This window comes from Lissotriton vulgaris, unplaced genomic scaffold (genome assembly GCF_964263255.1).
Source record: "Lissotriton vulgaris unplaced genomic scaffold, aLisVul1.2 SCAFFOLD_1037, whole genome shotgun sequence".
Lineage (NCBI taxonomy): Eukaryota > Metazoa > Chordata > Amphibia > Caudata > Salamandridae > Lissotriton > Lissotriton vulgaris.
This window is the reverse complement of record NW_028242123.1, coordinates 596,022-740,200: the sequence shown is the minus strand read 5'-3', so window position 1 is coordinate 740,200 and position 144,179 is coordinate 596,022. Positions and strand designations below refer to the sequence as shown.

Genomic DNA, 144,179 nt, shown 5'->3' with positions numbered 1-144,179 from the left:
CAGATGTTCAATGAGTCTTTGTGTGTGGGCTCTATCTATGCCCCGGCGGCTGACCAAACTCCTGCTCTCCTTTGGACAGCCGGGGTATTCATGAGGGGGGTGCTGGAATATGGCACCTTGACAAGTCCAGAAACCAAATGACCAGGCAGCCCGAGACCGGTTAATCCTCTCTGACATTATTGATGATCATGTCTTGATGGATCCATGGTGATTGACGCACCTGAGGGACGTGGACTATACTTTCACCTCCTGCGTCCATTGTAAACGTTTACACCTTGATCCTCGCAAACAGTACCTCTGATCATGATCTTCTGCAACTCAACCATAATCTTCGACTGTTGCAAACCCCTCAGGCCCATTGGAGAATGTATACAGCATGGTATAAAGCCCCTGAATACAAACACAGACGGTTCCAATATCTGAGTCAGTACTTGGAAGAGAACGCTGGGTACATCTCCTCTGCACAGGTGCTGTGAGAGGGCAGGAAGGCCGATGAACGATTTGGCTGCCTATAAGTGCCACTGTGAGGCATAATAGTGTTGGTTGACTGACCTTGAGTTTCACCTGGCTCAGACGTATAACGCATTGCTGATCTCTGCTCTTCTCAAGGAGCTGCTTGGAGCCAAGTATGATCTGAACTCCGATTACACAGTGGAAGACCAGATGGATACGATCTGTTGACGATATAGTAAGGGACGGTGAGTCGGCCCCCTTTGCTACTCTCATGCGTGATTATGGGCTGCCACAATCGCATCACTGACAGTACCGACAGCTCATGCAGAGCCAGCGACACATGCCGGGTGCTCCCCCTTATGGTCTGAAGAGTGCCCCAATGTTGAGTTATACTCTGATGTGGAAAGATTGAAGGAGATTATGGTGGGATTATATGTTACCACTATGGACAGCCTTTTTCAAGCACCACTGCCCACACTTTGTTTGTGGGAGAAGAGGCTGTCCCTCTCACTGTCTGAGCAGGACGGGTACGACCTATGGAAAGACCATGGCAGTTTCCTCCAGGAGGTCAGGTTGAAATTCAGTTATTTCAACTTCCTACACCACTTGAACTGGACGCCGGAGCGGATCTATAAAGCACATATAGTGGAGGATTCCAAGTGCCGGAGGTGCTGAAGGTGTGACGCACTCGTCTGTGACATTTTACATTTCCTGCAGACTGTACAGTACATGTGCTACTGGGGCTTTGTTTTGGATACCTTGATGACCAACCTAGGGGTGGCACCGCAATTGATGGCCCGTCTGACCTTGCTTCACAAAATGTCAGTATTCCAGGATTTACCAACCACTGTAAGAGTCAGCTGGCTATGGCCTTCATAGTGGGAGTTGTCTTTTTTGGTGGCGACCTTTGGGCCTGGCACCCTAACATATTTGTTTTCCTGTTCCCATGTCATTTCCCCTCGTGTTCTCCCTCATCCTCCTTCCCTGGTCATCTGCGGGGTCTTCTGAGCCACATCACCTCTATCTAGAGGGGTTATTTCATTTATTGTTTTTCCTGTTATCAATGTCTTCTCACAAGTTCTAGTTTACACAGTATCTTGCTGAATCAATAAACTTCCATCCCTGTAAATGCTCATTGTATATTAAAAATCAATAGAGAATTAATGTATATAAAAAAAGACACAGGAAGTGGTGTTACTTAACATTTGACTTTGACAATTCCAAAGGAAGAGACCTTACTGAATTTATATTAGAAAAAGAGAGAGTTTTCCCTGACAAACCCAGAAAGGACTGGGAAATATTATGACAAAAAAGGGGATTCCTTTCTGTGATTATTAGATGGAGGTGGAATATACTTTGTAAGGTAAGACACCTAGACTTTTCTCTCCTCAATTGTATATATACTAAACATCACATAAATTATATCAAAAAAACATAATATTCATTAAAACCATATTTATTCAAAGAAACAAACGTATTCAAATGGCATAATATAGACACAAGTTTTGCACATAAAATTTCCTACATATATCAAAGTCATTCATAAACACATTTACAATATATTCCAATACATTAACATGTAGAAAAACAATTAAAAGTAGCCAGTAATGTCGACGCGTTTCGGTGTTTAGATCGATGGCACACCTTCCTCAGGACTACATTAAAATTCTTCAATCTAAAAGGTATATGGACAATTGATTAGTATACATTCAGTGAGGGATTTAATTTCATTGCAGAAAAGTTTTTACGAATCTTAAGGTGTCTATATTACAAGTAACGAATTCCTTACATCTTTCGCAATTTTCAATTTGCGGTACCAGTCTTAATCCTGGAGATAGAGTAACCTTATCCACTGTTATGGGTCTTTGTTATTCCCTTGAGAGACCTATATACAAAGAATAATAATATGATAAGATCTTGACATGCTGCTTGAGAAAACCAAGTCAGGGTCTCCGCTAGATGCCTGCCCTCTTAAGATCATGAAGCAGTGTAGAGGATCTCTTCTACCCCCCTTACTTGAGATCATGAATGGGGTTTTGAGGGAGGGCGTCTTTCCACAGCAGTGGAAAAATGCTGTGGTAAAACCTCTTCTTAAGAAACCCTCCCTAGATCCCGGGGTTTTAAAAAATTTCCGCCCCATCTCACTGCTCCCGGCCCCTGCAAAGATGCTTGAGTCCCATTTAAATGGGCATCTAGCTGCCTTTGTGGAGAATTCGGGCTGCCTGGACCCTTCCCAGCATGGTTTCAGGAGGGAACATAGCACCGAGTCCACCCTCACCCTGGTCCTCGACTCCATCCGTATAAGTGTGGATGAGGGTCGGACATCCCTCCTGATCCTTCTGGACCTCACAGCTGCCTTCGATACCCTATCTCCCCGTATCTTAACATCGCGACTGGGTGAGATTGGAGTCCGGGGGGCAGCCCTGGGTTTGCTCTCTTCTTTTCTCGATCATAGGGAACAGAGGGTAATGCTGGGAAAATTTCTATCTCCATCCCTGTCTGTGCAATGTGGGGTCCCTCAAGGGTCGGCGCTTAGTCTCACCCTTTTTAACATCTATGTGACCCCCCTTGCCAGACTTATTCGATCTTTTGGGATGGAGGTAGTTTCCTACGCGGATGACACCCAGATCCTCGTGTCTCTCTCCCAGTCAATTGAGCTAACGGCCTCCAGATTTAGATCTTGTATGGAGGCCGTCAGCCAGTGGATGATTTACAATTCACTGAAATTGAATGGGGAGAAGACCGAGGTGATGGTGTTCGGCGGAAAGGAAGATATTTGGTCCATGGAGTGGTGGCCTGACTCGCTCAGTCCCTGCCCTAAGCCTACCTCCTCGGCTAAAAATCTCGGGGTGATGATTGACCCTACTCTGGACATGCGCCAACAGGTCAAAGATGGGTAATTTCACCTCCCAGACCTTCTCCCTTCCATGCGGCGTTCCACAGGGCTCCTCGCTAAGTCCAACGCTTTTTAAAATCTATCTATCGGACTTAGCGAGGGTGATAAAATCTTATGGAATTGCCCTAACAACTTACGCCGACGATACCCAATTAGTATTATCAGTGCACAACAACGGAGCATCTATCGCCGCCAACTTTCAAGAGGGAATGAAGGCGATAAGCTCCTGGATGTCATCAAACTGCCTCAAACTTAACTCCGATAAAACGGAGGTGATGACTTTCGGGAGCTTGCACCCAGCATGGTCCCCTCAATGGTGGCCACCTCAGATGGGGTCCCCCCCAACCGGTGGTCAAGGTCCGAAATCTCGGAGTCATCTTTGACAATAAACTTACTTTCATACACCACGTCAATGCTGTTGCATCATCTGCCTTCTACACTCTAAAAAAAATTAAAAAATTACTTCCTTACCTACCACAGTCCGCGGGCAAAACACTCATCAGCACCTTAGTGTTCTCGAGAACCGACTATTGTAACTCTCTTCTCCTGAATGCCCAAGAAAAGGTTCTCAACAAGCTCCAGACAGTACAAAACGCGGCGGCGAGAACCCTACTATCCATTCCTAAGTTCACTTCAACCTCAGCTCATATCAAGGAACTACATTGGCTTCCGGTTAGGAGCCGAATCAAATTTAAGGCTCTGTGCATGTGGATGACGACCAGCCGCCTGAAACTGAACTCTGACAAGACGGAGGTCCTCATCCTGGGCTCTTCACCCTCCGCCTGGGACGACTCCTGCTGGCCTCCCGCCCTGGGCACCGCACCCAAACCGACAGATCATGCACGCAACCTGGGCTTCATCCTGGACTCCTCCCTCTCCATGACCAGGCAAGTCAACAACGTCTCCTCGGCGTGCTTCAACATCCTACGCATGCTACGGAAGATCTTCCGGTGGATCCCCACCGAGACCAGGAAGACCGTCACCCAGGCCCTCGTCACCAGCCGACTGGACTACGGCAACGCCCTCTACGCCGGTACCACCGCCAAGCTCCAGAAGAGACTCCAGCGGATCCAGAACGCCTCAGCCAGACTCATCCTCGACATCCCACGAACCAGCCACATCACCGGACACATGAGAGACCTTCACTGGCTCCCCGTCAACAAAAGAATCACCTTCCGCCTCCTCACCCACGCACACAAAGCCCTACACGACCAAGGCCCGAGCTACCTCAACAGCCGGATCAACTTCTACGCTCCCAAACGCCACCTCCGATCAGCCAACCACGCCCTCGCCGCCGTCCCCCGCATCCGAAGAGCGACTACAGGAGGAAGGTCCTTCTCCTACCTGGCCGCCAAGACCTGGAACTCCCTCCCGACCGACCTGCGCCTGACCCAAGACCACCTCTCCTTCAGGAAGAAGCTGAAGACCTGGCTGTTCGAGCAGTAGCGGCACCCCCTCCCACCCCCCAGCGCCTTGAGACCCTACGGGTATGTAGCGCGCTATATAAGTGTCACTGATTGATTGATTGATTGATTGTGCATAGCCTATAAAACTTTGAATAATGCAGGACCACAGTTTCTAAAAAGTGCTCTCCACCCACTGGAACAACGCAGGACCCTTCGATCTTCCTCTGCCCACCTGCTGAGCGTCCCCAGGACAAGAAAGGCCAGCTGGGGAGACAGATGTTTCACAACTGCAACGGCCAAACTGTGGAACACCCTACCACTTCATATCAAAACTGCCCCCACGCTTCTCAAATTCAGAAAGAGCCTTAAAACATGGCTGTTCTCATCGTCCTAACTCCCCCGTCACACCATCAGGGAGCTCTGTAATCAATAGCGCCGAGACACCCTTACGGGTATTTGCGCGCTTTAAAAATTGCAATAAATAAATAAATAAATAAATAAATTTTACAGAAAGAACTACAAAAGACTCACGTGATACACGCACAGAGTCTTCAACGTGATGGCGTTCACGTTGCAGGGAATTCATTGGCTAATACAGCCACAGCGGAAGCAACTAAACCGGCTTCCGTAGCCACAAAAAAGCGTGCAGAAAAATACATAGACGGGGAAACAATGCTGGCAGTCAAAACGACCTTAAAAGGCGACTGTGCAGCACTACCCGTGAACTATCCACTCAATTATGCAAACGTAATCGATGCAAACTCCGTTCCTTTTGCTCGAATCCCTGGAGTGGGGGATAGAGTGATTCCAAACACGGACCGGAAAGGTTTCCTATTACAGGAAGCACATATGGGGTTGGGTCTGAGACACCAAACAATCATGGACTCTCTGCGAGAGTTGCAATCAGAATACTGGTGGCCGGACAAGAGTTAAGGAATTCATGACTTCGCAAAGAACTGTCCGGACTGCAACAGAGATCGCAGTGGAGAACCGGCCAGTGAAGTGTCAGAAACCCTGATAGAAAGCATAAGGCAATCTATCCGCGCAATCAAAAAAGAGAAAAACGTCCCATTGTACATCATTAAGGCTAAACGCACTTAATAAATGTGGCCCCAGCGCTCGGCTGACGCCAGAACGGTTATAAAAGATCTGCGAGTCTTTATCGGCACCTACGCAATTGCCATGTTCCATTCTGACCAGGGTCCTGCTTTTAGCTCTCGAGCTTATAAGGAGGCCATGGCCAGCATGGGTATTGAATTGCGGTATTCTTGTCCGTCGCACCCCGAAGGGAACAGTGTGGTAGAAAGAAAAAACCGAGACATAAAGCGATCTATAACAGCGAAGGTATTAGGTTCGGGTGCTGGGTGGGTCAAACATTTAATAAGTGTCCAAACGAGTCTTAATAACTTGCCAAGAAATTCTCTAAAAGGTTTCAGCCCATACGAACTATTGTTCGGAATTAGAATGAGGGTTCAGGACCTCGATAGTCATATATCAGTGGTACAAGAAAAAACAACGGACTTTGATATAAAAGATCGTTTGGCTGTTTTACAGGACTTGAACGAAACAAGAAAATCCTTAAGCAACATAAAGTTAAAACAACAGCCAGCTACCACTGACGAGGCACCACAAGCAACAGCCCCAGCAAGGCCTGTCTGGATTCCAAAGATTGGGGATCTAGTCAGAGAAAAAATAGCGGTGAAGAAGGAATTTGGGCCTTCTTACAGAAAAGCAGTACCTGTCTTGGCAGTCACCGGAACAAGATCAGTTGTACTACCGCCTCTTGCTGGTAAAAAGGAGAACAGAGTTGTATCAATCGACCTGGTAAAACCACAAGCATGTGGCCTATAATCAACAGTAGGCCCAGTGGACTCCCGAGAAACAACAGAATACCCAAACTTGCAACAATCCAAGAGGTTCAAACTGAAAGACTAATAACATTCGATCAGCCTGCAGTGCACAGAGAAGGACTATGCAATAATGCCATGGAACTCGTGCCTCTTGAGACACAGATTGAAACAGTTCGTCAAGAATCACCAGTCTACAATAATGTGGCATCAGAAAGTGCCACCTAAAGACAAATTGAAAATTCAATCCCAACAATTGACAGAACTGCCTCTGGTAATTTCTTCGACTTCGACAACTTTTCCGAGGATCAAAGTAACCCCGAAGTGATGCCAGAAACTGAAAAAAAGACTTTTAAAGAAAAAGCAACAGAACTCTTTCATCAACTGAAGGAAATCTACCTTGTTTCCCCTTGGTTAGAGTTCTGGTTTGGTTTAGGTGTATTTTTCCTCCTGCTTTGGCTCATCATGGTACTTTGTTTGGGAAAATTCATTGAGGGAAAATATAGTACAATGGACACAGCAAGTCAGAACATCAACTTAGTCCTCAAACCACACATATCATCCCACGTGAAGAAAAGAGAACTGTCAACAGTAAATGTCACAGCCATTCCAATACCTGGTGGGGTAGTATGGGAGAAAACTGACTATGAGATCTATGGTCCGGTCGAGAGCCTGAAGTATCCTCATCAACTGAAGGTTTCCTTAAGTGACTTTGTAAAACCTAGTACATTCTCTGATGATTGGGACTTTAACATTATTAATGATATGATGTCTGATTTAGTAATGTCAGCTAGATTCACAGATCATGATTATTTACAAGGTTCGTCTAGTTATGAACAGATGTTCTGTTTTACACATTATGGCGATCATTACTTGCATAAATCTGGACAACCTAGAAATGTTTTTAAGTATAATCAATGGGAACATTGTGCAACACCACCTAAAAGCAGTTCTAAAACATTCTTTGAGAAATTCAAGTACTTCTCAGGGTTTAACACCAGTGATGCAGAAACGTTTTATTACAAACTGTTAGATAAAACAGGAATGAAAACAATGCTGACAAACTCTAAATTGATATATTCTGAAGCATTTTATGAAAAAATGATGACATTTGGTTTTGATTATTGGAAAAATAACATTGAAACAAAAACCATTTGGGGTACGAAAGATTGGCAGGTACAAGGCCTAGAAGCACTATTCAGAACCTGCATGATACCAGAACAAATGATGTTTTTAAATGACACAATTCACCAAACATCCTGTCTTGGTCTAGCTAAGATCAAAGACCTAAACAAACCATCTATACCAAAGCCAATACCTGAAAATACAACTACAGATATTGAGTTAGACGTTTCACATATTTTACATTTTAACAGAACACATCCTGATTGGAAAAAGTGGTTAATCTGGCCTACTGACACAAACAACTGTCAAGATAGATTCCTGAATAAAACACAGGGGTTAAAAATGACCAGACAAGACCCTAGATACTCCCAGAGACAACATCCAGGGATTGTAACAACATACAATGTAGGGAAACTCTGCCTCGAATGGCTAGGATCATCCACACTGGCTGAAATTAAGCAACACTTGTCTTTACTTAAAGAGGGTGCTGATTTGCGAGATTTCATTCTTGGATCACGCAAACAGCGTCAAAAGCGTTTCATAGTGACCAGTATCTATGCTGCATACAACGAGGCTTGGAAAGTCACACAAATTGAAACAGCTGAAAAAATACGAGAAATTGATCGTATTAATTTGGAAAAATCACTTTCTGTAGTGGACAATGGGTTAATGACTCTGTCCTCCAGAATATATTTGTTGGACAATATTGTATCCTCTGCCTTTGATATAATAGACAGAGACTTGCTAATGTTACAGCATGGCCAGTCGCAATTACGTTCTATTGTACAATTAGGCTGGACGCTGCAAAATATTCGTTCAGGCTATGTGCCTTGGCGTTTAATCAACACAACGTCATTATTTTCCATCTTTAACCTTACTGATAAACAAATCAGCTTGGCACAGAAAGGAGCAGACTATACAATCCTGAGCATCGAAAAACCTGAGATATTACCATTGACAATGTCAGAGAGTCCCGTCATTGAATGGATAATACACGGGATTATCACAATTCCGATAACAACTTTCCAATTTAAAAAGTGCCTTGAATACATACCTACTGGCCAGTATGAACGATTGGGTAAAGGATATGTTAAGTCAACATGGAAATTACCATATACACACAATTGCTACAGTGACAGCGACAAAAATGTATTTCTTAGTGGTGAAAAATGTAAACGTTCACTAAGCGGTATACTTTTGTGCCAGGGTATTAATTTACATGGAGCCTGTGAAGGAAATGCTAACAACCTTTCATGCCACCAGCTTGTCACACCTGCAACGCAGATAGAGTCTTTCTTTATGCAACTCGCAAATGGGAGTTACATTCTAAGAACGGATCGCAGATGTTGTGGCCTTTTGCCAGGGAAAAGTTATCTCGTAAGCGTAAGTTCCATGGTCAAATGCTGTTTGCAAGCATTGTTCCCTAGCGGCCCTGGAGACATAGAGACTCCCATCTGGCCTCGTCTGCATTTCTCTTCTATACGAATTGATACTTTAAGCAAAATGAAATCTGTGCTTTTACAGACAACAGTGCCCATCACGTCATCAAAAGAGACGTATGATCTCCTAGTTGCAAGGACAGCTACGGAGGTTCATGACCTTCTATCAACAAATTGCCCCGTGCATTTCGTAGAAATGTTGAGCCAACTCCTTAACATGTCTAGTGCCACAGGCATCCCATTCCAAATTTTGTCCACTCTGTTTTTGGCAGCATACCCCTATTTTTGGGACTTGTAGCAGGGATTTTAATTTTGACCATCCTGCTTCGATATGGCAAGCCACAGCTCCTATGGAAATGGAAGAAACAATCCTAGCAGTACGCTACCTGGACAGAATAACTAGAGTCCTTGGATTGGCCAGGCTGAGAGATCTAAACATGACCTGGTTCCTTTCATTCAGACCGATATGGCAAAACTGCATCTTACCTGTACTACGATGTATGCTATGCGGAGGTGAATGCGTGTTAGACACCTGTCTTGCACTTCCATCAGCAGTACCAATGGATATCGATACTTTGCTCAGTCCAGTAACGGCTCACGCATTGTGTTGTCCCCAGCGGTTACCAATCCTGATGACGGCATTCGTTGAGACTCCTGTACTACGACTAGGTGGTAACAGTGGAGCGAGTGACAAAAGCAACATCACCCATGTACGACCATCAGTGAGCATTGCTGATCCAGCCTTTGATGACAGCAATCATTCTCACACCTGCCAAGTTACAGCGCTATCGAATTTGGTTGAACTGTCACCTGATTTTGTAGACCAATTCTTTGAGAGCCTGTCTGATATGATGTTCTCACCCGAACAGAAACAATAACTTTATAGAAGCATTCCGACACAGCGTTCCCATGAACTCTGAATTCGGCCTTCAGTTTTGAACAACAAAAACTGCTAAAAGCGTTGGAACTCTATTTTCCCCGTTCAGCAAGAATTCTTTTGAATTGAACACCTTTTAATATTCACCTTTTTTTGGCACGAAAAATTCTTTGCTTAAAGTAGAACTATTCATAGAGAACAGGAGCTTCGACTTTTATTTCTATATACATCTAGAGACATGATAACTTTACACCGGCCTCTAGCACATTTTACTGCAATGCATTTATATGTGATGAAATTATCTCTCCCTTCTTCTGTATTCAGAGATATTTCATGTGTAATACTTTTGCATAATCGTTCATTGATTTCATATGCTATAATTTTTGAATGATTTCTATGCTTCAAAACCGTACAGTACCTACATTTTCACGTATTACAAATACGCCTGTTTCAAATGCATATATGTGTTTTGGGGTGGGCAATGTTACACATGCTCTTATTGCTCTAGTTTTAGTAATTTGATGGACATAAATTCGTGGAGTGGGTGTCGCGTTCTAATCTAGGACCCTGATCGATACTGTGACCTTATGCCCCTATACGGCTATAAATCCATTTATTCCCTATATTGGCATAACCGATCAGATGCAATATTCAGAAACTCGTCTCTGGCCTCACACGAACAGAGCCACATTTCAGAATCGCTTCCTCTGCCACTTCCTTTGCAGCTCATTAGTGCAATGACATAGCAGAAGTTACTATCTAAGATTCCTAGATTAACACTCCGAGTTCTTCAACAAGATAAAAACTCAGCAACCTGGGAAAGCCCCGCTTGCTATGTTTTGATTAGTAATAGAACTCTAATGAGCACTGATAGACGATCACTTCCTAGTGATATCTTTTATTGACGTCTTATGTCCAAAAACGTACGTCAAACAAGGCACCTTTCAGGTATAAATATTACCAACGTTGCCTTAAGCAAACGCTGTCACGCTGTCATGCTAGCTGCCTCAATGCCATCGCTGCTGAAGAAGCTGCTGTTATGCTGATGATACCATAGCTGCTATCGCTACTGCTATCGCTGCTAACTAGCGAACGATGGTGTGGTGAACTTAGGAGCTGAACAGCCGTCCCCTGCAAGAGCCCAGCAGATGCAAGCTGCCCGCGGACGCTGCCCCTCCTCTTCCTCCTCGACGCGCTGAGAGAGAGACGCTGTCTTTTCTCCTGCAGAGAAATCCAGCTCCGGCGTTTCCAAGCCACTCTTGCGAGTGACTGGGATATCGAGTTCCCTGAAGGAGATACCAGACCTCCATCATTCTATTCCAGAGGTATGGTGTTGACTAAACCCTTAGAAGAGAATTCTTGAAGCAAACCTTGGCAAAACCAACTTAAACTAAAACTACTTACTTACTCCCCGCCCAAGTATTAGGCTTAGGTCAGGTACACTGGGGTAGGCGTAGTTAGAAGCACCAGTTGAGTATTTTAGTCTAATGTATATATGAATGTATATATGTTTTATTCATTTTAAACCATTATATGGCTAAGAAACCATATCAATGCTTTTACAGTATTATTTCGCAATCCTCCTTTTACTGTACGTACTTTTTATAATAACAAGTCTTGCAATTGTGGCAATTCATTTCTCTTGTACGAGAAGAAAGACTGTTCAATAAATGTTACCCTTTATTGACAACGCCCGTCTCTCTATTCTCTACATATTGTGAAAGTAAACTGCACAACCACTGACTGAGTAAAATAACTGTCTATTGTTCACACGACTCTAGAGATTGACTCTTATCTGAGGAGCAAAGTTGTCATGTTGCACGGTTGTTGGAAAACTGAATCCCTTCTTGTCTGTACCAGGGAAGCTGATCACTTCCTATTCAGAGAAGAAAGTTTCCAGTGATCTCTGAGCTAGTTGGTAACAAACCCAATTAAGTTTAGCATAGTCAGTAGAGGCCTGGAAGATCCGCACTTCTACGTCGATACTACTGTTTATGTTATTCCAATACGCAGGGTCTATTGGGAAAATAGGAACTACACTACAATCCCGTATTGTTTGGGTCACCATTTCCGGCTGATTTTCATATGGAAGGGCAAACTCCTCCAGCTCAGATCCATGCAGGAAACTTGCCAGGTGCTGGGCATTGAGAATCCAATCCAGGAGGAGAAAGAGGGCCCACAGACTAAAACTCCTCGAGAAAGATGACATAAGCTCTACGGGAGGCGTAGCACAGAGCGAGCAACGAGACCGGTGCCCAAAACCATGGCACAAGAAAGACTGGCAGTGCTGGAGACATTGTCGAAGGAGACATCCCCCCATGATGACACCGTGAACGACTGAGGGACAGATAAGTGACATTTGCAAGGATGGGTGGGCGGCAAAGAAGTCTGCGGGGATCGTAGAGACACGGGGAGTGTAGAGACACGGGGAACTGGCCACACATGTTCCCAAGTATTCCGACTTCCAAGGACGCGCACACACGAATGGCGGGCCCTGGACAATTTGAGGTTAATGGGTTTCTAAGTTGGGGTTAGGGAGGGGAGGGTGGAGAATGGGTATGCAGGTTGAAGGCGTTGAAGAGAGGATCAAGCGGCAATGGAGGCCGGGCAGACGTTGGGAGCTCAGGGGGAAGAGGGATCAAAGAGACCCAAATACTGGCCAAAGCTGGTGCACTCACTATGACACGCTATTTCCCAGCCCACACTGAAAATTCTCACTCTCATTGCGAGAGGTCTCAACAATCCCAATAAAAGGAGGTCCATCCTTTCCTACCTGGATAACATGGAGGCAGATGTGTGCCTCCTCCAGGAGACACAGCTCCTCTCCATAGATTGGCATAGAATGAGGCCACGACTCTTTCCCCAGCAGTTCTTTTCATCTACCCTGGATAAGAAGGCCGGTGGCTATTTTAGTAGCCAAACGTTTTAAGGGGACAGTGGCTGAAATCAAAGAGGTTGATGGGAGCAGGGCCATCGATAGCATAGGTGTTGGTATGAGTATTTTAGATGCCGAAATTGTGTGGCAAACCGCCAGAGTTACTGCTCCCGCAATCACCCTTCACCCGATATACAATCAATCCAGGGGCTGAGTCAATTGCCTATAGATAGAAACGGCTCCTCCCCCCACCCACCTATACCAACAACCATTTCAAATACCAACCCCACCAGGGAAGGTGCTAATAGGTTAAACAGGACCAAGGGCTCGAATCAGAACATGTTGTCTAGTACCTTGTGTATTAATGTTCCTGCCGCCCCAAGTATCAATGGCTAATCAGGATGTCCTGAGTCTGTCGCCCGCTGCTTGCCCTTAGGTGTTGGTACTGGCAGGAGTACCTACTTTAAAGAGGGATCAGCATGAGCCATGGGACCAGCTTCGCAATAAATGTGCGGACTGGCTATCAAGGCATAGAAGCTTCCATGTATCCGAAGTAAAGGAAAATACTGATCCTGCTATTAAGTTACCTCATGGCCTGGCAGTAACTGAGTGTACTATTCCCACAACCCACTTATCCCCCCTATGCAAACGAAGGCCTCAGCAAGTTCAGACCTCCGTATCTTAAGCTGGAATGTTGCACGGTTGTACTCTAAACTTCACCAGCCAGATTGGGTACAACTTATTAAAGACCAAGATATCCTTTTATTTCAGTTAACATGGGCCACCCAAGAATTGCATATTGAGGGGTTTGAATGCCATAATATCCTAGCAACAACCCCCAAGCAGGGTCGACCATTTGGGGGTTTTTTCAATCTGGGTCAATATTGAGACAGGGGGATGCATAAAAACTGTACATACAGATAACAATAATGTTCAAGGCATATTATTTAATAGGGGAATTTCCTTTTGGATAATTAATTTTTATAACAATGATTTTCATTCTGTTCCAAATATACATTTTATAAATTTGTTTAATTTTATTGCATCTATTGGAAAATCCAAAGACTCTTTTAAGTCAGTAGGAATCTGTCTGTGGGCGATTTTAATGCTAAGCTAACTTACTCATGGTCAAGTGAATATTCATCAACAAAGGAGCGTCAAATCAAAAGGACTGACTACAGGTTGAAGCTTGAAGGAAAACCATAATAGATTTTTATGAAGGCCCTCACTCACCGATCTGGTCGGTGACATGCTTCATCACTGGGCCCCACCAGGAGTAGCCGAATGCCACCCCGGTGTGCTTCAACGCCAGGTTACTGCGGAGCTGGTATTGTGATTGTGAGGTGATAGATAAAATGGCCAATTGAGTCGAAAAAAATAATTTTATTGGTTTCGCCAAATGGTCACGTTATGTGGAGGATAACGGACACAGATTAAAGGTCCACTGTTATCCTAGTGAAAAAGACGGTCAACATGTTTCTGCCTATGCGACAAGTTGTATCAGGCATTCATCAGGACCAGTGTTAGAAATGGGATTTCTGGCTGACTGAGGCTTGCGCCCAAGCCAGACAAAAACCACCACTCCAAAGATAACCCCTGCTCACCCCCTTGGTAACGTGAAACGAGCAGTAAGGCTGATCCCGGAGACATTGTAAGTTAAGCATTTGCGCACGCACCCACCAGCCACAACTTCCAAGACCCCCCCACAAAAGGAACTCCACACAAGGGTATATCCACAATAGCCTTTGTATTATCAAAACACATCAGATAGTAATCACACCATATACATTGGGCCACCTGGCACGGGCAATATTTACAAGGGATTATATACATAGGACAGGGCCGCATGGACCACTGTCCGGGATTAGCACTTGGTAGATTTAGCACTTTGCAGGACTAGCACTTTGCAGGAATAGCACTTTGCAGGAATAGCACTTTGCAGGAATAGCACTTTGTAGGAATAGCACTTGGAAGGAATAGCACTTTGTAGGAATAGCACTTTGTAGGAATAGCACTTTATAGATTTCGCACTTAGAACATAGGATATTTGTAGCACCAAGTAGCCAATGTAGCCCACCACCAGGCACCACTGGTAGACGGTAGGTCCATCCTACGCGATCCTAACCACCTTACACCTAGATCACACCGGGAACCCTGAACTCACTAGCGTAACTATATTAGGCGAAATTACCTCCTAAGCCTAAATACCTTGAGAGGCATCAGAACACAGGGTGCGCCAAACATCCTACACTCAGTGCATTTCCAACCACCCCAAAGCATTAGTACATAACTCCCATTAGCATATAAATCACCTGAGGCACCTAAATCACGTTAGGCACAAAAATCACATTTGGGCACATAAATCACATTAGGCACATAAGTCACATTAGGCACATGTTGCGCCACTGCGCCAGAACCTAAACGTAGAATCTGCCCACTACTTGCTGGGCAGATGAGGACAGGGACAGAACAGGGCCTAAACGCTGCAGCTGGCACTAAGTGCTGCGCAGCTGTGGGAGGTCAAGGTAGGGATGAAGGAGTGCGTCTCACTCCTAGAGGCGAAAGACATGTGCCTAGAAAGAAAGACCTAAACGGTGTAGCAGCCCACTACTGGCTGGGCCACTGAGGAAAGGGACAGGGCCTAAACGGTGCAGCTGGCACTAAGTGCTGCGCAGCTGGGGAAGGCTAAGGTAGGGTAAAGGAGTGCATCTCACTCCTAGAGTCAAAGTACAGGTCCCCCTAAACGAAAGAACCTAAACGGTGCAGCTGCCCACTAATTGCTGGGCAGCTGGGAAACAAATCTGCGACCTGGGCCCTCACTGGCCCTTTCAACATTTTGCGCCAAACTGAGCCCTCTAGGCTCTGCAGACAACTGGGGTCCCCTAATAAAGCGTGGGCCCGCCTGGGCACAGACTGGTCGCCAAAGGTGGGGAGCCATCTAGGCTCTGAAAACCATGGGGGGCCTTCGTTGGAGTCACAGGGCTCGGCTGGACAAAATGGCGTTGGAGCCACTCTGGCTCAACAGGACAAAATGGCGCTGGGGCCACTCGGGCTCGACATACCACTGTCCCGAAATCAGGTGGGCCTCGTGGCCTTTCAGGAAAATGGGGCCGGATGTTGGAGCCTCGCAGGCTCTGAACCAAAAGCAACGGTGCCCCTGGGAGCCTTGTGGCTCGAGAACAAACTGTGGGCAAATGGGAGCAGCCCGCTCCCTTCCGGGGCCGCTCTACTACGCAGGAACAATGCCCTCTTGAGCCTCTCAGGGCTCTGACAACATAATGCCCCCGGAGCCTCTCAGGCTCGTAAATCAAAAAATGCCCGCTGAGCCTCGTGGGCTCTTCACTAATGGCACCTCGCGAGGGGAGCGGCCCGCTGCCTGCCGGGCCGCTCTACCCTGGATCCTGCCTCTCAAAGACGTCGGAGTCCCTCTCTGGGGACTCTAAGTAACTAGGCCCAAAAGAGCCTCTTGTGGGCTCTAAATAATAAATGGCGCCTTCTCTCTGCCCTCACGGAGCCCCCCAGCCCTTTGCACTCACTGGGCTGCTCTGGCAGGGACTCCTCTCATCTCAGTGCGCAGGAGAGCTCCCGCTCCTCGGGGCTACGCCGCACTCGCCAGCGGGGCTCTCCCTCAGCATGGGAGCCCCTCTCAGCAAAAACGCCATCTCTCACCACGCTGCTTCTTCTCTCCCTCCCCGATGAGGCGGGGTAGGCTCCCGACCTCCTCCCTGGTGACCTCACTTCCGGCCGCACTCAGGACTTCCGTCCTGTGGCCCCGCCCACAGTCAGGCGGGCCGCAGCTATTTTCAGGGGCAGAATTAGGGGGTAGGCTCCCTCGCCCTACCAAGTAAATAGCGGAGTGGCCACATGCGACAAAGGGGGCAAGGGGGGAACCTATCAGAAGGGCCAAGTCCAACACAACCCCCTTCCAGCCAAAACGCAGGGCAGACCAATCACCACGGTGATGGGCTTCCCTGCTTTGGGCGATAGAACATGGACGCGGGCCCGCACTGCAGGGACACCCTCTGGTTCTATGCCATGTTGTTCCACCGACAAGCATCCATAAAAAAAAATATCGAAAATTCAGGACCAGCTAGGCCACCCCACCGGTACTCCTTAGTTTTCCACGGCCAGGACCAGGCCCTCCAGATGTCACAGGTCCTGACCAACTCACAGAGTGGGGGCAGTAACACCTGGCACACAACAGCTATTCTCTACTCTCTCTCTCAGTGTGGCTACAACTACCACTGATCCTTCAGCCTAGTGACCGCACCCTCAGGCTGACCAGAGGTCATGGGCAAGAGGGCCACACCCTACCTCTACGGCTGGGGTTGCGCACTCTCCCAGGAGAAGCACCCTCCAGAACACAATTCTTCCACCAATCTAGGGACTCTCTGCCACCACTGGTCTACCACCTGGGATCTAATTTCACCGGATGCCCAGGGGTCAGACTCCCTCCACAATACCAGCTCCGCAGTAACATGGCGTTGAAGCACACCAGGGTGGCATTCAGTCACTCCTGGTGAGGCCCAGTGATGAAGCATGTCACCGACCAGGTCGGTGAGTGAGGGCCTTCATAAAAATCTATTATGGTTTTCCATCAAACAACAAGTTAATATACTTTTTGTTGCTTCAACCTGTAGTCAGTCCTTTTGATTTGACGCTCCTTTGTTGTTGTTAAGTATTATTATCCGAGGGGAATAGGAGCGTCCTTGTCTCCCTTCCTCTCTAGTTGTTATTGAGCAAGTGAATATCCACACAGCAGCAGACAAACATGCAATGGGGTAGAGAGCTAATGGACCATTTGAACACCCTTAACTTAATTAATGTTATAGAAATTGATGCAACTACAAAAGATAATGCCCCCATGAACCTCCCCCAGACGGAGGGGCTGTTCATCTACAATTGATTGTTTTTATCTCCCCCGCTTTAGAAGCAAGCTTGCTTAAAGCCGAAATTATGGCCACAATCTTTGGGGTAAGGAAATCAAAAGGGGGGAGGAAGAGGTGGTGCTGTGTGGCACCGAGGTGGGCACGTCCTCCTCTTGCAAAAGTAACTGTAATCAAAAAGGTCCACCTCAAACAAAGAGGTTAGTGCGTATCTTGATGACCTTGGGATACACACATGTGGTTAAAATACCCCTCACACACCAAAAGGGCCCTTGGTGTCATGCTTCATCATCGGGGTCTTCCCGCCCGGCTGCCGGACGGGGCAGTGCTGCGACAAGCGACTACGCTGGAGCACCTTTTTAATTGTGGGTGCTATGTGAGTGAATGGAGTGAGTGTCAGTGGGGTCAGGGGTGATAGGTGAGTGATGTTAAAAAATACCAGGCCTAGTGATACAAAAAACTATTTAATAAGCACTGGCTGGTATTGTTAAAAAAAGTGGTGTCGGAAAGAGTAAGCAGGTTTATGAGCTTACTTTCCTGTGTGGGTCGACATGTTTCGGGGCGACATGCCCCTTCGTCAGGACCGGGGTAAAAGATCCCCCTGTCACTCACTAGTGTGTCGCCACGGTGGGTCTTATTTTTACAAAAAAATGAAAATAAAGGGATCAATGTGTATGTATATATATTTTATATTACTAGATACACATCCCTAGCTATGAAGTAAAGTACTCATGTAGTATGCTCTTTACGATGAGGAACAGTGCCTCATGGGCCAGCGCTAGATCGGAGGGTATAATAGGGGTCCAATCAACCCCCAGCCTCGTTGTGCTTCCTCCTCCATCCGTGGCCTCCGTGGAAATCCAGCGCTGGCCCATGAGGCACTGTTCCTCATCGTAAAGAGCATACTACATGAGTACTTTACTTCATAGCTAGGGATGTGTATCTAGTAATATAAAATATATATACATACACATTGATCCCTTTATTTTCATTTTTTTGTAAAAATAAGACCCACCGTGGCGACACACTAGTGAGTGACAGGGGGATCTTTTACCCCGGTCCTGACGAAGGGGCATGTTGCCCCGAAACATGTCGACCCACACAGGGAAGTAAGCTCATAAACCTGCTTACTCTTTCCGACACCACTTTTTTTAACAATACCAGCCAGTGCTTATTAAATAGTTTTTTGTATCACTAGGCCTGGTATTTTTTAACATCACTCACCTATCACCCCTGACCCCACTGACACTCACTCCATTCACTCACATAGCACCCACAATTAAAAAGGTGCTCCAGCGTAGTCGCTTGTCGCAGCACTGCCCCGTCCGGCAGCCGGGCGGGAAGACCCCGATGATGAAGCATGACACCAAGGGCCCTTTTGGTGTGTGAGGGGTATTTTAACCACATGTGTGTATCCCAAGGTCATCAAGATACGCACTAACCTCTTTGTTTGAGGTGGACCTTTTTGATTACAGTCACAATCTTTGGGGACCATAATTATAAGGTGTAAGATCACTAGCCTGTCTGCACTGTGAGATCGTAATTGACCGTTGTTGTGTACCTGGAATATTATAGTGTGGCTATTGCACTTTCATATTGTGTGTTATTCTATTTTAATTTGCTCCGAAAACCGGAAGTATATCGGAAGAGAACGATTTTATGAGCCACATTTTTGCACACTTCTAATGTTGTCTGATGTCACCTAATAAGTTTTAACAGTTTTAAAAAGAAATTCTTGCCTGGTCCCTAACTTTTCTCGAGCGTTTTTCGGCCCCAGCGGTACCCGGATGTGAACCGGGATCGCACTGCACTTGGGGTTGACGCTCTAGTCTTTTTCTTTCCCCACTAGTATATAACACGCGATGCAGTGGATGTGCGTAGCGGGCGCGCCGGCGGCACGCCGAACGAGCGCCAAAGGCACACCAAAGGCAAGCCCGTCTGCGCCCGGAATGCGACAAGCGCCAGGACCCCTGCACAAATCTCCCCAAAAACCTACGGTAAGCAACTGCTACTAGATATGAGAACAACTCTGTGTGCCTCCCATAGTTGGTGCCCACAGAGTATTAGTAAAATCGGGATTTGAATGTCCATCCTGTGCCTTTAAACTCCTGGCTCGTACTGGACTGAAACTTAAGAACACAAGTAACTTAAGGCTAAAACAGGAAAAGAATGAGTTCCTGAAAGACAGGAGCAGAGGCCAAAAAGACAGTGAAAAAACAGGAAAATATAGGGAACCGAAAAAAGAAGAAATAGAGCACGTGAAATGCTTGTTAGTTAACGTTCGCTCTATGCCAAAATATAAATATGAGTTGGAAGAGCTAATTCAGCTCTCCAGGCCAGATCTAATTTTTCTAACCGAAACCTAGACGGATGATACATCAGCCCCTGATTGGAATATTGCTATTCCACAAGGGTATGCACTCTTTGCACAAAATAGAACGACAGGCAAAGGGGGAGGAATAGCGATTATATATCGCAACCACTTTAAAGTGCATTTTGAAACAATCTTAAACCTCCAGCATTGCACTTCCTCATTAAAGTAAACAACTTTCAGATCCTCCAAGGGATATTGATCTATCGTCCACCTGGAAATAGAGCGGCCTTTTCTCAAGCCATATTGACAACTTTGGAACGTTACACTGACTCGCTCCCTCTTACTATTCTAAGAGATTTAAATTATCATCTAGAAGCACACAATACCACTGGCACGGCCAGATTGATTGTTAATCTAGATGCATTCAATCTTAAACAATTAGTAATAGAACCTACCCATCAGGCAGGTCATACGCTGGATGGAATTTTCACCAGTGACCCGGATGTTACAGTCCTCAATATACAGGCCTTACCATGGACAGACCATAAAGCCATTCACTTTAATTTTAAATCTATTAAACCACAATCTGGAGCACAAGTGATACTACCTAAGACACTAATTAGGCGATGGGATAAAATTAAAGAAGTGGACTTGGAGTCGGCACTTGATTCTGTTCATATTTTTCAGGAATGTGATAATAATAAAGCTGCTCAGCAGCTAGATGACTGGCTAACGCCAGCGGGAGAGAAGATCGCGCCTAAGAGATTAATGGCCGGAAAAAAATCAAAAGCATCTTCTTCTTGGTACACCTCAGAATTAAAAGCCTTAAAAATTGAATGTAGGAGAGCAGAACGCCGGTGGCAGCAGAACTACGACACCTTACAAAAAGACATTTATAATGCGACTATGGCACGTTATAAAGAAGCAATTATTTCCGCAAAGAAACAATTCTTTACCGTGAAAATAAATGAGGCAGGTAACTCCGCAAGGGAATTGTTTAGAACGGTTAATTTGCTAGCCAAGACACAGCAAGACAAAAGATTTAAGACTGATCAAAAGCTATGCAATACAATGGCAAGTTATTTCCAAGAGAAGGTATGGGAGATTTATAATAATTTCCCATGTTTGCCTACTTCTCAGAATACACTAACACCTAATACTAGTCTACAATGCACGCTGCCTGGCTTTCAGCCTATGAATAACAATGAGGTGCAAATGTTACTTCTTTCTTTAAAATCAGGCGCACCCACTGATCCTTGCCCCCACCTCCATTATACATCAAGCAGCCCAGAAAATCAGTGAAAAACGTACACCTATTTTAAATCAAGTTATAACCACTGGTGTATACCCGATTATCTGGAAAAAGGCGGCTATTCGACCTCTATTGAAAAAAACAAATTTAGACCCTAATGTGCCCAAAAACTATCGACCTATAGCAGGTCTACCTATCATGGCAAAAGTATTGGAAAAACAACTCAGCAGAGAGTCAACAGAGTACTTTGATGTAAACAACTTACTCGACAGCTCGCAGCATGGGTTTCGTCCACGTCATTCTACGGAGTCCGCACTGATTCTTGCATCTCAGGAGATCCGTAGAACAGTGGATGGTGGAAAAAGGGCTGTCCTTGTACTCCTTGATCTCTCGGCCGCTTTTGATACTGTAAACCATGTGGTTTTGTTACAGCGGCTGAGGGATGCAGCAGTTGAAGGGACTGCTCTGTCCCTAATGTCATCTTTTCTGGAGGCCAGAGAGCAAAAGGTGTTTTGGGACGGCACACAGTCTGAGAGTTTTCATCTGCCTTGTGGAGTGCCCCAAGGATCTGCGCTGTATCCAATCCTCTTTAATTTGTACATTGCCCCCTTGGCCAGTCTAGTCAAGAAACATGGTTTTGGACTCGTATCATATGCTGACCACTCTCAGCTTATCATCTCCATCACCGATGATCCAGAAGTCACTGCAGGTAGATTCCATGCCTGCCTCACTAACATTATGAGATGGATGGGCCAGAACTATCTAAAAATAAATACGGAAAAGGCAGACGTGATGGAGTTTGGAACAGGGCAATCTATTTGGAGTCAAACCTGGTGGCCGGTGTAGGCTGGACAACCCTCACCCTATTGACAGGGTTAGAAATCTGAGAATGATTTTCGATAATAAGCTGAATTTTGGCGCCCAGGTTAACAGCCTTGTCTCTTCTTGTTTTTTTCTCTTAAAAATACTGCGAAAAATGTTCCCTTTTATTCCTCAAGTACTCCAGAAAACTGTGATGGTAGGGTTTTTCGATCAAAGTTGGACTATGCTAATAATGCATTGTTCCTGGGTATTGATGAATCTCAGTTACAAAAACTGCAATTGTTGCAAAATGCGGCTGCCAGACTTCTTCTGGGGCTGCGTAGAGGACAACCGACATCAGCTGGAATAAGATCACTACACTGGCTCCCTATTAAACAACATATTGAATTTAAAGTGCTAACTTTGGTACACAAAGCAGTAAACGGGGGAAGTCCAGCTGATCTTCATAAGCTTTTCATAACTTATGCTCCCCCACGAGTACTGAGGTCGGCTACGCAAGGATTAATCAAAACTGTAAAATTTAGAAGAGCTAGATGGGGCGGTCGAGCTCTAACACACTGTGCAACTACGCTCTGGAATAAACTACCGATATCCTTGAGACGCCAGCCAAATCTCAAGCTTTTCAGGAAGAATTTGAAAACCTGTTTTTTTACAGCCGCAGAGTTCATAAGCTTTCTCACTGCGCCTTTCACCCTCTCACTTTCATCGCCATGACATTTCGGTATTAGTGCGTTTTACAAGAATAAAATAAACATAAACCATAACCCAATACAAATAACGTTACGGATGTCTCCAGTTCCAACGCCTCAGACAGAATGTGGTGCTCGGGATCTATCACCATCCACAGATAACCGCAGACTGGTATGGCGAGGCATTAATAACGCAGACCGATTCAGTTCTATGGTTAGTGGAAACATGAATCTTATTAACATCTGTTTAGAGGCCCTGTTGCACACCCAGTGGCTATCAGCGCCTTTACCGAACTCAGTGGAGCCATTAAATCCTTGCTGTCTAAACCCATTTCTACAGTACAGCGCGAACCCAGATGGTCCAATCAGGAGTGCTCAATTGCCAACAGGAAGCTCTGCAAGGCCCTATCTCAAAACCCTAGGTGTAATGATTTGGTCAAGTCCTTAAGGTTGACATATAGGCTGGCTATTGCTAATAGGAAGGAACAGTTATGAGGTGAGCACTGGGATGCGCTCATTAATGCTGCCAGCTTAAATAATGGGAATATATTTTGGACTACCATTAAAGAGTTAAGATCAATGGGACAAAGGTTCACTCCCATCAGATGCAACATAATGAGCGCTACCTGGGAAAGTCACTTTTCCACTATTTACCCAGAGCCTGCTTTTTAACCCGACCCTTTTATTAACAGGGTGCCACCTGGAGTCTCATTATCTTGGGCACGGTGACCGCTGCCGAGTCGGCTCGCAACTTAGGGGTCTTGTTTGAGCCTAGCCTGCAGCTTGACGCCTCTGTCAACAGGACCACGGCGAGTTGTATGGGCTTGCTTCGAGCCTTACGAAAAATCTTGCCGTTACTTCCTCTAGGAGCCAGGGCAGAAGTGGTGCGTAGTACCATCCTCAGTAGGTTAGACTACTGCAACGCACTGCTTTTGGGGGCTCCCAATATCCTGGTATCAAAGTTACAGAGGATTCAAAATATGGCAGCCAAATTGGCTTTATCTCGCCCACGTTCTGCATCGTCATCGGCAGCACTCTCTGATCTCTACTGGCTACCTGTCCAGCAGCGGATTCTTTTTAAGGCCTCATGCCTTGTTTTCAGGGCTTTGCATGGACTGGGACCAACGCTGCTTCAAAATCTTTTCTCCTGGTACCAAGCCGCTAGACCCCTGAGGTCTTCTTCGGCGTTCCTGGTGATGGTCCCCAAGATTAACAGAGTGAGGATGGGCGGCTGTGCCTTCAGCTTTGCGGCCGCCAAATTGTGGAACACCTTACCTCTGTCGCTGAGGAGTAGGCAAGATCTGACTTCCTTCAAGAAGGATCTTAAAACCCACCTCTTTCCAAGAGCAATGTAGTGTATCACATCTGATGGATTGTTATGGTCACAGTGCCAGGATACCCTTTGGGTGGCAGTTGCGCTTAACAAATATACATACATACATAAACGATGGAGGCTATATGTCAGAGTGTGGGCAATAAAACTCCGGGCCCTGATGTGTTGCCCATCGATCTTATTAAATATAAACCAGATTTTTGGGCCCCACTGTTGTTAAATATTTGTAATAATCTAACCAATGACCCACTGCCTAAGACATGGTGTACCAGCACGATCGTTCTCATTTTTAAAAAGGGCGATTGCACACAACCTTGTTGCTATAGACCGAGCCAATCACCCCGGCCCTAGAAATATATAACATGGTCAACCTTTGAAACCTACTCCGACGAAGAAATAGGCAAACTGCTCAGCACCTTGAAACCTTCCAATCACCTCACGGATCCCCTCCCTGCTAACGCTGTCAAAGATTTCACCCCATTTCTCCTTCCTCTCTGGACTAAAATTATCAACAGCTCGCTCCAAGAAGGAACCATCCCTGACTCCCTCAAAGTTGGACAAGTAACACCTTTGCTAAAGAAACCTACTGCCGACACATCCGACCTAAACAACTACCGTCCCATTACCAATATTCCCACTCTCGCCAAATTATTGGAAAAATGCGCACAGCTACAACTGACTAAACACATTGATCTGTTTGATCTCCTCAACCCTCATCAATCAGGCTTCAGAGCAGGACACAGCACTGAAACTGCTATAACTCACATAATTGACGACGCCCTTCAAATCCTAGATCAAGGTGATACCTGCCTCCTCATCCTTCTTGATCTCTCTTCAGCATTCGACACTGTCAAACATGAGAAGTTACTTGATCTTTTGAGCACAAGAATGGGTCTTTCTGGGACTGTTCTCAAGTGGTTCACCTCCTTTTTACACAACAGGTCGCAGAAGTTCAAGAGTAACAACCTGATGTCCTCTCCAATACCTGTTTCGTTAGGCGTCCCCCAAGGATCTTCCCTATCACCAACTTTCTTCAACCTAGTTATGGAACCTCTCAACACCTTGCTTCAAGCATCCAATGTACTTTTTCACATGTACGCAGATGACACCCAACTATATCTCAAATTACAATCCCCCAATGACATCTTACTACTGAACTCAACGATCAGAAGCACCCAATCCTGGCTTGCTGATAATCATCTCAAACTCAATGCTCTGAAAACAGAATTCCTGCTGATCACACCTCCCGTGAAGATCTCCACCACGCAAACCTGGCTTAAACAGTTAACTGCACTCAATGTCCAACCCATCATAGTGAACTCAGCGAAATCCCTAGGCATAACCCTCGACTCCAACCTCAACATGCAGCATCATATCAGCAAGGCTACTAAGGGAGCGAACTTCCAAATCAATACCCTGAGGAAACTTAAACCCTTCCTACCAGCCAAAGACTTCTAAACTGCAGTACAAGCTCTAGTAATCCCACAAATTGAATACGGCAGCACCGCCCTCTGCGGTCTCCCGTTAACCACCACTGCACCCCTAAGAGCCTCTCTAAACGCCGCAGCCAAACTCATCACTGGATCAAAAAAACACTCGCACATCACCCCTGACTTGAAAACACTGGACTGGCTGCCTTTTGAAGCCAGAATACATTTGAAAATCGCCTGCATGACACACAAGGCTCTACATCTGAGCTCCCCCGGATACCTCACTCAGAAGCTGTCAATCTCTGGCGGCTCTAGAAACACTAGAGGCACAAACAATCTTCTGCTAAAACCTCAAAGATTCCGGAAGGTAAAAACTTATAAACGCTCTTTCTCAGGAATGGCACCCAGGATCTGGAACTCACTCCCTCCTGAAACCAGGCTCATCTCCTCCTTCACACTTTTTAAGAAAGAAGTAAAAGCTTTTTTATGGCCAAATACACTTCACCTATTAGCGTGGATCTGGAAAGACTCTACACTGACCTGTTTTACTCTGTTCGAACTCTATGACTATGTATTTCACCTGTATTATTGACGCTACTGACTATCTATGCACACATTTAACTATTATATTTGTATTATTGATGTGCTGTACTACTTTGCTCCCTCACGTACCTACCCTTCCCACTTATTATGTGTAATCCCACTCTCTTGCTGGCATGCCCGGCTTTGTAAAGCGCTCTGATATCTGCAAAGATCTTGTTCGCGCTATATAAAACTTTCAAAATAAAATAAATAAAATAAAAAAATAAATGAAGGTGATAAGTGCCTCTTTGTACGGTTCGGAACTGTGGGGATTTTCCAATTTGAATCAATTAAATTTAGCGGAGAATAGGTTTCTACGTCGTCTAGTTCGGGTCCCCCAAAGTACCCCCACTGTACCGCTTGTATATGATCTTGGCAGGAAAAAAATAGAGGATTTGGCGCGGTTACGTCCCTTATTATATTGGAGACGGATCATGACAACTCCTGAACTAGTTCACTATGCCACTGCCCTGAAGGACATCACTAGGGCAGATCGATTTCATTCTATCCCGTGGCTCAAAGAAATAAGGGGCTTATTAACAAAGTTGGAACTAGATCACCTATTGGACGACCCAAATGCCTCAAGTTTCCCGTCAAAGATAAACCTGAAAAATATGTACTGGAACATGGTTTGGTTGTCTGCCCTTAGTACTGGAGCCGAACACAGAGTTAACTGGTCGTTTTCTTGATATTAAATCCCTACCATTGTGTGAGTCTTACTGGGACATTATAGAAAGGCCCTATGAAAGAAAATTGTATTTTCAATTTAGAATTGGGACCCTTCCAGTAAAAGCTTTTACTTATAAATGGTCAGTAAACCAGAATGACAAATGTCATTATTGTAAACATATGATTGAGAATGCACCCCTCCTGCTGTTTGTATGTCCCCTTTATATAAGCCCCCGTCGTAAGTGGATAAAACCTGTGTGCACAAACCTGGGGACACGCAGTTTTGTAGAGGCTCTAAGAATACTCGCATCAGATTGCACACCCTCCATGGCGATAGCCGTTGCAAAATTCCTAGGGTGGGCCTGGACAATACGCACCCGCTCCTTGCAGTCCCTAGAGGCTAGCCAATGAATTTTTTCACATCGAGTAATGTACGATCAATTTTTTAACCAATGTTTAATCGAATTGTTTTAATTCATTTTGTATAAATTGTTTTTAATTCTTGTAAGCGACAGCACCATGGTTTAATGAGTTTTTAAAAATGATGAATTTAACTTTGTAGTATTTATAGTGTAGTCTCAGGATGAATATTTGCTTTGATGACATGCTGTCAAATAAAGCTTTGAAATTTGATTTGCTATAGACCGATCTCCCTCATAGATAACACCCTTAAAATTTAAGGCATAGTTTAAAAAAAAAATTTTTTTAACTCTTTTTATTCAGAAAATAGGCTCTCGTGAAAATGGCGGTATACACAGTAGGTAGTGGCAGGAGTACATGCGTATAACAGACAGATACATATCAAGCAATATGAACATCACAGTTCTGCAGAAACGGTGCGAAAGTCATACAAAAGCCCTAGGACTGTAGTGAGGCAGTCTGGGTATCCCACACTTCCCCTCTGAACCTCCTCCACGCCCCCCATACCTTTTCCCATTTCCTAGGGCACCCCCTGCTCTTATAAATCACTCTTTCGGCCCTTTGGCACCAGTCCAGGTCCTGTTCCCACTCTTCCACCGTCGGTAGTAGGTCACTACCCCACAGGCGGGCTACGTTTCTCTTGGCCACCATACTTGCCAGCGCCAGCCAGATCTTATCCCATTTCGGCCAGGTGACGTCATTCGTAACTCCTAGAATATGCCATTTAGCCTCCAGCGGGACCTCTGCCCCAATCACCTCGGACATTATGGCAGCTAGGTGAGACCAGTATGCCCTGATCATGGCGCAATCCCATAGGATGTGGAAAAAGGAGCCCTCCTCCCCGCAGCCACGCAGACAGAACCTGGAATCAGCGTATCCAATGCGATGAAGTGTTGTGCGGGGAGTGTAAGAGCGGTGCAGGATGCGTAGTTGGACCAATCTAAACCGTGTTAAGGCAGAGTTTTAAACACAAAAAATGTTAACCTGGACAGAGGACAATCCAATTTTAGAACAATGTCAACTAGGTTTCAGGGGTAAAGTTGGCACAAACGAGCAAAGTCCTAATCTTAATTTGATCATAGGGAAATACACTTTTGCACAGCATTCGCCACTTTATTTCGCTTTTATGGACCCGTCCTCAGCTTTCGATTTTGTCAATAGGTCCCGTCTATGGCCCATCCTTTTAGAATATGGACTGGATTAGGCCCTTGTTCATTTTTTGCCTATCTCCATACGGACCCGAAAGCGCGGGTCAGGATTGGTGGTGGGGGAGAAGTTTCCAATGACATCAGTGTAGGTAGAGGGGTCAGACAGGGGTGTGTTCTGGCCCCCCTTCTATTTATCATATATATAAACAATTTACATAAATCACTGATTACACTAACTAATGATGTTCCCAGAATTCAAGGCAAACCTCTCCCAGTGCTTTTATACGCAGCTGTTGCGGTTTTAATTGGTCACACACCAAATGCACTACACACTTTAGTTTGAGGTTTCACAGATTTTATGTCCGGCCTAGATTTATTCACAGATTTTAAGAAATCTTTTATAATGCCTTGTGGGCCAAAATAATGTCCTTTAAATTTTATCTCTGTGAGTAACCAAAAATTAACTTGCACTGCTACTTTACCTTATCTGGGAATGGTCTTCGCTGCGAACGGCACCTGGTGGGAACACTTGGCATATTGTAAAAGTAAGTTCTCAAGGCCTTTTAACGCAACCCTCAGTCTTCACCGCCCTAAAAGATGGGGAACAATTGCAGCCATTTTAAAGATTTTTAAGATACAGTGTGTACCAATAGTTACCTATGGGGCAGAGGTATGGGGTGTTGCCAAATGCTCTTGCGTCCAATCAAAGGAAAATAGATTTTGTAGAAAACTTTTGGGCACTCCAATCTCCACCCCTCTGCACATATGTCACTGCCAACTGAAATTACGATACATTGAAGACAGCATAAGGGCCCGCCCTGCACTATTTTGGCTATCCATAATGAAGAATCCAGAGGCTTCTCTCACAAGGGACATAATAGATGATGGTCTTCGCTGTGAGAAAGGGATGGATATTCCATGGCTTGCTGGGGTTGTCAAGAGACTGGAAAGCGTTAACCTTGGTAGACTGTTTGCCAACTCGAACATGGCTGTAACAATGGACAAAAATGTTTCAAAGACAGCATTGTACGCACTTTATAGCACGGATAGACTAGAAAGGGAATTGAATGAAAAAACTGTTGCAAAATATATATCCATTGCGTACCCTGAGCATTGTCTACCAAGTTATATTACACTATCCATGTCCCAATGGGAGAGAGGCCTCCTATTCCGTCTAAGAGCTGGGACAGTAAGATATTTGCTTTGTTTTCCCTATGGGTATAACCCAAAACTTGACTCCCTGCCATGTCCATGTGATGGTCACATCGGTCCAACACTTTTACACTTTTTAGTCTTTAGTAAATACTATATGAAATATGCACAATGGTTGTTAATCTCTGTATTTTAAAAAATTGTCACCTATTAATTTAACAGACGCTCTTGACTGCAGATTTAAATTGGACAATGTTGAATTGATCTTGCGCATTGGCACCTTTTTAGGTCTCGGCCTAGCGTACAATTATGGGGGCTTGAACCCGCCCCTCTTCTCCATTGGCTGGCTTCCTAAACGTCTTTTTGGGATTCTGGGTGTGTTTTTTCGTTTCTTTCTGTTTTCTTTCTCTCCTCTTCCCATTGGCTGGAATTTTACCTTCCAGCCAATGGGAAGAGGAGAGAAAGAAAAACACGCCCCGAATCCTAAAATGAGGCTGTGTTTCTACGAGGCATTTCTGCATCGCCTAGGAGAAACGTGGTGGTGTTTCCATGTCGTGGGAGCCCCTAGTCTTCCCCCCGCATTGTGCCCTCAGAGGGCCCTCCTACCTGGAGTGGTGCCAGTGCAGCTGTCCCGGTGAGTGGAGACCGCTGGGGGCCGCCCCCGGGGTTTATGGTGCACCCCCTGTGCCATTCCTCGCCTCTGTGGCATGACCGGGCTGCCCTGCATCGAGTCTGCTGTGTGCCTGTGTCTCATCCCGGGCCTCATGCGACTCGAGGCAGATCGGTGGACTGAAGTGGGGGTCACCAGAACTTTCAATCTCCACTCCCGATTCCTGCTCGGACCGTCTCTGGGGTGATATCTGGCCAAGCTCACCCCCATATACCTCAGCGCTCACCGCTACTTCCGCTGAAGGAGGCGCCATCGCGGAGGCGGTGTAAATCCCCCCCGCCACTGCGGCCGGCGGGACTGGGCGCTGCGGTATGTGGAGAGTGCTGCCCCACTCGCTTTCGCCCAGGTCGTTCCACTGTGGAACAGTGTTTAAACCTGTACATGGTTCTGAACAAATACACTATGGCTCGTTCCAGCCCCATATACCTAGCCTTCATGGACCTGTCCTCAGCATTCCACTGGGTCAATAGGTCCAAGGTGTGCCAGTTGATGTCCTCCATTGGCATTGACAGTAACATCATTTTATTTTTTTCAGGGATCTTCACCGTGATTCAACCACGGTTTTCCGCTATTCAAAGGATCTGAAAGTGTACTGTCAGCTTGACATCAAGAGAGGGGTGTGTCAAGGGTGCATTTTAGCATTCTTTCTTTTTAACCTATATATTAATTCCTTAGAGAAGGCCCTCTTGGCCATAAATGTGGACTGTCCCCAGGTAGGCAAGCGTAGCCTGCCAGTCCTCCTATACGCGGACGACGCAGTCCTCTTGGCGAGGACAGCTAGGTGCCAACAACTTCTTCTGAACTCCTGTGCCCTTTTTATGAAGGACTTGGACCTTTCGTTTAATCATTCCAAGTCGTTCATTATGCTGGTGGGACCTCGTAAAGCCTTTCACTTGACCATGTCTCAAGCATCCGATGGCTCAAGTATGTAAGAGTTGGCCTCTCCAGGGTAGGTAGGAACTATTTGCTAACCCTGAGCGCATATGTAAGAGGGACCTATCTCTGGTCAAAGAGTGTTTTTTAAGAATGAGCTGCTGTGATAGAGAGGGAAATGAGCTGTGTAAGCCTAGTGTGCGTAAGTACATTGTGTTAAACACTGTACCAACCACCAAACCTTATCTTTTAGGGCATAAAAGCATCCATGATTGTTTTCTATTGACCCAGTTTCGGCTCAACCTCTTCCATTACCTCTTGGCACACCCTTGCGGCTCCCACAGAGGCCTTGTGCCTCATGCCCTGTGGCTGCAAAGGTGAGTCTCCTCAGGACATGATGCACTTTTTTAATGTTTTGTAGTTTTTATGCTGTCCTTAGAAAGTTACTTATTATTCCCATTCTCAAAAAAGCGGGTTTTAGGAGGGTGAGACCAGCTCTTATCTTTTAACAACTGCTCTCTATTGACACTGTTTTGCATACGTTTAATTTTTTACGAGTCGCTGTTAGACTCAGGTCAAGCTGCTATTAACTTCTGTACTGTAATTCATGAATTTTTATCTTGCGCTCTGATTAACTTGGACATATTATATTTGTCAATCTGTAACTTGGAAGATGTTTTTCTTTTATAAAACCGAATAAAGTTGGTTGATAATAAACACTAGGGGATTCATTTACAGGGTATCATGGTATCCCTCACAATAACTCCAGGAGTCACAGTCCACACAATGTACATGCTTTGTTCCCCCTACTTCCAACCTTACATGTACCCCTAATCATCTGTCCAAACCTCTCCCTGCCTATACAATAAAAATGCTGCAGTTGTAAATACATATCAACTACCATTTATTGTGTATGATATATTTTATTGAATAATAATACCTAATAAACATAAGCTGATTTTAAAGCAAAACAAAACATCAATTGCCATACAGAGACAAAAGTAGTACATAAAAATCAACATACTGTAACACAGCAAAGTTATGTAGAGCACAATTCCTAATTTCGGGCAATCTTTAAAGTTCAACAATAGAAACGTTCATTAAGAACAGGAAAGGAAACAAAGAAGGTGGGATACAGTGATTTCATTTATGTAATGCTTCCTACATATAGAAAAACAAATACAAATTATTTTCCTTAAGCAATAAAGTCCTTACATTAAAAAACAAAGAGAAATATATTGAACAATGAACATTTCATATGTAATTAGAATTCACTTTGAATATTTTAACCTCCTCTGCATTATTTGACTCATGATTACAACCTGAATGCTTTCTGGAAAGGAACCACCTCATGGGGTTCAACATCACATCTTTTCCAACAATAGGATTCAAATGATAAACTTGAATTTCAATTCAATTTATTGATTTAGGCCATTTTGGAGATGAAGAATTTTAAATATATACAAAATCCATACACTTTTGTAAAATTGTCAGCTAAACTTGAATTCAATCAAATTTTTGATTAAACACTTCCCATTCCATTAAGCCTCACAAGTCCACTTTTTGCTACCTTACCTATTAGTGATAATGTTTCGGTTGGCAACAACAATAAATATGTTTAGAATTTTACCTCCGAAAGCAAACACATGCCATTTCTGAATTATGGTGCAAAATAAAATGTAGGAACAGAAGGGCATCTTTTGGTGTAGCATTCATTTGGTTTGACAAAGCTTGAAACTAGAATTCCTGAACGTTTGGACATTTAAATGTCATATTTTAAAAGAGTTCAAACAGACCCAGCACGTGGTCCGCGAAAAATAGAAGGTGAGTGAAAATGTGCTGATAAGTAATCTATTAATGTAAAATACAGTGGTCAGGCAATGCTTGTGGATATAATCTATTCAGATTTTAACTCCACCGTTTGTTCAATAAATTGACTGAGCATAATACTTGAAGGTCTATCTCTCTGATCAGTTCTAGTACAGTTTTAGTTGCGATAACACTAAAAGAGATCATTGATGAATAGATTGTAAAAGCCATGGGTGGAATTGATCCTTGGTCTAAATCTAGATTATTGTCTGCAATGGAAACCAGTACAAACAGATCAAATCTAAAAGCATTGAATATGTTTATTATAGTGGTTTAGGGTAAACCCAGAAGACACACATTGTTCCTGAAACTCAGAAAATGTATCTAAAGATTATGATTACATCCTATTTTATGTCCAGAGACTGCTTTAGCTGCTTTCCTGTTTAGGTGACAACATTTGCAAATATATTTAACAAAACATTAAAGCTGGATGTCAGTAATTCTGTCTTTAATTATTGTGTAAGAGTTATGTGTGATGGTTTTTATTTGAGCTGAAGCAACACTAACACTAAATAGGTACGTGCACCGGTTATCATTCAACTAACATTATTAGCAAACTTAATTTGGAGGGAATTGAGAACAATTGACTCATGTACCAAGGGTTTTATTGTTCAAAAATCCACTGGTTCGGTAATTCACAGAGTTTGCAAATGCTAAACCCCTTTTTGAAATGTACTAAGCCCATTTAACAATTAAGAATTTGGAAGGGGAATGTTAATAGTTTCCATTCTGAATATTTAATACATCGTTAAGGTATGTATTGAGCTTTGAAACCATATGTGGACTGAAAAACAGTAACAGGAGGGAGTAACCCAAGGGGACATTTGTGAATCTGAAAGAAAAATGGGGTGCATTGAAAAATGCCTTTATGTAAAAGCAATCACAGACACAGTAGTGTGCTGACTCTACAAGCAACCACTTTATAGCATATGGCTTATTAGTACATGAACTTCAGTATTTCCTATATTGCTAAAATGTAGTCTCTAATATTTTTGTAATGTTGTGTAAATATTTGTTCCTGTTAGTTCCCCTTTCAATATTGTCATGAAATTTACCTATTCTTTTTGTCAAACATATTGAAATATCTTTATCACAATTTTTGGGGCATTCTAAAAAGTGTTTTCACTCTCTACCTTAAAGCTTCCTAAGAAAAATACTGACGCCAGTTCCTGGTTTCTCCTAGATCATTTAGATTTCTCACTAAAACAAGCACAATATGGATTTGAGAGCGGTGGTTATTATAGTCATACGCACTGGGGTTAGTTTAGAAAAGACCAACATAGAACTTACTTAATCTTTAGAAATAATACTTGCAAAAGTTTATGTTCAATAATTTCAGACAATTTACTGATAGAGATATCAGATAAAGATCCCCTAATTTCTTATACCTTGTGGTATCAAAAATCTGCTAGAATTAACAGAATTCTCTTCTAGATAAATCCAGGTATGGGAAGTTATTAAATGCGATTATCAACTTTCTGTTATTTGAACACATTTTCTCAGTGCACAGAGTATTTCCCTACATAGATCACAACATTTCATGCAATGGTCTGCGCTTGAACAAACAATGAAGGGGTAAAAATGTATTTCTACCACAATCAAGAAACCCTTGGGTCTCTGAGGGTTACTGTTGCAAATGAAGACCTAGCTAAGATGAAATATCCCTTTAAAAGGACGATTTCCCTCACCCGTGTGTGAGAAAACAAGGACCCCCTGGGTAGTGATAGCTAAAGACTCGTAGGGCAGGGTGAGCAAAGTATGTGTACAAAAACTTCCTAGGCAATCTGGGTAGCAGACTACAGATAATGGGACCAAAATAGAACTAGGAGTAGGCAAACAATACAAGAAAAAACATTAATAAAAATAAATCATGATTTTAATCGACATGTTAAAAATCATATAAAGAACGATAAGTTCAAATTATATGACACACAATTATATAAAATGACACAATATGCACTCTTTAAAAAGACACCAACATAAACCTAATAGTGTTTACAATATAAAATGTAATGACAAATTACTCGACGCGCGTTTCGGCGAAAACGCCTTCTTCAGGAGCCGCAAGTTACAATTAGACAAAAGAAACGGAGAATGTTGTCTTCAGATGAATGACACGGTAACAAACTACCTGTGTAACTAGGAAGTGATTCCTGTGCTTGAAATAATTTGAAAAGATGGGGCTTATGGACGAAGGAAAATCCTGTATTATGACAGCAAAGGTTCTTTAAAGATATGTTCAGGTGCCGACTTGTACGTAAAGGAGTATGAGGATAAAACGTGGAGCAGCAATATATAAACTGGCAGTAGTCTGAACAGTCAGATAAATGTCTGCAATGTTTGCTGGATCAACGTTAAGTGGGCCAGCTGATACTTAGTAATAGTAGAATGATGGCCGGAATACCAAAAAATGCAACTGATAAAGAGAAAAGCCCCGAGGTAACGGTGGGTTCTGCAGCGGTGCCGGGATATGGCGTGCCGTCGATCGAGTAGTATTTCCCTCACCCACCATAGTTGGCATGCTTCCTTATTGCAGATCTCCTTGCACCGTGATACAACCCCCTCACTGAGAGGAAGGAGTTCAGGCATATTTTGTTATAGAGAAAGGTATACTAAATACCACAATAATGAGCTCATGGTAGTGTGGGCAGCAGAGTGAAAGTTAAAACTTGCTAAAGGGTATGTGGTTTCCATTATTTGTACGCCCCTGGGCCAGGATTAAAAACAGGGCACTGTGGGAGAAATATATATGCACTGTTAGAGTCAATAAGAGGTCAACATGTTTCAGCCTATTAACCCTCCAAAGAGGTGTTTGCGTCATTCTTTAGGACTTAATCAAAAGTTCTGCTGCTCAATGTACTCAATCAATAACAAGCATTGTCATAGCCAATAGGTCTCGCCTTTGGGACCTTATAAGTGTTTAGCCATGCAGATCCAATTAACAATGTGAAATATTTTCTATTAAAAAAAAAGACTATAAACTAAGCTAGAAGTGACTTCATAACTGGTTAATCGAACATTTCTAGAGGTTTAGTATATATAAACAGCTCCTTTTTTCTGTGGTGTCATATAAAATTGATGCTCTAAATTTTGGTAAGAGTACACAATGTAAAAAAAATTCAATCCTGCTTTTATATCAATTTACCTTTGAAAGCTTGAAGTGAAAGACAATTCTAAGTGGCACTCCACTATCTTTTCCAACCGAACTAACAGGCCAACATGTCAGCTCTCAAATTAAGTTTATATTTCCCTATACTAATTCATCACTAACCGTTTTTGGGTCCTGGAGTAGCGTGCTACTCGCCGAAAAATCGCTTCAATGTTCGTCAGGGGTAGTAAGCGTTATATAAATGCAAATACATTACAGTTACTGTTTACATCAGGCTGCACTGACACAAGGATAGAAGTAGAGTGGGGCTTAGAGTTGATCTGCCCAGAATGAATCATAGTACAGAAAGTCTGTGAACAGTCTATATGTTGTGCGCCTGGCAGAGAAAAACACAGCAAACAATATCTATCGAAGAGTCTATTGGCTCAGTCAATGCTTGTATTTTTAATACATTTCATGTTCGCAAGCACAAGGATAGGAAAAAAGCTTTCTAAAAATACAAAAGAAAATAGGATGATTTTGAAAAATGCTCCGGTCCACACCCATATCCCATGTAGCAGGAAGGATACACTGTGAATGCGATATCCTTTGTGGAAATGTGCGCCTCTACAGGAGTTACATTTGAATTATCAAAAACATACCTTCTCCCAAAAAGAAAATGTTACTGGGCCAACTGGAAAGTAAATGCAAAGGAATAAATAGGCACTGTATCAATACTGAAGGCATTTTGGACAAACCGGGGTTAAAGGCAACAATTCGATGAACCAGACTACCAAAGCACAGGAATGCGGTGGGAGTCTCCAGCTCTGGGTCGGATTCCTGGAATGAAGCACGTGCCGCAGGGAACAGATGCAAGGGGCATGCAGCGTTCTCGTAAACTAGCTTGACTTCAAGTCAAAAAAACAAACTTTATTTGGTTTGTTACAACCATAAAAGTACAATTTACCTCTTATCTTACTAAAACAGGGAAAATAAAAACGACAGTAAATACATAGCACGGCGGTATCAATAAACATATTACATCTTAATATACATATACTTTGACTATCGTTTTTAAAACCGGAATGTTATCACCATTAATTTAAATGAGACGCTTAATTCATATCTATACATCATCTTCTTAATCATACAGCACTATTTTAATCACTAATTCTTTCACATTTATTTGATGTCAAGGGCTTATATTATTAGATCTTACTCTGTGCAGCTGAGGAATACCTTAACTTTTTTCATATATTTCCCCAAGGCACAGGCTATATCTAAGTTCTCCATTTCCATCAACAATTTAGCAGCTTGCATCCTATTTGCAATATTATAATTTTTAAAAATCGGACGTAAAATCTCCTTTCGTAAATCTAAAAACCACATACAATCTAATAAAATGTGTATAATATTACAGGTAGTACCTAAAGTGCAAGTGCAGGTCCCATTACAACTTATCATTTGATTTCGGGCTCCATTATTCGCGTAGCATGGGTTTATTCCGATTCTCATTTTTAGGACTTCCCGCCTTAAGTTATGACTTGGTAACCGGTCCACATACGGAAAGTGATGGTCAAGCTCCCAGGCAGATGTCATGTGGGCTACTGAGCTTTTTTGTGAGAGGTACTCCCGGTCATAAGTGCGGGACATATCCGTGCCTTGGAGCCTTAGCTCTCTCTTTCCTATTGTTATATGATCTTGTAGTGGGCAGACCTTCAGATCGAGCACCCTGTATGCATTCCTTATTGATGCTTTAGCCTCTTTTGCCCAGGGTAGGTCGCTCTTTGTAATTTCCTCTTTGGCCCACTGGGAGATTTTGAGGAGCTCATCTGTTCCCAATCGCTGCCAGAATCGTACAAGGGCCATACAGGCGGTTATCGCCCACGAGGTAATTCCCAACTCAAGTCTAACCGCCTGTACCATAGAAGATTTAGGCAGTACAAATAGGCTTTTTAATATATTTCCCTCCTCTCTATCCCAGGAGGTCTTACTGCTTAAGTAAATGACTTCGCTCCGTACAAGAATTGAGGGGGCACCATTGCTTGATAGGCTTTCAGGACCGGTCTGTCCGACATTTCTCCGTATATATTGTTGAATCTTTTTAGACCTTTCACGGAAGCCAATGCCCTCATTTTTAGTGATGGTAAATGAGTATGCCATTTCAGGGTACCAGAAAACCACATTCCCAGGTATCTATATTCAGATACCCTCTCGAGTAATACTGTGCCCAGGTACCAAGAGAACTTTGTTTTTCTCCTACCAAAACAAACAATTTTTGTTTTCTCCATATTTACTACTATTTTTTTGGTAGTACAGTATTCTTTGAATCGATTTAATTTTCTTTGGAGCCCAATCTCCGTCTGGTCCATGATTACCAGATCGTCAGCATATAGGAGGCATGATATCTGGTTTCCTCCCAGTTTTGGGTTTGCCCCTCTAACCTCTCTCAGCTTTTGAGGCAGGTCTGCTAAGAACAGGGAGAATAGTAGGGGGGCAAGTACACAACCCTGCCTTAAACCGTTCCCAATTGGGATTCTCTTCGTCAATCCTCCCTCCTTATCCAGGATTATCTGTGCCCAGTTTTCTGTATGCAGTTCTTGGATTATGGCTAGCAGATCACCCAGTATTTCATAGCCAACCAGTGATGTCCACAGCTGCACCCGGTCAACCAGATCGAAAGCTGCACGGAAGTCCACGAAACAGGCGAATAATTTTCCCCCCTGATCGATCGACTTCCGTGCAATGGACCAAAGAGCGAAACAGTGGTCAACAGTTGAGTGGCCTTCTTTGAACCCTCCCTGTTCTGGTGGTATTATCTGTTTGTTATCCACCCAGTCCTTTAGTATACCCAAAATTACTTTTGAAAAGACCTTTTCTCCTATATCCAATAGGTTTATTAGGCGATAGTTTTTTGGGGAGTTTACGTCTCCTTTCTTATGTATTGGCCTGACGATTGCCCCTTTCCAATTATCTGGGAACTTGCCTGTATTTAGGATCTCTTGAAACATATTAGAAAAAAACTCCGCCCACCAATCTACATTCGTTTTTATTATAATTGCTGGTAAATTATCAGGTCCTGCAGCCCGTGTTAGGTTTAGTCTTTTTATTATACTTCTAATGGCATCTGGGGAGAAGTGTGCTTTAATTTCTTCCCTTATTCTAGGCCAATCATTGGCCGTTCTCCCCTCCCTCTCTGGCCATATGCCATAGATTTCTTTCAGGTATGTCACCCACTTGTCCTCTGGGACCGAGCAGTGTAGGGTTCCTGAGGCTTTCCCCGTACATTCCTGAATTAACTTCCAAAAACCTCTCACATTCTTTTCTTCAATTATCTCCAGTAAATTCCCGCAACATTTGTCCTTAAATGTCCTTTTTTTATCTCTAATGGTGGCCTTATATTTTATTTTTAGTTTCTTAAGTTCTATTACCGCTTCATCACTATAATAAGCTCTTAGATATCTCTCCTGTTTTCTAATAGTGGCCTTGACCTTACGACATTCATCATCGAACCAATGGGAGGTACTATCGGGGTATGGTTTCATATTATTTACTACTTTACGATTACCGTGTTTTAATTTTAACCTGAGGCATTCCACCATATCCCTTATTGTATTCTCATACCATCTTATGCCCTCCACTGGTGCTAGATTATCTAAATTCACCGTTAGCTGGTGTGCACTCAGTTTTTTTATATATTCATCGGTAATTCTCGTAGTAAGTCGTTTAGGGTATTCCACCTCTACTTGAAGCACTTTTTGTCTATGTGGGGAACTGCGTACCTGGAGTTCTACCTGTAGAGGGTAATGATCACTACCCTCAAGCCTAAGAATTTCAAATTGTTTGATTAAATAAAAGTTCCAGGCCTGAATGAATGCATAATCTATTGGGCACATTTGTTGTCCTATCTTAAAAGTACGATTTGCGGGCCGGTCTGCTTCCTTCCTTCCATTTACGCAGACCATACCTATGGCCCCCAGCAGTTGCCCAAGCTCATCGTCTTGAGTGGAGATCTCACAACGGGGAAAATGTGCGAGCTCTATTTTATATACTCCCAACATATCCCTCAATCCGTTTTGATGGGATTTAGTCTATGATTGAAGTCCCCCAATAATATTAGTACATCTCTTGGATAGCAATCACATAGGTACTCCAGGTCTGATTTTAAACAATCTAGATCAGTCTTATATTCATTTGATTTCTCTTTCTGTATGTACACATTTATAATACATAAGTGTTCACCCCCCAGCATATTGTTTACGGTACACACTCTACTACCCAACGCCCATTTGCACTTAAGTTCGAGGGGTTCCATATCTTTAACTATCCTTGTTGAGATCAGCGTCATCTGGCCACCTGACGGTCTACCTGATTGGTTCTTTTTTGCTGGTTTTACATGGTGAGTGAAGCCTTCCGTAACAGGGGTTTCGTCGCACAGCCATGTTTCCTGGAGGCATACAATATCATTTTTCTTCAAGATGTTTTTGAAATCTTCCTGTGCTTTTATTCTATTGTATCCATTTACATTCCAGGACAGAATGGCAAGGCTGTGCAACGACCCTTCTTCCTAATCAATGTTACTCATATAGCTGTCTTCCTCACCATTCATGTAGGCCAGTTCTCTATATCTATTCCCCGCAAGGACATCTTCCACGTTCCACCTCTGATCTTTTGGTTTTATCGTAATTTCAAGGGCATCTTTCTTGCCTCTCCCCAGGCTAATCATCTTTATTTGTCTTTCATCTAGTGATGCGTGGTTCCTAAGGAAAGAGTTCCCTGTCTTATTCAGTAACACCTCTTCCCTTTTTACTATTCTAATTCCTTCCCAACGCATCTCAGACTCTGCCTTTTCTATTGCATATTTTATTAGGGCTGAGTGGAGTAGAACCTTTGTTATTTCCTTCCCCTTGCTATTCACCATGAACCCAACTTCTTTTAAATCTGCGGTGCTGACATATCTTAGGCTGGGACACATTGCAAAAGATGATAGGAGCTGTGAACGATTTAAAGGGTTTAATTTCCTTGTTCTTTTCCCCCCCTTTTCCTGTCCTAATGGCTCTACAAACACCCAGTTATCTGTAGGGAGTTCTAGCTGTCGGTGTTGTAGTAATCCCTCTGACCTCTCTTCCCTATTATGCCTACTTACTTCTTCTCTGTCTCTAGCTCTGTCCCCCATCACCTGATTTAGGTTTGTGGGCCCCCCATCTACAGGTATGTCCATCCCCCAACCTACTACTGAGCTCTCCTTTACCCCAGGTTGGGTCCTCCTGGTAGCCTTTTCACCATTTCCCAATCTCTTCCTACTTATCCTCCTGCTTGGATCGGCTGAATTATTGCTACTTGCTCCTGTTTCTGCAAAAATTAGTTTCTTAACTCCTTGCCTTAGATCCTTATCCTTTAACTTATAGACTGGAGTGGCCCCCTTCGCTTGCTCCTGGTGCTTTTCGGGGTTGCTGTTAACTGGGGCCTTTTTCCCCCTCCTTTGCTTTGTTGTTATTTGCTTTCTATAGCTCCTTTCCCCATACCTTTTTATTATCATTGGGCGATAGGATATGTATTCTGTGGGTGCATCCTCTGAATGGCTACTCTCCCTTCTCGCTACATCCCCACTATCCACTATAATCTCTTCCTGATCTTCTACTGGTCTTACTAAGGCGGGCATCAAATTGTTAATCTGTATCAATTCTCCGAGAATATCCTTATATTGGTCACCTTGTCTTTTTATAATGTCGTTATTTAGGACTGAGACTTCTAAAATGCCCTGCAAGGTCTTTTGGAGCATCAACATAACTTCAAGCATGGATAGGCTAGTAGATCCAGTCACCTCCAAATTGCATAGGGGCATGTCTGTAGCATTTAATCCGATAACAATTGGGCTCTTTAGTCTTTGTTGTCCATTGACACTGATTTCCCGCTCAGCAGAATTCTCTTCACCCAAGTGGTTGCTACTGTCTATTTTATCCTCGTTCACCACCTCTGCTCCTGTGACCTGGGTGAATAGTGACTGCCACATCCTTGGTGAGGAAGACAATCGAGGTTCCAATGGTATCTCAGCGATATTGAAGACTGACTGGTTCAGGGGTTCCAAGCTAGTTTCTGCCGAGTCTTCGATGGTTTGCGGGGTCTCTAATACACTTGACTCCTTACGTACTGTCTCTTTCCCTTTAAAATGTTTCCCGATAAAATCCTTAATGGTTTTTGATACCGCCGACCCCCCATTTGCGCCAGCTGACTTAGAGGATGCAAGTGCTGGCAAAGGAGTTGAACTCGGGGGTGAGATTTCTCCATTAGTCATTACTCTGCTGCCGGTTGGTGTTGTTTTTGCGTTCTCCAGACTTTTTGATGCATTGGTCACATCCACCATTCCGGATTTGTTTCCTGCTTTTTTAGGGTTTTTCAGGGCCTTACGTGGTTTTGTTTTCCCTAAGGCCATTTGTTTTTCAAATTCTTCTTTACTACGTAGCCGGGGGTACAAGGGAGCTTTGATGTACTGCAAGGCTTCTGTCGCTTGTGTATAGGCAACTACCCTCTCCCCCAGATTGCTTCCCTTAATTATTTAATTTTGGGCAGAATGTTCAAGTTTAGGAAGACTTGCCTCCTTCACTTACCTCTGTTTCTGTGGGCCCGCACTCCTTCCTCACCTCACCACACGAAATCCAGGCACCTCAGCAACTTCAATATCAGTATTCTCTCCTGGTAATTTGAGTCTTTTCTTCTGCCACCATCCGCCTCTTAATTGTATGATCTTAACGGCTTCTCTCCGAATACTACAGACTCGGAATTAACATGTCCACTCTCTTCCCCTCGTTGATAACACTTTCCTTTGGCGCTTCCTGTCCTGCGTCTCTGTCAGCGCGCCGGGTCCAGAGTCTGTGGACCCCCGATGGGGGGTGCGGGCGCCGCGCCCCCTCTGTTCCCTACAGCGTGGCAAAAGCGCAGATTCAATATTTGCCGCTTGTTCTAATGAGGGTTCTGTTTTTGTGCGACAGGCGGCGGTTGCGACGGCCGAAAAAGCAGCCGGCGTTCGAGGCGTTCCTGGCGATGCGCTTACTCGGTCAACCGGAAGCCGAGCGCCGAGGAGTTCCGATGTGGGCGGCCCGTTGGGAGTGCTACAGTCGGGCACAGAAACATACTTCTTTAATGCAAACGCTGAAAGTAACTCTATGTGAAGGAGCGGTGCTCGGGTCTATTGTCAGCGTGGATCTCACTTCGAACTACATGAAACCTATGATCTCAGTCTTACCTTTCTATCGCCGCAGAGCGCAGCAGAGGACCCAAACCCTCAGACCGAGGGCGGGGCGGTCTCCACATCTGAGTAGCTTCAGCACAGGAACCGGTGTAGAAGAGCTCAGGCCGTCGCTTGGGGTGACTTCCGGTATGCCGACATAATAATAAACGAAGGACTGCGGCAATGGAAACGGGCGCCGTCTTGGAATGGTGAATATGTCAAATGCTCGTGTTCTGTAAACTCATCTACTTCTCATAAATGTAATCTCAAAAATACAATTTAGATCATTAAAAGGGTGGCGTGTATAATATAAATCCATATTGCGTAATGTGTATTAACTATAAGAGATATTCTTGTGAATCCTCGTGGCTACTTTCAAAATTGATCGTAAAACGTCACAAACATTATTGCTGTATTTAAAAAAAAAATCTGTCATTTTTGTGAAAATTAAATTATTTATTATTATTTTGATCGTTTTTTAATTTGTAAATAAACAAATTATTATAAGGTTTCAAAACTGATGCTGCATTGTTTTCTAATAAAAATATGGTAAGATTCACTAACAATACATTTTCACACGCTTTTCCGTTACTTGCAAAGGAAATACTTGTCCGTCTTCTATTATGCTTGAATCTGCTGATGTACTCGCGCGATAGTTTTACTTCATTTTCAGGATTGCAACTTCCGGTGATCGCAGGATGGCGGCGCTAAAGTAGACAGGTAAGATTATGTTTAAACTGTAAATAGAGCAGAATATCGTGGACACCTCTAATGTAATGATAAAAGTGAGGGAAGGGCTTTGCTTAAGAACGGGTTTGGTATAATTTAATGTAATGCTCTATTTTACCATGAAAAACACCGATGCACGTTACAAGTAGTAGTTCCACCATGTGAATGGTTCCTTGTTAATTTTTTAAAAATTTTAAATGTAATATTAAGAGAATGCTTTTGGTTTGACCATGCCATCTCCGTGAATCCAAGACTGAGAATGCTCTTTATATTGTGATTGATGTCGAGCCAGACACTAACCTAGAAGCATCCTATTATAATCTGCGTGTTGAAATGTGGTCTCCTATTATAATCTGCATGTTGAAATGTGGTCTCCTATTATAATCTGCATGTTGAAATGTGGGCTCGTGGTTGGATACTGGTGGCCTGCTCTTTTTGAAACATAATCTAACCTTTAAGGCACTAGAGGTTTACTGTGTACTGTCTTTTGTTCCCATTGAGCCCTTAGTGTGAGGGTGTTCTGTGCACATGTAATCCCTCCTGAAATAGTTTACATTAATGGACCACCCAGTTTAAAACATACAACTTGTTTTCTTACCCAAGTCTACATTACAAGCAATAAGAGCTCCCAAGGGTGCCATTGTTTAAAGACATCTTTTTGTTTTACTTATAGAATTTAATTTTCATTCGAAGTCTAATTCAGGACCATTTAAAAAAAAAAACAGGTTTTCAAGTGCTCGTGAGTAAACTGGCCTTAATACCTGGATTTTTTGGCATTCGTCTTAAAATGATGATTGATTGAAATAAGATGGTTTGTTGGATTTTTTCGAAGTTACTTTGTTGAGAACCAGCAATGCTCATTTTCTTGGATTTTTGCGAGTGATTGACATCGATCAAATTTCAATTTTTAGTGGAATAAGTCTAATAAAGTTGCCTTCTTTTGAAAGTCTTAGGGGGTCATTAGGATGGTGGGCGGACAATCCTGTCAGTTTACGGACTTTGTCCGCCTGCCATCCTGTCGGTATGCGGGACCGCCCGCCATAACGGCGGGGGTTGAATTAGGATGTGCCCGCCACAGTGGCGGGCACATCCTGCATGTTAAGCATTGTGGCGGGCGGTGCTCTTAGCACCGCCCGCCACAATGCTTAAAAAGCACTTTTACATTTGCATAATCAAAGAGGCAGGCACTGCGCGGTGCCTGCCGCTTTGATTATGCGAATGCAGGTGGGTACCACAGGTACCCCCCGTGTGCACCCCACACATCACCTTCACTCTGGGGGCCCGCAGGGGGCCCCCAGAGTGAAGTCCGCCGGCCTTTCCGTGGCGGCATTGCTGCCACAGAAAGGCATTGAAAAATGCCCATCATAATATGGCTGGCGGTGTCTGATAGACACCGCCACCATATTATTCCTTTTCCGCCCCGGCCGCAAGGCGACCGGGGCGGAAAAGGTGCGGGCGGTGTTTGCCTCCGCTGCGATCCCCCCGCCATTGTAATGTGGCAGGGGGGAAAAGGGTGGCGGGCGGGCATTAATGTCGGGTGGATCGCCACCACCACCATGGCGGTGGCGATCCGCCCGACATCGTAATAGACCCCTTAGTCTTCATGAAGCATTCTCTTTTTGGATATTGGAAATTAACAAAGAAAATCACATATTTTGTTTTTCTTGGATAAAAGGAGTTTGCATTGATGCACTGCATCAAGGCAAACCAAGTTGCCTTTTTAAAATATTGTCCTGGATTTTTGAATTTGAAAAGTAAAAACTGGATATTCTGGGATTTTCTTTGGATCTAAAGAAAAATTGTTTTTGGCAAAGATTGGAGTTGATGACCAATGGTGACTCAAGGATTATTAAGCAGTTCCATTGCGTTCAAAAAAAGAAGACAGCTAAAGGTCGGAACCCCAACTTTCCTTTTTTTTAGAGAAAAATATTTTAAAAAATTCCAATCGAATTGTTGACTGAAGAAAAAATGGCAAGTAAAACCATATTGAGGTTAATATTTTTAATTTTCAGTAATGTAAAACATAAGCAATACTTCAAAATTTGCAAACATTCGTGACAAGAATTTTCAATTCTATTAAGGACTAGGAGGCGAGGATTATGCTTTCTCATTTCTTTAATGAAATGCTCAGCAGCCAATAAAAACAACCAAAAAACTACATTTCCTATGAACACCAGGGAATGACCATAGAGAGTAGTGTTTAAAAGGTCCCAACATTAGTCCTTCTTCCTCTTTTTTTGTGGAAACAGGTCCAGGTCAAAATAAAATCCCAAGTAAAGTAAGAACAATAACTCCAAACAAGCTGCAGAAATCCAGAGGATCCTGAAGTAGGCAGCAGAAGAACTTCGGGTCCAGAAGCCAGGAGGAGTATGACACTCCGGATGAGAACAAACAACATCACTTCTGGTCAGAACCTGGAAAAGACACAGAGCCGTAACATCCAAAATTGCAAGAGAGTCAAGAGCAATCCAGGGAGGGAAAAAACAAGGAGTGATATATTTGCAATTGCATGTAAACAGTCACAATACATTAGCAAGCAAATATGAACAACGGGTGGGATAATCCTCGCCTCCTAGTCCTTAATAGAATTGAAAATTCTTGTCACGAATGTTTGCAAATTTTGAATTCTATGTCAGGAAAGGAGGCTCCGATTATGCTTTTTTAAAGCTGATCCACCACCACAGAAGCAACACTATCAATAGGTTTATAATAAAACGTTTTGAACACAGAATCAGATGACCAGTCTGCAGCCTTCATAATATCAAACAGAGTAACACCCATGGAATAAGCTTTAGAGGCCATCGCCCCTCGTGCAGAATGCGCGCCAAACACAGACACATCAATACCCGCCTCAGACATAAGCCACCGCACCCAGCGCGCCAAAGTAGCTGGAGTGACAGGGCGAAAAGATTTTTGTAAGGCAATCAATAGTTGACCCTGCATGTCTGAACGGAAAGAAGCAGTACTCACCTCATAATCCTTAAGGCATTGTACAACACAAAAGTTGGGACGAGAAGGAAAAGAAGAATATGTAATGGAAGGCGTATTAGATTTCGTACGTCTGGAAAGACGAAAGGTAACCCCCTCAGGAGTAAAACTGCGACCTGCTAGATCCAAAGCGTGGACATCCGACACACGCTTACAAGAAACCAGACAAAGTAACATCGTCAATTTCGCAGATAATTGTTTGCGAGATAACAAAGGATTCGAAGGCCAAGCCTCTAAGAACCTGAGAACAACAGAAACATCCCATAAAGTAACATATTTAGGCGCGGGAGGTTTCGCAAAACGAACTCCCTTAAGTAACCTGCAAATAAAGGGATGTTCACCCGCAGGCTTCCCATCGATGTGGATATGACCCGCTGAAATAGCAGAGCGAAAACCATTAACCGTCGAATAAGCCAGACCAGAGGTGGCCAAGGATGCCAAAAAATTAATAATCATACTGATATCTGCTGAAACGGGATCAACTTCCCGTTGAGCACACCAATCACACCATCGCTTCCAAGCCCCTTTATACCGTTTGTGAGTATTGGGAGCCCATGCCTCACTAAGGAATTTGGAAGCGTCGCTAGAAATGCCTGGGAGCGTCCAGCGATCCCCGAGATCCTCCACGCTAGCAGTTGAAGAGAGCCGGATAGGATCAGGGGATGTGGATCTCCGAGAGGATCCACCAAGAGATTCGACAACGGGGGATGAAGGAACGGCGGAGCGCAGCACATTTCCAGAAACACCGGAAACCATGCTTGAGCCCTCCATAGAGGGGCAATCAGAATCAGATCCGCTCGAAACCGTTTGGTGTAAGCTAGCACCCTGGGAATCATTAGAAAAGGTGGAAAGGCATAACAGAGGGTCGATGGCCACTGCTGAAGAAAAGCATCCGTGGCCAGAGCCTGAGGGTCCGGCCTCCAACTGTAAAAGCGCGGAAGTTGCGCGTTGAGGCTAGAGGCAAACAGATCTAACTGACATTGACCCCAACGCCGAAGGAGAGCACGGAATACTCGAGGGTGAAGCCTCCAGTCGCTGTAATCCCGAAGATGTCTGGAGTGCCAATCCGCAATCTGATTGTTGCACCCCGGAAGATACTCCGCAATAACAGTGATCTTCCTCTGAAGACAAAAATGCCAGAAATCCTTGGCTATCTCCGCCAACACTTTGGATCGGGTCCCGCCCAGCTTGTTGACATATCGGACTGCGGACACGTTGTCCATCCGGAGAAGAATGCAGCAACTCGGTTGAAGGCGAGAGAAACACTTGATTGCAAACGAACCCGCTAGGAGTTCCAGGCAGTTTATGTGGAGAGCCAACTCCTGAGGGGACCAACGACCCCCCGTCGAGACAGACCCGCAGCGAGCACCCCAACCCCACCGACTGGCATCGGATTCTATCACCAGCTCCGGGGACGCACCGAATAGGGCTCGACCATTCCAGGCCTCCATGTGGTCCAACCACCACTGCATCTCCCAACGCACTTCCTCCGTAAGAGGAATCTGGTCTGAGTACCTGAGACCTTTCCGGAGATGTTGGATTTTCAGCCTTTGCATCGCTCTGTAATGCAGAGGACCTGGAAAGATCGCCTGAATGGATGATGCTAACAGACCTACTACACGTGCCAACGACCTCAACGACACAGTCAGTCTCGAAATAACAGACGTCAATTCTCTCCTGATGTAACGCATCTTCTGATTAGGCAAGAGAAGTTGACAAGCCACCGAGTCGATCTGGAAACCCAGGAACTCTATAGACTGGGCAGGAATCAAAACCGACTTCTGAACATTGATCAGAAAACCTAGAGACTGTAAAAGATCGATGGACCACTCCAGATGTTGTTGAAGTTTGAGAGGACATTCCGCCATAAGGAGAATATCGTCCAGATAAATAATCAATCTGACACCCAGAGACCGTAGATGTTCCACAACCGGTCTCAACAGCTTCGTGAAGCACCACGGTGCCGACGAGAGACCGAACGGGAGAACCTGATACTCGTACCAAACTCCCTGCCAGTGAAACTGGAGAAAACGACGATGAGGCCTGTAAATCGGAATCGAGAGGTACGCATCTTTGAGATCCAGTCGGACCATCCAATCCCCCTCGCGCAGGAGATCCCTCAATAGATGGATACCCTCCATCTTGAAATGTCGATAGATCACCCCACCGTTGAAGTCCTTCAGGTTGAGAACCAGGCAAGAGCCCCCCCCCCCTTTTTTCTCGACCAGAAAGACTGAACTGGCAAACCCCATCGGATGACGGGTGGTTGGAAGAATCGCCCCTTTCTTGAGGAGGGTGTCTATTTCCCCGGAGAGACAAACCTGATCCTGAAGAGAAAAATGCAAACAAGGGGGAGGACGGGTCTGATGCATCGGGTGATAAAACTCTATTCTGAACCCTTGAACAGTTTGTAGCACCCATGCATCGCTGGAGATCATGCGCCAATTTTGTAGGAAAAATTGAATGCGACCCCCCCAACATTACATCGCATGCTTGAATCAGGCTCACCTGTAGAGTGGGCATCCTGGTAGTGTCCTTGTTGACCACCTGAACGTCCTTTGCCATACTGGCCTTTTCCTTTCCGTGATGGATAAAAGTTGGCCCTGGTGGAATAACTAGCGTCGTAAGATCCTCTTTGCTGAGAGGAGTTGCCTCTCTGGGACTGGTTTGCAGAGCCACGGCCGAACGAACGTCCCCTACCTCGTCCGGCCTTTGCAAAAACCGGACGCATTGCCCGTCTTAAGGAGGCTTGCGCCTTGTCTATACCACTGAAGGTGGAGACAAACCGCGTGAGCTCTTTGAGAAACGGTTGACCAAACAAGAGGCCTTGCGCCTCAGGTCCAGACTCCGAAGTGGCCAATTCAGAAAGTTTAGGATCAAGTTTCAAAATGATGGACCTGCGACGTTCCGCAGACATTGCGCAATTGGCATTCCCCAATTGGCAGATCGCCCGTTGGGCCCACTCAATTAATTCAGTTGGGTTCACAAGGGCAGAGGCCTCCTTCGCCTTATAACCCAGATCTAAAATCTTGGTGAGCGGTCCAAGTAAGTCTAGTACCTTATCCTGACAAGACCGCCAAGATCTATCAAGGCCCTTCTTCGGGTCCTTTGCATACTTCTTCAAGTACATGACCATCATGGGGTCAACCTCCGGAGTCTCGCCAAATGGTCAGCCAAATCAGGTCTCGGGCACTCTGAGCGCAACCGGGCCTGAACCGAAGCCTCAAAAGGTTGTCGAATGTGCGCCTCAATATAGGTAGCCACAGCAGGTGAAGGCAGCCATGTGGAAGAGTTCGGATGAACGATATCTGCAGGCTCAAAATTGAGCACCGGAGGACGCTCCGGGGCATCCACAAAATGTTCCTTACAGACTCGTTTTTTAGGAGGAGGAGAAGCATGGTCCGAAGAAGCGGAAGACTGTGCATTGTCCGATTCGGTATCATGCAGATTAGAAGCAGTGGAAGGCGCAGCCGCCAAACTCTTAGCCAGGCGTTGAAAGTCTGTCTTATGAGGGTTAACAGGAGACTTTGCTGTTTTCTTGGAAGCAGGCAACCAGCCCTGCTGCTGCGCATAGAGATTCAAATGACGCTTTAAGGGGTTAATAGCACGTACCAGTGCCTTGTTAACCGACTGTTGAACACCCTTATCCAACTGTTCCACCAAATTCTGTTCCAAGGAGCCTTCCTCCTCATCATCATAGTAATAGTCGTCATCAGCGTCGTAGTAATCAGCCATTCTACACAAGGGTAGAGAGTAAATGCCCACAAGACGACTGCAACAATATGGAGTGTCAAAACACAAGTCAAGGGGGAGTGTTATAACCCCAAGGCAGGCTTTGAATGAAGCAGGAACAAACCTGACTTCCAAAGTATTCAAGCGTGGAGGGAGCCAAAGCCTGCGCAGCACAAAAACACTCTAGGCAGAGCCTATGCCACAAAGTTGCAACCAAAGCCCTCAGAAGACCTCGGTGTCTGACGGGGTTAAAGTTTGGAGACAGGCTGTGGGCAGGACGCCAAAAACGTCGTCACTCAACCAGCGCTGAGGAAACCCAGAAACCGGAAATAGGACAGCGCGCATGCGCGACTGTCGCCTGCCACCAAAGACCGTCTCGAGAGCGCTCGCGCTCCCCAACAAAACGGAAACCCCTGCTCCCGCTCCACCAAAGGCACGCGAGCAGCTAGGAAGCGCCCGGACCAACAAACGGAGGTGAGACACACGCTCCGAGCCCAAAGCAAGCTGCACACCGGCAGCGGAGAAAAAACACGCATGAAGAACGGAGACCGAGCCCCAAACGCGCGAACCACAATGCGCAATGGCAAAGCACAGTATATAAAGTGAGCAACAATGTTAAAGCAAGTAAGAAAGTAACAATATGCTAGTAGAGAGAAAATAATGCACTTAACTGGCTGCGGAGCAGCAAAGAAAGAGGAAGAAGGACTAATGTTGGGACCTTTTATACACTACTCTCTATGGTCATTCCCTGGTGTTCATGGGAAATGTAGTTTTTTGGTTGTTTTTATTGGCTGCTGAGCATTTCATTAAAGAAATGAGAAAGCATAATCGGAGCCTCCTGTCCTGACATAGAATTTCAAGGTAGTCTGAAGCCACCATCAACGAAAATAGTTGTATTTTAGCCAATAGTCTCTCAGACATTTCTCTGCTTCTTTTCGAAATCCGTGGATTCAGACTACCTGAAAGTGATTGCGCTAGTCTCATTTCCTGGAAACTTTGTTCCTTTTTCAAAATTTCCAGAAAATGATATATATATTAGGATGATGTCTACCTACTGTTTTATCAAAAGAATTATGCCAACCCCTCAATTGCATTGTTTGTTTTGACACCACCTTTCAAGAAGGTTGAATAGCAGTTCCACCATTCAATAGGATACTTGGTTTTCCGCCTGCGACCCGACCCGCTTAGATGGCCAATCCAGGTATCCTCACAATAATTTAAAATTTGTGCCAATTTTTCTTCATTTTGGGTATAAAAATCTGATTCAGTAATTGCAGTGTAGTACTCATATACACTCTCAGGTGGTACAAAACACAATGCTGTTAGTTTCTTTAACTCAAATTGTAATTTGCTGCTTGACAAATATTCCTCAACCAAGGATGATTTCTGTATTTTGCACAAACAAGCCTGCGAAAAGTGAAAGAAACATCCTTGAATTTGCGTTTCAGGGTATAATTTTTTGATTGTAGTAATCATCGCCAATTCAAAATCAATTATTACTTTTGCAGGACTTTTATTCATGTTTCTGGTTTTTAATACTGACAAAAATTCAGTGTACGTAGAAGAATGTTTGTCAGGCAGCAAAGCATAGATTAGAGGGACTGTGGTGTTATTTATGTTAGCATGAAAAGTGTAAATTTGAGAAAATGGATGGGGTGTTGATTTGAAAGTCCCATCCATCATCCAAATTGGACTGTTCACAAGAGTTAAAATGGTATGGTTAGTGCTAAAAATTAAAATTCTTTTTAGTAAATCTCTATTATCATATAAAAGAAAGGATTCATTAGAGAAAGTTATCAATAAATTACTAGTGATGTTAATATCTTCAAAATTACGATGTGTTATTGGGTGTGGATTACTTGACACTTTTCTCTTTGAACCATCCGCCTACGGTTGGGGATGGAGGGCATGCTACCTGCAACATGCAACGGTATGTTCTTAGCCACTTCCCTCAGTATTGTTCCACAATTTTCATTTGAGGTGTGTGCGAGAAGTTTGATCTGTTGGACATTTTCTCTTACTTCTATTTCCATTGCAGAGGCAGAGTGGTTATGCTCTGTTGTCCTAACCACGGTTTCTTCCAGAGTAACCGCTCTGCCTGTGCAATGGGAAGAGAAGTACTGCACACACCTCCAATGACATCTGGGTTCAACACTTTTATCTTTACAATAGAGGTACCCATCATACTTTAGAAGGTTATTCCCTGTCTGAGATTATACATACGATGCACGGTTGCTGCTTGACATTGTTGATAAATCTGTTTGAATGTAAAAAAAATATATTTCTATCAGCTATCATTTCTACGCATGTTGCTTAATGAACATACAACATATTTCAGAGAAGTTATCTATTCTTATTCTAGGAAATGATGGATAGATGGGTGGTGTGGGTGGTCTTCCCCAAAAAGACCCATACATTTACATCGCTATTATGGGTAGATGAGGGGTGTGGGGGGTCTCCCCCCCACAAATACGCATGCTATTTAAACGTATTAATGGGTAGATGGGGTGTTTGGGTGGTCTTCACCAATAAAGATGCATGCCTTTACAACGTTATTGTAGGTAGATGGGGGTGTGGGGGGTCTCCCCCCCCCACAAATACTCATTTATTTATATGGTTAACATTTGAAGATGGGGGGTGTGGGGAGGAGTTCCCCCCACAAATATGCATTTATTTATAATGTTAACATTGGAAGATGGGGGTGTGGGGGGTCTCCCCCCACAAATACGCATTTATTTATAATGTTAACATTGGAAGATGGGGGGTGTGGGGGGTCTCCCAACACAAATACGCAAGCTATTACCATGATATTATGGGAAGATGGGGGGGTGAATCTCCCCCCCCCCACCCCTCCCCCCAAATTCATTAGATTTAAAAAATAATACAAATTTGGGGGAAGGTAAGCGTGCATAAATCATAAAACGTTCTAAAAGAAAAGCCATGGTAGTCGCATGCAAAGTTTTTAAGACTCATTTCTAACTTATAGCTGTACTTACTTTGTATATATGTTTGATATTCCGTAGTTTCTTGAAGGATACTGCTTGGTTGTCGTAATCAAGGAGATGTAGATTTCCAATTTTGGAATAGATTTCTCTGAATAGAATAGAAATGGTACAAAAAGTTTTAATATTTTTTAACATGTGATCTGTGTTGACTTTCTGGGTGATTTGCTTGTTTTGCTTTGGTCTTTAGTCTCTATTTTAAAAATTCATGGTTGTTAAGTCTTAGGGGGTCATTAGGTTGGCGGGCGGACTTTCCGTCTGCCTTGGTCCCTCCATTGGCGGCGGCGGGTGGGGTCGGAACACGGGTGGATCGCCGCCGCCACGCGGGCGGTGGTGATCTGCCTGTGATCCTAATGGGCCCCTTATTATTTTCTCATTATATTCTTTTTTAATATTTAAAAAAGCTTGAATTTTGTTGTTTCAGAATCACTGTTACACTCTTTTTTCATTTGTACTCACTCTTTTTTAAATTTGTAAAAAAACATGGTAATGGTTTTGTAACTTAAAGCATGTTTGAGCTTAAAAAATGTCTTATAAATATAGGCATGGTAGTAGCATACAATGTCTTGGTTTATAAACCTATTTTGTCTATTTAATTTAATAGAGATTTGCTGGTACTTACCTTGTATATCTCTTTGTGTTCTTGTAAATTCCTTTAGTCCCCTGCTTGGTTGTTTGAATCAACTCAACGTTGGTTTTTGTAAGGATTACATTTCTGAAAATAGAATAGACATTGTACAATAAGTGATTGTATTCAGAGCTGTTATGTGTTGACTCCCTGGATAAGTTGCATTATGATTTGGTTCACACTCTCTATGTTGCTTTTTTTCAGGGTATATAAGTTTTGGTGTACTCATACTATCTCCTTTTATTTTTTTCATACGCTAGTTTTATGTTGTTTCTTTATCCTTGTTATACACTTGACCTTTTTTGGTACTCTATCCATACTTTTGTAAATGAAAGAATCTTTATCAACTGTTTTTTTCACACATTTTTGGAGTGCATTTTTTCAATGCATGTTTTTAGGTCTCGCGACCTATCAATGCGCGCAAGCACATTGAGCGGAGCGAGAATTCAAGTGCTCGAAATACTCGTGAAACCAAGGGTTTCGTTCGTGCGGTTTTCTAAGAGTACACGTGGCCACAGGCACGCGCTTTTGGGCCATAAACTTGCATTTCTCCTCCCCCTTCCCAGCCAGCTTCCCCCAGGCCGTAGCAGCACTCCTCCCACACCTTTGAAGTGAAGCTTAGCTTCACTTCAAAGGCTGCTTCACACCGTGTCGCATTTCTCCTCCCCCCTCCCCATATCTGCCTTCCCTCAGTCTTGTTCTTTTAGACTACGGATGATCTCTTGTTCGCTTTGTGACCAGGAGATCAGACGAGTATCCCGGCTTCTCCACCCGTTCACATACGTGTGTGATCTTGAGCAAGCCATGACTGGGTTCCACTATTTGCCAACGCAGCCTGAGTCATGCGCAGCGCGAGGGCTGTTTGCACCAGCAGGCCTCTTCCACAACAGTGTCTGCATCCATATTATACACATTTAAACCCAGCTGGTTTACAAACACGTCAGCCTTAAATCCGGTTCAACAACTAAGTATTAAAAAATGTGCCATAAGCGCGTGGATATGTGATTGATTTCCAACCACTTGACCTCGCTTCAGGGGACTTTATCCTTAGACGGGGGACAACCTTTGGCTTTAAGTACCCGGTGTGATGTGCACAGACGTAGATTATTGTAACAGAAACGCTACGGGATGAAACACTTAAAAACAAACAAATGTAAACACTGAGAAGCAGACTCCTGCTATCTGTCGTTGTATAATATTCTGGTTTATTTCCTTTGTTTGATATGTAGTAGTCCGTGTTTAAAAAGTCTGGAGTGTTCGGCCCTGCGAGGTCTGGAGAGGGGTGCGATGCCGCGGCCGCACACCCCACAGGAGCACCGGTGCAACGCAGGCCTCTGCAGCCCCTGCCCTGCAGGAGACCCCAATATTTCACAGGGTCGCCACTTAGCACAGGGCAATGAAATTATGTGACTTATTGGAGACCCGTGGCCCCTCACCGCGTTCTGCAATGGCGGCCCCAGCATTGCATTAAGCCACTGTTTACACCCCCCCCAGGAAACACTGCGGGTTGGGTGAGATTGGGGTGAGGGGTGTCTTTCAGTTCTCGGTGGCACTACCGCACACTATATTGGTTCCCGAGACTCGACATGCGCAGGGACACACAACACTAGCTTTGCATATAGCGTCATGCGGCACCTTGTCGCTTCTAGGCGTTGTAATGACAGTTGTCAGTCTTCTAATCCTTCAGTGCTCTACTTTACGTACAACATGTACGTTTCGCATAGATGATCACACACAGAAGAAACCGCATTACGCAGAGAACGAACAACCATCAAATAATATATTTTATAACTCAAGTAGGTTAAACTCTGGGGAGAGGATGTGGCTTAACGGCCAGAGCGGCGGACCTTGAAGCTGGGGACCCGGGTTCGTGTCTGGCTGGAGGAGGCTCACGCATCCTGTGGTTCTGGGCAAATCATATATTCTTCCCATGTATAGAAATGCATGTGTCCTTGTGTAATGTAACTGGTTCTCAAGTACAGTGCTGTGATACCTTCGGGTCGAGTTCGCGCTATATAAAACTGCAAAAATAAATAAATAAGAAAGAACCCTGTGGACACCGTGCTTGGACTTGCGACGCTGGAGGGTAAACCACACACACCGCTGATTTCTAGACAATGAGCCCCATGCTGGTGCTTCGGGCAGCTAACCCGGTAAATGCCCAGTTTCAGGCACTGAACAAAAAATATTCACACAAGACACACTCCGAGGTCCTGGTGCAAAAGGTGGTGCAAAACAGCTTCGAATGTGCAGTGCGTTCTCTGAAGCCAAACTGTGCTCGTGATCCGGTTTCCTGGGACTGCAGGGCACAGACACCTCTCTGCAGCAGGCACACCGACCACAGGGCAGCCCCGCCGTTTACAAGCAGGCGAGCGGAACAAAGCTCAACCTCTGAATTAACACCCATAAAAGTAAACAAAACACTACTTCATCTGAAAGTGCTTTTCAGGGAACACGTACGGCCGGGTTTTGTGCTGTTCTATGTGGAGAAATTGAGAGGTTTCAGACACATTTAAGTTAAGCAGCGTCACAGTCACGATGGTCTGCAGAGGCTCCGTGTTTTGCACCAGAGTCATTCCTTCTAGGTTTCATTCTTATTTATTCAAGGAGTTTCGTATAGCGCTAAACATGGGGCCTTGCAGCTATTCGGAGCGCTATGAGGTGGATTCCGTGTACGTGTTCCCCCCACCCCCTACACCTTACACACCCAATTTTCTTTATTGATACATTTATTGGGTCGGCTGCCTTTGTGCGCCTCTGTTTTCCTGGTCTGTGTCTTATCTTTATTGTAATGTTTTCTGGTTGTCTATTGTAGTGTTTGAATACAACAGCGCGGTTGGAAAACCAATTTATCTTTAAAATGCACCATGTGTTGAAGGTTATTATTAATTGTGTTTTGGAGTATACATATTCTTTTGAGACCATTGATGAAAAAGCCGCTAGATTAAGTTGAGCTCTATTATATGTATACTATTCATATTTTTGTTTAACTAATGTCAAGTGACTTTTGATTTAGATACTCTCTTTACAACAGTTGGCTTTTCCTTTCTCAGCTCTTCATATCAAGGCATTAAACGTGGTAACTATGATGCTGTTGAGGATCGCGCCCATATGGCATCAGCCTCCCTCCTATTTGCATTTTGTAACTGCCGCACAGCACATCAAAGGGCTTCGCCCAGCGTGCGCTCTGCGGCTTCTCCTCCCCTAAATTCGTTTGCTCTTTTCTTCTTTTTCTGGGTTACGCTGTTGCCTCGGAGATCACGTTTGAGCTGCCTGACAATGCCAAGCAGTGCTTCTATGAAGATATCGCTCAGGGCACCAAGTGCACTCTGAAGTTTCAGGTAATTAGCTATTTTGCCCTAGAACACCAATAGCACCAAGCCCCCTGTAAACCGGAGCTTTTATGCAAGGAGTAGGGTGGTACCCTAAGTAAAAAGCTTAGGCGCATCGTCATCGGTATAATGATGCTATACCCTTTTCGTCCCAATACATTTAGGCTATCTTCTTTTACAATTACTGCATCTATTATGTTAACTGGCCAAATCCAAGGAGTGGGACTTAGGTTGTGATCCTGGTCTTTGTAACGAAACGCAAACATTAGTTATGCCATGCTAAATAAACATCGCACTAGAAGATCCACACTAGGGGAGGGGTGAGGGGGCAAATCCGTGGCCAAAATTGCTCTTGGTGACTCCTTTACCTCATATGTTTCACATTCCACGCTGGGCTGGGAGTAGATAACCTCCGTTTGGCGAACAGCAGCTTCAAATAAGCCTCATGGGCTGAGGCTCTGCAAAAAAACATGCTAAAAGCCTTCGGCGACTCCCCAAGGACTCACAAAAGTAAACATTTCCACTGGGAGCGATTTGAAGGGATGCAGACAGAGCCAATTTGGGGCCATCTTTCAGCCAAATGCACAGCTTTGGGAGAAAACTGTTTTTTCCACTCCTCCAACATGAAAATGCTGCAATAGCTTGCTCTATCCCCCTCCACTCGTAAATTCACTCATATATCATTCTCCATGCATGTGCACTCTGAGTTAACACCACATTCACCCCCATACTCTTCAAACTACTCCTGCTCAGTAACGCTATGCCCATTCATTCCATTACCTTTCCCACATCCTCTCGTTATCTAGCTGAAATGCCTGCCTGCTTTGCATTTGTTTCCCATGTTAAATTAGCATTCCCCACCTGCCACAGTCGTAGACAAACAACCGTCCTCGTGTTCCCTTCCAACAGGAGATTGTACCCTCCCTTCTACCTCCCTTTTGGAAATCAAGTACATCCCTCCCAATTGGTCAAAGACTCTTCTCCTTACCCGCCCCTAACGTTCTATTGTCCGATTGCTTTTACATGCCAGAGACTCCATTTCCCATTATGCAGTTTAATGTGGAGACCTGTGTAAAAACGTTTCCATTGCATTATTCCACAATAATTGCACACATTGTAACTGATTTCTCGAACCGAAGTAGGTTTCCAACAAATGAAGGTTCTCAGTTTCATCTCATTACGACATTGTCTTTTCCGACCAACCACGATGTTTCTCCTGCCGTGTGGAAACATTACTCCACATTTTTTTTCCTTAGTCCAATTTTTTCTGCGGGTGCTATCCCAGAATCAGGCATACATTTCAACATGCCAGTTCAATAGTGATAGGGATGCACTCCATATTATCATTATTACTCAAATGGCATCCCTTTATCTCATAGAATGCGTGCAGCTTGGTGAGTGCCATGCCCAATGACACCAGGGTCAAAAACGTGCTGAACCGGGACGTAATGTCGCCCCAACCAAATGCACTGCTCGGGTTACGCCTTCTTGGCGATCCTTGACTTATACCAAATTAATCATTATACTCTTGTAATCCATACAGTAAACACTGTATTCGACTCGTTTTCAACATTATTTTCTCTTCCACACGTGGAGTGGTGTGCAAATTTTCAAGTTTTCTAGTGCTCGAGCAGGGCCACCCGAACCTCATTCAAAACAAGCACTGGCGTTGCCAATAGGTTTCGCATTTGGAAAGTTGGAGCTATTGGTTTTGTAAATGACATTTTATATGTATATATTGTTATTGACAATGCCAATAACGATATATAAATATAAAATGTCATTTACAAAACCAATAGCTCCAACTTTCCTACTGCGAGACCTATTGGCAACGCCAGTGCTTGTTATTTTTCTACATACTTTTCTCAACGCATGCTTTAAGGGAAATAAATAAATGTTGTTAAGTTAAAATTGGGGGTCTCTCCTCTAAAACTTGGTGTTTAAAAGAAAACATTGCGTTGTATTGGTATGCGTTATCTAAGCATGTTTTATTAAAAACATGTCTGAAAAAAAGGCATTGCATTGGCATACAATGTGTTGATCACAGACTATATAATTATGTAGGTATTTTTCTGTACTTACTTAGTATTTCTCTCTGTTCTTTTTGTAGATCCCTATAGTCCGCTGCTCTTTGGTTTAATCCAAGGAAATGCAGGTTTTTTTTCGGATTTGAATTCTGAAATTTAAAAATACATTTTAAAATCTCTTTTGACTTTAAAAGTGATTTTCTTTTTCATTTTTATTGTCACTGTCTAAAATCTCCGTACATTGCTTTCTTGTTTGTTTGTTTGTAAGGATACATTTTATCAAAATTGAAAAAACTTACCATGCCTTTTTTTTGGAATCTCTTTCTTTGAGGGTCTGCACTTTCCTTGTCCTTTCCTGTAGTTTAATTCAGAAATATTTCTGCAATTTTAAATAAATCAAAATATTTTGATTCTCATTCATCTACCTTTCATTTTTTCACCATTTTTTTTAAAGCATACATTTTGTTTTATTTTTATAAAATATTTAAAGAGTATATTTTTTAAATTGATTTAAAAATAAAAACATAATATTAATTAATGTTAACATACTTGTTGTTTACGGTTGTCTCTGCATTCCTCGACGTCTCAAATTATTATTTTTGTGCTAAGTAGTGTATCTGTATTTGAATAAATAAATATAATTTTGTTTGAATTATTTAAAATGTGAAATTTTATAAAATATTAGTTTTTTTAAGGAAGAGAGACTTTGACTGTATTCAACATATTTAAAAATTTAATTTCTCTAAATATTTCTTTCATTTCCTAACTCAGTTCACGTTGTTGGTTTAAAGCTGTGGTTCCCAAAGTGTGCGCCGCGGCGCCCTGGTGCGCCGTGATTAGTAGCCAGAGGCGCCGCGGCGCGGCGCAGGAAGTGGGTCGTGGACCCCTCCTTTGTGCTGCCAGGTCACTCTGCATCTCAATTAGTGATTGATGGAGAAAGCCTTTCATTCTCACACGTGGCAGACATTGCCCCAGGGCACGCATCTCCCGGTGTTTTCTTCTCGCTCCTATCTGGACTGTTTCTCTGAGCCCGGTGCAGCAGCCTGTCCTGTTTCTCAGCCCCTATTTAGCTGACTGTCCTGCTTCTGGGACCCTGTGGAGCAGCCTGTTCTTTTCTGTACCCCGGTGGAGCAGCCTGTCCTTTTCTGTGAGCCCGATTGCGCTGCCTGTCCTGTTTCTCTGCCCCAGTGCAGTTCTTTCTCTGAGTCCAGTAAAGCTTCCTGTTCTTTTCTGTACCCCGGTGTAGCAGCCTGTCCTTTTCTGTGAGCCCGATTGCGCTGCCTGTCCTGTTTCTCTGCCCCCAGTGCAGTTCTTTCTCTGAGTCCAGAAAAGCTTCCTGTCCTGTTTCTGTGCTCAGTGGAGCAGCCTGTCCTTTTCTGTGAGCCCGATTGCGCTGCCTGTCCTGTTTCTCTGCCTCCAGTGCAGTTCTTTCTCTGAGTCCAGTAAAGCTTCCTGTTATTTTCTGTACCCCGGTTGAGCAGCCTGTCCTTTTCTGTGAGCCCGATTGCGCTGCCTGTCCTGTTTCTCTGCCCCCAGTGCAGTTCTTTCTCTGAGTCCAGTAAAGCTTCCTGTCCTGTTTCTGTGCCCAGTGGAGCAGCCTGTCCTTTTCTGTGAGCCCGATTGCGCTGCCTGTCCTGTTTCTCTGCCCCCAGTGCAGTTCTTTCTCTGAGTCCAGTAAAGCTTCCTGTCCTGTTTCTGTGCCCGGTGGAGCAGCCTGTCCTTTTCTGTGAGCCCGATTGCGCTGCCTGTCCTGTTTCTCCGCCCCCAGTGCAGTTCTTTCTCTGAGTCCAGTAAAGCTTCCTGTCCTGTTTCTGTGCCCAGTGGAGCAGCCTGTCCTTTTCTGTGAGCCCGATTGCGCTGCCTGTCCTGTTTCTCTGCCCCCAGTGCAGTTCTTTCTGTGAGTCCAGTAAAGCTGCCTGTCCTGTTTCTGTGCCCAGTGGAGCTGCCTGTCTTGTTTCTGTGAGCCCGGTTAAGCGGACTGTCCAGATTCTCTGTGAATGAGTTCAGTGCATGTCTTCCTGTCTTGTCAATCTGTGAGTCTCTGAGGCTGCGGTCCTCGGATGCTTGATTCCGGTCTGGGAAAGATATGGCTGTGTAGTTTGGACTGGACTGTTCCCATGGAGCACAGGGTCAGAGCTGATTTGCATAAAGCCATTATCTAACCCAGGGTGGTGTGGAGTGCAAAAAACGATGGATTTAGGCCCAGATCCTTGTACTGGGGTGAATGTAAGACATTGATCTACATTCTGTCCATCAAATTGTTTTTTGTAATTTTCTCCCTGAGTGTACTGGGGTAGCTCAGACGTGGGTCCCAGAGCCTCCACACCACTGGAGTCAAGCTAGCCGGGCTGATGAGAGGTGTTACCTCGAAACCGGTCCGGTCCTCGGATGCTTGATTCCGGTCTGGGAAAGATATGGCTGTTGTAGTTCGGACTGGACTGTTCCCATGGGGCACAGGGTCAGAGCTGATTTGCATAACGCCATTATCTGACCCAGGGTGGTGTGGAGTGCAAAAAACGATGAATTTAGGCCCAGATCCTTGTACTGGGGTGAATGTAAGACATTGATCTACATTCTGTCTATCAAATTGTTTTTTGTAATTTTCTCCCTGAGTGTACTGGGGTAGCTCAGACGTGGGTCCCAGAGCCTCCACACCACTGGAGTCAAGCTAGCCGGGCTGATGAGAGGTGTTACCTCGAAACCGGTCCGGTCCTCGGATGCTTGATTCCGGTCTGGGAAAGATATGGCTGTTGTAGTTCGGACTGGACTGTTCCCATGGGGCACAGGGTCAGAGCTGATTTGCATAAAGCCATTATCTGACCCAGGGTTGTGTGGAGTGCAAAAAACGATGGATTTAGGCCCAGATCCTTGTACTGGGGTGAATGTAAGACATTGATCTACATTCTGTCCATCAAATTGTTTTTTGTAATTTTCTCCCTGAGTGTACTGGGGTAGCTCAGACGTGGGTCCCAGAGCCTCCACACCACTGGAGTCAAGCTAGCCGGGCTGATGAGAGGTGTTACCTCGAAACCGGTCCGGTCCTCGGATGCTTGATTCCGGTCTGGGAAAGATATGGCTGTTGTAGTTCGGACTGGACTGTTCCCATGGGGCACAGGGTCAGAGCTGATTTGCATAAAGCCATTATCTGTCCCAGGGTGGTGTGGAGTGCAAAAAACGATGAATTTAGGCCCAGATCCTTGTACTGGGGTGAATGTAAGACATTGATCTACATTCTGTCCATCAAATTGTTTTTTGTAAATTTCTCCCTGAGTGTACTGGGGTAGCTCAGACGTGGGTCCCAGAGCCTCCACACCACTGGAGTCAAGCTAGCCGGGCTGATGAGAGGTGTTACCTCGAAACCGGTCCGGTCCTCGGATGCTTGATTCCGGTCTGGGAAAGATATGGCTGTTGTAGTTCGGACTGGACTGTTCCCATGGGGCACAGGGTCAGAGCTGATTTGCATAAAGCCATTATCTGACCCAGGGTGGTGTGGAGTGCAAAAAACGATGGATTTAGGCCCAGATCCTTGTACTGGGGTGAATGTAAGACATTGATCTACATTCTGTCCATCAAATTGTTTTTTGTAATTTTCTCACACTACTTTAGGCCACACATATTGCGCATTCACACACTGCGCAATCACACACTGCGCCCTCAAACACTAAGCACTCACACACTGCGCACTCACACACTGCGCACTCACACTACTTTAGGCCAGACACACTGAGCCCTCACACTACTTTAGGCCACGCACACTGTGCCCTCACACTACTTTAGGCCATGCACACTGCGCCCTCACACAACTTTAGGCCACGCACACTGCGCCCTCACACAACTTTAGGCAACGCACACTGCGCCCTCACACTACTTTAGGCCAAACACACTGCGCCCTCACACTAATTTAGGCCACACACACTGCGCACTCATACTAATTTAGGCCACACACACTGCGCACTCACACACTGCGCACTCACACTACTTTAAGCCACGCACACTGCGCCCTCACACTACTTTAGGCCACATACACACTGCGCCCTCACACTACTTTAGGCCACGCACACTGCGCCCTCACACTACTTTAGGCCACATACACACTGCGCCCTCACACTACTTCAGGCCACGCACACTGCGCCCTCACACTACTTTAGGCCACACACACTGCGCCCTCAAACAACTTTAGGCCAGGCACACTGCGCCCTCACACTACTTTAGGCCACACACACACACTGCGCCCTCACACTACTTTAGGCCACACACACTGCGCCCTCACACTAATTTAGGCCACACACACTGCGCACTCACACACTGCGCACTCACACTACTTTAGGCCACACACACTGCGCCCTCACTCTACGTTAGGCCACGCACACTGCGCCCTCACACTACTTTAATCCACACACACTGCGCCCTCACACTACTTTAGGCCACGCACACTGCGCCCTCACAGTACTTTAGGCCACACACACTGCACCCTCACAGTACTTTAGGCCACACACACTGCACCCTCACACTTCTTTAGGTCACACACACTGCGCCCACACACTGCACCCTCACACACTCTGCACTCACACACACTGCACCCTCACACACTCTGCACCCTCACACACTCTGCACCCTCACACACTCTGCACCCTCACACACACTGCACCCTCACACACACTGCACCCTCACACACACTTTACACTCGCCCTACTTTAGGCCACACACACTGCGCCCTCACACTACTTTAGGCAACACGCACTGTGCCCTCACACTACTTTAGGCCACGCGCACTGCACCCTCATACTACTTTAGGCCACACACACTGCACCCTCACACTACTTTAGGCCACACACACTGCACCCTCACACTACTTTAGGCCACGCACATTGCGCCCTCACACTACTTTAGGCCACACACACTGCACCCTCACACTCTGCACCCTCACACACTCTGCACCCTCACACACTCTGCACCCTCAATGCAACTTACACTCCAAATATCACTCATTGCCATATAATTACATGCCACATAATTACACTGCACTCAATGCAACATACACTCCATATACCACTCAGTGCTGCATAAAAACACTCTAATTACACTCTACTAAATACAACATACACTCCAGACAATACCACTCAGAGCCACATAATTACACGCCACATAATTACACTGCACTCAATGCAACATACACTCCAAATACCACTCAGTGTCACATAATTACACACCACATAATTACACTGCACCCAATGCAACATACACTCCAAATACCATTCATTACCACGTAGTTATATGCAACATAATTACACTGCACTCAATGCAACATACACTCCAAATACCACATAATTACACTCTACTGAATGCAACACACACTCCACACAATACCACTCTGTACCACATAATTATACGCTACATAATTACACTGCACTCAATGCAACATACACTACAAACAATCACATTCAGTGCCACATAATTACACGCCACACAATTACAATCTACTGAATACAACATACACTCCTCATAATACCACTCAGTACCCACATAATTACACGCAACAGAATTACACTCTACTCAATGCAACATACACTCCAAATACCACATAATTACGCGCACTCAATGCAACATACACTACAAACAATCACACTCAGTGCCACATAACTACACGCCACATAATTTCACTGCACTCAATGCAACATATACTCCAAATACCACTCAGTGACACATAATTACATGCCACACAATACCACTCAGTGCCACATAATTATATTCTACATAATTACAATGCAACATACACTCCTCATAATACCACTCAGTGCCACATATTTATATGCTACATAATTACACTGCACTCAATGCAACATATACTCCAAATACCACTTAGTGCCACATAATTACATGCCACATAATTACACTGCACTCAATGCAACATACACTCCAAACACCACTCAGTGCCAGATAATTATAAGCTACATAATTACACTGCGCTCAACACAACATACACTCCAAATACCACTTAGTGTCACATAATTACATGACACATAATTACACTGCACTCAATGCAACATACACTCCAAATACCACTCAGTGCCACATAATTATATGCTACATAATTACACTGCGCTCAACACAACGTACACTCCAAATACCACTCAGTGCCACATAATTACATGCCACATAATTACACTGTACTCAAGGCAACATAAACTCCAAATACCACTCAGGAACGCAAGGCGGAGAAACCAGCAGGGGAAGACCGGAAAGACAGAGAAGACCTAACAGCTTTCCGAAAGAGAAAACCGGAGCCCAGGGGAGGTAACAGCTTGTCGGCGAGAGGAACACCCGAACCTGGCGGAGGAGGGAAAGCCGAAACAGATGGAGACCAGACCTCACTGAGGACGCAGAGTCCCCACGCCACGGCCCCGGAGGGACGTGGCTCTTCCAGGTGCGTGGGCATCTACAGGCTTTTGAAAAGGGGCTGAGTCAAAGAGGGACGTGAGAGGAGGCTGAGGGGTGAAAGGAACCCAGGAAAAAGGAAATAAGTGAGACAGAAAGGAAAGACAAGAGCAGAAATCATCGGCTACTCTTCTTCTTTTGGTTGCTCCAACCCCCTCCCTTCACATATATGCATAGCAATTATTTATCCCTGACATCCTCCCTTGATTAAACCATAAAGCAAAAACACTTACCTGAGTCTTTACCTTCTGTCCGAAAGGCGGCCGAGGCTCACCTAAGGGACTGAAGTGGAAGAACCTGTGGGAAAGAAGAATACAAAAGAGACAATCAATCATTGTGATTTCCTGTAATACTAATAAAAAGTGCATACCAAGAAATTATTCAATGCAGTGTGCTCCCTCTTGACCGACTCTTCTACAACGGGGTGCTACATACTTTCCCTACAGGGAATGGGAGACAGCAGAGACCAACAGACACACACACACACACGGGAAAGCAAAGTAGGAAAACCCTACATACAGTTTTTTAGGTCTCGGTAATATCCGGTCGGCAGACCGGATGTCCGAGAATTAATGTCAGTAAGAGGGCTGCTTTATCCCGCCCTCTTTTTGGCTCTCCCTCCATTGGCTGGCTTCCTAAACAGAGGCCAGCCATTGGAGGAGAGAGCCGTCCCTCTGAATAGGCTCCGTCTTTTTCGGATTTGGGGGCGTCATTTTTGCTGTTCTTTAGCTCGTGACGTAGTCCGTCACTCAGGACAGCAAAACCACGCCCCCAAATCCGAAAAATATCGGAAGCTCGAGTCCGCCATTTTCTCGCCGTCTAGCCTGCACCAACTCGTCCCCTGTGAGGTCGCCTCTTCAGTCACCTTGCAGCCTCCCTCTCAGCCCCTGCAGACTCCCACTTCCCTACTCCCTTTCGCTCTCACCCGTCCTCCCAGTCCGTAGCTCCATGCTCCGGCAGGCTCCCTCTCGGCGCTTCTCGTCCTGCACGCTCCTCTGCCCTGTAACCTCCCACCTCCCTGCACTCTCACTCTCAGCTCGCCTCCATCCATTCTCCCTCCACCCTCTACCCACCCGTACCCATTGACCCTAGAAGACCTCGGATACCGTATGAGCCCTGGATCCCACCGATACGCGAAACCCCCCCCCCCCAACACCCGTCTTGCCGGCGGCGAGTTCTAGCATAAGGAAATCCTCAGGAGCGCAGGCCGCTGGCAGCGCGAGCCACGTCAGGCTCATAACTCATTGCAATCATTGAATTAGCATCAGGGTGTCTAGTGAGGGGACAGGCGAGAGGCTGAAGGTACGGGGGCTCACAGGGGGGAAAGCACTTTGAAGCGACAGTCACCCGTCCTCCCAGTCCGTAGCTCCCTGCTCCGGCAGGCTCCCTCTCGGCGCTTCTCGTCCTGCGCGCTCCTCTGCCCTGTAACCTCCCTGCACTCTCACTCCCAGCTCGCCTCCATCCAGTCTCCCTCCTCCCTCTACCCTCCCGTACCCATTGACCCTAGAAGACCTCGGATACCGTATGAGCCCTGGATCCCACCGATCTGCGAACACCCCCCCCCCCCCCACCCCCAACCCGTCTTGCCGGCGGCGAGTTCTAGCATGAGGAAATCCTCAGGAGCGCAGGCCGCTGGCAGCGCGAGCCACGTCAGGCTTATAACTCATTGCAATCATATAATCATTGAATTAGCATCAGGGTGTCTAGTGAGGGGACAGGCGAGAGGCTGAAGGTACGGGGGCTCACAGGGGGGAGAGCACTTTGAAGCGACCGTAAAGTGCCAGATTAGAACTAACGAAACCAGTGTAAATTTAAGCGGAGGTGGCTCTTGGGCATTTTTGCTTCTGTAGCGAGTTACGAAGCAGTGTATGCGCAGGTGACTTTTTGTGTACCTTCCAGGCGGGTGCAGGTGGTTACTGTGTGCCCCCTAATTGTGTGCGGATGCCTCATACTGTTCGTTCCAAAGTGAGTGTGCGGGTGCCTGGGACTGTGCATCTCTGGTGTGTGCTTTGCAGAAGGCCTGTGTGTTGTGTATGTTGTTCAAGTTACACGAGCGTTTGAGCGCGCATGGAACTTTAACAACAACGAGAGCTTGTGTGTTTAGGCGCGTGAGTGAGCGGATGAATGTGTGTTTGTGTTTAAATGGTTGCGCGTGTGTGTGGATGCATGTTGTGAAGGCGTGTATATGTTTGAATGTGTCGTGAGTGTGTATACTGATTGGTTGGAGGTCGCGTGTGATTGTATGGGTTTGAAGGGACCGTGTTGGATACTTAGCGGGAAATTTACGGTTTCGAGTATTCATGGGGAATGTATCTGAATCTCGAAGGAACAAAATAAAGTATGCTTTCAACTACCTGTTGTTTCCTGGATTCCTTGGCATAATCTTGCACTTTACAATACTGTGCATCTGTTCCTCCCACTCCCCGGTATATGTGGTGCATTGTATTGCCGATATCGCTTTAGGCAATGCCTGCATTTCCGAGGCTTTGGACGCGTGACATCATGTACTTGGCTCTTTCAGTTGTGAGGATTCTGCCTCCATCCTAGATTGCAAGATATGGGCTTGTGTTTAGTATTGTCTTCACTACCTGTAGAAACCTTACCTCCAGGTGCCTGCTGAAAGCAGGTACTGTCTGTAGCACTCCGATGTGCAGGCGGCTGACTCTGCTTTTTTCACCCATTTGTTTGCATGTGTTTGGTTTAGTACAGTTTATGTCTCACAAGTCAGAGACAGATGGTGTTGGGTATGTACATATGGTATGTGAGCGGTCACGAGCGCTCGTAGCTCGTGACAAGCTCGTGCAATGTGACACTGTGTTGTCTTTTAAATATGTAGAGATGGCATGTCCTTTTAGGTGCATGGAGGCCAGCAGCACATGTGTACTGTGTATCCGTGAGGTACATGTGGTTAATGTTCCTGCACCTCACAAGTATGCGCAGGCTGCTAGTAATATCTGTGTAAGAGACTGGAGTCGCTACCTCCAGGTGTGTGCAGCAAACTCCAGGCACCTGTTGATGCCTGGCACTCACTCTACCACCCAGGTATGTCCTAGCAGATGCTGTGTGAACCTGCCAGGTGTACGCATGTGGCTAGCACTTAGTGTGCCTCGTGCTGGTTTCCAAACCACTTGCAGCGCGTGTATCTCCTAGCTGGCTGGTAATGCCTGTAAATCGCTAATGTGCCGAGCAAGTTGCTATTTCTGTTCTGTACTTTATAGGCATTTTATCTTCCCTGTTTCAGAATGTGCTGTCTTTGTGATTGCCACACAGCTCTGTGACATCACAGCCTGCTGTCTCATCAGCCCATCCACATTAGCAGGTTTGAAGTGCTGACATATGGTTCAGTGCAAATCATCTGGATTAAAATTAGTTTTCATTGAGAAATTTAGATGCGGGTTAACTGAGCGGCTTCTGCGTGATAATTTACAAAACTTGTACTGTGTAATGCCACGCTCTAGCCTTTGTCCTAATGAGACGATGCCAGAGTGGCCAGCGCCCGGGCCAGAGTAAAGGAAGCTTTTGCACCCACAGTATGTGTCCTTCTTTGCAGATAGGTGACATGCAAGAGATGGGGGTGGGGGGAGAGAGATGGGCGGATTTTGTGTGTGTGTGTGTGTGTGTATTATGTATTCTGTATGCATCCTTGACTAACATCATGACTTATTTTAAGACCCTGCATGGTGTCCTTTCAGACAGAAACTCGGCTTCTCTTTCCCCACTGGGATCACGGATTTGGAGGCCCGAGTCAGTAAGGTAAAATGAATGAGCAAACACGCAGTGAGGCTTTTAGAGAGAGGAGAGGCGAGGATGTGGATTTCGAGCATTTGACATATGTGATTATCTATCCCCAATTGCGGAATGAAATGCAGCATTTCATAGACTTTGAAACAACTGAGTAGTAATAACAGTAAAATAGCTCCCACCTTGAACCATATCTTAAATAGCACCAAGGGACACTGCCCATACTCCCTAGAACAGTTTCCTATACCCTTTCGTCGTCCTTCCTTTCACTTATCCATCCACACATCGGTTCCTGCTTTCACCCTTTATACATCCACATTTGCATGCTTCCTTCATTGTCCATCCACTCGTCTCTATATGCATGCATCCATTTATCTTTTTGGCCATTGATCCAGTCACTAGCCCATCACCAATCCTCAATTCACTCTGCTACTCATTGCTCCATCCATTACTCCAATTCGTTCATTCTAAAGTCCATCCATCCTTCCACCCTTCACCATTTCTTCCTTCTTTGTTTCGAAGTTTCCTTCCTTCTTTCACTCTTCCTTTCCCTTTCTATTCTTGTCTTTCTTTCTGCCCATCTCACTTTTTCCTCCTGTGTAGATAGCTTTTTGTGGGGGTGGCTCTGTGTGTATAAATGCAATAGGTCATGCATATGCAAGCGATTAAGCTATTGGCATTGTAAATGACAATGCTATTTATTTATGATTAAAAAAGTCATAAGCAATGCCAATAGCTCTACCTTTAATAATGCCGAGACCATTGCATTGTAAATGCTTGTATATGCTTGCATATGTACATTATTTTAGAAAGATGGTGAAACTATTGATTTTGTTCAATGTGCTTATTTTGCTAATTACTTTTATCTGCTTCTATTATCATTGCAGCACATAAATTCTATACAAGAAATAGGATGGTTCAATACATAATGAAAATGCTAATGTTATATTATTTTAATTTGATTTCGCACAAGAATTACCACTAAGCAGAAACTCCTTAAAGGAGAAATTTAGGTTTTGTTGTAGTACCACTCTATCTTTGTGAAGTTGAAAGAAAGGCTCTTATTTAATGCCTTAAGTTCATCAACTCTCCTTAGTGAGGTTATCGTTATGAGGAAAGCAACTTTCCATGATAGGGATTGTAACTGACATTTGTGCATTGGTTTAAACGGCGGGCCCATTAGCCTTGTAAGGACTATGTTTAAGTTCCACTCTGGAGCAGGGGGAATACTTGGCGGTATAACCCTTTTTAATCCTTCCATGAAGGCTTTAAACGCTGGTGCTCCTTCAGTCAACAATTTTGTCGAGACTGTATTACGGGAACTGCCTATACTTGGGCGCGAACAAGGCTAGCGTCAAGCGTCTTCAAAGGGCACAGAATGCAGCTGCTCACATGCTGATGGCCCTTGGGCACACTTGCTCGGTTTCCCTTGTACTTCAGAAACTTCACTGGTTACCGGTAGAAAAGCGCATTCAATTCAAGGTGCTTTGTTTGGCGCATACGATCTTGTCACCTAAGGCACCGGCGGGACTGACGAGGCTACTAGAGTTCTATGCGCCACGACATCCTTTAAGATCTGCCGCCTTAGCTCTGGTGTGCACCCTGCGTGTCTGGAAAGCCAGAGCGGGTGGCCGTTCCTTTCGCAGCCTGGCCGCGCAACTCTGGAACTCACTCCCTGTGTTCATCAGAGTGATCCGGAATCATCTTGCATTCCGTAAGGCCATAAAGACCTGGCTCTTTCCGGCTTAAAGCTTTTCGTATCTGGTTCTTGTCCGGGAGTCTGTGGTCTGCGCTGGGACGCCCCGCCGCTGGGGCAGCCATGTGCACTATAAATCTGATAAATAAAATAAAATAAAATAAATAAATAAATGTTTGTAATTCTGAGGAGATATGATATTATTCTATTCTGACTCGTGTTGCAGGCGAACCAGAGTACGAGTCTACACTAACTGTTTATTGCTCATTTTAAACTAATAAAGAGATTCAATTGAAGGACTCTGAGACTCTGAAAATGCATCTCTGCCACGGACGAGACCTCTCTGGTTGTTTATTCAGAAGCAGGAGCAAATCTTGCAACAATACCTGAACTCCCGACAGTCATCTTCAAAAGTCTGAGTATAAAACAAGCTTGCAAAAACAATTTTCTTTACAGGTGCTTGTTGTTGTCCTAGATATTCATGTATGCATGCGTATCTGCGGTGGCTGTCCTTAAGTGGCATTTTGTTAACTATTCAAAAGTGTACTCAAAGCGAGCTCTGGCTGATGCTTGCGCATCCACGGAGCCATCGTCGAATGAACAGGTTTTGTTTAAGTAAAGCACATTCAAATATTCTCCCTGTAGATGTGTGTGCATCAGTGGTAGAAGCGATCTTTGATGAGATTTGTTAAAGCAAGTGCTATTTGAAGATGCAAGTAGTGCATGCGTGCACTTGCGGCACGTTAGAATGTCAGCGTGCTTGTGTGCGCAGTCAGCTCTTTTTGGAAGCACATACTTATGATTGTGGCGCGCCCTTGCTTGCTCCCGCAAAGCGGATGCCGCCACAAGCATGAGTATGTGCTTCCAAAAAGAGCAGAGCAACGGCTAAAGGTCCTCCTATGCAGCACATGCGCACTGCGTATGCGAGACCTAAAAATGGCATCCAGTATGGTACCCTTTACATGGGTGCTTGTGTTTATCAACTGTTTCAGTTGCATGGCCTCCATGTCATGAATTAATCTAACTGCCGTGGTATTATCAGGTTCATCCAGATGGAAGTTAAAGTCCCCCAATAATGTAATGGAGCTCTTGCTGGCCACCATGTCTGCTATTAAGCTGGGAAATTCCACTAGGAATGGATTGGGGGGTCCTGGGGGTCTATAGAGCAGTGTGCCTGAAAACGAGTTACTAGCCGATGTTTTAGGCTGAATTGTACAGTTTCACTGTTGGTGGTGGCAACGGACGATATCATGCATTCATAGTCGTTTTTGTAAATGATTGCTACCCCGCCTCCCGTTTTTCCCATCCTACCTTGTCTTTGGATAAGGAAATCTGGGGTTAGTCCTTGGATTATGTCAGGGTCGGACCAGTCTTTCAACCACGTTTCATTAACGAAGAGAATGTCAAGTTCTTCATTCTCTATTAGCATGATGATTTCTGTGGTGTGTGCTGGCAAGAATCTACTGTTAATAAGTCTCATTTCTCATTCCTTGTGGGCCTATCTAGTTGTAGTAGCCCTTCAATCTTTTATGAGTTAAACTTAGTCTGGCAGAGAGGGCATGACATCTTCTTCCCTATGAAGCTTGTTGGCGCTAGAGTTATCTCACAATGGGCTCTACCCAAGTATCTCAATGAGAGTAATAATGCTCTATCATATGTGATGAGCTTACCGTTTTCTGGGACGAATTCGGCATGGTTCCTTGCCCTTGACCGTGTCCGGACGCAGACGGGCTAGCCTTAGGCACGCCAGCAGCGGGCACCATAAGTACTAACATGAAAAAAAGTACATATACAGCAAACACTTATTTAAAGGTTAATTGCAGTTAGGAAAAGGAGGTAACTAGGCCTTTAACTTTAGGAACACCTTCATTCTTAATGGCAGCCACTAGATATACATGCTTTGTTTCCCTACCCCGACTTTACACCCCGCTGGCATCAGTGCGGCCCTCGGTCACACCATAGACCAAACTTTGCGGCCCCCGGGAAAATGTTTGTGAGCATGCGTGATCTAGATCAACAAAAGGCGGGAGTAGTTAGACAATAGAACGAAACAGAAGCATGCATCTCTAAAAGGCACAAACGGGAACCAATGAAAACAAGCATTGGCATAGCCAATAGGTCTTGCCTTTGGGACCTTATAAGTGTTTAGACATGCAGCAGTTGATGTTGTTGCACCAAGGATATTGTGCTGGATAACTAAACACTTATAAGGTCCTAGAGGCGAGACCTACTGGCGAGGCCAATGCTTGTTTACCTGGTGGGCATTGGCTGACCGCTGCCTGGTCACTGAGGCCCTAGTGAGGTTGAGACATATTTGGGGGAGTTTTAGCCTCATCAGATGATGCTGTGCAGGCCCAGGTACAATGAGGCGCAGTCGGTGCTGACTGGGAGTGTGTTCTTTCACTTTAAATTGACGGGGCTGCCCCCCTTTACTCTGGTGAAAGCCAAAAATGGAATTCAAGTCGATCTTCTCATCACACAGACAAAATGTCACCGTTTGCTGAGGCCTTCAAAAGAGTGGCCCAACCCCAGCAATGAGGGCCAACGAGCATTGTGGATACAAAATAATCATCCATCGATGCAACAACAACAAATGAACCCCGGAGAGCAGGCTCGAGACCCCCCCAGCAGCAGACAATCTTTGTATCTCTTCGCCTCACCTGGGGTTTCATGTGGGGCCTGGGCTCCCTGCTGGGGTCGGGCTGAGCTTTCCGAGGCCTTTGTGTAACCCCAGGACTGAACGATGAGCGCGGGTTTAGGAGGACCGTAGATGGACAACTGCGCATGCACCGAGAACAGACACTGCTTCCCAGCACGGGTTAAAGAGGCCTTTGAATCAACTGCGCATGCGCTGGGGATAGACTCCGCTGTCACCACAATCCCACTCCAGAAATCGATGCTAGAAAGATTCACAGCACAGGCTCCGGCAGCACGGAGCGCAGGAAAGGGCGAAAGCTCAGGGCCAGGACATGATAAATGAGATACAACAGCTGCCTCCCGCCGCGGAGCACGAAGAGCCTCGTGCCACAGCAGGGTGAGCTGTATTTTAGTGCAAAGCCTCCCAGTTCTGCTCCCGGGGGGGGGGGGGGGTGTCTCTCCTCTGCGCAGGCGCAGTGAGACTGAGCGGCCTCTGCGGGGGGGGGGGTTGTCTCTCCTCTGCGCAGGCGCAGTGAGACTGAGCGGCCTCTGCAGCGGCGTGAGCGCGCGCGTCACTCGGGGGCAGTAACACACCGGGACACACTCCTCACAGGCAGCCGGCCCCCAGCGTGCCCCACCTCTCCCCCAGGCCCTGCAGCCCCCACTGAGCGGTGAACAAGGAGAGGTGAGACACTCTAATCTCAGTTTCCAAACTCCATTGGTACTATACTCTGCACATGCGCATTTGTTACTCTTAGACCCGCTTTAACCCGCGCTCCGCTGCGGGAGGCAGTGTCTGTTGTCCGCGCATGCGCACTTATACGGCGCGTGTGACCGACTACTCTAAGCCTGGCTGCATACAGTACGTCTCTAAACTGCATTGGTGTACTACCCTTGAGCGCATGCGCAGTTGTTAATCCTAGGCGCGTGGGGGCGGGGCCTGTGGTGTGAATGCTCCTCCTCTACCAGGGTTCGGGGCCTCTGTGGGGGCGGTGATTGTGGGAGTGTGGCCTGTGGGGGCGGAGACTGTTTATGTGGGGTGGGGTGGGCGGGGTCTGAGGGGGGCGGGGTCTAGAAAAGTGGGAGCGGGGTCAAAACAGCAAACATGCCCAGACCGGGGGCGTTGCATTATATAGGGAGGGGGCGCCATATGTTTCTGAGTTTGATTTCCTGCGTGCACGACGCCTGTGTGACCAGAATTTGGAACTCGCTTCCTCCGTACCTCCGCACTGCCACCTCTTTTCGCATCTGCCAAAAGGACCTTAACCCCTCCGTTGCTCATGGCGAGCGGAGCTCGTTATGCCCGTTGGAACGCTCGCACGCTGGGCTGATTCCCCTGCCATGCTGAGCGTTCCATTAAACGGGTGCGACCGGAGCGCCGTGGCTCATGCCGAGCTGAGCTCGTCATGAGCACAGGAGGGGTTAAGGTCCTTTTGGAAGATGCCACATTACCTCAGTATATGGCTTATGAAGTTTGTTGAGCCATCATTTTGTTATTTTCATTTCAGGCAGGTCTCAGCACGGAAGATACAGGTCAGTTAGGAACGTGGTGACATCTCATATATACACACACAGGGTTAAGGTAACACGCGGGTATTCACGTAGCGTTTGAACCATTGGTTGTGGAAGCATGTCATTAAGCACCTTTTTCTACCATTTGATTCAATTTTTAATGTGCATGGCAATTAACTACAAGCAATCGCGGTTGTGGTTTACTGAATTCCCATTGAATATATAGCAAAAGATACATGTAGTTTTTTGTTGGTTTATTCCAGTATTCCCCTGAAGAAGGTAGACATACCAAAATGCATTGGGAAACAAGGGACATATGCTGAAAAGCCCCATGGGCGAGACAAATAATCTTAAAAGAGATCCTGGACTGAATGGGAGGCCAGTGTAAGTTTCTTCTGGCTAGCGAGGCCGAGGCAAGCCTGGGGAGATTAAGGACCATCTTTGCCGCCGCATTCTGGACCATTTACAAACGATGAATAAAGCTCTTATTTATACCCACATAGAGGGCGTTGCAATAGTCCAGACTTGATGAAACTATTGCCACAGTGGCTTGTTTCCGAGCATCAGGAGAAAGATAGTGGGCAATCTTTCTTAGAACCCTGATGATGCCGCAGCAGGTGGAAACAGTCCTGCTGACCTGATGTTCAAAAGAAAGCGTGGTGTCTATAAGCACCCCTAGGTACCTAGCGAACTGGGGCGGGGGGGGCGGACAATCCCCAAGTGAGGGTGGCCACCAGTCATTTGACCAGATATCCTGATTACCCCAAAAATCGACACCTCCGTTTTCTCCCAGGGGTTTTAAGTCTCTTCAGTGACACAAGCTGCAATAATAGTTTTTGTCGTTGCAAAAAAATATGAATGGCCGACGAGTTTCAGTAGATCAAAGAATGGAAGGGCTGGGGAACTGTCAGTCATCTCACTGCTAAGCAGAGCAGTGTCATGCTTCATCCTCCGTCAGGCCTCTGATTTTGACCAACATCGATTAGAACACTGGGACCTTAGAGACCATCCTTTTAATGAGAAAAACAAAACTAAAAGTCCCATAAGCGCTTGCTACGTGCCGGGATTGTGCTTGCATTTCTCCTGTTCTGAGTATCCTGCCCCTGATATTTCCTTCGTATCTGTACTGTATGTAGATATCCTGCTTCGTGTGCAGTATTGTGGGGCTGTGTGCGACTGTGAGGCGACCCTTTTAGTTCCTTATATGAAAATGAACCTCTTAAATCCTGATTCAAGTTTGTGCACCGGATTACAAGATCTGCCCTTGTATTTTTGTGACCCTGGATTCCGAACTGCTATAACTTCCATATTGCCTGCTGTACTCTTGCTTGCTTAGCGGCCGGCTGGGTCGGTTGTAGGCCCATACTTGTAATTGCTTGTACTACTAATAAAGGTTAAAAAAAAAAAGTCCCATAAGCAATAGTGGTGGAAGGTGTCACACATGTCCTGAGACAACATCCGATTCAGCGCATCCAGTTCCATTTTTTAAGTATTTGACACTATATTGAATTTATAACCTTTGTTTTTTATGGTCATGAGTCACCAGAATACTAAAAACGTGTCTTTTATTTTCAAGGTCAATTAAGTAATGGTCACCAGCTTGGAAGCTCTGTTAATTCTTCAGTATTTGTCATTGATCTCCACATGTGGCTGGTTTGGGTCTGCCCCCTGCATCTATCCCGATAACTCGCACAGGTAAGGACCTTGTAGCAGCAACATGATAACACCATACTCGTCTGTAAGAAGTGCGCTCCGAGGCAGCTATCGGATCATCTTTGTGAAACAAGCAAGCGCCAATATCTGCTATGTACATGTGTTAAATCACTGTATACTGTTCCGGAGGTTCAGTCCCAGAGTCATTATCTATAACTGAAAGCAGACACCCTAGGAAGCATGTGCTCTTAAGACAAGTTGCGTTCACTCACCTGAAGGTAACATGCTTCATCATTGGGCTATACTCCTCACCAGGCCAGCGCTACAATGCCTGGCAGGCACCACAAGAGGGCACTTTGTCGGAGATCTTTTATTAAGTATGCCGGATGAGCATAGTAGGACACAGGATGTTTGTGTCATAAGATGTGAGATTGGTGAAAGTCTGAATATAATGTATTTATTTAAACATTTGTAAAGCGCTACAAAGGCCCTTGGGCATCTCGGCGCTGATATCTGCTAAATTCAGCCCTAAAGGAGGATCTACTTATTGGTCAAATAACCAAGTTTTGAGTTGTTTTCGAAAGGACCACAAAGAGGGACTGTTCTTTATGATTAGCGGCAAGGAGTTCCAGAGCTTGGGTGCGGAAACAAGAAATCTTCTGTCACCCCATGAGACCAGTTTGGTACGGGGTACTTCCAGCTGGAAGAGATCAGAGGACCGCAGGGACCTAGCGGGCCGGTAGGGGATGAGTTGTTGAGTCAGAAAGGCCGGTCCCTGGTTGTGCAGTGCCTTATAGACAATGCACAGAGCCTTAAACTTAGCTCTGTTACTAATGGAGAGCCAATGCAACTCTCTGATAGTGCTCGAGACTGATTGGAATTTGGGGATGTTACCCAACAGTCGGGCAGCGGCATTTTGAATAGTCTGCAGCTTGTTGAGGACTCTCTCTTGGGCATTCAAGAATAGAGCATTACAATAGTCCAAGGTGGATAAGACCAAGGACGTGATCAAGGTTTTGCCAGCTGAAGTAGGGAGAAAAGGGAGGATTTTTTTGATGATTCGTAGTTTATAAAATGCGGAGGAGGCAATCTGATTTGCATGAGGAAGAAAAGTAAGCCTGTCATCAACCATGACACCCAGGTTCCTCACATTGCTGACTGGGGTGGGCGGTGAACCCATGGACTGTGGCCACCAGCGGGAAGACCAATCTGGGGATAAGTGTCCAAAGATGACCACCTCGGACTTATCCGAGTTCAATTTGAGGCAGTTGGCGGCCATCCAACTTCCTATAGCCTGCATGCCCAGATTGAAGTTATCAGCCACTTTTTGTCCGTCATTTCTGATGGCCAAGACCAACTGGGTATCGTCAGCATAGGAAGTAAGGCTCATCCCATGAGCTCTGATGGTGTTGGCAAGGTCCGACACGTATATATTAAAAAGTGTCGGACTCAGGGATGAGCCTTGGGGGACTCCGCATGGCAGGGACAGGGTGGTAGATTGAAAAGGCCCTAGGGTGACCACCTGAGTCCTTCCGGCAAGGAAGGATGCCAGTAGGGTCTTAGCCTTATGCTTAATCCCCAGATCTTCGACACGGTCGATCAAAATAGCATGATCGACCGTGTCGAATGCTGCTGAAAGGTCCAACAATATCAAGACCGCAGTGCCACCCGCATCACAAATGATTCGGATATCCTCTGTGGCCTTGATCAGGGCCGTCTCCGTCCCATGATGTTGGCGAAAACCAAACTGAGAATCATTCAATAAATGATGGAGTTCTATAAAGGCTGACAGTTGGGCGTTTAAGGCCTTTTCGACAACTTTGGCCAAGATGGGCAAATTGATCAACTATCGACCAGTTCCCGCAATATAGTTAATGTGATCTTCCTCGTCCATGTTGAGATTAAAAACGGTGGCAGAGAAATTGAGGAACTAATGGCCCCTATCACTGTGTGAAAGTGTCTATCATCTATGGACCTGCTCGTAAGCTGGGGTCTATACTTTTTTCATGCCCTGTGTAGTCATGGATCAATCTGTTGGCATTTCATCAGGACCAAATATGGGAAAATGGGTAAATGAGACCTAATCTTCTCCACAGCGTGAGGAGCTCTGTAACTCAGCGCCCTGCACCGTGCATAGGTGAAAAGGTGCCTATTAACATCTGGTGAGCAACAGGTGAGCACTGCCTAACAGAGTGCACTAGATACGGTAACCCTCCTAAAATGCAGGAGATACTGACTTATCCATTAGCGAGGACGCCGCATCAGAGGGCAACTGGTTTGAAAAGCACATGCTTCCTAGGGTGCCTGCTTTCAGTTAGAGATAATGTCTGTGTGACTGAACCTCCAGAACAGTATACTGTGAGTTAATTTATATGAAGAATGTGTATACTGCACTGTCATTTTCCTCGTCATCTCTTGTGCTATGTAAAATAAAACACAACACACCGGGAGGCCAACAAATCTATCATACATTTAATGCAAAAATAGCAAAAGGCCAAGCAAACTAACAAGTGACAATTGTCTTTCCAATGGACGAGAGCATCCACCCTAAAGCAAGTTGGAGTTTATAATGCTAATGCTACACAATGTATTTTTATACACTTTTCTCCTAATACAAGTCAATGAAACATGAACACGTGATAGAAACAGTTACTGAAACAACACTAATGAGTAGGAGGCAGGATCTTCTCTCGAGAGGAATGTAAGGAGTCTGTGAGGTGCAGATAAAAGATACACAGAAAAGCTGCAGAATTCACTGTTTCTGGAAATAACACTTCTGTTTGTCAATATTCAATTTACTACAAGATACAGGAAAGTGTGCAGATGGACATCACTAAATAAGATGGTTCTGGGCCCTAATAGAATCATGTAACTTTGCAGGCATATTAAGGCGAACAGAGACATCAAATTAATATAAGAATATTGTAATTTGGTAATGTAATATATCAATGCACGTTATGGCATTCATGGGTAACCAATTATCGGTATTAAAGAAACCAGTATATCCAGTTATGCTTTCTCCATTCCTTCTTCCCAGTGGCCACCACTGCTGTTAGCCAGCCATATTCAGCCGTGCCTCCTGTGACTTGGAATCCTGCATTTAATCAGTACCCAAGGTCGTCAATGCTTCTAGCCAACTCCAGTCACTGGTGCCACTCGCACCCCACCACCCTTGGGTCTGTTATTATATTAGCCAGCTCCAGTCAGTAGTAGCCCCTTGGGCCTGTATGTAAGCCTACTAGCCAGCTCCTGTTAGTACTGGCCTCTGGGACCTGTTATCATTCTAGCCAACTTGAGTCATTAGTAGCACCTTGGGACTAGTGATCATACTAACCAACTTCAGTCAGTATTGCCCCCCTGAGAGCTATTATCTAGCTAGGTAACTCAAGTCAGTAGTGACCCCTGCACCTTAAATCCTGCAAATATTCAAAACCAGAGGTTAACTCTACTGTCAACCAGATCCAGTCAATATTGACATGTATTGTTACCCTGCCTGTAATGAATACCAGAGGCCAGCGTTGTTGCTAGCCATTCCAGTCACCAGTGCCCGTCACATATTATCCTCAATAGGGTCAATGCCAAGGCCTGTGCAGCTGCTAACCTGCTCTAGTCAGTAGTGACCTCCCAGACCTGTTATTCTGCATATAATCAGCAAGGCTTCTGCCCTAATAACACTCACCCCACATCCTTATGGTATATTAGCAATGTAATTTATTTACATCATACGGTAGGTACCGCACTATTTCACACGATCCCAAAAAACAAAGAAAATCAAAAATTGCCTAACCATTCAGCACTCCACCTTGTCAAAAATTACCAAATCACACCAAGCACTATAGCCTGCCACATCACATGGCACACTCAGCCACAACATGACCAGATACCACGGCAGAGATTTGGGGCCATTAATCCTCTGTTCGAGGCATGTATGCTGTAGATGCACATGCTTTGAACACTCCTGCCATCTTGTGTTGGGTCCGGATGTTTGCAAGTTGTTTTTCTTCGAAGAAGTCTTTCCAGTCGCGAGGTAAGGTGACTCCTCCTTTCGGTGATAGTGCGCATGGGCATCGACTCCATTGTTGTTTTTTACCCCAAACTGGTTCAGATGTGTATTGCTGCGCTCTGAAGCCGCTCTTCGGGTTCCTCTCAGTGTGCAGTCCACTTTACCCTCAACGGTATTGATTAGGTACGCGTTTCCCTGTTCTCTGCGTTTCAAATCGATCGACAAACTCTCCATTTTCGATAGAAAACCTTGTGGGCAATCATCGGGCCTTGCTGCATAGGGCCAGCCATCTGCAAATGAAATGGATTCCATTTCTGTCCTGGGTGGCACGCCAAGTACCCTCGCACCGACCTACATCAAGTTTGTAACTTGCGCCTCTCTCCAGAGCACAAGGCGGAAGACTGCGACGCTTGTAAGTCGTTTCGGTCCAAGAGGACTCTACCCGATCATCAGACTCGATGACGAGAGCGGAAGCGTCAAAGCATTCAACACACTCTGGATATCTTTGCAGAAGAATCTGACCAAGAAGAGATAGAAGCGTCCTCCGTAGAAGAAGAGGCCCTCTCGATTCCAGAGTCCGATTCCGTGCTCGAAATCTATCTGGAGTCCCAAGATGTGCCTTCAGGACATGCTTTCGAGGGAAGAATCTGACCAAGACGAGATAGAAGCGTCCGCCGTAGAAGAAGAGGCCCATCTCTGTGCCAGAGTGCAATCGTTGGGGCATGCTGGGGCAGCCATGTGATTGCAATTTTACGTCATGCCAGTACCATAGGCGACTGACCAAATGTATAGGTTATCATGCGTCCTTTCTGACAACTAAAGAGGCCTAATAAACAGCCTTTGGGTGTCAGCTCAATACTTAGTTGTGTGGCATGCACCATTTCTTCGACAGCTATTTGCCAGAAGGAGTGTATTGCATCGCAGATCATGGTTAATGTAAGAAATCAGCCCCCACAGTGTTGCAGCGCAAGCATATATCCGGGCAAGACCCGACCATTCGATGAAGGCCTTGTGGCGTTAAGTAGGTTCTTCGCAGAAAATTATAATGTATCAGCCGAAAATGGGCATTACTAGAAACCATGTGTGTTAGTTCACAGGCCCGCTACCAGTCTTGATCTTCCATTGGAATGTCAAGGTCTAAATTCCAGGCCTCTCGGTCTGTGTGTAGTGCCTACTGTATCTGATTGCATTGTACTGTAAAGATCCATAATTAGGTGTCTACACGTGCCATAGGTTAGCTGTATTTCCAGGGTTTGAACATGCAGCGGAGCTGTCGCAAAGCATGGCCAGGTGTGCTTAGTTACGTCTGCCAAGCCTGCATCTTGTAAAAATAGCCACTGGCTTAGACCAAACTCTTTGCGGGCATGTTTAAAGGCGATAAGTCTCATCTGGGTACAATTCACCCTATTGCTCGCATTCCCCTCCCTCCATGCCTGGAAGGACAAACTGAGTGCCATCTGCCTGATTGATTTTAATATCCAGATTGAGAGCTCCCTATGGAATGGTGCGCCCTTAAGTACTCTCACTACAAACCATTGCCATATTCTGGCCATCTGTCACACAATATATGGAGTATCTCTCGGTGTACCTAATTCCTCCATTAACAGCTCTGGAAGACAACCAGCGTCCACCATTTGCTCTAAGAGCCGCATTTCCCAACTAGGGACTGTGTTGAGCCATCGAGCTGCGTGTTGCAATTGAACGGTGTTGGACTTGGCCCTTAGGGCTGGTTCCCCCCTAATCTTTTTGCTTTTATTTGTGACCCTGTGTTAGTGATTTTTGGGTCTCTGCGCACTTTTCCCTGGGTCCCAGAGTGAAAGTGCGTGCGTGTAGTATGGCTGGCCTGCCCTCCCATAGGAATGCATGGGGAATGTGTGTGTCCCTGGTAGTTCCTGATGCGTGGGGAGTGCAGGCTCGAATTTAGTATGTGTAAACTCGTGAGAGTGAATGCTGCGAGATGGTGTATGCGGCATGTAAGTGTCTAGAAGGGAAGTGCTACTTCTGGACATTGAGATATGTGTGCAGTGAGGGTGCTGGAGCGTGATTGGCTGGAGCTGGCTGGCATGCCAGGCTCCAGGAAGTCTGGATGGGTCTGCCCGGTGGTGAGTGGGAGATTAGCATAAGTGATGTGTGGGAGGAGTGTACCTGTGTCCTGGATGGGCTGGGTTTTCCCCACACAATGCTGGCTCCGCCCCCCTGTGGTGTGTCTAACGACCCTAGCCTCCCCAGTGAAAGAAATGGGTGGTTGGGCCATCAAGAGTGCTCCAGAACCAGCTGCGACTGGTTTCTCCCCCACCCTGCACCCTTAGACAAAGGATTTACAGTATAAGAAGGGGCTGTGTCCCCACTGAAGTTGTTCTCTTTTCTGATCCTGCCAGAGGGGGCTGCTGCTGCTGCTGGGGCCAGGAGGATCGCCACTTGGACTGTCTCCCTGCCTGGAGACCCAGTGTGCAGGCTCTGGCCCAGCCTTGCCCCCCTGCCTGCCTCCAGCCCCTGCTGGAGCTTGTGCTGTGCCTACAGCGTTGAGAGCGGTGCTCTCTGTCCTTCAGCGCTGGGGAGCGCTGAAATCTCCTGCCTAGCGCTTGAAAGCGCTTTATTTTGCCCATAGCGCTGTGAGCGCTGTATTTTCGTCCTGTGGCGCTTGGGAGCGCCTTTCCTTGCTGTTAGCGCTGCTAGCGCTTTGGGTGCCTTTGCCGGTGCCCACCCGGCATCTCATCGCCCTGTGAGGTGATCTAGCAGCGCGGGTGCCACCCCGCTCATCTGCCGCTGGTATTGTGCCCGTTTTGGAGATATTAATTTATCACGAGGGAGCCCACTCCTCGGATAATGGGACCCCGCCTGCCTATCTAAAGCGAGCCGCAGCGACCCGGAAGTGTTCGTGTGCCCGGCCAATCACAGCGCGGCCCGGGAGAGGCCGACCGGAAGTCCCGCCCCCGCAGCGGAGCAGAGAAGCAGCCTGCCGAGGCTCCCGAGGGAGAAGGGAAGCCCCGCCGAGAGGAGCCGACGCCGCAAGGAGACGCCGCCTCCCGAAGTGCCTGGTGAGTGCGGGCGTGCCCTGGGTCGCGTCTCTGACCCAGTTGTTTCTGGGTCCCTGAGTCCCCCGTGAGGGACTCCATCCTGCCTGCCCTTGTGTTCCCGAGTCTCGAGAGACTCGATGGGCCCGGTCTTTGTTCCTGGAGCCGCGAGGCTCAGACCCGGCCCCCTCGTTCTGTGAGCCCAGAGAGGCTCGGGGCCATTCCTTTGTTCTGGAGCCCGGAGAGGCTCCAACCCGGCCTAATTGTTCGTCGAGCCCCGAGTGGCTCTCCAGTGTTCTGGGTTCCCCCGAGAGGCCAGGTAGTGGTACCGCACTGTTTCTACGGGTGACATGGTAAACCTAGTAGGTCTATGTTTTATTTACAGGATTTTAAGGACATGCGTCAAAAAATGCTAATCAGTGCCTAATAGACAACGGTGGTTGCGCAAATTACCCAACGGAGTGCGCGTGATGACTAATTATCTCCTTGTCGTGGTGGTGTCTACTAAGAGCCCGACAAATCGTGTGAATTGGGGCTCTATGAGGACTGGGGGGCACGCTCTGCTTACCGAGGCAGTGCGTAAATGGTCATTTTATACAAGTCGATGCTCAAATTAGTCCGGACGTTCGGTAATTTGCGCAACCACCGTTGTCTATTAGGCACTGATTAGCATTTTTTGACGCATGTCCTTAAAATCCTGTAAATAAAACATAGACCTACTAGGTTTACCATGTCACCCGTAGAAACAGTGCGGTACCACTACCTGGCCAACGAGATTATGCACGTTGCACAAGGAGTCACTTTATTTTTCCTTTAATTATATGTACCTTGTTCTTAAAGTCTGTACTTTTCTTATTCTTTCGTTTAGGCAATTTGAGGTTTAGTGAAAAAGGCAATTATTTGTTTGTCCTGATGATGGTTCCCATGACCCGTTAGGGGAACCGAAACGCCGTCGACTTGCTCATGCACCCTATACAAATATTTGATTGTGTAGATTGATGTAACGGTGCTAATTGATATTTTCTGTACAATGCATATGTAAACAGAAAAACGCTTGTTTTGCCTTTAAACCTTTCCTAATTTCTCCAACTGTAATCACCCCGCAAGTGTTGGGCACAGGCTTGTGTACCACACAGGGGCTTTGTGGAAGGTATCCTTGTTCTACCTTGGAATTTTGTTTATTTAGTAAACTTGAAGGACCTCTGTCCGGCTGGACATGTATTCTAAAATATAGAACTGATTTCGTCTATATTTATTGGCTGTGAACTGTTTTATGCACGGGACCGTTGTTGTTTTAGAAAAAAATCCCAAAAACATGACCACGGTCACGATCAGCCAGTGGCTTTCATCAGTAGAAGGCTAATCCCAGGGAACAGCGTTGAACTGCCATTTAGATGGACGCCTTTGCTGTGGTTTGGTCCCTTGAGAAGTTTATGTCCAACCTGTTTGGCTCTCACTTCCTAGTTCAAACCTACCACGGGCCTCTCCGATGGTTAATACAAATGGCTAAAGTAGTCCATCTCCCTACAGGGGATAGACTTTGAAGTGAAACAGAGACCTGGGACTGCCAGTGCAGATGGACTTTCGAGGTTGTCCCATTTAGACGAGGTTAAATGTTATGTTATGTTAAAAATACTTATAAATTGCGCGCACCTCACAAGGTTTCATGGCGCTGGGGACAAGGGAGTCCTGCCGGTAAGTGATTCATTCATAAGTCTGGCGTAAGAGCCAGGTCTTTAAGAGTTTCCAAAATTGAGGATATGATATCATCGATCTAATGTCCTGAGGGAGAGAATTCTGAAATTGAGGGGCCAGGACTGCAAATCTTAGTCCCTCCCAATTTCTAGCGTTTAAAGGACAGAGTAGCTAGGGGATTCAAATGGGAAGACCTAAGATCCTGAATGTGGATATATCTGTGGACCAGAGTAGATACAGACACTGGGCAGTTGCCGTGGGGCGCTTTAAAGAGGAGGCATCCCGACTTGAATGCACTACGTTCGACTACCAGAAGCCAATGTAACTTTTTCATAAGAGGGGTGACATCCTGCATTCTTGCCTGGCGATAGATTAATCTAGCAGCCTGGTTCGGCACTAGTTGCAGTCTTTTAGATTGATATGCCGGAATGCCAAAGTAAAGAGTTAGAGTAGTCAATGTGAGAGATGACTAAGGCTAAAGCAACTTGGGTAAGAGCTTCAGTTGTGAGAAATCTGCTCTTCTCCAGTAATGGGGTAACTTTCATAGATTCACATGCGTGAATCATTCCCCGTCGTCGAAGTTGGATTCCCACGGGACATAGAATAGCAATATAGCTATAGCATAGCGAAAGCATAGCTAAAAGAGCAATAGGAAGTATTGTAACATGGAAGTTAATAGGAAAAAACTCGTCACTTTAATAACTTGTCCAAGTCATTAGATATGGTACAAACTCCAGCCAATCAGGTGAAAGCATCCTCTGGAACCTTCTCCTCAGAGGCTCAGGCTCTCAGATTTTCTACCGCACGTCGTGTGAAGGGAGTCTCTCTGAGCTCTGCTCAGTACCTCTACCTTTTCCCTTCAGAAACTCTTCAGAATATCTTCAATGCTTTGTCTACTACAAAGAGGTCACTCATCAGACACTGTGAGTCTTGTGGGAAATTCTGGCTTCATTCCGAAGACCCCCACAAAAAGTGTGTCTATTGCCTCCACTCTGAACATCAGGTGAGAGATTGTAAAATCTGCAGGACTTTTCCTCAAAAGAGACAGAGAGACATGTCTACTTCTGTGGTTACAGAAACTCAAGACCAAGGATAATCCCTTATCAGATGTTATGAGTGATTCCTCTCTCGGGGCTTGTGAGGCGGAGATGGTATCTGCTAAGGCTAAGGTGCTCAAGAAACACCACACCTCTACTCATGAAGGCCAGACTTCTTCTTCAAAAAGGCTCCTGCTCCTTCTAAGGGACTACTTAAGCCCTCTACACCTCCGAGATCTGCCTCTAAGTCTCAGGCGTCTAAGTCTCTTCCTGAGACAAATTTGCCTAAAAAAATGGGTTCCTGCTACAACGACCACTTCCACCTTCTCTTCTCCTCAACCTACAATGATAATGTCGTCAGCGTCCTCTCCGTCGACGTTTGTCATGGTGTCGGTGAAGCCTCACTCGTCTGCCACCTCCCTCACTTCGTCGTCGACAAAAAAGAGGCCTGTCTCCGGTCAGTCGTCGACGGATGCCTCCTCGCTGACGAGACGGTCGATGGCTCTTAAGGCTCCACCTGCTTCGTCAACGGTTGCCTCGACGACCGTTGACTCATTGACAGCACAGAAGCCTTTCCTTACGGAATTCAACCACGCTCTTCGTCGTCAACCGCTGAGTCGGCGGCGGCATCCTTGGTTCCACCTTCAGCTTTGATGTCTCTAGTCCCCTTGAAATCTTCAGCAACACATTTGCCGCCTTCAGGAACGACGGATGTTTCCCTACTTCAATGTCAACGTAGGAACTCTTGTTTGGATCTATTGCCAATTCAACCGTATCCAAATCTTTCTGTGGAGCTTTTTGACTATGGGGCTAATGAGGAGGTTTCGGAAGATGATGACCGGTTCCGTGCTGCTCGTACTCCTTCCGAGCTTCTCATCAAATGTCAAGATATTGATGATGACCAAGGATATGATTATTACCCTGAGCCTAATACTCAACCACCACTTGAGAATCCAACTGTGCAGATGCCCATGTCTCTCATCTCTAATTTGCAACATGTGCTTGATGACTACTTCTGCCGATTTCCTCCCTCGGAATCAGCCTCATCTGTCCCACAGATGCCTCTTCCTCTGCCTTCATCGATCATCAGGCCGCTCCCTCCGTGGCATTGATGTCTCATCACCCGGAGGACCCACACACAACTGACGATGACATCGAAGAAGGGGAGTGGGTGATAGATCCCTCCTTACTGAGTGGGGCAATTATTAAATTCCGACTGCGTCATCTACTGACAAAACTGAAGAGCCGACCTGGCACACATACATCCCTGTGTGCCATTCTCATGAATACTGCTAGAGGGATGTCTTACACATATCTCGGGCAGTGAGTTAAAATTCGCAGATTTATATAGTGCGGCTCATCACCCGTGATGGTTTCCAGATGCTATCTATGGTCACGTGGTGATAAAGTGATTTGCCCAGAATCACAGGATGTTGCGCTGAAGCAGAGACTCAAACCCGGATCCCCAGTTCCCAAGTCGGCAGGTCTGACTGCTGCACCACATCCTCTCCCCCCTGTGAGGGCATATCTGCCTGAAATGCCCCTGATGCCCCTGCAATATCCTAGTCGATTCCTGGATATTGTAAGTACATAGGCTGGACACTCATCATTATTAGTTCGCCAGCTCCATGATGGCTTCATTGAAATATGTGATGTTTGGCACCAAGCATCTCAGCATAATAAACTTGCACTGATTCCAGTGTAGATTTTATTAACAATTGCACACATAGGGCCCCTTAGAGGGGTCCCCTGAAACCTACCAATCCTTAGTGTGGTCATTGACTAGCCTGAGCCTGCCTGTTACCACCAGAGTGTATTCTGACCTCAGGGGAGAGTGCCTGCGCAATCTGTGGCTGAGAACAATGCCTTTCCTGAGGGGAGGTATTCACGTCTCCCCTGGACAGGAAGAGCCATCCGTGGTGGGGAGCTTCAAAGGTCTTGCCTCCTTTGTAGTGCGACCCCAGCCTCTCCTGTTCGAAGAAGCGGGCCTCCGTCGCGTCCTCACCCCCTTTTTGGCGGCAGGACAGGTGGGAAACCTTTGATAGAATAGGAGATGTGCCCCTCCCTCTGTCAACTCCAGCCCTCGGGTGCTGGAGGCTAGGTCAAGTACACTTTTCAGTGCCCACCATCTTGAAGATGGTGGGACTTGTTCAGTTAGGGCTAGGACTGTGTCCCCCTCTCACTAAAGGTGGGCATGTTAGAGGACCTAGACACCCAGGCAAAGGGCCCATCGGACACGACCTATCACTTTTTTGTATCGCCCTTGAATCAAGTTTTTAGGTGGCATCCCCAGTCCATGAACTTCAGTTCCTTACCACCTAGTTCCCCCAAGCCGCTGTTACCTACCTGTAAGCAGCCTCTGTCCGATTGCCCCAGTCCCCCTTAATTTGTATTGGGTTTCCAACCTTGAACTTGCACCTGCACCCGGGCGCCCACGTGCCGCTGGTGGTGCACTGTTGGTTCTGAAGTGAACCTTGTCCAATACTGACCTTAACTTCTGAAGAATGGTCTTGTAAGTAGATGTTGGCTATACATTTGTTGAATGCTTTCTTCACCCCATAGGTTAACATTGCAAAGTCTGAAAATTGCACTAATTGTCTACTTTTTATATTGACCAGAATTTCTATTGCAAAACTTATTTACTCAAGATGAAATTCTGTGGTTCCGCAAAATAAATCTAACCAAGTGTCATTTTTAGGTTTCGCACTGCGACCCGATCGCGAAGCGATCGTCGCTGCGAAACTCTATTGTAATCATTTCTGCTTTCAAGGAGTCAAGGGAGACAGGAGACAAGTGATGTGCATGCGCACGTAAACGGATCAGGTCACGCGCGCTTCCTGTCTCCCATGGCTCCTTGGAAGCAGACACACACGCACGCACACACACACATACAGACCCCCCCGCCGCCGCGCATACACACACACACACACACATACAGAACCCCCACCCCTGCCGCGCATACACACACACACATACAGAACCCCCACCCCTGCCGCGCATACACACACACACGCACGCACGCACATAAGGACCCCCCCGCCGCCGTGCGCATGCACACACACACATACACACAGAACCCCCCGCCTCTGCCCCCAGGCGCTTACACACACACATCCCCTACCTTGTCTCGGCGTGTCTTCTCATCACAGCTTGCGCAGGGACAGCCAACGTGCACGCGCACGGCGACGCCGTCTCCTGCGCTACAACCGTGGTTTCGGTTTCGCAGACTAACCTTGTTCTATATTTCTATAATTAAAATAGGCGCCTCAGACTCCAAGTGCCGCCTCAGGTTGTGACCTTCGCTGTACGTCAAACAACGCAAAATCTGAGCACAAACGCTTAAAAAAAATGTGCCAAGGATGTTCGACAGAAACGATGTTGGGAATGCCGGTCGTGATCGAAGCAGCGGCGTTTTAATTTTAATCTGCAATGAACATTAGTACTGTTCTGCTGGCGTCAGACAAGAATCCCAACGAAATAATAAAAAAAAATAACAATTCTTGTGTTTTTCGCTAATCTCCCTTGGAAGCATGTTTAAGGCTGGCCCGGCGCGTCAATGCACACCTGTGGGAAGGACAGGAGACCTCACATCGAGAAGGTGCAAAGCGGGGGGTGGGGGGTGTATCTGGTGCAGGGGGTCAGTTCTGGTGACGTCAGTGTGTTTCTGGCCGGGGTGCCTTCGGTTAATGCAGCACCGGGGGTGTGAACGCTCGAGGCGGTGTCCCCCGCACACCAGGCCTCGGCATCGGGATGGAGAGCTGAGGCGCAGGTTGAGGTGGACCGAGCCCATTAACTCAAGGGTTGAGAGAATTGAGTCCGCAGTCTCAAAGTTTGGGGACTCGGATCAGGACTGCTGGGAACGAGATTGTGTAAACCCTTTACGGTGCGGCTGACATGACCTGCGCTTCAGCAGCAAATGCAGTTTTTCCTAGTCTGAATTAATAACGTTATTTATTCCAGGTGGGATTATATTTGCTTTTTGTATCCCCCTCAAACCTTGCAGAAAGCCCACACTCTGGAGCCCAGGTGCAGAACTCTTTAGGTTAAAAGACTAGATATGCCATTGTGCCTGGCGTGCTCTGTGCACACGGGGAACATGTTTTTAATGTGGCATCAAAGAGGCAGACACCCTCGACTCATCCTTCCGGAGTCATCAAAGGCACCGCACAGCAGGAGCATGTCAGGGGTCTTACCCAGGTTTGGGCTCAAGGACAGTGGCCCCCTTGTTGTACAACCGCAGCGCTCCAGTATCGTCCGCATTCTTAAAAATATGCAAAATGAAAGTACACTCTGCTCTTGTCTACTTGGGATGAATCGGTTCCATCCATTGCTATTAGCTGCATTTACACGTTTTTCACAATTTTTTTAGGTTTCGCACTGCGAACCGATTGCGAAGCGATCGTCGCTGCGAAACTCTATTGTAATCATTTCTGCTTTCAAGGAGTCAAGGGAGACAGGAGACAAGTGATGTGCACGCGCGTGTAAATGGATCAGGTCACACGCGCTTCCTGTCTCCCATGGCTCCTTGTAAGCAGACACGCACGCACACACACACACACACACATACAGACCCCCCCGCCGCCGCGCATACACACACTCACACACATACACACATAGAGAACCCCCCTACCCCCCCGCCCCGCCGCGCATACATACAAGCACGCACACAAACACACACAAAAATAGAGAACCCCCAACCCCCCTGCAGCCGCGCATACACACACACGCACGCACGCACATACACACACACACACACACACACATACATACTGAACCCCCCGGCGCTTACACACACATATCCCCTACCTCGGTTCGGCGTGTCTTCTCATCACAGCTTGCACAGGGACAGCCAACGTGCGCGCGGAGGGCGACTGCGTCTCCTGCGCTACAACCGTGGTTTCGGTTTTGCGGCCTAACCTTGCCATTGGCTGTACTGCCGCCAACCGGCACTTGTTCTCAGGTCCAAATGGCCCTGTTGTAGACAAACCCTGGGAAGCGGACAACGAGAATATATAATATTGTGCTATCTATATAGCGCTTACAGCCACAAACCTTATCTCGGATACACTGTAAAAACCCTTTCTAACACCTCATTCCTATGGTACACATTTAACGAAAGTCTGTGATTGCAGAGCGGTCATAGATGTCAGCAGCAGGAGGATAACTCACGGAACTATCTTTCAGATGTATTTGTGAAGGATGATCCATGCCAGGCTTTGGGGCCAGTTTTGCATCCTCCATGCACTACCTCTCCACGAAGGATCCGGTAATTTAAGAGGCACGCGCAGACGATGGGGGCGTGCAGGCGGAGTCCTCGGGGACGGGCAGGTGATGAGTGAGTTGCCTCCTTACAGAAAGTGGCATGGGCTTGGATTTGGTTTCTAGGGACGCATCAGCAGTAGACGGTGACTCACGCGCCCCCAGTCGGCGCGGTGACACCCTCGCCTCTCACCTGCCGCCGATTGCGTGCCTCAGTCTTTGCCAGGAGTGTAGTGCATACTACTGCAGGCAGATGCCTAATAATTATTTTATTAAATTGGCAATGTTTATACATATTTAAAAATTGTAGTTACATGACCGGGGCTGCTGGCGCAGGATGCCGGGGCCGGTAAGCTGGCGGGAACCTCCAAGCTGGGCACCCTTGCTCACCCCATTAGGATAGTTCGTTTCATCCTGCTGCTGGTCTGACTGCGAGAGCAGGTTTTGGGGCTGAGTTCTATGTAGTTCTTCCCTAAAAATGTCAACAAACAGTTGTGTCGCCTCATCTTCACTTCGAGCATCTGGCGACAAGCAGAGGTTGGGCGTGCACAACATAATAAGGTAGGGGGTGGGCTTAGACTGTGACATCACACGCCGAAAGGGAGGACGATTTCTGCTATTATAAAGGGTCCTGCATGCTACTACATTTGTATCACTGATCAAATGCAGATGGACATTACCGTCATTATCCCACCTCACAAAGTGATATTAGCTGCCAAGTGGGTAAATGCATTGGGTGGCCCCCTAATGCCAGTCCTGTTCTTTTGGGCAGCAGCGTATTTCATTCTGGGTCTTGTAGTTTCACATTTAACTTTGCAAGTTTGGGATTTAACATCGGGTTTTTCAAGAACACTACTACTGGCTATTGTTTTGTTTGTTTCACTGTGTTTGTGCTGCTCTGCCCGTCTGCGCCCAGTCCGTTCTGTGACAGATATAGGGATCGAAAGTATAGTGGCCCGACCCATCGACATACTCGTTTCTCTATGCAATCTGCTCGATCCACTATTATCTGGTCTCAACCTCTCCCTTGGATCACAGCACACCCTCTAGTGTTCCTTCCCTTGTCCTCTCTTCTGCTGAACCTCAAACCTCCAGAGGGAAGCAGGTCCTCTCCTTTGTTCTCGCCCCTCGTCTCAGCCTCCATCTTTAACGTTACTGTCCCTCTTCTTATGGTGCTGTTCGGACACCCTCGCTGTTACTCCTTCCTTGGAACTAGTTACAAAGCAAAATGCACTTGTCAGGTGTGAAAATGCAGCACGAGTAAAAGTGTGAGGGGACAAAGAAACAAAAAGCCTGAAATGCTCAGGAGTAATTGAAATTAGGTCAGAATAATTGTGCAGCTACAGAATAAGATGCTCATTTAGATTCCAATGAAAACAAGCATTGAAATAGGTCTCGCATTGTGACAAGTCTGAGCTATTGACATTGTAAATAACAATGCCTTTTATTTATGTTTTTTAAAAAATTTAAATTAAATAAAAGGCATTTTTATTTGCAATGTCAATAGCTCAAACTCACGTCAATGCGAAACCTATTGCATTGTAAATGCTTGTATAAATTTGTCTCAGATTTATTCATTGATTGTGTGTCATTTAGTGCCACTGTGTGTGTACAATGCTTAGAGCGGCAGACCTTGATGCAGAACGCTGGCCAGGGACCAGGGTTCGATTCCCGCCTCGGCGGGTTTCGGGCTTAAATTCCTCTGACCGGATATTCTCGCCTCAGTGCCGATTCTAAGCATGGGTCCCACGCTGCAACTCTGGGCAATAGCTTGCTTAGTCTCCACAAAGGCCCCCTGATACACAAGGGATGCCTGGTTTCACCATGGGATGCCCAGGAGTGGACACCCCACAAGGAAAAGCCAGGAGGGGTTCCTTTGTGGTAGGAGTACAAGCGCCGGGATGCCTCCGGGTCACTGTTCGCGCTATACAAATACGCCACATTTGCATTTACATTTACAACAAATGCTTAAAACTACCCTCGTATACGTTTACCTGCTTCCCCACACTACCACAAAAGAGCATTAGTATTATCTACTTGAGCCTCTGTAAAGCCTTTGGGGATCCACTGGACTCTCTGCTCACTCTACCTCTTTTTGGTATAGTTTATAGAGAGCCAGCTTCCTACACTGGTGGCGCTGCGGTAGGGTACACAACTCACTCTACCTCTTTTTGGTATAGTAGATAGAGAGCCAGCTTCCTTCACTGGGGGCGCAGCGGTAGGGTACACAACACACTCTACCTCTTTTTGGTATAGTATATAGAGAGCCAGCTTCCTACACTGGTGTCGCAGCAGTAGGGTACACGACACACTCTACCTCTTTTTGGTATAGTATATAGAGAGCCAGCTTCTTACACTGGTGGCGCAGCGGTAGGGTACACGACACACTCTACCTCTTTTTGGTATAGTATATAAAGAGCCAGCTTCCTACACTGGTGGCGCAGCGGTAGGGTACACGGCTTTGCGTTTGCTGGTCCACTCTTTTTGGTATAGACCTAGTGAGAGCCAGCTCCACACGCTCAAGTACTCACACACACTCAGACATAGACAGACAGACACAGACACACACACTCTCTCTCTCTCTCTCTCTCTCACGCACATTCTCACACATACCCACCCTACCTCACATCAGAAACATATATTTAACTTCTAAATGACACCTTCAACTAGGACCATTAGTAAACAGGTTCATGCAGAATTGAAAAGATCCTACTTGTAAGGATATCTGTGCAGTCATCCCCATGACAGGAAAGAAGAAATGCAAATGAATGAATAAAATGCTTTAGGAGGCTGAGCACTCTTAAATTAAGAAATGAATGAAAGATACACCAGGAATAGAGAGAAACAGAAAAAGAAATAAGAGAGAAAAAAAGAGTAAAATAAAGATAATAAAAACAAGGGACATAGAAAATACGAAAGAAAGAAATGAGGCTCCCCTATATTATATTCAGTGGTGCTTGTAATACAGCGGCCAAGATATCCGTCACGTTTGTGTCTGAGTAACCCGGCCAGCGAACTCTAAATCAGGCTCTTGACACTTTGCATTGTTGCTGCTGTTAACTGTGCACCATTACTTCCTCAGAAGTCACGGGCAAGAGACACGTGGTCGCCTGTAACATAATTTTTATAATTACAAGGGTGTGACAACACCACATAACACCGCATAAACAACACGTGCAGATTAAACCGCAGGATTCAAATAAACCCACACACACACGCAGACCGTGAGATTAAACCTGTGCTAAACACACAAGCCTCAATAACAGGTAGATAATACAAAGTCTGATGGACATAAAGAAGCAGACCTAGAGATACATGCATAGCACAGACAAGATAAAGGTCTTGATTTAGAGTTTGATGAGCAGGGTCCTCCTTCACAAGCGGTGGAGTATCCTGTCCAACAAACGGATGGTCTGCCTGTAAATATATCGGACGGCCCTTCCTCTCTAGATCAGGCTGTTTGATGTATTTTTCTCTTATTCAGGACCACCAGGGAATACCTGGCAGTCGTGATGAGAATTTGTTTTTAAATGAATCACACTTCCTGGGAGTAAATTAATCAAGGAGACAGTTCCAGGGGTGTGAGAGTGATTAGTTATTGCTTTTTAAAAACAAACTCCAGCTTTGGAAGCTTGTTCTTGAAAATAACAAAAGTTGTTGAATGGCCGCCTGAAACATCCCCAAGGGATCCAGAGAATTGTAGATCAACTACCTATAGATGGTTGAGAGTGCTTTTTCGGTCAGGGGATTAGTTAGCAGCTGGGGATGAATCAGGCAACTTCTCCCCTTCCCAGATGTGACCTTGCAGAGCGTGACCCACCTGCAAATGTCAGAACCGTTTTTAGTCACCTAATTCATACTTTTGTTGTAGGATTGTGAAGGCCACAAGTGCCTGTCCTCTCCACACATCGCCCGGCCGCTCTAAGCTAATCAATCCCCATTTTGTGAAGCCCTGTAATCCTCCCACTGCACTTAAGAGATCACCACCATACAGTGGAATAATTTCAGTCAGCTTACCTTCTCAGCCTAAACACTTGGTAGCCTCTCTCCACACCCTTACCACTGTTTAGGTATGAGTAGGTAGGGTGCACTCATACTTTCTTCGATACAGCACCAGGGTGGGGTAACCTCTCTTGCCCATGGTCAATCTATCTACCGGGTTAGTAGGATCCTCACGGTCCACAAACACCCAGTTGTTGACAGCCATCAGCTGCGTGGCCCAGTAATACTTGTGAATGCTTCGGACGCCATTCCACCTTAATAAATTCCCCTCTGCACCTTACTCAGCGTGAAGTGCCACCACCCCACAACAGGAGCCAAAGTTCTCGGTCTACCCTTTGAAAGAAAATGTTTGGTGGGATCTTGAAGGACATTTTTTTTCACGATGTACAGGAGACCCTGGAGGGTCATCACTTTAAATAGGACCACCCGGTCAAGTAAGGAAAGCGGGAGCGCCCACAAGTGTGGGGTGTCCCAGCAAAGTTGGTCTAATTTCGGAAGTATGCTTCTGCCTGTGACTCTCTTGTAATAAACACGCCCAAATATTTAAAGCCATGTAGTGCCTCCCGAACTGTGCACCTAGAGTGCAGCCGCAGGGTCCCTGTCTCCAGCAGGAATAATCCTGAATAATCTCTAAATATGTGAAAAATGTGTAGGATTTGTTCACTCGAGAAGGCTGATTACTTGTCCTACAGCAAAACATCAGCGTAGAGGGAGATTCTCTCATCCCACTCCTGATCAACTGGAATACCCCATAGGAGAGGTCCTGGCGAATCCACGCACGTGAGAAGAACATAGGAGACAAGTAACATCCCTGTCTGACGGCAAAAACTCGGGAGGATGTTTTATTGACGCACATGCGCACTAGAGGGTCCACATACAAGAGCTTGACAGCAGCGCCACTGGTTCAGCAAAGGAATCCCCTGTTGGATGTGGTATGCCATTAAGGTGCCGGAGATATAAGCGCGTTCCCTGGTGTGGCATGAATCCCGATTGATCAGGATGAACCACTGTTGCAATTACTGTCTGCAGGCATATCTCCAGGACGTACGCAAGGACCTTAGTCTCAAAATTAAGCGGGAGAGAGGTCTATAAGACCCACACTCAGTTGCTGCTTTGTCCTTTTTTGGGATGACCACCACCTCAGACATTCTTTGGTCCTCTGGGAGACACCCTTATTTTCAGGCAGTCTGAAACCTCCCTGATTTTATCCTTCATGCTTTTATATAAATCTATGGGGAGATCATTAGGCCCCGTCGCGTGCCCTGTTTGCAAGGTTCCTATTGTCTTATTTATTTAGTCTACTGTCAGGTCTTGGTCTAGTGCGTCTCGGTCCTCATTTGTTAGCATTGTCAGGGTCAGGTCTTTCAGGAATTCTCTCCCAGTACTTCCGCCCCCTTGTTGTCAGTGTCCTGGATTGAATTCATCCTATAGCACGCAAGCTGATTCAACAGGCCGCCCGTTCTCCCTAAAATCGAAGTCTGCTCATACAAGCTTTGAACGTCTTGTCTTTTCAAATATCACGGATCAACCCTTGGGGGTAGCATGAAGTCCACAACCGGACCAACAAGTTGCACCTCCACCAGCGAATGGTCTGAGATTCCCCCTGCTATGTGCGTAGCGGCTCTAAAATCATCTTTATGGACAGTCTGGGTGAAAAGATAGTGCAGGCATGCCAGACTACCATGTGCTGCAGACAGGTGCGTCCGGTTCTGATCCCCTCTTCCCCTCTAGGGGCATTTAGGAGTATCATGAATATAGTATAGGGTCAGTTCTGTCACTCCAGACGCCCCAATGTGTGTATGCTCTGTCGTAAATGTCTTACTCTTTCACAGGATGAGTCAGTCTTGTCTGGGCCTCTTTCCTGTTTCCGGACACTTGAATGACACGCCCGAAGACTCGAGAGAGCAAAGGCCCACTAGCAGGCTTTTGTGGAGCGCTTTTGTCCTGGGTATAGTGCTGCATTCAGTAGGGCACCCACTCTGTCTTTTCTTTGCAGTTGCCTGAAGATCAGCAGTCCCAAGGTAGCAGTCACACCTGGCCTGTCTGTAAGTGCAGCCCCCTCTGGAGGCCCGACCATCAGCAATTGAGCCCACATTGTGGGCGGCTGGACCACAGGCGTAAGCTCAGACAGGGTGTTCGACACTGGAGTAGTTGTAGTCCCTCATGGGCCTCTGACACAGAGTAGTCAGAAATTCAGCAGCTAAAAGCCCTACAGAGGCTCTCCAGGAAGTCAGTAGATTCAGACTCTGTTGTGTTAGGAATTTGGAAAATGCAACCTTGAACGGGACAGTTGGCAGCACACAATCGTCCAACTGGGCCTCAACAATCATGTTTTCGTAGAGTTTTATTTTCTGCCTTGAACTGTTGGGAGAGTCTTGGTGGGGTGGGGTCCCTCAGACTAGCTGGTCCTGCTGGATGGATTTCCGGCCTGCCCTACAGATAACTGGATGTGTCGGACCTTGCTTCTTTCAGGACAGCCTTGTCCTCCTGCTGGATAGTCAAACTCCCTTCCCTTTCTCACCAGACAGGCAGGCTTCTAGGCAGACTTCTAGGCTCTTCAGGACAGGTACACAGCTTCTCCAATAAGTAATTCAGCCTGCAGGTGATGTCCCCTCAACTTAGATAGACTGTCAGGCTGACACCATCCCTGGTGGCACAGCAGGCACCTGAGTACTTTGTAGAGCACATTATTCCTTGGTAAGAGAGGACTTTGAACTAGGGTATAAAAGAGGGATATATGGTCCCACTTGTATACACAACTGGCAGGCAGATGATGCAGTTTACTCTGTGGCACTCTCACATTGCATTTATGCTACGCACACCAACACCCTAAACATTCACTTGATGTTATTGCAAAGTCTGGGCACAGGTATAGAAATGGAGCATTACATGGGTGTGTCAGTAGAATATTTTAAGCTTGCTCTGCATCCCAAGACCACTCTTACTGGCTTGTTAGTATACCATCCCCCGGGCACGGCTACTTCCTGGCTGGCCCAGCTTTCGGATTACATAGCTTTGGTTCTCCCAGCGTCCAGCAACTTTTTGGTTGTTGGCGATCTCAACATGCATTTGGAGGACCCAAAAAACAGCGTGGCCTGCAATCTTATTGCTGACCTCGCTTCTATGAATCTTATTATACATAATAAGGGCCCCACCCATAGGTGTGGTCACTTTCTTGACCCTATCTTTTCCAATATTCCTCAGTTATATTGTTCCTCAGCTTTACCTGTCCTCTGGTCTGATCATTATTTATTCAAGTTTACCGTTGCTATCACTGTAGTATTGCCTAAATGTATAGCCCCAGCGAGTGTCAGAAAGAGAGACTGGAAAAAGTTAGACATTGTTGCTCTCAACAATGCTCTGGCCGATCACCTGCCCACCAGTCTACCGAACCTGGCTGATATGGAAACCGCGGCCAGTGCCGTGAACTCCTGGCTCCAGAAAGCCATTGACACCTGTCTTCCTCTTGCTCATAAGAAAATGACAATTCACAAAACACCTGCCCCGTGGTATAACGAGACGCTTCAAACTGACAAATCCCGATGTAAAAAATTGGAACGCGTCTGGAGAAGGGACTACTCCCCCTCAGCTGGCCTCATCTATAAAACTGAGTTGAAGCGCTACCACAAAGCCGTGCCTCGACGCGGGCTAACTATGTCAACAGAATTATCTCTGAAGCCGTTAATAAATCTAAAATACTGTTCAGTGTGGTTAAAGACCTCGCTGGTTCTCAGACCACGGCTACCCTTCCCCCTCTATCAAGCAGTAAATGCGATGAACTTGCTCAGTACTTCATCTCTAAAATTGAGAATATTTACCAGGACATTTCTGCCCAAAGAGACAGCAAAACCTCGGTGAACTCGCTTTTTGATACCGGGGAGGTTGTTGACTCGTCTGTGCCGTCCTCTGATTCACTCCAGTCCTTGCCTTATCTCCACCCTTCTACCCTTCTGGAGATCCTGAGCAAAGTTATGTCAGGCTCTCTTCGATTGATCCTTTGCCCGTCCCAATACTGCGCTCTCTGGATTCCCCCCAGCTCTTGACGATCTGTACTTTGCTTAATCACTCGCTCAACACTGCTGTTGTTCCCAGTCCCTGGAAGCACGCAATGGTCTTCCCGCTATTGAAAAAACCTACTGCTGACCCCAACGTTTCCTCTAACTTCCGCCCTATTTCTTTATTTCCTACATTTTCCAAAATCTTAGAGAGGCACATCTACCTGCACCAGCCCCAGTTTGTGGCAACAAATAATTTATTACATCCCTCTCAGTCCGGTTTCCGTCCGGGATTCTCCACCGAGACCACCCTCCTTGGCGTTACAGAAAATCTCCGCCTGCTATTGGATCGAGGTGAAACAGTTGCACTGATATTGCTTGATCTCAGTGCAGCTTTCGATACTGTATCTCACAGTATCTTCCTCAGTTCCCTTGCGGCCACTGGCATCGGTGGAAAAGCCTTGGATTGGCTTATATCTTTCCTGATGGACCGGACCTTTCAAATTTTTTCCCACTCCTCCACTTCTAAAATTTATTCTTCCCCATATGGTGTGCCACAGGGTTCAATACTTGGGGGCATATTATCAAGGGGGTTTATCTCCGCTTTTTTGGCTTTAAAAGCCAGGAAAGCGGAGATAAAATTATCTCCCTATTACCAAGCTGTCGCTAACACCAGTTAGTGACAGCTAATAGGAGATAGCGACCAACTTGGGCCCCGCTTTGCATGTCAGTGATATTTATCACTAATGACATGCAAAGTGGGCGTGCCAAGATGTTAGCGACTGGAAACAGTCCCTAACATCGCTATCTCCTATTACCAATTTTTGTCTCTAAACAAGTTAGAGACAAAAATTATCGCTAGTTGTTGGTAATATGCCCCTTAGTCCTCTCCCTTTTAATCTTTATGTTACCCCCCCCTGGCTCACATTGCACAACATTCCGGCTTGAATGTATTCACTTACGCTGATGACTCTCAAATCGTCTTCTCTTTATACCAAGTTGACCCAACCTCTACCTCCCCCCTGTAAGCAGGTCTCAGCAAAATATCCAGCTGGATGAATCGCAACCTGCTCAAATGAAATGGCGGTAAGACCGAGGTTCTGGTACTTGGGAACAAACCTGACCTCTGGAGCCCGAGACATTTGCCGTCTGCCATAGGTTCCTTACCTTTTCCGTCCAAACATGTGCGTAATCTTGGTGTGACCATCGACAATGGCTTATCCATGAAAGATCAGGCAAACAAAGTGGCAGCCATCTGTTTCACCATTTTGCGGTGGCTGAGAAAAATCTTTTGGATGCTACCATCTAACACCCAGAGATCCGTTGTCGATGCCTTAGTGACCTCCAGGTCGACTACGGCAACGTGCTCTACCTGTGGTCCGCCAGGGCGGTCACGCGACGTCTCCAATTAGTCCAAAACGCCACCGCAGGGCTCCTTTGTGGCTGCCTAAAAACTGATCACATCACAGAACGCTTAAAGGAGCTCCATTGACTCCGATTTGAAAGTCGTGTAAAGTTCAAGGCTTTGAGCTACATGCACAAGATCAAGGCTGGGGTAGCCCTCTTGTACCTTCAGTCCTTAGTCAAACTCTATACCCCCTCTCGCTCTCTCCGTTCCTCTTCTCAATATTTATTCTGCGTACCTAAGTACAGACTTTCCAGAATGGGTGGCAGTTCCTTTGCAAACTTGGGACCAAGACTCTGGAACTCCCTTCCTCTGGACATACGTATGGAGAACTGTCACGCTCGCTTTCGCAGAGCTGTGAAAACCTGGCTCTTTAACCAATAACATCTTACTGGATAGTTCTTGCTGCTTCTGCCTTTTAGCGCCGTGAAACCCTTGCGGGTAGCTGACGCGCTTTATAAACTCAACAAATAAATAAATAGAAAGCCACTCCACTGACCATGATGCAAATATCTCATCCGGCTATTGATCCTTACAACAGGTTGCATTGCCACCACCGCTCTAGCTGTTAAACCCATGACAGTCCTCTGCCCTTAATGAGGGCGCACTTGGTGTGACCCTCCAGGTCACAGGACCGGTCCAAGATCTCTCATAGCCCCTTGTTAGAAGTTGCACAGTACTGGGGTGGCAGAAAAATCTCATGTAATTGTTTTGTGGTAGATTTATCCCAGTAACATGCAGTTAAAAGTTTGACGCCATGGACTGGGAAGTTGCCACGGGGAACAGATTCTTCTGCCTGTCAAACTACATGCCATTCACTATTACATATTGTTTTTCTGCTTTTATTTACCACTTTTTTTAAGCAGGTGGTAGATATAAACATGTGGTTGGTTGGGGGTACATGGGTGAAGCAGGGGAGGGAAGAGGAAAGCATTTTCTAACAGAGGGAAGAATTGTATGTTTCCCCCAGTTAGTAAAAAACCAGCATACGTCTTGGCTGCTTCTGCTGCACCCAGAGTCTTGTGGGTCTTTTCAGTCTAATTTTTCTGTCTGGAAAAAAATTGTGTTAGTCAAGAGGGGGAATCCCTGGAGTCTACTGATCAACCGATGACTACTACCTTTCTTGTTAGAGAAAAAGGTCACACAGTACAATATGTATTTAAGGAATATAAAAACGGGTTTCCACAAAGAAATAGAATCGTTAACAATCTGTTTTTATTAAACAACCAATCAATCAAGCAATAAAAAGCAAAGCAAATTCATACAATTTTACAATACAGAAGTGGAGAAGTGTGGCTCACTGGTTAGAGCAGGCAGACCCTGAAGCAGAGGTCAGACCCGGGACCAGGGTTCTATTCCCGACGCGGCAGGGTCTTGAGCTCAAATGTCCACGGACTCGATAATTCTCGCTTCGGTGCCTGACCTAATCATGGGTTCACACTCTGCAACTCTGGGCATTAAGCTTGCTTAATCTCCACAACGGCCCCCTCGGCGGGTTGCCTGGCTTTCACCTTGGGGATGCCCTGTAGGGGCTATCTCACAGGGAAAAGCCAGGACGGGTTCCCAAGGCAAGCGCTTAGAGACCCCTGGGTTATAAGCGCTATATAAATCCAACATACAATATAATACAATACAATACAATACAGTTTAAAATCCAAGGAAAAATACCTTGGAGGGATAAAAATACAAAACAGTGTTACACAGACACAATAGTGTTATACAGACACAATATTACAATATACGATAAGTAGAGACATATCTAAAACATATTGACAATGGATAGACGACAAACTGAACTACATATAGTCACAAAACCCCTTGTATCAATGTGGCTTCCAGATATCTCTGCCACTGAATGTAACCAGATCCAATGGCCTGAACCAATTCAACTACTATAAAGCTTTAGTGGAAAAGTAAGGTACCCATCTAAAGTTTTACCCGGCCCTGACTGGATTCTTTTAAACAAAAAACAATGCGTCGACGCGTTTCGGTGCTGTACAATTGATTCTGTGGCACCTTCCTCAGGACTTCTCTTGCTGGGGTTTCAAGGAACGGATGGTTACACCGTATCTGTAGGTATATTGGGAGAAATGTACGGAGTCAATTGTCGTACATGATACCTGTTTCTCTTTCTCTTGAATCAGTAAGTATTAGCTTCTCTTATCTCAGATGCATGTTACTGCTTTACTCACTATGGATTAAATCCCAATATCGCCTGACAATTCCTATCTCCTGGTTGTTAGATGGTTACTCAATGAATGCACATTCGATTACTCGTAGTATGTTAAACAGGTACATCAGATAACGCAATTTTGTTTGCATTGTACATTGCTATTACTACAAGACCCTATCACATTTACAGTGAAATTATTCGGCAGCTAGCATAACATTCCCTCCGAGTCGTTTTCAGTGTGGAAAACCTGTTTTTCTTTACTTTAAACTAAGGGGGGATTCTACTGCAAGGGTCCTGAAAAAGGTAGATAAAGTATAGTCTCACCCTCAAATAGTGTAGGAGACATTCCAGAATGGGGTCTGCTTTGTATCACACTTAAATTCTGCAGGCTTTACTGTGGATGTTCCTGTCAAATAATATCCTACTATTAAAGATGGGGTCTCTTACATTTTATCAACTAAACAGATCTATACGTTGTCATAGTTACCTCTCTCCTGACCTAGGAGCTCCTTCTCTTGGGGTGTCTTCCTTTAATATTGTCAGGCGTTTTCACTATTTTCGTATATCTATAGGGGTAATGTACATCGTATATTTACTGTGTCTTGCCTATATGCCTGTGTCTCATCTAAGGCTTCATATTACTATATCTTACCTCTTAGAGTATTAAAACATTCTTTGGACGGGCATAAAATGTCGCCGGTATTTCCAAGAGCTGGATATGTTCTGTTGGACAAAGACAAATACGAAGCAGTCGTTACTACTTATGCTTCAGGTATTTCATGATTTTCTACTGCTAGACTTGTTACTGTACAAGGGCACTACCTCCACTTATTTTATGCTGCTCTCCTGCATTTGCTGCTGTTGTTCACCCTTATTTGTTGGCCCAACAAACATGTAAAGGGCTTGCATTACTGTATGTTACTACTATTATCTGAAGAAATCTGACTGGCTTCCATGGGGTCACATCTTGGTTCTAATTCCCCCACACGAGATCAGTGGTAAGTGATGAAACTACTCCCTCCCCTATAGCGTTTAGCGGTGTAGGGGTTAGGGTGTTGGAGAGTTCACTTTCCTAATTCCCACTACAACCCTTTACTCCTGTGGTTTAAACTAACATCTAGGTAACATCCCTTGGGATAGAACCCCCTCTTTAGGACAAGTGGGCTGGGGAGTCACTTACCAGGATTACGCTGCACAACGCCCGTCCCGTGCGTTCATTTAATTTTCGGATGCTGTGAGGTTACGCACAGCGAGTGTTTATTTAGTTTGCGTAAACGGGCCGCCCTAGCATCCAAGTTGGTTATGGGCGCCATATTGTAATGGTGATTTGAGGACCAGGATGGAACGCACGGGACGCTCCATCCTGGTCCTCAAATCACCATTACAATATGGCGCCCATAACCAACTTGGATGCTAGGGCGGCCCGTTTACGCAAACTAAATAAACACTCGCTGTGCGTAACCTCACAGCATCCGAAAATTAAATGAACGCACGGGACGGGCGTTGTGCTGGTATATATATAAATAATACGTTAGGAGGCCATACGTTATAAACCTCGCTTTGCATCACCACTCAAAGATGGCGCCCACAGGAGCTCCGTTTATTGAAGCGCCTATCCGTCACTCGTTTAGACAGGTGTGAGCACTTTGATAATCAGGAATACATATAAATACAGGCACCACACATCACACACTAGAACGAGTGAGGGAACGAGGCAGAAGCGCGATCACAGCGTAATCCTGGTAAGTGACTCCCCAGCCCACATGTCCTAAAGAGGGGGTTCTATCCCAAGGGATGTTACCTAGATGTTAGTTTAAACCACAGGAGTAAAGGGTTGTAGTGGGAATTAGGAAAGTGAACTCTCCAACACCCTAACCCCTACACCGCTAAACGCTATAGGGGAGGGAGTAGTTTCATCACTTACCACTGATCTCGTGTGGGGGAATTAGAACTAAGATGTGACCCCATGGAAGCCAGTCAGATTTCTTCAGATAATAGTAGTAACATACAGTAATGCAAGCCCTTTACATGTTTGTTGGGCCAACAAATAAGGGTGAACAACAGCAGCAAATGCAGGAGAGCAGCATAAAATAAGTGGAGGTAGTGCCCTTGTACAGTAACAAGTCTAGCAGTAGAAAATCATGAAATACCTGAAGCATAAGTAGTAACGACTGCTTCATATTTGTCTTTGTCCAACCGAACATATCCAGTTCTTGGAAATACCGGCGACATTTTATGCCCGTTCAAAGAATGTTTTAATACTCTAAGAGGTAAGATATAGTAATATGAAGCCTTAGATGAGACACAGGCATATAGGCAAGACACAGTAAATATACGATGTACATTACCCCTATAGATATACGAAAATAGTGAAAACGCCTGACAATATTAAAGGAAGACACCCCAAGAGAAGGAGCTCCTAGGTCAGGAGAGAGGTAACTATGACAACGTATAGATCTGTTTAGTTGATAAAATGTAAGAGACCCCATCTTTAATAGTAGGATAATATTTGACAGGAAACATCCACAGTAAAGCCTGCAGAATTTAAGTGTGATACAAAGCAGACCCCATTCTGGAACGTCTCCTACACTATTTGAGGGTGAGACTATACTTTATCTACCTTTTTCAGGACCCTTGCAGTAGAATCCCCCCTTAGTTTAAAGTAAAGATAAACAGGTTTTCCACACTGAAAACGACTCGGAGGGAATGTTATGCTAGCTGCCTAATAATTTCACTGTAAATGTGATAGGGTCTTGTAGTAATAGCAATGTACAATGCAAACAAAATTGCGTTATCTGATGTACCTGTTTAACATACTACGAGTAATCGAATGTGCATTCATTGAGTAACCATCTAACAACCAGGAGATAGGAATTGTCAGGCGATATTGGGATTTAATCCATAGTGAGTAAAGCAGTAACATGCATCTGAGATAAGAGAAGCTAATACTTACTGATTCAAGAGAAAGAGAAACAGGTATCCTGTACGACAATTGACTCCGTACATTTCTCCCAATATACCTACAGATACGGTATAACCATCCGTTCCTTGAAACCCCAGCAAGAGAAGTCCTGAGGAAGGTGCCACAGAATCAATTGTACAGCACCGAAACGCGTCGACGCATTGTTTGTTGTTTAAAAGAATCCAGTCAGGGCCGGGTAAAACTTTAGATGGGTACCTTACTTTTCCACTAAAGCTTTATAGTAGTTGAATTGGTTCAGGCCATTGGATCTGGTTACATTCAGTGGCAGAGATATCTGGGAGCCACATTGATACAAGGGGTTTTGTGACTATATGTAGTTCAGTTTGTCGTCTATCCATTGTCAATATGTTTTAGATATGTCTCTACTTATCGTATATTGTAATATTGTGTCTGTATAACACTATTGTGTCTGTGTAACACTGTTTTGTATTTAATTTTTATCCCTCCAAGGTATTTTTCCTTGGATTTTAAACTGTATTGTAAAATTGTATAAATTTGCTTTGCTTTTTATTGCTTGATTGATTGGTTTTTTAATAAAAACAGATTGTTAACGATTCTATTTCTTTGTGGAAACCCGTTTTTATATTCCTTAAATACATATTGTACTGTGTGACCTTTTTCTCTAACAAGAAAGGTTAGTAGTCATTGGTTGATCAGTAGACTCCAGGGATTCCCCCTCTTGACTAACTGTCTTCCTACCCTGTTCCCTGGTGAAAGTGGGGTACCCTCTCCTTTTGAAACCTGGAAAAATATTGTGTCCTGTTTTTCTGCACCCGGTAAATCCAGGTGCAGAAAAGCCTAACAACTGATAATCAGGTGGAATAAAATGAACACATGAAAGTACTCCTTAATTTCATTGCCCTTGATTCATACTCTGGACCATAGTTGAGGGATAGGTCTAGGCATAGTCCTCGCAGCACACAATAGATTTGAGTGTGGCAGAGGCCAGAGCTCAAAAGTCAGGATACCAGATGCAAGTAGGTGGTAACTCAGGGCAGAGAAAAATGCCTGTTGTCCGTGGAGGGGAAATTCCCATCCTAGAAATCTACATTAAAATTAATTAATAGTATTCTATTTTAAATATCTTTTTGGTGCCAGTCCATATGACTTTAATGTCTGCTTTTGGGATTCTATGTTACAAGTCCATGAGCTTAATAAAATGTTGGAAATTCTACAAATCCTCACTCCTAGATCCAAGTACTCTCAGGCTACCATTCTACACTCTGCTCAGTCTGAAGAACAGCTCAACACTTTCGAAATTCTGCATTGATATGGCTTGTAAATTATTTTTGGGGATATTTATTTGTAATAACTATTTAATTTTAATACTATAGGTGATTGAAATTACGGACGAAGAAAGCAAGATTAAGCACCAGCCATCTGAATGTTAGTGCCATAAGAAGGTTTATTTTGAAAAACTGAAGGACATGCAGCATTCTAAATTTAAACAATTTCCAAAATCTAGGTGTGGCGAGGAAGTGGGAGCTGAGGAAAGTACTATACCTGTAAGTGAAGTCTCTAATTTTGCATTTCATTAACCCAGAGCAAAATCATATCTGTCCACACAGCATCAGAAATAATGCCAGAAAGACCAATCACAACATCCTCATCTGAAATATTATCAGGAAGACAAATTGCCTCAGCATGACAGAATAACGTTCATCTAAAGCACGCATGATCTAAAGCATCATGTAATTCCAGAGTGGAAGCACACACTGCATAAAAGAAAGATATAACAAAAGGTTTCTTCTACAGACCATCAAAGAAAAGACACTGAAAGAAGACTCCGAAGCTGACACGCTAACAACAAAAAGATTGGAAAATCACCTTTGTTCAACAACCGTTTTTACCAGTTACGCAAATTTGAGACTATCTGCCTCGGGATACAACACCGCGACCCACTCCGCTCACTCTGGCGAAAACCTTAAAAATTCACCAGTCTATTGTGTTCATGACCATCTCAGATTGTTTACTTTTTATTGTGTACTGTTCTGTAATTCTATGTAAATCGCCTCAACATTATCTGTTGTGCAGGAGTGAAATGTAAAACTGTTAAAAATAAAAATTGATTAAATGAGCACTGTTGCGCTATAGCTAATGTAAATAAATCCTCGTCTTCAGAACTACAATCCTTAACCTTACACCAAACATAGAAAGGGTAAAAGGAACTGATGTTCTGCGACTGGTGAGACACAATATTACTGTGCATGTTCTAATGTTCTCAGTTACTGCCACTACGCCAGTGCAAACATGTACTTCTCAGTTTAATCATTAAATATCAGACTAACACCTTATCACTGCATTGCTAAGAACCTATACAAATAGATTTGAGAAAAACTTCAGTCACAAAATAAGTTGCTGCTGGAGAGCTATAACCAAAAGACTGTTATCTGCTAGAAACATTTCAACATGTTTTAAAGGGCTGCATCCAGACATATTTTGCTCAATTCAAGTGTTAAGAAGATTACACACAATTTCTTTTAGAGATAAATGCTGAACATTATCTAAACAAGCCTGACTCTAAAATCGGGTTCACTCTTACCGTGGCATATAAGCAAGAGAACTAAATGTAGAGATATTAACTCTAGGAATAAACCTTATAAAAAACACGGGCTGTGAGAACAAATTCAGTGTTAAAACCCGCCTCAATCAAAGTAACCCAAGTTGGGGAAAAAAGTTACCTGTGCCAAAAAAGATTCAGCCATAAATCTCATCTCACTGAATTTGAGAGAATGCACACTGGGAAAAACCACTCTCAGTGCTCAGTGTGCCAAAAAAGTTACAGTTGTAAATCGTATCTCACTGAGCATATGAGAATCCACCTTGGGGAAAAACCTTATCAGTGCTCTGAATGCCAGAAAAGGTTTTGTAACAAACAAAGTCTTTCTCGACATGTATTAAACCACTCTGTGGAAAAACCATACCAGTGCTCTGAATGCCAGAAATATTTCAGTGTAAAAAGAGACCTTACTGTACATACAAGGACCCACACTGGGGAAAAACCTTATCAGTGTTCTGAATGCCAGAAAAGGTATTTTAATAAACAAAGTCTTTCTCAACATGTATTAACCCACACTGGGGAAAAACCTTATCAGTGCTCTGAATGCCAGAAAAGGTTTTGTAAAAAAAAAAGTCTTTCTCAACATGTGTTAACCCACACTGGGGAAAAACCTTATCAGTGCACGGATTGCCAGAAATGTTTCAATTCCAAAACCCATCTCACTCGGCATAGAAGAACTCACACTGGAGAGAAACCTTATCAGTGCTCAGAATGCCAGAAATGTTTCATTGACAAAAACAGTCTCACTCATCATATAAGAACCCACACTGGGGAGAAACCTTTTCAGTGCTCTGAATGCCAGAAATGTTTCAGTGTAAAAATCAGCCTCACTGAACATACAAGAATCCACACTGGGGAAAAACCTTATCAGTGCTCTGAATGCCAGAAAAGGTTTTGTAACAAAAAAAGTCTTTCTCAACATGCAATGACCCACTCTGTGGAACAACCTTATCAGTGCTCTGAATGCCAGAAATGTTTCAGTGAAAAACGTCATCTCACGGTGCATATAAGAAGCCACACTGGGGAAAAACCTTATCAGTGCTCTGAATGCCAGAAATTATTTAGTGTAAAAAGTGGTCTCACACAGCACATAAGAATCCACACTGGGGAAAACAGTTATCAGTGCACTGAATGCAACAAATGTTTCAGTTACAAAAGCTGCCTCACTCGGCATACAAGAACCCACACTGAGGAAAAACCTTATCAGTGCTCTGATTGCGACAAATGTTTCAGTCGAAAAATCTGCCTCACTCGGCATAGAATAACCCACACTGGGGAAAAACCTTATCAGTGCATTGAATGTCAGAAATGTTTCAGTGAAAAAAGAATACTCACTCGGCATACAAGAACCCACACTGGGGAAAAACCTTATCAGTGCATTGAATGCCACAAATGTTTCAGTGAAAAAACCAAGCTCACTTACCATATAAGAACCCACACTGGGGAAAAACCTTATCAGTGCTCCGAATGCCAAAAATGTTTCAGCCGTAAATATGAGCTCACTGCACATGTGAGAAGCCACACTGGGGGAAAAGCATTATCAGTGCTCTAAATATCAGAAAAGATTCAGAGGTAGTGATGGTTACATGCACCATAAGAAAACACACCATCAAAAATACTTCAGTGCTCCAAGTGCCAGAAAAGCATCAATTTGAAATGCAAGCCCACTCTACATGAGCAGACGCACACAGGGAAAAAACATTACCTATGCTGTGAATGCCAGAAATTCCTATTTTTTGATAGGCACAGCCTCACTAACCATAAGCAACTCCATACTAATGACAACCTTAAGAGTGCTCTGAATGCCAGAAAAGCTGCAGAGGAAAATGCTATTTCACCATGAGAAACTCCACACTGAAGATAATCCTTATGCCATAAAAGCTAGAATCTGAAAGACTGTGTTATGCTTCATGAGAGATCCCACTCTGGGGTAAAACCTTATGAGTGCTCGAAATGCAAGCAAAGTTTTAGTTACAAATTACTTCTCACTTGACATGAGCGAACTCACATGGGGCAAAAAAGCCTTATGAGTGTTCTGAATGTTTGTACTTGCAAACATCAACTAATTAACAAAAAATTCACAATATTAATGTCTTAAATTTTTTCCACCCAAAAGGTTTCTACTCACACTTGTTTCTTAACATATGACTGAAATCTAGATGTTCATAATAAGATTAGGCCTAGGCGTTGTTTCTCAATGAAGAACTCCGCAAAGTGTCAAAAAAACTAAACCGCTCAACGCGGAGTTCTGCGAGCAGCGGAGTGCGTTAGGGTCAATTTGAAGCACTTTTTCTGCGAGTAGCACGCTACTCCAGGATCCAAAAATGATTAGTGGTGAATTAGTGTAGGGAAATATAAAATGTATTTGAGAGCTGGACATGTTGGTCTGTTAGTTGGGTTGAAAATTAGAGTGGAGGGATAGAAGAGGGAAGGTTTTGCATTTATATAGCGCTTGCTACCCCTGATGAAGTGTTGAAGCGCTTTTCAGCGAGTAGCTACTCCAGAACCCAAAAGATGAATAGATAGATCAATTATTGTGGGTAGGTTGTTTTATTATATAAATACAACTGTACGAAAATTCATAAAATTCTGTTGCAAAGTTGTATCCAAGAGTCAAGTATAGTCTCTGATAATAATGTATACAAAGTTGGCTTGCCATCAAGACTGATGCCCCGTAATGTTGATGCAAAGTCATCTGTGCTGGAGTATCCTAGACTCTTGTTGAATTGTACCATCCACCTTGTAGGTACTGCTATTTGTATCAGGTCCACGTTCTAGGCAGACACAAACGCCGAAATTGTGCACTATTTATATTAAGCATAATGTAGGTGAGCATATGACAGTAACCACTGTACAAGCTGTAGTGCTTAGAAGTAGAGTGGCATAGAGGGCAAAAAACACTCCACTAACTCTGTCACTCGCTTAGTACAGACGAACGCCAAAGACTTAGTTCATGATGAAGCATCAGAGTGCACCCTCTTTCTGCTTCCCATGGTAATTTTGGCTTTTGTTCTACAGAAGAGGCTGCAGACACTTCCATAGCCCTTTATGTAGTGTGGATCATGTAGGAGAGATTCTCAGCGGGCATGCTTTCCTTTGTATTGGGCATGGCCACATTCAAATGGAAAACCTTTTGTCTTGGGACTGCACTGTATTATTGACACGGGCGAAAGGGCAAACAAGCAGTTAGGAGGCACACTGAATGTATATCCCCACCTGACAGGATGGTGACAGACCCCAACCACCTGCAGGGGAAACGTGCCACCTCGTTTAATAGCTGCCAGATGTTTTACTTTATAAGCAGACTGGTGGTTTACAACTGTACCTACGTTGGGGCACCACATGCTTTTTCCAGCATAATCTGGTGTACTCCCCCTGTGTGGCATGACAGCACCCGCTGAAGACTTCACCATTGTGTAGTCTGGGACAGTGCACCTTCCCTGTAATTCTGAACTGGGCCTTTAAATACGGTACTATTATGTGTGCCTATTTAATTCAGTTATTCAAATAATGTGGTACTACCTGTATACTAAGGTACATAATGAGATTACGTAGATTACACCTCTGCGTGCTTAATGTTGGCATTTGCATTTCAAGACCAGTGATTAATGTGGCTTTATGAAGTTCAACGGCATTAGGTGTTCCCGACCTGTCTGATACTTGCATATGGAAAAGATGGGCCATTTGGAACCTAAAGATAGATAAACATATTCATAGGTCACGATTTAATTCTGCATCTAAAAATAACTGTACATTAGGAGAGGTAATAAGTGAGATGTTAAAAGGCAGCCACTAATCGAGCTGCATTTGTAAGTAGGCCTCCCTATATTATGAGATCTATTCCTGCTTCAGTCCTTAATTGCAATGAATACTTTAATACCCAGGCATGAAGTAATTGTCGATGTGCTTAAATATCCTCCTGTCTCCCCACCTCTTCCCCAATACATCCTTAACCAGTGGCCTAGCCAGTGTGCCCTGGGCCATAAGGCAAGAAAGGAAATGTGACACCTGCCCTCTGTTTGGACTGTGGAAAACAGCAATAATCATTGTTCTGTGGGCCCCTCAGGCCTCTGTTTGAACTGTGACAAACAGCAGTTATCAGGGTTCAGTAGGTCTTTAAGGCATCTGGGACCTGGTGGCACTGTACCTGCTGCACCAATGGGAAGCTAAGCCCCTGCCCTTAACAGCTTCTATTCTAGCCCCACTGGTGAACTGAACCAGCCAAGTACTTACCTGGCCATATCTGCAGGCATGCAGCCGCCTCTTCGACTGAAGGGATTTAAGTTGCATGAAAGCAGCATGCGGGAAACAACTATTTTCTGAGGCAGTCAACCAACACATTGTCTGTTCCATCCCGAATCCATTTAAAACCAGGGACGAAAAAATGGTTCATCGTCATCTGTTGCTTATCAAAAGGGTAAAACGGATTCATCTAACATTACAATGACCACATAAAAATATTGTGATTCTGTGTACAAATTAAAACTAGCATGCATAAAGAAAGGAGAGCCTTTGGCCAAAATAGCCATTTTCCCCACCCATACTTCTAGCACATCTTTTACAAAGAAAATGCTAACTACATTGTCATCCGGAAATAGTCATTAGCGCCTACTCATAAGCAAATGACATTTAGAATTCTCTTTCACTTCAAGCTTTCAAAAGTAAATTGATATAAAAGCAGAATTTAATTTTTTGACATTGTGTACTCTTACCAAAATTTAGAGCATCATTTTTATGACACACCATAGAAAGAAGGAGTTGTTTATATATACTAAACCTCCAGAAACGTTTGATTAACCAGTTATAAAGTCACGTCTAGCTTAGTTTATAGTCTTCTTTTTTTTAATAGAAATTATTTCACATTGTTACTTGATGTGCATGGCTAAACACTTAGCCAGTTTTAACTTTCCCTCTGCTGTCCCCACTACCCTGAGCTCAATATTGTGGTATTTTGTTATACCTTTCTCTATAACAAAATATGCCTGAACTCCTTCCTCTCGGTGAGGGGGTTGTATCACGGTGCAAGGAGATTCCCAATAAGGAAACATGCCAACTATGGTGGGTGAGGGAAATCTTTCCTTTAAAGGGATATTTCATCTTAGCTAGGTCTTCATTTGCAACAGTAATCCTCAGAGACCCAAGGGTTTCTTGATTGTGGTAGAAATACATTTTTACCCCTTCATTGTACGTTCAAGCACAGACCATTGCATGAAATGTTGTGATCTATGTAGGGAAAATACTCTGTGCACTGAGAAAATGTGTTAAAATAACGGAAAGTTGATAATCGCATTTAATAACTTCTCATACCTGGATTTATATAGAAGAGAAGCCTGTTAATTCTAGCAGATTTTTGATACCACAGGGTATAAGAAATTAGGGGATCTTTATCTGATATATTTATCAGTAAATTATCTGAAATTATTGAACATAAATTTTGCAAGTATTATTTCTAAATATAAAGGAAGTTCTATATTGGTCTTTTATAAACTAACCCCAGTGCGTATGACTACAATAACCACCTCTCTCAAATCAATATTGTGTTTGTTTAGTGAGATAGGTAAATGATGTAGGAGAAATCAGGAACTGGCGTCAGTATTTTTCTTAGGAAGCTTCAAGTTAGAGAATGAAAACACTTCTTTAGAGTGCCCCAAAAATTGTGATAAAGATATTTCAATATGTTTGACAAAAAGAATAGGTACATTTCATGACAATATTAAAATAACAGAAACACAAATTTACACAACATTACAAAAATATTAAAGACTAAATGTCAGCAATATAGGAAATACTGAGGTTCATGTACTAATAATCCATTTAGTAAAATGTGGTTGCTTGTGGAGTCAGCACACTACTGTGTCTGTGATTGCTTTTAAATAATGGAATTTTTTAATGCACCCCATTTTACTTTCAGATTTACAAATGTCCCCTAGGGTTACTACCTCCTGTTACTGTTTTTCAGCCCACATATGGTTTCAAAGCGTAATACATACCTTAAGGATGTATTTAATATTAATAAGGTAAACTATTAATATTCCCCTTCCAAATTCTGAATTGTTAAATCGGCTTAGTACATTTCTAAAAGGGGTTTAGCATTTGCAAACTCTGTGAAATACTGAACCAGTGGATTTTTTTAACAATAAAACCCTTGGTACATGAGGCCATTTTTCTCAATTCCCTCCAAATTAAGTTTGATAATAATGTTAGTTGAATGATAACCTGTGCATGTACCTATTTAGTGTTAGTGTTGCTTCAGATCAAATAAAAACCATCACAGGTAACTCTTACACAATACTTAAAGAAAGAATTTCTGACATCCAGCTTTAATGTTTTGTTAAATATATTTGCAAATGTTGTAACTTAAACAGGAAAGCAGTCTCTGGACATAAGATGGGATGTAATCATAATCTTTAGATACATTTTCTGAGTTTCAGGAACAATGTGTGTCTTCTGAGTTTACTCTGAACCACTATAATAAACATATTCAATCCGTTTAGATTTGATTTGTTTGTACTAGTGTCTATTGCAGACAATAATGTAGATTTAGACCAAGGATCAATTCCACCCATGGCTTTTAAAATCTATTTATCAATGATCTCTATTAGTGTTATCCCAACTAAAACTGTAATAGAACTGATCTGAGAGATGGACCTTCAAGTATTATGCTCAGTCAATTTATTGAACAAACTATGGAGTTAAAATCTGAATAGATTATATCCACAAGCATTGCCTGAACACTGTATTTTTCATCAATAGTTTACTTATCAGCACATTTTCACTCATCTTCTATTTTTCGCGGAGCTCGTGCTGGCTCTGTTTGAACTCTTTTGAAATATGACCTTTAAATGTCCAAAGATCAGGAATTCTAGTTTCAAGCCTGGTCAAACCTTAATGAATGCTACACCAAAAGATGCCATTCTGTTCCTACATTTTATTGTGCACCATGATTCAGAAATGGTATGTTTTTGCTTTCGGAGGTAAAATTCTAAACATATTTATTGTTGTTGCCATCCGAAAAATTATCACTAATTAGGAAGATAACAACAAGTGATCCTGTGATGTGTGCTGGAAGTGTTTGATTAGAAGGTGGATTGAATTAAAGTTTAGGTGACAATTTCACAAAAATATCTGGATTTTGTATATATTTAAAATTGTTGATCTCCAAAAAGGCCTAAATCAATAAATTGAATTAAAATTCAAGTTTATCATTTGAATCCTATTGTTGGAAAAGATGAGATTTTGAACCCCACGAGGTGGTTCTTTTCCAGAAAGCAGTCAGGTTGTAATCATGAGTCAAATAAGGCTGAGGAGGTTAAAATATTCAAATTGAATTCTATTTCCATATGAAATGTTCATTGTTCAGTATATTTCTCTTAGTATTTGAGTGTGAAGACTTTATTGCTTAAGGAAAATAATTAGTATTTCCTGTTCTTTATGAACGTTTCTATTGTTGAACTTTAAAGATTGCTCGAAATTAAGAATTGTGCTCTACATAACTTTGCTGTGTTACAGTATTTTGATTTTTATGTACAAATTTTGTCTCTTATGTGCATAGCAACTGATGTTTTCTTTTGCTTTAATAATCAGCTTATGTTTATTGGGTTTTATTATTCAATAAAATGTTTCAAACACAACAAATGGTAGTTTATATGTATTTACAACTGCAGCATTTTTATTGTATGGGAACTTTCAAAGGGGCAAAAAATATGGTCTGCGGGATGACGGAGGACCACATTGGCATCATCAGGGGGAGGTTTGGGCAGGTGATTGGGGGTATATGTAAGGTTGGAAGTAGGGGGAGCAAAGCATGTACATTGTGTGGACTGTGACTCCTGGAGTTATTGTGAGGGATACCATGCTACCCTGTAAATGAATCCCCTAGTGATTATTATCAACCTACCTTATTCGGTTTTATAAAAGAAAATGATAAAAGTCATATATAAAATGATAAAACATCTTGCAAGTTACAGATTGACAAATATAATATGTCTAAGTTCATCAAAACACAAGATAAAAATTCATGAATTACAGTACAGAAGTTAATCTCAGCTTTACCTGAGTCTAACAGCAACCAGTAAAAAGTTGTAAAAAGATAAGAGCTGGTCTCACCCGCCTAAAACCCGCTTTTTTGAGAATGGGAATAATCAATAACTTTCTAGGGACAGCATAAATACTACAAAACATTACAAAGTGCATCGTGTCCTGAGGAGACTCACTGTTGCAGCCACAGGGCATGAGGCACTGGCCTCTGTGGAAGCTGCAAGGGTGTGCCAAGAGGTAATGGAAGAGGTTGAGCTGAAACCAGGTCACTAGTAAATGATCATGGATGCTTTTAAACCCTAGAAGATAAGGTTCATTGGTTGGCACAGTTTTTGACACGATGTACTTACGCACACTAGGCTAACGAAGCTCATTTCCCTCTCTATCACAGCGGCTCATTCTTAAAAAACACTCTTTGACCAGAGAAAGTTCCCTCTTACATATGCGCTCAGGGTTAGCGAACAGTTCCCACCTACCCCGGTAAGGCCTACTCTTATATACTGGAGCCATCGGATGCTTGAGACATGGTCAAGTGAAAGGCATTCCCGTAGGATGTCTTTGCTAAGTGTATTTTCTTACCTAGCCCAAATATTAAGCCACAAAGCCAGGGGACAGAAAGTCAGTACATCTGAGAGGAAAGGCATCCCCAACTCTTCATGCACGACATAAAATGGGGTGCTTTGTGGGACTGAAAGGCCCATCGCAGGAAAGAGTTTTCAGCACTTTGCACTGCCCCTACCCCAATGTGGCCCCATATTGCACTCCCATAACTAACCTTTGAGATATATTTAGCTTCATATATCTTCAAAAGAGGCCCTATTTGCTTCCCTCCCCCTCTGCTGGCAAAGTTAAAAACAGCTGCAAAAGCTTTTACTAGATCCCCATTCTTCCAAGTAAGCAAAGGGCACCAACTCAAGGAATCGTCAAACACTACTCCCAAATAGGAGAAAACATTGGTCTTCGGTATTGACAAAAGTCTGAGTTTAAAAGTGAACTGTTTAGCTTTACGAGAAGTTGTAGGCCCTTAGCTGTCCTTGCCAAGAGGACTGCGTCATCCGCGTATAGAAGGACTGGCAGGCTACGCTTGCCTACCTGGGGACAATCCGCATTTGTGGCCAAAAGGGCCTTGGCTAAGGAATTAATATATAGGTTAAAAAGAACGGGTGCTAAAATGCACCCATGACACATCCCTCTCTTGATGTCAAGCTGACTGGACACTTTCAGGTCCTTTGAATAATGGAAAACCGCGGTTGAATCACGGTGAAGATCCCTCAGAAATAAAATGATGTTACTGTCAATGCCAATGGAGGACATCAACTGCCACAGCTTGGACCTATTGACCCAGTGGAATAATGAGGACAGGTCCATGAAGGCTAGGTACATGGGGCTGGAACGAGCCACAGTGTATTTGTTCAGAACCATGTACAGGTTTAAACACTGTTTCACAGTGGAACGACCTGGGCGAAAGCCGTTTTGGATATCGGATAAAAAGTTGTTTCCATCAACCCAAGATACAAGTGTGTCAAGTACCATGTGGCCCACCACCTTCACCACAGAGAAATGAGCCTCAAACAATAGGTACTGTACCGATCTCCCTTTTTAAATGCCGGGACTATATAACGCCCAAGAATCTGAGAGGCCAACCTGGACTGCAGCATTGATAACAGTTGTGAGGACGGGCACCCAGGTTTCCATGTGGGCGATGTAGAGATCTGGCGGGATTCCATTTGGCACGTGGGCCTTGTTTTTAGACAGACCCAGAATACCGCCTCTCACCTCTTTCATGGTGAAAATAAGTTCTGACTTGCCTTCCACCCTTTCCTGCCCCTCAATTGGAGGGGTATCCGACTGGAAGATACCCTCGATATTATGTACCCAATCATCCTCTGTGACATGGGCATCTATTAATTCTAGTAATTAGCATTATTTCCAGATAGAAATGGGCTGTTAATAATGCCCCAGAACTTTGAGCTATTACGCAGTGTACTAGCCTCCACTAAATCGATCCAGGCCTCCTCCTTCAGGGCAGGCTTGCGAGTTGCTAGAGCAACCTTATATGCTCTTCGTAGTCCTTTGACCGCCACCCGGTCTTGGTGCTTAACACCTAGGGCCAGTCTCAGGTTCCTGGAAGCGTGGGAGCACGTGAGTCAAACCATCGTGGACCTGGTTGCTTACGGCCCCCACCCGGGGCTTGTAGTAACTTCCTTATGACAGTAGACATGGATCCAAATGCACCCATAATTTCCGGAACACTTGCATCATCATCGAGACAGGTGGCAAACTCACTGCGAGACTGAGTTAAAAGGGACTCATGGAGTAGCTCTGGGACAATACACCCCCTTTACGCTACTTCCTGCTTCCACCGCTTTAAGGGGGACACCAGCTCCCCCACGCCCACCATGGTGTGTCCGAGTGTTCGGGTCCAGCCTGTTGAGACACAAATGGTGTTGTGGAATCTACATTCACTCGCCTGCACAGAAAAATCGGTAACCAGAGAGTAAAAGGGGGTAGATAGAAAGGTGAAATCAATAAAGTTCTCACACCCTCTCCCAAAAAGGTGGGAGTAATGTATTTCTTCCCTGGAGGCAGTTTATTCATTACAGATGTCAGATCAAATTCAAGCAAGATGGAGTTAAGCTCAATACCCTGGGGAGTATGTTCCTTGTGTAAGCCTGCTTGTCGTGCACAGCCCATAGCTTCCACTCCTCCTTGCCTGAAGTCCCCACATATGAGTGTTAAAATCCCCTGTAAAAAAATGTAGTGATAACTCTGACCTTTCAAGATGCTATCCTGAAGTACAGACCCCAGCAGAGTTATACAGCACTCATCCGGGTGTGTAACTCCCCCGTTGTAAAAGTTTACCCAGAAGTAGCTTGCTCTTTCCACTGGACAACAACATCACATCACACCTACCGTTATCACTGCCACCGCAACAAACTTCGATTGTGCCACTGTGCAAAAGAGCACAGCACTCAGCTGCCTCTCACATCACATGCAACTTGCATGACCTCCTAATTCCCCCATCTAATTGCACCCACACCCACTCCCACCCCCCCCCCCCCCACCAGAGGGGTGGTGTAACGGAGGATGCGGTCAGGGAGAGTAAGACGCACACCTCCACCAAAGAACAAGGAGAAAGCTAAAGAGGCAGCAGCCAAAGAACTCCAATGTATGATCTCCCCTAGCCCCCATCCATCTGCCAAAAATGAAATACATCAGGGGCCAGCACCTGGAGCCTCAACAGATAAGCAGCCACCGCTTACAAAAGCAACAACCATAGCAACTGGTTAACTGCTGCATTAAAAAAACCTATAGCGGCGACTCCTGTACCGAAATGGGGCGGCAGTACCAAGACCATCCCGATTGCCCCACCTAGGCACCACTCAGCACCATACAACAGTAAACGGGCACTGATTATGGACTTTTTAAAATTTGTAATAGAATCTACCTCATCTAACCGACAACGCCACTGCAGGAACTCTGGCGCCTTCAATACAAGAGGCGAAACCAGCACCAGCCCAGTGAGTAAGGTCATAGCACGCACCCCTAGTGGGAAAACTTTGAACCTGGAGTGCGGTAGGAAAGGTTCCCAGTCACCACAACGTTTGGAAGCCCCCCCATGAAGCATTTACAGGCATTCCAAAGCCTCCAGCTCCTATCATCCAAAGCTCTCATCCCTTTTGAATTTAGACATAAGCAAAATAACCAAGTCTTCAAGGCACAAATGCATAACCCTCCCACTTCTGTCGATTATCCCAAACACCAGACATCATTTTAATTTTTCCCACGTATAGATGGACCCCAAAGTTTCAATGAAGGGGCCCCTGCCGAGGAGACAACCACAAACATCTCGCACTCAACTGGGAACCTAATAGGGAACCACACTAAACCCCAGGGCATCCAGAGCATCGGGGCCCAGGGATTTGCCAACCCCAATCCCATTAAAAAGCCTGTTTTTTCTTCATTTTTGTTCAAAGCACAAGTAGAACAGAATCGCTGCCAGTCCCCCGCCAGGTAACCCAACAGGAGGTGCAATTCCCCCCTCTCTGCTATGCAGGACTTAAACCTTTTTCAGCCATCATCCCCAACTAGGGAAACACTTAGCAGGACCCCTTCCTTTCTACACTCCCCTTGGTCAGCATGCTCAATACATAGGACAAACGGCGCCCAGGCCTCTCCAACCGAACCAGGCAGTAACTCAACTCCATCAGCCTCCCCTCCGAGGACTACATTCTATTGGGAGACCTCAATTTTCACCTGGAAAAGAGCAATGACATTAACGCCACCACCCTTCTGGACAATCTCGCCAACCTCGGTCTCAAATAACTCGTCAATACCCCCACCCACAATGCAGGTCACACACTCGACCCTATCTTCACCTCCAGCAAACATATCTCCTTCAGTCACACCACAGTTCTCCATTGGACGGACCACAGCTGCGTTCACTTCATCTACAATAAGACCACAACCCACAACCATCCTCAATCTACTCTGCGAAGAAACTGGAACAAAATCACCATCGACCAGATCTCCTCATCACTTCTTCAAAACCCCCCTGCCCACTCATCGAACGCCAACCAAGCAGCCATTAACCTCACTCAATGGCTAACCAACAGCGCCGACATCCTAGCACCGTTGAAAAAACGCCAAATCAAACTAGGCAGAAAAAACGCCCCCTGGTTCAACGAGGATCTTAAGAAATCTAAGAAACTCTGCCGCTCCCTCGAGAAGGCCTGGAAAAAAGACCCAAACACCAGCACCAAGGACGCCTTCAAAAACGCTACCCGCATTCACCACCAACTAATCCGGTCTGCCAAGAAAGCCGCATTCAAAGACCGACTAGATAACAACGCCCACAACAGCAAGGAATTATTCAACATCGTCAAAGAATTTACCAACCCCTCAGCCAACTCCAACGACATCACCCCCTCTCAAGCCCTTTGCGACTCTCTAGCTTCGTTCTTCCACGACAAAATCGCAGACATCCACAACAGCTTCGACAACCAACCCGGAGACCAACCCACCCAACCTTCTGCCGTACCTTCACCCCCCTTGAACTTCCTCAACGACTGGAACCCAATCTCCACTGAAGACACCATCCGCCTGATGAACTCCATCCACTCAGGATCCCCCACAGACCCTTGTCCCCACCACATCTTCAACAAAGCAGACTCCATCATAGCACCACACCTCCGAGACGTCATCAACTGCTCCCTCAACTCCGCCACCTTCCCGGAAAGCTGGAAACACGCAGAACTCAGCGCCCTTCTGAAAAAACCCACAGCTGACCCCACCGAACTCAAAAACTACCGCCCCATCTCGCTCCTTCCATTCCCGGCCAAAGTCATCGAGAAAGCTATCAACAACCAGCTCGCCGCCTTCCTCGAAACCAACAAATCCCTCGACTCCTCACAGTCCGGCTTCCGAGCCAAACACAGCACTGAGACCGCACTCATCGCAGCAACAGACGACATTCGAACTCTACTGGACAATGGAGACACAGTCGCCCTCATCCTCCTTGACCTCTCCGCAGCCTTCGACACAGTCTGTCATAGCACCCTGCTACAACGCCTCAGAAACATCGGAATCCAAGGAAAAGCACTGGAATGGATCACCTCGTTCCTTACCGGAAGAACTCAGAGAGTCCGCCTTCCACCATTCAAGTCAGAGGCCACTGAAGTCATTTGCGGCGTGCCACAAGGATCTTCACTAAGCCCTACCCTCTTCAACGTATACATGAGCCCCCTCGCGACCATCGCACGCCAACACAATCTCAACATCATCTCCTACGCTGATGACACTCAACTGATCCTCTCACTCACCAACGACCCGAACACCGCCAAAACCAACCTACATGAAGGAATGAAAGAAGTAGCCGAGTGGATGAAGCACAGCCATCTGAAACTGAACTCAGATAAAACGGAAGTCCTTATCCTAGGTACCTCCCCCTCCGCCTGGGACGACTCTTGGTGGCCAGAGGCCCTTGGAAAAGCACCCATCCCGACAGACCACGCACGGAACCTGGGCGTCATCCTGGACTCCTCACTCTCAATGTCCAGACAAGTCAACGCCGTTTCATCATCTTGCTTCAACATTCTTCGCATGCTCAAAAAAACATTTCGTTGGATCCCAACCGAAACTAGAAAAACGGTCACCCACGCACTGGTCACGAGCCGCCTGGACTACGGAAACACCCTTTACGCCGGTACCACCGCAAAACTCCAGAAAAAACTCCAACGCATCCAGAACGCTTCAGCCAGACTCATACTAGACATCCCGCGTAAAGACCACATTTCCGGTCACCTGAAAAACCTCCACTGGCTCTCCGTCAATAAGAGGATTACATTCCGCCTCTTAACCCACGCACACAAAGCACTTTACGAACTTGGACCCGATTGCCTCAACACACGACTTTCCTTCTACACCCCCTCCCGCCAGCTACGATCCTCCAACCAAGCCTTTGCTACTGTACCTCGCATCAACAAAACCACCATGGGAGGAAGATCCTTCTCCTACCTGGCAGCTAAAACCTGGAACTCACTTCCCACTCACCTTTGCCTCACACAGAACCACCTAGCATTCAGAAAGCAACTTAAAACTTGGATATTCGACAAATAATTCCCCTCCCTTCTTCAAGCGCCTTGAGACCCTCTGGGTATGTAGCGCGCTATATAAATTACTTGACTTGACTTGACTTGTCAGCTCTTGCTACAAACAATGGACACAATTGCCAAAGCAATGTCTTACCACGCAGACAAGCTGGATACCCAAGTGGATCTTCTAAACATCTTAGCAATCCACGTTCAGGGGGTAGAACAGAAACTGCAAAGTTTCAACGAGATGGTCTCGAGGGTGCAGCGAGACCAGGAAACTACATATGAAATGTGTAACTGCCATTGCACCCAAATAATAGACAAACTAGTGGAGGTTCCCAACATCCACTCAGATCTACTCGTCGCAACCAGGGAAGCCACAAAAAAGAACGCCCTCAAACAGTGCAAGATTACAATGCACTAAGGGCATCCGAACCACCCAGCCACATGGGCGAACAGACACAAAGCGGCGCTGTTTCCATCTCAGAACAATTACTGATAGACCACACAGACCACACAGCACCTAGTCCAGCAATTACCGTTCCCTGCCCTTCAACCAACTGAAAATGGGGAGCAACCACTAGCTGAGCCACTTATATCAATCAAGTCACTAACCAAGCATGAGAGAAAACGCCTAAGAAAAACAAGAAACAAAAGGTAATCTAGACAGGCAACCACTTCATTTCCTGTCCATACTGATCAGGGGTTGAAACAGAGTGATCATGATGCGGCCCTCACTTCTCCGGATATAACGTCATATAATGATCAATTGAACCCTCCATCTATGCAACCCACCCCCCGAACCGCCCAAATAACATCAAAAGGGAACTACCGCAGCCAGAGAAAGTATACAGTATATTTAAGCCATCAATGAAAGAGAAACACTTTAAATCCACCAAGGCAATACACTTAGAGAACTCCCCAATTAAACTAAAGACATTTACGATAGATTCAGGTACAACAAGTCCACGCATAGCATTTTCAGTTACCGAAAACCTAGGGGAAGATACCTGCCAAACTGACACAGGTAATAACTCAAACGTGGGAAGCAACCAAGCAACCCAGATAAATGTCCACAAACACCTAACCCAAAACAACGCAAACGTAACCTTGATCACTTCTTTGAGTACAACAGAGTCACCACTGGCCGATAAAGTCTTGGGAAGGGCTGTACATCTAGCGTCGCACCAGGATTCCTCCTCAAATTCCAACAAACTAGACTTAATCCCCCATTATGTATCAAGGGGAAACCACGACATTTTAAATAGAAGTATCCTACTTAAACTCTTTAAAGCTCTGCCCCCCCTGAGCCACATAACTACCAGCGACATTGTTCGTATTGCATTTAAACAGAACACGTACTTTATGGGACACAAAATCACCACAGCCTCGTTCTCAGCCACCTCTTTTATTGAACAAATTTGGCAGCAGAGGGACCAATTCGCAAAGTGGGGCATCAAGTTAAAAAAGATCGACCCCCCCCTCTCGCTACCCCAACCTGCTCCAACCAGTCTACCAACCAGACGGTCTGCTAAAGGGGGCAAAAGGCTCAGACTATCAAACTTCCTAAAAAATGAAACGAGTGCATATCTAAGAACATTACTATCACCTTTGCTAACCCAGAATCCATTGACCCCCCTGGACCCCGGGACCGAATCGCAGCCAGACCATCTCAAGATATGGCATGAATCAAAACCCACGCAGCTCCCAATCGACTCCAAGGCTGCAACATCTGCTCCTGGAATGTGTTCGGGCTTAGCTCAAAACTTGAAGATCCAGGCTTCATGGAATTTATTTCTAAGTATAAAATTCTTCTCTTCCAGGAAACTTGGATGACTAACCCTACTCCCATACCCGGATACAAGGAATTTCAGAGGCCCGCCGAAAAGGCAGGAAAACTAGGGAGAGCCAAAGGAGGTCTTTCAATGTTTGTTTCAACCGATATTCCATGGCAAGCTTCAACAATAGACCTCGCGTCCTCTGGGCTGCAATGTGACAAACTCGAAGCCCCGCATTTCACTTGTCTTCTGATACTTAACATCTATATTCATCTAGTGTTCAGCCGAAAAAAGATATGTGTAGATCACTTATTAGCAACAATGACAACTCTAAAACTCGCCTACCAGGATGCAAATATCATCCTGTCAGGGGACATTAATATGAACTTACTGCAAGCCATTAACAAGCGTACACACGCACCAAAACAATGAGATACGCTCGCAAGATGTGCGGCCAGTCTGGCGGAGCTTTCAATAGGAATGCTAAACGGGAGCAGCCCGACAGACTGTCCAGCTGCATACACCAGGATTACTCAAAAATCAGCTTCAACAATAGACAACACTTTCACGGATTATGAGTTCTTCCCTTTTATCATGAAGTTTCAAATATTGGATAGGACCGAAAGCGACCACCATCCGCAAACATTTACGTTACTAAATAACATTGACAACCTAGTGCCATCCAGAGTATTATCACACCAAACGCAATGCTTCAATTTAAATCGTCTGGCATGGAAATCAGATTTGATTAATGACATCATGGGAACATGCACCCACCTCTTAGAAAGATTTCAAACAGAACCCATAAACACTCAGGCATGGGAGCGCTTTACCCTAGAATTAAATCAAAAATTTTGCAAGCAGGCCATAGGAAAAAAAGTAAAAAGACACCTTGGGCTGAATGGTTCACAAAAAACCTCAGGATGCAAAAACAATAATTGAACAAACACCTCAGGAGATTACGCACCCAGTGCTCCGCCCCCTCCCAGGACCTCTTGCAACTAATTACCAAAGCCAGAAAAGACCTAAAAAAAGACATTAAGGGAGCAAAAAAAGCGTTCCAAGAACAACTCTGGGCCAAACTCCTCCATTCCACCAAACAAAGGGACTCTAGGAAGTTCTGGGCAATAATCAATCAGTTAGCAAACGGCAAGAACCGGCATCACAACTCTGACATCATTGAGGACTCCTGGAGTGCCCACATTGATTACCTATACAACGATATGTCAATGGTTCGTCCGGTAACTCATGGCCCAGAACCAGGAGTGAAGCCAATTGTAGCAGGCCATATCAAAATCTCCCCCAACTCTGAAGCATTCGAATATTCTCCGCAAATCCGGAAGGAGCAAGTACTAAAAATCATTAAAAAACGGAGACCCGAGGGAGCCACAGGACCCAGCGGGTTGCCAAACGCCTTGTTCCGGCATAATCCCCTATTCTGGTCTGAACTCCTCACACTACTTTTTTCTTCAATCCTAGCTTCTTCTACCATCCCAGACTCCTGGAGGGGCAGTATTTTAAATCCAATGTACAAGTCGGGTGCCCGCACCGACCCCTCCAACTACCGTCTGATAGCCTTAATTGATGTGGAGGCTAAAATGTATGCATCAAACTTGCTGGCTGACTTGGAGGACTGGGTCGGAAGCAGTAACCTCATCCCCTACATCCAAACAGGATTCAGGGCAGGGATGGGCACACTCACAAACATCTCCTCGGTCACCCTGCTAGCCAACCAAGCTCTCGTAAATTCCAGGCCTTTGTATGCATGCTTCATATACCTGAAAGCAGCCTTCGACAAAGTCCCAAGAGCCAAGCTATGGGTAAAAATGAACAACTGGGGTGTCCCAACCAAACTCCTGGACACCATTATCAACTTGTATTCCCAGACGTGGGTTCCCTTCAGGAAAGGTGACGGGCATAGCATAACCAAAAAGTTCCAAACCCTTAACGGGTTAAAACAAGGGTGTGTGCTGGCACCCTGCCTCTTTAACATCTACATCGCCGACCTAGATATTCAACTACGGTCAATTCGATCAGACCCCCAAAACTGGGTAACGTCCCCACACCCAGTCTTCAATACGCGGACGATATTGTGCTCCTCGCTCTAACACCTGTAGGTCTGCAGCGACTCATCACCAAACTAGGAGCTTACACCACCAATGCCCAATTAACCATCAATCACCAAAAAACAAAAGTTATGTGTTTTGCCAGACGAGTTAAAATCAAGGCCCACCGCAAATTCACCTGGTACTTGGACGGGCAACCTCTATTCCCGGGAGACTCATAAATATCTAGGTTTCTTAATAGACCGCAACCTCAACTTCAAATTACACCTGGGGCAAGGCTGTACCAGAGCTAAACAACTGCAGTTCGCCTTCAGTCTTAAAGGAAAAACTCACAGGGTGTTCTACAGGCCATTTGCTTAAAGCTATTTCAGCAAAATTCTTACCCTCGATTTCATATGGCTCGGAAATCCTAAATATGAATGATGTCATCACCCTAAACTCAGCACAATCAACCGTCTCTAAGATCCTGTTCTCAATCCCCCGACACATTTCACATACCCAAATTCGTCTTGAGTACGGCCTGAGAAACCAGACTCCCGACATAGGAGGGGCATTAGCTAAATACTACTGGAGAATGAGGGACGCAGAGGACAACACTCTTGCACACTACTGCTGGAAGGAAATTGAAACCCATTCCAGGCTAAGTATCTCAACGTTCAGTGTTCTGAAAGACTCCCTCGCGGCATTGCAGGTCGAGGAGGCCAGGCTCACCCTCCCCACTTCCTCCAGTTTCAAAACCGTAGTGAATAACGCAATCAAAAGAACCTCCCTATTAATGGACAAAACAGCTGTCAAGAAAAAAAACATGTCTGGGCCGTGATTCAAGGCTATCAGTGGCTGAAACCTCAACCATATTTACTTGACCACTTCTCAGAGGAGAGAAAAAACTACTTAACGTTACTGCGGTTGGGGTCATGCCCATCAAAAGACCTGACATCAAAATGGAAATACCCCTGGCAATCCAAGGAATGTCGCTCATCAGGAGGATGGGACGCTTACTATGCATATTCCCTTCCCTGGTAGTGACCCGAAGAACGGTCCTCCGGGAAATCTTCAGGAAGGAACAAATACTGACATGCAGAGCAGCCATCATCCAATGCCTCGGGGGGCTATCAATCAGCAGTAACATTTCCTAAAATGGCAGCAAAAGAACTGGAAAAAAAGGAAATCATTCACCAATTTAATAAGTTCCAGCATACCCATCAACGGCATTGTCTAAATGTTTCAAACTCTCCTGTTTTTAAATTTAAAATGTATTTTTACTGATGGTGGTTCCCCACCCACTTTATGATTATTTTAATGAAATTAAATAAAAGTAATTATGACTGACTTGAGAGCTGGACATGTTGGTCTGTTAGTTGGGTTCAAAATGATATTGGAGGGATAGAAGAGGGAAGGTTTTGCATTTATATAGCGCTTGCTACCCCTGATGAAGTGTTGAAGCGCTTTTCGGCGAGTAGCATGCTACTCCAGAACCCAAAAAGAGGAATAAATAGATCAATTATGTTGGGTAGGTTGTTTTATTATATACACACAACTGTACGAAAATTAATAAAATTCTGTTGTAAAGTTGTATCCAAGAAGCAAGTATAGTCTCTGATAATAATGTATACAATACTGATAAGTTTTAAGTTGGCTTGCCATCAAGACTGATGCCCCGTAATGTTGATGCAAAGTCAGTTGTGCTGAAGTATCTTAGACTCTTGTTGAATTGTACCATCCACCTTGTAGGTACTGCTATTTGTATCAGGTCCACGTTGTAGGCAGACACAAACGCCGAAATTGTGCACTATTTATATTAAGCATAATGTAGGTGAGCAGATGACAGTAACCACTGTACAAGCTGTATTAGGTGCTTAGAAGTAAAGTGACATAGAGTGCAATAAAAACTCCACTAACTCTGTCACTCGCTTAGTACAGACGAACACCAAAGGCCCTCGTACATAATGAGGCATCGGGGTGCACCCTCTTTCTGCGTTCTATGGGCATTTTGGATTTTGTTCTACAGAAGAGGCTGCAGACACTTCCATAGCCCTTTATGTAGTGTGGATCACGTAGGAGAGATTCTCAGCGGGCATGCTTTCCTTTGTATTGGGCATGGCCACATTCAAATGTGGGAAAACCTTTTGTCTTGCGAATGCACTGTATTATTATTATTTTTGGGGGGAAATATTTTTTATTATTAACAGTGTTCATAAGACGATACAATTCAATACCATGTACAAATAGCCCATTGGGGAATATTTCAGGCATCATCTGGGAATTACACATCCGAGAAACACAAGTGTCTTTCATGAATACAAATTGACTACTCCTCCAAGGACTGCACTGTATTATTGACACAGGCGAAAAGGCAAACAAGCAGTCAGGAGGTGCACTGATTGTATACCTCCACCTGACAGGATGGTGACAGACCCCAACCATCTGCAGAGGAAACGTGCAACCTCATTTAATAGCTGCCAGATGCTTTACTATGTAAGCAGACTGGTGGTTTACAACTGCGCCTACGTTGGGGTACCACATGCTTTTCCCTGCATAATCTGGTGTACTCCCCCTGTGTGACATGACAGCACCCACTGAAAACTGCACCGTTGTGTAGTCTGGGACAGTGCACCTTCCATGTAATTCTGAACTGGGCCTTTAAATACGGTATTATTTTGTGTTTTAATTCAGGGATACAAGGAATGTGGTACTACTTGTATACTAGGGTAGGACAAGGAACATTGAATTTCTATGGTGGCAGCAATGTTTTTGTCAAAGTGCTTTATGCCCTCAACACCCTCCCGTACCCTGAACCTAATGGGATTACGTAGATTACACCTCTGCGTGCCTAATGCTGCCATTTGCATTACAAGACAGTGAATAATATGGCTTTATCAAGTTCAAAACATTAGGCTTTCCCGACCTGTCTGATACTTGCATATGGAAAAGATGGGTCATTTGGAACCTAAAGATAGATAAACATATTCATAGGTCACAATTTAAGTCTGCATCTAAAATAAAACTGTAAATTAGGAGAGGTGATAAGTGAGAAGTTAAAAGGCAGCTGCTTATCGAGCTGCATTTGTACATAGGCCTTCCTATATTATGAGATCTATTCCTGCTTCAGTCTTTAATTGCAATGAATACTTTAATACCCAGGCATGAAGTCATCATCGAGCTGTTTAAATAATCCCCCTGTCTCCCACCTCTTCCCCCAACGCATCCTTAACCAATGGCCCAGCCAGTGTGCTCTGGGCCCCAAGGGAAGAAAGGAAATGTGACCCCTGCCCTCTGTTTGGACTGTGGAAAACAGCAATAATCATTGTTCAGTGGGCCCCTCAGGCCTATGTTTGAACTGTGACAAACAGCAGTTATCAGGGTTCAGTGGGCCTTTAAGGCACCTGGGAGCTGGTGCCACTGTACTTGCTGCACCAATGGGAAGCCCTTAACAGCTTCTATTCTAGCCCCACTGTGGAACTGAAACAGCCAAGTACTGATCTGGCCATATATGCAGGCATGCAGCCGCCTCTTCCACTAAAGGGATTTAAGTCGCATGAAAGCAGCATGCGGGAAACAACCATTTTCTGAGGTAAAGTCCACCAACACCTCGTCTGTTCCAACCTTAATCCATTTAAAACCAGGGACAAAAAAACGGTTCATCGTCATCCCTTATCAGAAGAGTAAAATAGATTCATCTAACATTACAGTGTACCAGATAAAAAATTGTGATTCTGTGTACAAATTAAAACTGGCATGCATATAGAAAGGGGAGCCTTTGGCCAAAATAGCCATTTTCCCTACCCATACTTTTAACACATCTTATACAAAAAATGCTAACTACATTGTCATCCGGAAATATTCATTAGCGCCTACTCATAACCAAATGCCACTTAGACTTGTCTTTTACTTCAAGCTTTCAAAGGTAAATTGATATAAAAGCAGAATTGAATTTTTTGACATTGTGTACTCCTTACCAAAATTTAGAGCATCATTTTTATGACACACCATAGAAAAAAGGAGTTGTTTATATATACTAAACCTCCAGAAACGTTTGATTAACCAGTTATAAAGTCATGTCTAGCTTAGTTTATAGTCTTCTTTTTTTTTAATCGAAAATATTTCACATTGTTACTTGATCTGCATGGCTAAACACTTAGCCAGTTTTAACTTTCACTCTGCTGCCCCCACTACCCTGAGCTCATTATTGTGGTATTTCGTATACCTTTCTCTATAACAAAATATGCCTGAACTCCTTCCTCTCAGTGAGGGGGTTGTATCACGGTGCAAGGAGATTCCCAATAAGGAAGCATGCCAACTATGGTGGGTGAGGGAAATCTTCCCTTTAAAGGGATATTTCATCTTAGCTAGGTTTCATTTGCAACAGTAATCCTCATAGACCCAAGGGTTTCTTGTTTGTGATAGAAATACATTTTTACCCCTTCATTGTACGTTCAAGCACAGACCATTGCATGAAATGTTTTGATCTATGTAGGGAAAATACTCTGTGCACTGAGAAAATGTGTTAAAATAACGGAAAGTTGATAATCGCATTTAATAACTTCTCATACCTGGATTTAACTAGAAGAGAAGTCTGTTAATTCTAGCAGATTTTTGATACCACAAGGTATAAGAAATTAGGGGATCTTTATCTGATATATTTATCAGTAAATTATCTGAAATTATTGAACATACACTTTTGCAATTAATATTTCTAAATATAAAGGAAGTTCTATATTGGTCTTTTCTAAACTAACCACAGTGCGTATGACTACAATAACCACCGCTCTCAAATCAATATTGTGCTTGTTTAGTGAGAAAGCTAAACGATCTAGGAGAAACCAGGAACTGGCGTCAGTATTTTTCTTAGGAAGCTTCAAGTTAAAGAATGAAAACACTTTTTAGAATGCCCCAAAAATTGTGATAAAGATATTTCAATATGTTTGACAAAAAGAATAGGTACATTTCATGACAATATTGAAATAACAGAAACACATATTTACATAACATTACAATAATATTAGAGACTAAATTTCAGCAATATAGGAAATACTAAGGTTCATGTACTAATAATCCATTTAGTAAAAAGTGGTTGCTTGTAGAGTCAGCACACTACTGTGTCTGTGATTGCTTTTAAATAATGGAATTTTTTAATGCACCCCATTTTACTTTCAGATTTACAAATGTCCCCTTGGGTTACTACCTCCTGTTACTGTTTTTCAGCCCACATATGGTTTCAAAGCGTAATACATACCTTAAGGATGTATTTAATATTAAGAAGGTAAACTATTAACATTCCCCGTCCAAATTCTGAATTGTTAAATGGGCTTAGTACATTTCTAAAAGGGGTTTAGCATTTGCAAACTCTGTGAAATACCGAACCAGTGGATTTTTGTAACAATAAAACCCTTGGTACATGAGGCCATTTTTCTCAATTCCCTCCAAATTAAATTTGATAATAATGTTAGTTGAATGATAACCTGTGAATGTACCTATTTAGTGTTAGTGTTGCTTCAGATCAAATAAAAATCATCACACCTAACTCTTACACAATACTTAAAGACAGAATTTCTGACAACCAGCTTTAATGTTTTGTTAAATATATTTGCAAATGTTGTAACTTAAACAAGAAAGCTGTCTCTGGACATAAAATAGGATGTATTCATAATCTTTAGATACATTTTCTGAGTTTCAGGAACAATGTGTGTCTTCTGGGTTTTCTCTAAACCATTATAATAAACATATTCAATGCTTTTAGATTTGATCTGTTCGTACTGGTTTCTATTGCAGACAATAATCTAGATTCAGACCAAGGATCAATTCCAAACATGGCATTTAAAATCTATTTATGATTGATCTCTTTTAGTGTTATCGCAACTAAAACTGTAATAGAACTGATCTGAGAGATGGACCTTCAAGTATTAGGCTCAGTCAATTTATTGAACAAACTATGGAGTTAAAATCTGAATAGATTAGATCCACAAGCATTGCCTGACCACTGTATTTTACATCAATAGATTACTTATCAGCACATTTTCACTCATCTTCTATTTTTCGTGGAGCTCGTGCTGGGTCTGTTTAAACTCTTTTAAAATATGACATTTAAATGTCCAAAAGTTCAGGAATTCTAGTTTCAAGCCTGGTCCAACCTTAATGAATGCTACACCAAAAGATGCCCTTCTGTTCCTATATTTTATTGTGCACCTTGATTCAGAAATGGTATGTTTTTCCTTTCGGAGGTAAAATACTAAACATATTTATTGTAGTTGCCATCTGAAACATTATCACTAATTGGGAAGATAACAACAAGTGGTCCTGTGATGCTTGCTGGAATGGGAAGTGTTTGATTAGAAGGTGGATTGAATTAAAGTTTAGCTGACAATTTTACAAAAGTGTGTGGATTTTGTATATATTTAAATTGTTGATCTCCAAAAAGGCTTAATTCAATAAATTGAATTGAAATTCAAGTTTACCATTTGAATCCTGTTGTTGGAAAAGATGAGATTTCGAACCCCATGAGGTGGTTCCATTCCAGAAAGCATTCAGGTTGTAATCACGAGTCAAATAATGCTGAGGAGGTTAAAATATTCAAATTGAATTCTAATTACACATGAAATGTTCATTGTTCATTATATTTCTTGTAATATTTTAATGTGCGGACTTTATTGCTTAAGGAAAATAATTAGTATTTGTTTTTCTATGTGTATGAAGTATTACATTAATGAAATCACGGTATCCCACCTTCTTTGTTTCATTTCCTGTTCTTTATGAACGTTTCTATTGTTGAACTTTAAAGATTGCCAGAAATTAGGAATTGTACTCTACATAACTTTGCTGTGTTACAGTATGTTGATTTGTATGTACAACTTTTGTCTCTAATGTGTATGGCAACTGATGTTTTGGTTTGCTTTAATAATCAGCTTACGTTTATTAGGTTTTATTATTCAATAAAATGTTTCAAACGCAACAAATGGTAGTTGATATGTATTTACAACAGTAGCATTTTTATTGTATGGGCACTTTGAAAGGGGCCAAAAAGATGATCTGCGGGATGACGGAGGACAACATTGGCATCAGCAGGGAGAGGTTTGTGCAGGTGATTAGGGGTACATGTAAGGTTGGAAGTAGGGGAAACAAAGCATGTACATTGGGTGGACTGTGACTCCTGGAGTTATTGTGAGGGATACCATGCTACCCTGTAAATGAATCCCCTAGTGATTATTATCAACAAACTTTATTCGGTTTTAAAAAAGAAAATCATTAAAGTCATACATAAAATGATAAAACATTTTCCAAGACACAGATTGACAAATATAATATGTCCAAGTTAATCAGAACACAAGACAAAAATTCATGAATTACAGTACAGAAGTTAATCGCAGCTTCACCTGAGTCTAACAGCGTCCCATAAAAAGTTTTGCGTAGGCAAAACGGTGATATTAGAGAGCAGCTGTAAAAAGATAAGAGCTGTTCTCACCCGCCTAAAACCCGCTTTTTTGAGAATGGAAATAATAAATAACTTACTAGGGACAGCATAAAAACTACAAAACATTAAAAACGTGCATCATGTCCTGAGGAGACTCACAGTTGCAGCCACAGGGCATGAGGCACTGGCCTCTGTGGAAGCCACAAGGGTGCGCCATGAGGTAATGGAAGAGGTTGAGCCGAAACTGGGTCAATAGAAAACGATCATAGATGCTTTTAAACCCTAGAAGATAAGGTTCAGTGGTTGGTACAGTTTTTACCACCATGTACTTACACACACTAGGCTTACACAGCTCATTTCCCTCTCTATCACAGCAGCTCATTCTTTAAAAAACACTCTTTGACCAGAGAAAAGGTCCCTCTTTTATCCTTATATACATCTTATATACTAGAGTCATCGGATGCTTGAGACATTGTCAAGTGAAAGGCATTCCCGTAGGACGTCTTTGCTATGTGTATTTTCTTATTTAGACCAAATATTAAGCCACAAAGCCAGGGGACGGAAAGCCAGTACATCTGAGAGGAAAGGCATCCCCAACTCTTCGTGCAAGACATAAAACCGGGTGCTTTGTGGAACAGAAAGGGCCCATAGCAGGAAAGAGTTTTCAGTACTTTGCACTGCCCCTACCCCAATATGGCCCCATATCTCACTCCCATAACTAACCTTTTAGATATATTTGTCTTCATATGTCTTCAAAGCCCCTATTGGCTTCCCTCCCACACTGCTGGCAAAGTTAAAAACAGCTGCAAAAGCTTTCACTAGATCCCCTTTCTTCCAAGTAAGCAGAGGGCACCAACTCAAGGAATCCTCAAACACAACTCCCAAATAGTAGAAAACATTGGTCTTCGGTATTGCCGAAAGTCCGAATTTAAAAGTGAACTGCTTAGCTTTACGAGGTCCCACCTGCATAATGAATGACTTGGAATGATTAAATGAAAAGTCCAAGTCCTTCATAAAAAGGGCAAAAGAATTCAGAAGAAGTTGTAGGCACCTGGCTGTCCTCGCCCAAGGATTGCGTTGTCTGCAAATAGGAGGACTGGCAGGCTACGCTTGCCTACCTGGGGACAATCAGCATTTGTGGCCAAAACGGTCTTCTCTAAGGAATTAATATATAGGTTAAAAAGAAAGGGTGCTAAAATGCACCCCTGACACATCCCTCTCTTGATGTCAATCTGACTGGGCACTTTCAGATCCTTTGAATAGCGGGCAACCGCGGTTGAATCGCGGTGAAGATCCCGCAGAAATAAAATTATGTTACTGTCTATGCCAATGGAGGACATCAACTGCCACAGCTTGGATCTATTGACACAGTCGAATGCTGAGGAATGGTCCATGAAGGCTAGGTATATGGGGCTGGAACGAGCCACGGTGTATTTGTTCAGAACCATGTACAGGTTTAAAACACTGTTCCAGGCGAAAGCCTTATTGGATATCGGATAAAAAGTTGTTTTCGTCAACCCAAGATACTATTGTGTCAAGTACCATGCGGCCCACCACCTTCACCACAGAGTCCAGAAGAGAAATGAGCCTATAACAATAGGTACTGTACGGATCTCCCTTTTTAAATACCTAGCCTATAATTGATAAAACCCAAGAATCTGGGCGGCCAACCTGGACTGCAGCATTGATAACATCTGTGAGGACAGGCACCCAGGTTTCTATGTGGGCGATGTAGAGATATGGCTGGATCCCATCTGGCGTGTGAGCTTGTTTTTAGACAGACCCAGAATACCGGCTCTCACCTCTTGCGTGGTAAAAATTAGTTCTGACTTGCCTTCCACCCTTTCCTGCCCCTCAGTTGGCGGGGTATCCGACTGGAAGATACCCTCGAAATTATGTACTCAATTGTCCTCAGTGATATGGGCTTCCAGTAAATTAGCATTATTTCCAGATAGAAATGGGCTGTTAATAATGCCCCAGAACTTTGAGCTATTACGCAGTGTACTCGCCTCCACTAAATCGATCCAGGCCGCAATCTTCAGGGCCGACTCACGAGTTGCTAGAGCAGCCTTATATGCTCTTCATGGCCTTTGAGAGCCACCGGTCTCAGGGTTTAACACCCAAGGCCTGTCTCAGGGTCCTGGAAGCCTGGGAGCACGCCGAACCATTGTGGACCTGGTGCTTACAGCCCTCACCCGAGGCCCGTAGTAACTTCCTTCTGACAGTAGACATGGATCCAAATGCAACCATGATGTCCAGAGCACTTACCTCATCATCGATTCAGATTGCAAACCTGCTATGGCAGTGAGTTAAAAGGGACTCGTGGAGTAGCTCTGGGACAATACATACCCACCTTACGCTCCTTCCCACTACCACCACTTTTAAAGGAGCCACCAGCCCCTGCACCCACCTTGGTATGTCCGAGTGTTCGGGTCTAGCCTGTTAAGACACAAATGGGGTTGTGGTCACTAGATTCAATCGCCTGCACAGAAAAATCGGTAACCAGAGAATAAAGGGGGAAGATACAAAGGGGATTTCAATAAAGGTCTCTCACCCGCTTCCAAGAAAGGTGGGAATAATGTCTGTTTTCCCCGGAGGCAGCTTATTCATTACAGATGTTAAATCAAATTCAAGCAAGATGGAGTTAAGCTCAGTACCCTGGGTAGTATGTTCCATGTGTAAGCCTGCTTGTCGTGCACAACCCATAGCTTCCACTTCTCTTTGCCTGATGTCCCCACACATGAGTGTTAAAATCCCTTGTTAGAAAAATGTAGTGATAACTCTGACCTTTCAAGAAGCTATCCTGAAGTACAGACCCCAGCAGACATATTGCCCTCATCCGGGTGTGTAACTCCCTCGTTGTAAAAGTTTACCAGAAGTAGCTAGCTCTTTCCACTGGACAACAACATCACATGTAAATTGGGAGAGACGTTTAGTGAGGTAGCGGAGATGACAAGCACAGCTAGAGAAACAAAGGTGATAAGCCCCCCTTGGCTCTCCCTGTCCTGGATGGGGTAGCTGGAATGAAGAGGGTTTTATAGCCATCTAGGTGATAATTATTGTCTACAGCCCATGTTTCCTGGCGGCATATCACATCAAATCTCTTAACAAGGGCCAACCATTTGGTGCTCTCAGTCTTGCTCTCCAGCCCCGCGATATTCCAAGAAATACATTTACACCCTCCATTCACACTTGATACCTGTTCTGGGGGCGATACATTTCCCTGGGATGCGGGTGCCACAGGGTCCGAGGGACCCACACATCGTCAATCGCAATCTTCCAATGAGCTCAGAGGAGTAAACCTATTTGCTGTGCTTACCCCTATCTTCCCCTCTGCACAACCCCTATGGCCCCCCTCTTGGAGCCGCTCGTTCTGGGACAGTAGTTGGTAATAATTGGGTCTGTAGAAGTGTCGAGATTACTGAGTTCCAACACCTGTAGTTAGACTGGGCAACCGTGCTTAAGATTCGGTTTACCATGACTGGATTGTTAAAATTGATGATAATACAGTCCCCCAGCCAGGATTTCTTGGTGCTACCAACTCACTGTGTCCGGCGCACCATGAGAATTTGGTTTTCAACCCTAAGCCCAGGGGCAATGTTGGAATTGAGCCAGTGCACCACCTTATTGTTGAGCTGGTAAAAGTCTTCCTTGGTCCCGGGGTTGAGGCATGGTACTCACTCCACAACAAGCCTAGTGGACTCTGGTAGGAGATGAACAAAGCCCAAACTAGGATAATAGTTATTCTAGTCCCCGTGGGGCATGGCTTCCAGCCCTTCCCACCTATCATTGGAACTGTACAATCCGCCCACTTTGAAACCCTGAGATTGCAGAGACTGAAAGATACTGAGTTCTGGGTGACCCCTGCCCCCCTTCGGTTGGCTGGACGGTCTTTATGGTCAGTCCTGGGCATAATAGGTGGCGTTGTATCTCCTACCATGTGACTAGGCTGCTTCGTGATAGACACTGCTCTGTCTTCTGCCCCCGTGCCACTACCACTGGGACTGGAAATGGTAGTCGAGATCGTAGGCCTTGTAGGAGAGATACTTGTGGAGAGAAGGGCATGGTCCCCTTGCAAGGAGGCGATTAGTGCAGACAGGTTGCTTTCCATCGCAGAAAGTTGTAATAGGATGGGGTCCAATTTAATTCCAAGTGCTGACAGCAAGGCTGCTTTGAGCATGTCTAACGAAATAGCATCCAGGTTAGGCACTTCTGGGTGGACTGCTGAAGAGGACTGTGAGCCAATGTTCTTTTTCGTTTACAAGGGCCCCCAACTGAGAGGCGCTTCCTCTTCGCTCCTCCTGGGCCCCACCCCTTGCCAGGGGTCATGTCAGGGGCTGACCTAAAAATTGGAGACTGGGCACCAACCGTGTGACAACAACTGGTGTAAGGGTGACGATACCCCCAGCCTGGTCTTGAGGCATATCTTGAGGTATGTCCACCAAGCCTACTTGAGGGGACTGAGTATGGGAACCAGCATATGGAGCAACAGAAGAAACCCCTAGGGAAGGGAGGAAAGGTGAGCGAGATAATTGTCTAATAGCCAGTTCAATCTCCTTGTCCAGAACCCCAGCAGCATGCTGCAAAAAAGCATCCTATCTATGACTTTTATGTTTTTTTCGATTTATAAAACCGAATAAAGTTTGTTGAATCCCCTAGTGTTTAGAAGAAACATAGATTAGACAGTACTGGACCTTAAAGTAAGCCTTTTCTGCCTGCTATTGCTGCATTTGGTGAGGCAAGTCTACACAGGAAGTAACTTGATTGGTATGAAATAAAATCTTAGGCATCGCTATCTCCTTATTATACCTTTAGGGCCCGATGTAGGTAATCTCAATTTACCGATTCTTAAATACCAAATTTTACCGACTCAGTATTTAAGAATCGGTAAATATGATGTAGGTAAAATTCCTTATTACAGAATCGGTAATACTGATTCGGTAATGAGGAATACCTTCCCATTCATTCCTTTGGGCGTGGAATGAATAGGAAGCCATTCACTATTACCGATTCGGTAAATACCGAATCGGTAAAGCGGGAGCATATTCAAGGGTGGCAGGGTGTCACATTGACACCCTGTTACACCCCTGAATCGTGCATGTGTGCACATGTGGCACACATACATGTCCTAAGGGCATGTATGTCTGCCACATGGCACTTTGAAAAAAGCAAATAATTGCTTTTTTAAAGGTATTCGGTATTTACCACCAACTTGTAGTTGGTGGTAAATAGAGAATCCTTAAAGCAAAAATGCACTCACTTAAGTACTACCTACATAGGTTTTAAGGAATCGAAATGTTACCGATTCCTTAGAATAACGAATCGGTAAATTACCGAATCATTATTTACAGCCTCCTACAATGGAAAGGGCTAAAACGTCTGTAACCGGAAAATTCACCGATTTTTGGCCGTTACCGACCGGTATTTAGCTACCTACATCTGGCCCTAAGTCTCTTATCGGCAAACACTTTGAGGGCTTCGAAACTGGCTCTGTTAAAGTAGCGAGAGCTTTAAAAAAATCCCTTGTTAGAAAAATGTAGTGATAACTCTGACCTTTCAAGAAGCTATCCCCCCCCAACAAGGTGTTCACTGATTTGGGCAGCCACAAGCCTCACTCATTTATTTGTGGCTTCACCTCTTTGCCAAAATATTGTGGTTGTGAACTCTCTATTCAAGGTCTGGGCAGCTCGCACTCAGTGGCATTTCAATGATAAGAACGGTCCCGGTCTCACCATCACAGACAGTGACATCCACTAAAAAACAAGATGGCATCTATAAAACCAGGAGATTTGTTGTTTTTCTTAATTCTCAGCCTACCCTTGTGACAAATTGTGTTCTCAAGATCAATCTCTTCATTTTGAACAGTTACAGCAATAGCTTAAATCAAACAAAACATTTGAAGTAAGTTTGTGATAGAAAAACAGGACTGTAACCTTGGGTAGTCTTAGATGCATACTTCGTATCATCCCCTTGTACCATACAGCAAGCAGCAACTAAACCGCCACTCAACTGATCGGCCATCTTAGACGAGGCCTTTGAACACTGCATGCACACGCTGCGGCTGCCAGCTGCATCCCGTTTATGTTGTAGGTCTTCTCTGCCGTGTTTCGTTAACCAGAAGCGCGGAGAGAAGCCACAATAATTTATTCGTTCTTCAGAAATCGAACGTGGAGCATTGAAATTTCAAATGAATATATGAATCTTTTACTTACACTTTAAGTTCTTTAACTCTAAGTTCCCTGACTGATTGTAACAAAATGTAAATTTGAGCTAGGACAAGTGGATACTGTCCTTATAGAATCCCTATGGGATCTTAAAGAAGTGCCACACTCAGCGCGACTTCCTGCAAATTCGTTTTTCTACTGCCCTGCACTGAAAAACTAGGAAAGATTACATCAAAGATGGCATTATGAACTTTGGCACTGTATCTTATACAGCAATACTAATTTAACTAATTTTCCTAATTATGTTACTTTGCCCCGTGGACAAAACATTGATCCACAGTTTTCATCTCATCCCGGCTGGTAAGTGAGTCTTAACATGCTTTCTAGTGTTGCGAGTGTTGAGATGAATGCATCTAAGGTACTTGGGTTCTTTCCTGGTAGGAGGGTTGGCGGGCCGGATGCTGGTGAAGCTGCAGTTCCGGCAGGAGAAGGGTCCTTGGGTGCGTTTCGGGGCAGCCAGGCAGCAGGTGCATGATCGTCCGGGGTTGAGTGCGTGGAGGGAGCTGAAGTAGTAGCGGAGACGGGCGTTGTGGCGTTCGCGGGGGCCAGGTGTTCTGGCTCTGGGCGCGGTCCAGGCGCGGACGCCATAAGAAGGGAAAGTAGAAGGGAGGAGCAGCTGGGTGATGGGGGCAGACGAATGGGCGAGTGGGGGAGCGGGGGCGCAGCTGCGGGAACGGCGATGGTACAGGAGGCAAAAAGGGCACAGAAATGGCACAAGAGGAAAAGGAGGAATGGGAAGGAAAACAACTAACAATCTAACAAAATGCAATCCAAAATACACTAAGGCGAAGTGTAGCAAGTGGGGGGGGGGGGCTGGAGGGGACGCAGCGATGGAGAAACCATGGGAGGAACGGTGAGAAGGAGAAGGGCACTGGGCACAGAAGTAGCGCAAGAGGCAACAGGGGGAATGAAACAAACAAAATAGACAATACAACAAGCAATACAATTACACAAAGCAACCTACCACTGGTCACCAGGGATGGGGCGCAGGTGGTAGCCTGCAGATGGAGGAGGGCCCGAACTTGCGTCCAAAGCAGCTGCAGCGAGCTGGGAGACACGGGCAGACAGGTGGTGCTTGTAGGAGAGTAGGGTCTGCAATCCTATGATCACCCAGATTTTTTGCTTTTGTTTCACTGGTTTACGACTTTCTCTGGCTGTGGGCCTGCCAATCAGACCCACAGCCTGGCTGTTCGCTTTCTAAATTACGAGATGTACCCTAGGTGCATATACCAATTGGTACTGGGCCACCTTATCAGACCCTGTAACTCAGGGCGTAGGTGTACCCAGGGCCGCCAGGGGCTGCAGCATGTATTATGCCACCCCTGGCTGGCCTCCTAAATTTGACACAACTGGCTGCATGACAGCGGGGGCGAAGTCGTGTAATCACCCTTTGCTTTAGATATAGTAGCTCTATATCTAACCATACAATGGACAACCGAGTCCCTATCAGTCACTCCTATGGCAGGCCTTGACAATCCTGAAGGCAGAGTGCATGGGCTCGTGTGAACTAAGCTCTGGCCCGAGCCGAGCCCGGTTGCAGCTTGCGGAATCAAGACCCAATGGTTGTTCCATGATAACGCGTACCATATCGGTAACTTCGGTGTCGCGTTATCAAGACATGTCGAGTAAGGTGTCATACAAATCGGGATGCTGCCCTCTCATCAACTCTGGCGACGAGGTTAGCATTCCGCCCTTCTAGAGGGACACGACATGTACGTGACTGTGAACCCCGGTTAAAGTTAACGAAAGCCTCAGCTCCACAAAATGGATGCTGCCACCACAGACACAAGTCTGACCTCCTGCTGCTGGGAGTCCTTCCAGCGAGGAGCACTTGGACAAAGGGTTTCCTGTCGAGGGCAGTGTTCGCACCGTCCCAGACAGGGTTTGTGTATTCTGGGTAGGTAGGGCTTTTGCGAGAAGGTGACTGCGGAGTGGCACCCCGGTGCTCACTACGCATCTGCCGGTTAGAACCAGTTCCAGGGGCGACAGCCCTGGCCTGGGGAAAGTCCGGCAGGGGAGAGGGGTGTAACTACCCCCCTTTCTGGTCCCACCCTTAGGGCAGGACCTAGTCATGTACCCACCCCTTTCTTTAGGATAAAGGCCGGAGCGGGGACCCTTCCAAATTAGATCATCTTTGAATCAAGAATACTTTCTACGAAAGGACTTCAAGACTCTTCTCAAGATTTCTCCCTTGTGGCTAAGGAGTAGTCACCCTGCATCAGCGGGCACCATCTAAGAACTCTGCGGTTTGCTGTAAGTCCTTCCTCAAGGAATCCGACGGCCCAGCTCGACGAGAACCGGCTTCCCTGGCACCTCTGACCTCTACCCATGTCATCAGCTCAGCTGTGATCTGTGGGTGCGACGAGACCTCGAGGGACCGGCCATCATCAGAACCTGCACGCTCTTAAAAACCAGCACGACCATCGAGGTAACTCTCTGGTGAGTGCTCTGGGGTCCGAGAAGCCCCGACCCTGAGCCGCTCCAGCACCGAAGTG

General features: G+C 44.9%; 1 protein-coding gene and 1 long non-coding RNA gene across 2 annotated transcripts; both read left to right on the top strand.

The window, feature by feature from the left end:
• The first annotated feature begins 44,018 nt into the window (after positions 1–44,018).
• LOC147669060 (uncharacterized) lies at positions 44,019–108,858 on the top strand. Its single transcript, XR_015303747.1, has 3 exons — positions 44,019–44,063; positions 77,379–77,497; positions 108,356–108,858. It is a non-coding gene; the product is annotated as an uncharacterized LOC147669060 (long non-coding RNA).
• A 768-nt stretch (positions 108,859–109,626) lies between these two features.
• Positions 109,627–112,376, top strand: LOC147669059 (uncharacterized). The gene has a single exon (XM_086948259.1). The coding sequence runs from the start codon at positions 109,754–109,756 to the stop codon at positions 111,131–111,133; it is 1,380 nt and encodes a 459-aa protein (XP_086804385.1). The 5' UTR covers positions 109,627–109,753; the 3' UTR covers positions 111,134–112,376.
• The last annotated feature ends 31,803 nt before the right edge of the window (positions 112,377–144,179 follow it).

Bases quoted from the DNA above. Each gene is read 5' to 3' on its own strand.
- LOC147669059 (XM_086948259.1), top strand. From the start codon at position 109,754: ATGCACACTGGGAAAAACCACTCTCAGTGCTCAGTGTGCCAAAAAAGT.